Source organism: Ahaetulla prasina, chromosome 8 (genome assembly GCF_028640845.1).
Source record: "Ahaetulla prasina isolate Xishuangbanna chromosome 8, ASM2864084v1, whole genome shotgun sequence".
Lineage (NCBI taxonomy): Eukaryota > Metazoa > Chordata > Lepidosauria > Squamata > Colubridae > Ahaetulla > Ahaetulla prasina.
In genome coordinates this window covers 40756764-40900942 of record NC_080546.1, presented here as the reverse complement: position 1 = coordinate 40900942, position 144179 = coordinate 40756764, and the positions used below count along the sequence as shown (strand labels likewise).

At 36.3% G+C, this 144179-nt stretch overlaps 1 protein-coding gene across 2 annotated transcripts; it reads right to left on the bottom strand.

Moving 5' to 3' along the window:
* Positions 1-71659: 71659 nt before the first annotated feature.
* LOC131203261 (putative uncharacterized protein DDB_G0290521) lies at positions 71660-117946 on the bottom strand. Of its 2 annotated transcripts, none has more exons than XR_009156327.1 (2): positions 76123-76618; positions 71660-72581 (listed from the first exon to the last, which is right to left on the bottom strand). XR_009156327.1 is itself a non-coding variant. In XM_058193269.1 (2 exons), the coding sequence occupies exons 1-2, from the start codon at positions 117942-117944 to the stop codon at positions 72368-72370; spliced, it is 291 nt and encodes a 96-aa protein (XP_058049252.1). In that variant the 5' UTR covers positions 117945-117946; the 3' UTR covers positions 71660-72367. The 2 variants fall into 2 exon arrangements, 1 of the variants encoding a protein (XP_058049252.1); XM_058193269.1 differs by lacking the exon at positions 76123-76618 and adding an exon at positions 117868-117946.
* Positions 117947-144179: the final 26233 nt, after the last annotated feature.

Sequence of the window (144179 nt, the reverse complement as noted above, 5' to 3'; positions counted from 1 at the left end):
CACCAAACAGGGCGGCTGGGCGGTTATCTGCCGATGCAATGAGGGAGGAGGCGAGCTACCCGCTTCTCAATGCCACCAGGTAAGTCCTAGTATAGGACTTCACTAGTGTCCGATCAGCTTCGAACGGCTAGACCTCCAGGAACTCTAGGCGCTTCTCCGCGCTCATCCTCTCAGCTCCTCGGAGAACCAAGGAGCCAGTTGGGACCTGCGCCGGGTCAGAGGCCGCAAAGGCACGACACGGTCTAAGGCCCCCGCCGCGGCCCGTTCCCAGGCCGCAACAAGTTCCTCAGCCGAGCCGTGAGCCAGACCCTCAGGAAATGGCCCAAGCTCCGTCCGGAACCCATCCGGGTCCATCAGGTGCCTGGGAGGAACCAGCGTGTCGGCTCCGTCTCCCTGCGGTGGTGAATGGCGGTCAGAAAGTCCAGAAAGTCTGGACTGCATAAACAGAGGGATAGAATCAAGATCACGTGAAGTGTTAATACCACTTTATAATGCCTTGGTAAAGCCACACTTGGAATATTGCATTCAGTTTTGGTCGCCACGATGTAAAAAGGATGTTGAGACTCTAGAAAGAGTGCAGAGAAGAGCAACAAAGATGATTAGGGGACTGGAGGCTAAAACATATGAAGAACGGTTGAGGAACTCGATATGTCTAGTTTAATGAAAAGAAGTACTAGGGGAGACATGATTGCAGTGTTCCAATATCTCAGGGGTTGCCACAAAGAAGAGGGAGTCAAACTATTCACCAATGCAGCTGAGGGTAGAACAAGAAGCAATGGGTGGAAATCAAGGAGAGAAGCAACCTAGAACTAAGGAGAAATTTCCTGACAGTTAGAACAATTAATCAGTAGAACAACTTGCCTGCAGAAGTTGTGAATGCTCCAACACTGGAAATTTTTAAGAAAATGTTGGATAGCCATTTGTCTGAAATGGTGTAGGGTTTCCTGCCTGGGCAGGGGGTTGGACTAGAAGACCTCCAAGGTCCCTTCCAACTTTGATATTATTATTATTATATTAACAAACCTCTGAAACAGAGATAGAAGAAAACAAACATTTACAACATTTGTCTGTTTCCTCTACAACAGGGCTGTCAAACTCCCGGTCCATGGACCAGATGCATCACGCACTGGCCAGGCCCATGCCTGGTTTAGCGAAGGGGGAAAAAGTCCTGATATATCACGTGACACTGCTGTGATGACATCAGTTCAATACCCCTGCTCTACAACTTTACCTTTTTTTGGGGGGGGGCAAAGTCTTACATGAAGGTGGTAGGAATTATACTAGATCGAATTACTTTTTATTATAGTTAGGAATGTGGAAGGTCACTAAAGACTAGAGACAAAACTACTTAGCCTTAAAGGACCGTTCTTAAATCTTCGAATATTGGAAAATCCTGAACTTTGAATGAGCTGTTCTTGATCCTTGACAGGAAGTAGAAAGATAAATAAATAAATAAATAAATAAATAAATAAATAAATAAATAAATAAATAAATAAATAAATAAATAAATAAATAAATAAATAAATAAATAAATAAATAAATAAATAAATAAATAAATAAATAAATAAATAAATAAATAAATAAATAAATAAATAAATAAATAAATAAATAAATAAATAAATAAATAAATAAATAAATAAATAAATAAATAAATAAATAAATAAATAAATAAATAAATAAATAAATAAATAAATAAATAAATAAATAAATAAATAAATAAATAAATAAATAAATAAATAAGAAAGAAGGAAGGAAGGAAGGAAGGAAGGAAGGAAGGAAGGAAGGAAGGAAGGAAGGAAGGAAGGAAGGAAGGAAGGAAGGAAGGAAGGAAGGAAGGAAGGAAGGAAGGAAGGAAGGAAGGAAGGAAGGAAGGAAGGAAGGAAGGAAGGAAGGAAGGAAGGAAGGAAGGAAGGAAGGAAGGAAGGAAGGAAGGAAGGAAGGAAGGAAGGAAGGAAGGAAGGAAGGAAGGAAGGAAGGAAGGAAGGAAGGAAGGAAGGAAGGAAGGAAGGAAGGAAGGAAGGAAGGAAGGAAGGAAGGAAGGAAGGAAGGAAGGAAGGAAGGAAGGAAGGAAGGAAGGAAGGAAGGAAGGAAGGAAGGAAGGAAGGAAGGAAGGAAGGAAGGAAGGAAGGAAGGAAGGAAGGAAGGAAGGAAGGAAGGAAGGAAGGAAGGAAGGAAGGAAGGAAGGAAGGAAGGAAGGAAGGAAGGAAGGAAGGAAGGAAGGAAGGAAGGAAGGAAGGAAGGAAGGAAGGAAGGAAGGAAGGAAGGAAGGAAGGAAGGAAGGAAGGAAGGAAGGAAGGAAGGAAGGAAGGAAGGAAGGAAGGAAGGAAGGAAGGAAGGAAGGAAGGAAGGAAGGAAGGAAGGAAGGAAGGAAGGAAGGAAGGAAGGAAGGAAGGAAGGAAGGAAGGAAGGAAGGAAGGAAGGAAGGAAGGAAGGAAGGAAGGAAGGAAGGAAGGAAGGAAGGAAGGAAGGAAGGAAGGAAGGAAGGAAGGAAGGAAGGAAGGAAGGAAGGAAGGAAGGAAGGAAGGAAGGAAGGAAGGAAGGAAGGAAGGAAGGAAGGAAGGAAGGAAGGAAGGAAGGAAGGAAGGAAGGAAGGAAGGAAGGAAGGAAGGAAGGAAGGAAGGAAGGAAGGAAGGAAGGAAGGAAGGAAGGAAGGAAGGAAGGAAGGAAGGAAGGAAGGAAGGAAGGAAGGAAGGAAGGAAGGAAGGAAGGAAGGAAGGAAGGAAGGAAGGAAGGAAGGAAGGAAGGAAGGAAGGAAGGAAGGAAACTATAGACCTATCAGCCTAACTTCAATACCAGGGAAGATTTTGGAAAAGATAATCAAGCAACGAATCACCGAACACCTAGAAGCAAACAAAATAATAACCAAAAGCCAACATGGGTTTGTCAAAAACAGATCATGCCAGACTAATCTTATTGCATTCTTTGACAAAATGACAAAATTAGTTGACCAGAGGATTGCTGTCGATATAATTTACTTGGACTTCAGTAAAGCATTTGATAAAGTAGACCATAACCTACTACTAGATAAAGTAGAAAAATGTGGGTTAGACAGCACCACCACCAGATGGATTCATAACTGGCTGACCAACAGCACTCAACGTATAGTCCTCAATGGAACTACATCCACATGGAGGGAAGTATGCAGTGGAGTACCCCAAGGCTCTGTTTTAGGCCCAGTACTCTTCAACATCTTTATCAATGACTTGGACGAGGGGATAGATGCGGAACTCATCAAATTGGCAGATGACACCAAGCTGGCAGGAATAGCCAACACTCAGAAAATAGTTTCAAGATACAGAAAGATCTTGACAGACTTGAACATTGGGCACTATCTAACAAAATGAAATTCAACAGTGAAAAAAGTAAGGTTCTACATTTAGGCCAAAAAAACAAAATGCACAGGTACCGTATATGTGGTACTTTGCTCAATAGTAATAACTTTGAGACGGATCTTGGAGTCCTAGTGGACAACCATTTAGATATGAGCCAGCAGTGTGTGGCAGCTGCCAAAAAAGCCAACACAGTTCTGGACGGCATAAACAGAGGGATAGAATCAAGATCACGTGAAGTGTTAATACCACTTTATAATGCCTTGGTAAGGCCACACTTGGAATATTGCATTCAGTTTTGGTCGCCACGATGTAAAAAGGATGTTGAGACTCTAGAAAGAGTGCAGAGAAGAGCAACAAAGATGATTAGGGGACTGGAGGCTAAAACATATGAAGAACGGTTGAGGAACTCGATATGTCTAGTTTAATGAAAAAAATGACTAGGGGAGACATGATAGCAGTGTTCCAATATCTCAGGGGTTGCCACAAAGAAGAGGGAGTCAAACTATTCACCAATGCAGCTGAGGGTAGAACAAGAAGCAATGGGTGGAAATCAAGGAGAGAAGCAACTTAGAACTAAGGAGAAATTTCCTGACAGTTAGAACAATTAATCAGTGGAACAACTTGCCTGCAGAAGTTGTGAATGCTCCAACACTGGAAATTTTTAAGAAAATGTTGGATAGCCATTTGTCTGAAATGGTGTAGGGTTTCCTGCCTGGGCAGGGGGTTGGACTAGAAGACCTCCAAGGTCCCTTCCAACTTTGATATTATTATTATTATATTAACAAACCTCTGAAACAGAGATAGAAGAAAACAAACATTTACAACATTTGTCTGTTTCCTCTACAACAGGGCTGTCAAACTCCCGGTCCATGGACCAGATGCATCACGCACTGGCCAGGCCCATGCCTGGTTTAGCGAAGGGGGAAAAAGTCCTGATATATCACGTGACACTGCTGTGATGACATCAGTTCAATACCCCTGCTCTACAACTTTACCTTTTTTTGGGGGGGGGCAAAGTCTTACATGAAGGTGGTAGGAATTATACTAGATCGAATTACTTTTTATTATAGTTAGGAATGTGGAAGGTCACTAAAGACTAGAGACAAAACTACTTAGCCTTAAAGGACCGTTCTTAAATCTTCGAATATTGGAAAATCCTGAACTTTGAATGAGCTGTTCTTGATCCTTGACAGGAAGTAGAAAGATAAAATTTAATGTTGCAGTTACCACTCTCATTAATTGGCAGAAACCATACAATCATAGTAAACTAAAAAAAGTCACTAAAGCCATTCAACTTCTTTTCTGTGCAAAAATCTGGCATTAGATGTGAATTCTAAAATACCCTTTTCAGTTCCTAGCCAACTGTCATAGAGCTAAATAACTTGTCTGTAACTTATTGTTATTATAGCAACAGTAAAATGATAGCACAGTAAACATTTAAAATAACGTACAAACAGTATTAACAATATTCCAATCCCCTGGGGGTTATAAAGTAACGAACAAAACATGTATCTTATTGTCAAAAATCAGCAAAGCAATTCTCAGGAAGGAAGATTTCTCACAAAGATCCTGAATAAGGGAAAAAAAAATATTTTAAGAGTATTAGTGGAGAAGAAAGCAAAATGAAAATAAAAAGATCTGTGATAACCTTTTATTTTACTTTCGATACTAGAATTAGCTATTATTACATTATCTTCCTTCCATGGAAATTAAATAATATGTAGGGGTCTTTATGGCATGCCATGAAACAACATTACTCAGTCAGCAAATACAATTCAGGCCATAGCTCCAAGCTGTTTTGGCCTGTAACAAAGTATTCCATTTTGTTCTGTTTTTATAGTATTAGAATTATTTCAATTAAATTAACTTGAAAGGCATTTTACTCAGACATGCCTTGGGTTACTAACTTTTACAGTGTCAACAAGTTTTCACATTCACATTAATCTTAATTAGTACACAAGTGGAAACTTTTTTAAAGAGACCTTTTTGTTTCTTTTTTCCTTGCAAACATATTGGAGCAATGGAAAATTGTAAACTTTGTGCTTCAACAGCTGTAAAGCTATTTCTGCTTCACATGTTTTTGCATCCTGATTGGCTGTGTGGAGCTGATTAACCTCCTGTCATTACAATTATTGCTTCTTCCAGGCAGGCTGTTGAACCTCTTTCAGCTATAACTTATTATCATGCATCCAGAGCTCTTCAATTTGCATAATGGATGCATGGTTACTTCTCACCAGGAATGAAAATGTCTCAGCCAATCACAGTTCAATTCTAACTTCTCGAATTGTCTTCACCATTCATACTTCAGGGCATACAGCTTTTCTTTCTTCTTTTTTAAAAGAAATTTCCTGAAAATGAACACCTTGTATTAGAGCCGGCTCCCATTATGAAACACTGCTCTGCTTTGAATAAGGCTTAATTCAAGATATCACCTCAGAAATAGTGAGCAGCTAGGAAGATACCTCTATAAAGTTAATGAAGCTAAGTAGTTTAGCACCATTTATCTGGGCTAAAGTGCATTTACCTTGGGAAAAAACCTTACATTTTTATTTCAGTTAACTTTTTTTTATAAATGTGGATAAAGATATTGTTTCTATTTTGCTCCCTATAGAAGACTGTAGGTTTTGTACTGAAGGTACATTACTTACTCCTACCCTTACAAGGAAAAATATTGCCTTGATATTGCTTCTGTAATTGTGAATTTCTGTATCTGCATGCATATAAGCACACACACTCACAGACATTTCTTTAAAAAAAAATCTATATTCCAGTGTGTCTGCAAAAGGATCAATTTATCTAGGAAGACTCATGCACTGTTTTTTTCAACAGAAATAATTCCTGAAAACAAAGTACTTATTCAATGTAAGATGGGCAGCTATGTAAATTTTTTAAATAAATTAATAATAGGAAATAGAATGATACTAGATAGGTCTTTTCACTGATTGTAAAATATGCTTATGCTCTTGAATTGCTTATCTACAACAGTTAAAACTAACCATTTACTCATTAGAAATAATTTTTTAAAATGCATAATATAGATTGTATGGATGCATAGGAATTATTTTCCTCTCTCTCTCTCTCTCTCTCTCACACACACACACACACACACACACACACTCACACACGCACACACACACACACACCATTCTTGAAAAATAGTAGCCAAATACCAATATAAAAAAATGCCCCCATACTAAGATGGTCTGTTATTGATAACCTTACTAGGTAGACAGGCTGGAAACATAGCGACCTAATTCTACTTTTTTTGTTAAGCTACATTAACAGAATCTGGCAAATCTGAAAGTATACTTAATAAAGGAGAATATTTGTATTTCAGGATTGACATGAGGTCTCCCTGGTGCTCTCTGAGCTTGCTTGTTTTCTTGCAAATGTTGCATCTGCAGCACTGATGATATTACCTAGTTTGGGTAATGAAATGTCTTCAAGAAAACAAGCAAGCTCAGAGAACACCATGGACCCCTCACGAAAGTGTAATTCTCCTCTCTTACATCTCTAAAAATTAGGGAGGATCCTTCTAAACCTCTTGTCTGATTGACTATCCAGCTAGGGATTATGCAATTTATCTGACTAAGTAGCATCTCTGCCCCATCACCTAAGGTCTTTCCCTCATACCATTACAGTTATCTCCAGGCATCTTTTGAACTATAAAATATATTCTTACAATTAAATCGGCAGCAGGACTGTAAATAAGTGCTTTCCCTTGGGGTTGCTCTACATCTATTTCTAAGTGCTTGACACAAAAGATAATGGATTTTGCTGGTGCCATTTATGATGGCATCAAATAAACACAGAGACAAGAAGTATAGATTTTCATGCTACTGGCCACAGTCTTATTGATTCAATATGGTTCATATTTACTCAGGACCTTTTAGTACCAGCAGTCCAAATGTCTGTGATGATCCTGCAAGCAGCATAGATACACAGGCTCTATTCCGATAGAAAGGATGTAGCTTTTCTGCTTGTTGTCAGAATCAGTTAAGTTTTAAAGATTTTTTTTTATTTGTTTTATCTAGTATCCTATGCTTTGTCTTCCTTGGTTAGTTAATGAATATACTAATACAAATTGAAAAGGTAGCTGGCAATGCAGCCTTCATTCTTCAGGTCTCTTATTACTTTTCATTACTTCTACAAATTGATAGACTTTCTATCTGTCATTTCACAAGGCACTGAATTAGTAAGATTGTATGCAAGATTGGTGCAACTTCCATTTCAGAGGTTATAAGTAAATAATCTGCAAACAAATAAAGGAAGGATAGTCAATATAAGGATCAAAATACCAACAGAAGCATGCAACAATTTGTGGCATAGTCACAAATTATATTGAGAATACATGTGAACACAGCAAGACAAGCCTGGGTTCTCAGACTTTACCCGAATTGACAAAGCATCCAAAAATTGCTGATTTTATGATGGAGAAGAAAAAAAAAGAATAAAAATAATATAAAAACAAGTCTGCTCCATTCCATACCTACCTCTAATAGCTACAATTTACTGAAATGGAATTTGGAAACAAAAATGGAAAAGCAACTGTTATTAGAGCTGTACTTTACATGAGGAATCAAACCGTCTGACTGAACCCCTGCCTTTATTACCGTCCCCTTTTGTTAATATGTCAATAATGGGGAAGAGCAAGTCAAATAATCACCAAAGGAATCCACAAGTTTTGCTGTTAGGTTATTCGTGGCATAAACTGTAATTTTGAATATTTAACACCCATAAATACAAAGCTGGATTTTTTTTTTAAAAAAACCATTGAAAATTTATGCAAAGTTATGCAAATGAGCTAGTAGTTTTTACAGTAATGTAAAACATTAGAACCAATTCTGATCTATTTATGGTCAACCAAAGCAAACAAAATTTCTTAAAAGAACAAATTAAGATTAGAAAAGATAATCAAATCATTTACAGACAGAGCTTACAGCTTCACTTTCCACCAGAGATATAAATCCAAACTTGCACAACAAAATTGAGTTGCTCTAAGGTTTACATCAGGGGTGGGGTCTACTTAGCTTTACTACATTTACATTTACCTTTACTGTGGTGGAATCATGTGCACAGAAGCATGTCCTGATGACATTGGGGTCATCAATGTCCTGATGACATTAGGGTCATTGGGGTCACTGGGCGGAGCCTCCCCTCGGTTTTACTACCAGTTCACAAGAACAGGTCTGCACCAGGGGCAACCCACCACTGGTTTACACTCAGTAGATTTAACACTGGACACTGGACTACCAAAAGAGCTATTAATCTATGCCATTGCCATATGATTGACCTATCTACTGTTGAATGGCTTTCTAGCATTAAAGGACATAAAATGAATTATATTGTTTTTCTTTCAGCCATTCTACCAATCCCTACATGTGTCAGGGTTCCAAGTAACAGCCCATAGGAAATCAAAATTCCAAGGCAGGGTTCCTCAAAGTATAGATTTATTAGGTATGTCATATTGGCACAGCTGGTGAAAACCCAAATCTGAACTCCTGCGGGTTTTCCCCACCCAGTTCAAAATCCAAAGTTCTTCCCAACATTACACACAACCATCACATGCCCCAATCAGGTGTCTCTCCCCATCCCAGATGCCTCCCTTCAACGCATGCTGGTGAGACTGTCCTTGAGAAGAAAGAATGTTATTTTGGCTACATATCCCCCTCAGCTATCTCTACTCCCCCCTCCCTTTCCCTCAGCTCCAGTGAGCTTCGCTGTGGTAATCCTGAAGATGTTTAAAGATGATTCCAGGGTTGACAAATATGCTTTTTCAAAATAAAATATTTTTCCACTTTTCAAATATCCCCAGTGTTCCAAGATGGAAAAAGGACTACACTCTTTGGTTTAAGATCTCAGGCATAGACTTCCTTGCCTCATGCCACTTGCCAAATGTGTGCCAAATGATAAAAAAAAAATCTTAGCAACTTTGCTCAAATAATCATACTGAGCTGATACAATAAAAATTGACACTGGTGAAGTGTAGAAACAGAATTTTCTGTTTTGAAGCTTTATCAGACTGTGAACAAGAAAAAATGCTAAGATGTTTGGATTAATTGAAACAAACACTGCTACTAACTGGACCAGCAGCCAAACTTTTAATTACTTTTTATATCTTTGCACCGCTCATCTGACAACAACTCTGCAGAAAAATATTATAACTTTTTTGAATCCTGTAATCAAAGATCTCTGCCAAAGAAGGAAAATAACCCACCCACTAACAAGCCCACATGCCCTTCTTGTCTAAAACAAACCAAATTGATTTCATATTCTTCAGCTTCAAATAGTAACAAATTGTTTCATTCAATATTATCTGAGGCCTAGATCAGAAAGCAGGACAGAAGGAAATTGCTGTATCTCTAGTATACCCTAGCCAAGATCTCCAGCTCAGAAATCCAGTCAGATCCAGAAATAACAAAATAATCAATTGTTCAAAATTGCTGCCTACTAATGATTCTCATTCTCATGAGAACATCATTACAACATCATTAGTATATCTTTTTGCACATATGCAAACATAACATTTCAAATACCACCAATTGATTCACTCCTAAGGTTCCAGGGTACATTTCTTGGAATATTGCTGTGGATACATGTGGATATCTGTTTTGAATAGTACCTGTCAGAATTTATCATCTTTTTTTTTTTTTCAGGAGACATAGTGTCTGGATTTTTCATCTCCTTTCTTGCCTGGATTTTGCATGTATGTATGTATGTATGTATGTATGTAGATAGGTAGGTAGGTAGGTAGGTAGGTAGGTAGGTAGGTGTGTGTGTGTGTGTGTGTGTGTGTGTGTGTATGTAGGTCTTGGCATATTCTGACGAGCTGTCGCTCATCATCTTCAGGCTGGTGCTTTCAGCTTTGTGCTTCTGCGAGCAAAGAGTGATCGGAGCTGCTGGATTAAATACTGGTGGGGAGGTGGGGAGTGTTGCTGTGAGCGGGTTGGTTGGCTGTGTGGTTGCATCTTGATTGGTAGATGGAGTGGGTGTTTGCAGATTGGTCTGCTGTTTCGTAGCATCCTGTGTGGGTGTGGACCTAGTCTTTTGTTCCTGAGCTTTGGTGTTGAAGATGATGAGTGAGACCTCGTTGAAAGATTGCCAAGATACTCTCAACCTTACACGGGATATAGATAGATAGACAGACAGACAGACAGACAGACAGATAGATAGATATAGATATAGATATAGATAGATATAGATATAGATATGGATATAGATAGATAGATATAGATATAGATATAGATATAGATATAGATATAGATATAGATATAGATATAGATATAGATATAGAATAGAATAGAATTTTATTGGCCAAGTGTGATTGGACACACAAGGAATTTGTCTTGGTGCATATGCTCTCAGTGTACATAAAAGAAAAGATACGTTCATCAAGGTACGACATTTACAACACAATTGATGGTCAATATATCAATATAAATCATAAGGATTGCCAGCAACAAGTTATAGTCATACAGTCATAAGTGGAAAGAGATTGGCGATGGGAACTATGAAACGATTAATAGTAGTGCAGATTCAGTAAATAGTCTGACAGTGTTGAGGGAATTATTTGTTTAGCAGAGTGATGGCCTTCGGGAAAAAAACTGTTCTTGTGTCTAGTTGTTCTGGTGTGCAGTGCTCTATAGCATCGTTTTGAGGGTAGGAGTTGAAACAGTTTATGTCCAGGATGTGAGGGATCTGTAAATATTTTCACGGCCCTCTTCTTGATTCGTGCAGTATACAGGTCCTCAATGGAAGGCAGGTTGGTAGCAATTGTTTTTTCTGCAGTTCTAATTATCCTCTGAAGTCTGTGTTTTTCTTGTTGGGTTGCAGAACCGAACCAGACAGTTATAGAGGTGCAAATGACAGACTCAATAATTCCTCTGTAGAACTGAATCAGCAGCTCCTTGGGCAGTTTGATCTTACTGAGTTGGCGCAGAAAGAACAGTCTTTGTTGTCCTTTTTTGATGATGTTTTTGATGTTAATTGTCCATTTTAGATTTTAGATCTTGTGATATGATAGAACCTAGAAATTTGAAGGTTTCTACTGTTGATACTGTGTTGTCTAGTATTGTGAGAGATGGAAGTATGGAAGGGTTTCTCCTAAAGTCTACCACCATTTCTACGGTTTTGAGTGTGTTCAGTTCCAGATTGTTTTGGTTGCACCACAAGGCTAGTCGTTCGACCTCTCGTCTATATGCGGATTCGTCATTGTCTCGAATGAGACCAATCACTGTTGTGTCATCTGCGAACTTCAGTAGCTTAACAGATGGATCATTGGAGATGCAGTCATTGGTATACAGAGAGAAGAGAAGTGGGGAGAGCACACAGCCTTGGGGGGCCCCTGTGCTAATTGTACAGGTATTTGATGTGATCTTGCTTAGCTTCACCTGCTGCTTCCTGTTTGTTAGGAAGCTTGTGATCCACTTACAAGTCTGTTCCGGTACCTGTAGCTGGTTTAGCTTAGTTAGAAGAATGTCTGGAATGATGGTATTGAATGCTGAACTAAAGTCTACAAAAAGGACCCTTGCATAGGTCTTTGGAGACTCAAGATGTTGTATATAGATATAGATATAGATATAGATATATAAAATCATCCTTACCACTGAATTGAGCTTTGTGAAGATCAAGTGGTGAATTATTAATTTTGATCACTTGATATGAAAGGAACAATGCAACAAAAGGATTGGTCAGACGATGATTATCCTGGACACACATATTTGCCTTTATTTCTGAGACAGTGATTATATCCTGTAGTTGAGATAGATAGCAAACATTTTGGATTAATTCTGTCCGTTAATGTCTTTCAAAACCAGAATAGGCAAAGATATCATAGGTTATGTTAGGAATACACAATTTAGTCCAGAAGATAAATGGTGTTTACCATTTAGTGCAATTAGTAAATAAATATAGGGTTTCCTTATTGAATCTGACTTTTACATATAGGCTGTAAAGTCTCTATGGCTACGTTTTTGACAGTAATGGACATTATACTTTTCTAAGCTCGTTTGGAACCAGCAATTACATTTTGTTTTCTCTTACATTCCTTTCCGGAGTTAGCATCTTTGATGTCCGCAATAGAACAGACAGTGATCATCTACTCTTACTGTTTTTGTTTATAAGAGGTTCTTATAAACAAAAACAGTAATGTGAGACACCATCATTTTGATGGTATTACCAAGGTTAAATATTGTTTTAGATAGAGCAGATAACTTCTACATCATTACGTCTGCACATCAGCCACTCTCATTCATTACTAGTACATTTGTTTTATGGAACATGTGCATTGAATATTTACTATTTAAATTGCCACCTTCACACAACTTCTTATTTTAAATATTTACCAAATTCATTGGTCCACCTTCTCACTCAGAAACTTTCCTCGTGCCAGTTTACCAATATCCATGCTTAGTGTTTGAAAATGTAATAATCAATTTAACAGTCAATTAGTGTTCCCAATACAACATATTGTACAGTAACATACACATATACTCTATATGTATTATACACATCAGTAGTAAAGTGGGTTCCTATATTGAATAATGTCCCAGAAAGCCAGGTTAGAGGCAGATCATACTGGAGAAGTTTACTAAGAGTTATTATGTGTCACTATGTCTCACATAGGCCACTATGTATCACTAACAGTCAACACCAACTTGATGGCACAAAATAAATAATTCAGCCAGATCACACATAACAAAGAGTATATTTCATTTCATGATATTCTCCCATTTCTTATTTATCCATTTCTGTTCTTGTTGCCATCTGCAAGTCATAGGAACATTATATGTAAGTCTGCCTGGTTTGACAGGGTTGCCATTTTCAATATTGCCATTATTAATTGTACTGAATGTTACATGTAATTCCACCCTAATTTTTGTGGTTGACTTTCAAATGTATTAACAGCACAACTATAGAACTGTTTTCAGTGTTATACTAAACAGCATTTGATACTGTCTAATTTAGTAGTACCATGACCAAAAAAAGCCTCATCTGTGCTTGCATCTTTTTTAAACAAAACAATCACATTGTCAAATTCTCAAAATAAGCAAAATTAGGTAGTAGAATAATTTTTTTAAAGCAACAACAACTCTGAAATGAACATACTATGCTTGTTGACAGACTGATAACTGAACTAAGTAATTACTAGACTCGAATATAGTAATCAACCTAGTCTGTAAAATAGAAAGTATTTTGTGGAAATAGGAAAAGAAGATATAGTAAAAGCAATTAACTGTCTAGAAGCAATTAACTTTTTGGAAAGAAAAACATACCTTTGTAGGGACTGGCACATAGAACTGAAATAGAAGAGGATTTTAGAATGTTTAACTATCAAGAAAGTTTTTTGTTTTTTTTTACATTTATATCCCGCCCTTCTCCGAAGACTCAGGGCGGCTTACATTGTATAAGGCAATAGTCTCATTCTATTTGTATATTTATATACAAAGTCAACTTATTGCCCCCCAACAATCTGGGTCCTCATTTTACCTACCTTATAAAGGATGGAAGGCTGAGTCAACCTTGGGCCTGGTGGGGCTAGAACCTGCAGTAATTGCAGGCAGCTGTGTTTAATAACAGGCTTCTTACAGCCTGAGCCACACCGCGGCCCTATAGTTGTCTCCTATGAACCAGACTATTGGTTTTAAAAAAAATACATTCTCCAAATCTGCCTAAGGAGGTCAGCTTTTGATTTTGGGTCATCCTGTATGCAAATAGAAACAGAAAATATACTTGCATACAGAAAGTACCAGAATCAAAAAGCTAGCATTTGCTAGCTTTATATAGGAAAAGTATTTTTCTTTGTGTATTTTTTCCTCTAATATATCAAGAAAATCCTTCAAGGCTTTCTTCTTAATTATATAATTTATTATAAAATCAATTCTAATTTTTGATTGGCAGTTACATAATTTACTATAGAAATTATCAATCAATTATAAGCTTGTAGTCTTGTAACTAATTTTAACTTCCCCCCCCAAAAAAATAATATAAAAAGCAACATCTATGTTATATAAATTAGTGGAATTAAATGACATAATCCTGTTTATGAACTAGGCTTCATATTCAAGCATTTCTCTGTTGTTTTTGAAAATATATTGAATACATTTTTGATGTTCAGATATTAAAAATATAATGCTATTGTTGTATTTAGAAGTAATCTTTTTCCATACATACAGAGAGCCTGTAATGGTTATTACTGGCCTAGAGACAAAAGAGTTCTAGATCTCACAGCATGAAAGCCAGTTGGATGACTTGGGCCAGGCATTCTCTCACAGTCCAATTTACCAGGATTGTTATTGTGGGGGAAAATAAGAACCAGACATATTAAGCATTTTGGCCACCTTGAGATAGGTAGATAAATAGGCAGATAAATAGAATTCTACTTTATCTAGATAAAAAGTGGGATAAAAATATAATAATAATAGCAATCTTTGAACTTCTGGAGCATCATTTGAAGACTAATGACATTGACAAACTCACCATCAGCCAATTGCAAAATACTTATTTGGAACAATTTATATCCTGCAGTGATATTTTAACCCCATCAGACAACAACATTTGTCTATCCAAAGCCTTTTGGAATGACTTGATAGGTGAGTAAAAGTGCCAAGTCCTGCCTAAACATCTGGCTGTCTGTATAACAAACATAATAATAACAATTGAAAAAATAGTTGAAAAGGACAGCTTAAAATAAAGATTTCCAAACACAGTCTGATAAAGCCTTGGCTCATAACACACCAGTGGAAAAGAAAAAAATGTGGGCATTAATATTGCAATACCAAGGGATAGTAGAATAGATAAAGAATAGAATAGAAGACAGAGAATATTGGAGAAGATCACAAAGAATCAAGATTTTAAAATCAAATTTGAAAGATTATGGCATAGAGCAGCTATGGTAATCCCAGTGGTTAACTTCACACTGAATACCGTAGCAAAAAATCTTGGATGTCCATAGAAAATCTGCATTGTAACAAAATTTCCATCAGTCAGTTGCAAAAGACCACACTACTTGGATCTGTACATATACTACAAAAATATATCACAACATTCTAGGTGCTTTGAAAGAATTCAATTATATAAAGACCAACAACAGCTACATAATGGGAAGCTATGACTTCACATTGTTATAAATGTTGTAAATAAGAATGAAAACAAGAAGACTGAAAACAGAATATCAAACGGAAATAATTGGGCATCAGGTTTTAACTGGAAAAAGAAGTATATGCCAAGTGAATATCTGAAGGACACTGAAGAAAATGTAGGTACCAAGCTAATATGGAGCTGGTTGAGATAAGGAGTGCTGAAGAAAAAAACTGAAAGCTTCAATTTGGCTGCCCAAGAACAAGATTTGCAGACCAATTCCATGAAAGCAAAAATTCAACATGTAAGCAACAACAGCAAAGGTGACTTATGCAATGAGAAAGATAAAACAGTGAATCTCCGTGGCAGCACCAAAATCTCATAGCCTGATTATTTACAACATCATGAACGAGTTACCAAAATTATACATTGTAAGCTTTGCTGGAAGTTTAGGTTCGAATGCAGCAAAAATTACTGGAAACACTAAATTGACAAGTGGGCAAGTCAAGATCCTTTGGGACTTTTGGATCCAAACAGACTGACATCTGGTCCACCAAATGCTTGACATCACTATTGTGGAAAAGAAAAAAACTTAGTTCATTGATATTGTAAAACCATGTGATGCACAAATTGAAGAGAAACAGCTAGAAAAAATAGCAAAATATTGTGATTTGCAAATCGAAGTTGAGCAACAATGGAGGAAGAAATCAATGGTTGTACCAAGAGTAATAGGAGTCCTTGAAGCAATACCCAATAGATACATGGAAATTTTGACTTATATCCTGACTTTACAAAAAAACATTCTACTCAGAACTGCCTATATCCTCAGATGCTACCTTAATAGCTCTTAGTCTTTGATTAGCAAGTTTTTACCAATCCCAGACTGTGAATCGAATTGAAGTTTAAATCTTAAATAACAATAAACCAAATAACAATTTAAAAATTTAAATCTAAAAATTAACGTAAGATACTATGATAGAACATAACGAAAACTAATAAATAAATATTGACATATAAACTTATCTTTTTTATTCACTGAAATTATCCATATACACATAATCAGATAACAAAGATGTTAAACATCAAACGTTGTAATCCAGTTAGACTTAGAATACTTTATTGTCACTTTGCATATACACTAATCGGCAGACATTAAAATAAAATTGCATTGCATACAGCTCTCAAAGGGTCTCCACCTCTAATATAAACATGATCATGACAAGATAAACAAACAAACAAAAATAAATAAATAAATAAATACATACATACATACAGAATTATGCATGTACCCACATATATTATATGACATGGAGAAACAACACAGTCTAGTTTGAATGTATACTACATGTACATGATGAGAGAAACAAATCTTGCAAGTTTACTAGGTGGATGGCCTAGGGAACAAAGCTGTTACAGAATCTAGCAGAAGTCCTGCTAGAAAAACTTCAAAACTTCCTCCCAGTGGGGAGCAACAGAAACAGACCGTGAGTGAATGTGTGGGATCTCTGACAATGTTTTGAGCTCTAAGCACATAGTGCTTATAAGCAGTATCCTGAATAATGGGAAGCAAGCTTTTTATAATCTTGTTGGCTGTCCTTACAGCCTCTCTGAATGGACTTTCTTTCTGAAGCACTGCTGCCACCAAACCAAACAGTGATGTAGTTTGTTAAAATGCTCTTAATCGAGCTTCTGTAAAAAGTGGTCAGGAGAAAGGAGAAAGATGTGTTCTCCTCATCTGATGAGGAAATGCAGACACACTTGCAAATTTTTGCAAATATTTTTAGTTTAGTTTGGTAATCATACAAAGACAGATTAAGCTTTGCACAGGAAATAATTTAACTGTGATCACATCAAGCTATTATTTTCAATAGAATTCAGTGCTATCTATGTGTATTTGTGTCAGAAGCACCTACAAAGCTAATGGAAAAGTGCTTCTGGATTAAAAGGATTTGCCAGGGACGACAATCTGATGAATATGGAATAGCTGAGAACAACTGATAAATTTTTTGGTCATATAATGAAGAGAACAAAAGCTGCTTCTTGCATTTTGCTTCTTCTAATTTAAAAATTTAAAATAACTAGTACTTTGAAATAATCTTGCTGGTGGAATTATCAAGATTAGTTTGGCTTCTGTTTGTTCCAATAACAATTTTAAAACCAAAAGACCACATACATGTTAAATCAGTACATTTCTGTCGTATGTGCAGAATCTTACAGCTCTCTAAAATCTTTTGAGAAAATAGACCATGACAATCAATGAAATTTCTCTTTATCTTTTCTCTTCCTGCCATGGATACATACTTCCACAGATAAAATAATTCCATGGCTGTCAGGTGTGTGTATGTAAATAAAGGAGAGCTTTTGAGGAAAGCTGTGTTAATGTATCAGTTATGGCAGTTATAACTGATGATTATATTAACTTGCATAAATACATTTCAGAGTTTAGTATAAGCATCTATTTTATTTGATTCTTTATACAATTCTTATATTGTATTCCATCATAGACTTCCTTTTGATTTCAAATGATAGTAAAGGTTCAACTTAATTCTTTTGCTTCAAACACTCAAGAAATTGGAAAATAAGATCAAGATCAAACATGTAATGCCATAGAAGATATAAAAACTTTATATCTCAGGCTCTTAAGCTTTTATTATTGATTTAGAAGTAAGGCTCTTTTCTTTCATAGTTTGTATTTGTGTTTCAGATCAATCCTGGGATAAAGAAAGATGCATTTGAGCAGACTCAAAAGATCAGCAACTACCCTGGTTATACATTCTTGATAGAATTGGATCTATATATTTTTGTACAAGATACAGTACAAGACACTGTGCTTCCTCAAAATTTCCACACTGTGTAGTAATTATGTAGGGACAGTTCCACAGATTCAATTAATAATTTCTTTCCATAGATAGATTTCAGAGGTGGTATTCAGCAGGTTCTGACCAGTTCTGGAGAACCAATAGTGGAAAATTTGAGTAGTTTGGAGAACTGGTAAATATCACCTCTGACTGGCCTGCCGCCAACTATTCTCTCCCTTCCGAGTTCCAGCTGATCGGGAGGAAATGGGCATTTTGCAGTAACCTTTCCCTGAAGTGGGGAGGGAATGGAGATTTTACAGTATACTTCCCCTGTCATGCTCATGAAGCCACGCCTACCAAGCCATACCACGCCCACCAAGCCACGCCCACAGAACTGGTATAAATTTTTTTGAATCCCACCACTGATAGATTTGATAGATTTCTGTCTCTTAATGTTAACATGACGAAGTAATTCACAATATTGAAAACTGGAGGTTTTTTCTACTGAATTTGCATGATTTTTGTAATAGTAAAATATGAACATGAGGAACTGCTGCAAATCAGTGTTCATATCTTCTCTTTTCATATTAAACCTCTAGCTGTCTATGCAACAGATGCATAGATGCAAAATGAATTACTTTACTTGCATTTGTTCTTTAGAGTTTTTTCTGTGCTGAAAGATATTTATTGCTTTACAGAGCATTATTAATAGCAATAAAAAGTCTAATTCAGATATATCTAACTTTTTAAGCAACTAAACTTTTCACTTAATTGGATTAATTTCTGTTTGAATCAGATTTTGTACATTTAAAAGGAAAAAATGTTCTGTGATTATAGCAACCTTTTCACAACCCAAAGACAATGGATATACCACATTACATTGCTCATCACCAGATACATTATTTTTATTTAAAAATATTGCTTCTGGATGCTCATCTCTAAAAAGTAGTTGAAAGAATTAACTTTGCAGAGAGTTGTTTGAAAATATGATAAAATAAAGTAATTCAGACTTGGTACAGCATCCGTATAGCAGAGTAAAAGTACAATTGATTTTTTTCCCCTCAAAAATAATTTATTTAAAACTTTTATAAAATTGCATTAAGTTCTGATGAATTTTATAATAGATATTGTAATGTATTTTGAACTTTGAGAGGGAATTTTGGGCGGGAAAATTGCACGTTGCTGATTGGTTGAAGCCTCAACCAAAAGAGTATTTAAAGAGGGTTTTTTGCCGGTTGTCCTTGCTGGGATCACAATAAACTAAAGAGCTATTGTCACTCACTGGTCTCCTGCCTCTTCATTGCCCGAACTTAACATTGGCGACGAAGGTGGGATGTTGAGGCAGTGAGATTGTTAAAGAGCTGAAGGAACCAGGAATTCGCGAACCCAGCCAGTTCTCAAGGGCGGAAAATAGCGATGTCCAGCTACATGCCGCCAGCACCATTTGACCCAGCAAAGGAGAAATGGGGCTCATACATGGCTCGTTTCGAGTGTTTCCTCGAAGCAAACGAACTACAGGGAGTCTCGGATAATCGGAAGCGAGCGTACTTCCTGAGCCACTACGGTCCTTCGATACTGCGGAGTCACTCTCAGAGCCAACGCCGGTACAATTGGTACCGTGGCAAACACTACAAACAACACTTCGAGCGCACTATGCACTGGTACCCTCAAAGTTTGTCCAACGGTTCGAGTTGAGGCAATGGGTACAGCGAGAGGGCGAATCGATAAGCGTGTACATGGCCGCATTGAGGAAAGCCGCAAACCACTGTGAGTACAGAGATTTGGAGGATTCCTTACTCGAACAACTCATTTGTGGGGTCAGGGACATCAGACTACAAAGACGGCTTCTGTCTAAAAGCAACCTGACTTTGGCGATAGCCCTGGACAAAGCCAGAGCTCACGAGATGTCCACCAAGGTGGCGGAGACCTTGCAAAAGCCAAATGCGCAGGGTGCCGGGACAAAGACTACACCGGTCCACAGCGAGGAAGTTCAGGCCGAATTGGAAGGTGAGGAAGAGGAAGAGGTGTTCCACACCGGGAGGCTGGAGAGAGGCGACCGGGACGAATGCATGAGTTGTGGGGGCCAACACCAACGGCAAAACTGCAGATTCAAGGACGCGGTTTGTTGGCGGTGTGGAAAAAAAGGACACATAGCTAGGGCCTGCCGAGCCCCCCAACCTTCCCGCCAAAAATTCAAACCGACCAATCAGAGCGCGGGAGCAGCGAAGTGGCCCGGGATTGGTCCATTTAAAAAGGGCGCGAAGTTAAACCAGACCACTGTGAGAGTGGGCCACGCATCGACACGACTAGAGAAGAAAATATTTACCCAAGTCTACATTGAAGGGGTGCAGTGCCAAATGGAAGTAGACACTGGGTCGTCAATCACAATTATGTCATGGGACACCATCGTGAGAGACTTGCCAGCCATCGCAAAACGCCAGCTACAAACCCAGAAGCTGAGAGTGCAAGACTACCAAGGGAATCGGATCCCTGTTCGAGGAGTCACATCCGTCCAAGTCAAATATGGACAATTCAAAAAGACCCTGCCAATCACCATAGTAAATGGAACTCTACTGAGCTTGCTAGGGCTGGACTGGTTCCGAGGTTTGGGCATGGGAGTGACCGGGGTCCACAGGAACGACGTCATCCTCAAAGATGAACTGCTGAAGGAGTTCGAGGACGTTTTCAAGGATTGCCTGGGCAAGTACGTGGGGACCCCTATTTCTTTCAACCTTGACCCCCAAGTCGCCCCCATCCGGTTAAAGGCTAGGAGGGTTCCATTCGCCCTAAAGCCCAAAATTGACCGAGAATTAGACAAGCTAGTAAGCCAGGGAATACTAGTCCCCGTCGATCATGCAAAATGGGAGACACCCATAGTGACCCCACTCAAACCGGACAGATTGGTCCGGATTTGCGCTGACTACAAAGCAACGCTTAACAAAGCATTGCAGAAAAGTGCATACCCCGTTCCAGTGGTGCAACATTTGCTGCACTCATTAGGGCAAGGGCAGGTTTTTGCCAAACTCGATTTGGCTCAAGCCTACCAGCAGCTACCAGTAGATAGCAGCACAGCCGAGGCGCAGACAATTGTCACGCACCGCGGGGCTTTCAAATATACGCGACTCCAGTTCGGAGTTAGCGTGGCCCCAGGGCTCTTCCAGAACCTAATGGAGCGATTATTACAGGGCCTACCAGGAGTGATACCATACTTCGACGATGTATTGGTATCAGCTGAAAACTTAGAGGAACTCGGGGTAAAACTAAGGAAGGTATTGGGCATTTTTAGGTCTGCTGGGCTTAAAGTTAAGCTCAACAAATGCCACATTGGGGTGAAATCTGTAGAATTCCTAGGATACCGAATAGACAGGGAAGGGATCCACCCCACGGAGAGCAAGGTACGGGCCATTAGAAAGGCCCCAGCCCCCCAAAATAAAACAGAATTACAAGCATTCTTGGGGCTTGTTAATTTCTATGCGGTATTTTTAAAGAATAAAGCAACAGTAGCCAAACCGCTACATAAGTTGCTAGCAAAGAAAGCTGTGTGGTCCTGGGGCAGAGAAGAGGCTAGGGCATTTGAGGGGGTAAAAAACCTTTTGTCTAGCGATAGCCTCCTCATCCAGTACAATGGCACGTTGCCACTAGTACTAGTTTGCGATGCTTCACCATATGGGGTGGGGACTGTGCTCAGCCATAGGTTACCGAATGGAACAGAAGCCCCTATAGCGTATTATTCCCGGACAATGTCCTCTGCAAAAAGGAACTACAGCCAGCTAGATAGGGAGGCATTGGCCATAGTCTCCGGGGTTAAGAAATTCCACGAATACTTGTTCGGGTGAGATTTCGAGATAGTCACAGACCACAGACCCCTTCTAGGACTCTTAGCGGGTGACCGCCCAACACCCGTGGCACTTTCTCCCAGGCTGACCCGATGGACTATTTTCCTAGCGGCATACTCCTACAAATTGCTCCACCGCCCAGGAAAAGACTTAGGGCATGCGGACGCTCTGAGCAGATGCCCTTTACCAGAGACAATTGAAGACCCAACCCCGGGGACACCCATCTTGCTAATTGACTCTTTGGACTCTGGCCCAGTCACATCCAAGCAAGTGGCTAGGGCATCTTACAGGGACATTACAATACGGACTGTAATCGGTTGGGTGCAAAGGGGTTGGCCCGCTGCGCGGCGTTCAAAGACTTTGCGAAAAAACGATCAGAACTGTCGGTTCAAGGGGGGTGTCTGTTATGGGGGGATAGGGTGGTTATCCCAGAAAAATTGCACGAAAATGTGTTGGAACTGTTGCATATGGGCCACCCAGGGATTGTGAGGATGAAGAGTTTAGTGAGGAGTTATGTATGGTGGCCCCTAATGGATAAGGACATCAGCGACAAGGTAGGGAGATGCCAATCCTGCCAAGAGTCGAGGTCGCTACCCCCTACAGCCCCAGTTAGAGAGTGGGAGAAACCCCAGGGGCCATGGTCCAGGATTCACATAGATTTTGCAGGGCCGTTCCATGGGCAGACCTTTTTAATTGTAGTAGATGCCTACTCAAAATGGTTAGAAATCATCCTCATGAAAAGCACAACGGCCGAAGCAGTAATCACAGTCCTAAGGCATCTATTCGTAACACACGGCCTGCCCGACACCCTAGTCTCTGACAACGGCCCGCAATTCACGGCAAACCAGTTTGAGGGGTATTTAGCGGGAGAGGGCATCAGACATGTCCTCTCGGCGCCTTTCCACCCGGCGACGAACGGACTTGCAGAACGTTTCGTTCGGAGCACCAAGGAAGCGCTATCTAGGATAAGTCCAGGCGACTGGCAAACGAAAATAGACACTTTCCTGGCCGTCCAACATAGGACCCCTTGTGTAACAACTGGCCGCAGCCCAGCGGAACTCTTAATGGGCAGGAAACTCAGGTGCCCACTAGACCGACTAAACCCAACTTATACCCCAGACGGGTACAAGGGTATTCAAGGAAAAACCAGGGAAATGACAGTGGGTGACCCAGTATGGGCACACAACTATAGCGAGGGCCCAACATGGTTAAAGGGGGAAATTCTGGGCATAACTGGACCCAAGTCATACGTAGTAGACATGGAGGACGGCCGGGTATGGAAACGCCACATAGACCAGTTAAGAAACCGTATACCAAACAAACTAGAAACCAAACAACCAGGCCCTGACTACCAATTGTTTGAGTCTGCAGCTGACTCAAACCCGAGGCGAGCGGAGGACTTATCTGATTCCGATGAAGTCCAGCGACGTCAACCGGTTCCTCCTGAAGACAGCAGGGACGACTCAGCCAATAATCCAGGGCCAGATGGCCTAGAGGAGGAGCTGGGAGGAACAAACAGTCCCTCCGACCAGCTCGACTCTCTCCCAGAGAATGAACTGCGCAAGTCAGAAAGAGTTAGGAGACGCCCTGTCTACCTGCATGACTACGTAGAGAAATAGCATGCAAATATTATGTAAATAGAGGTACAAAGCGTTCTGGGAGGGAAGGAGTGTAATGTATTTTGAACTTTGAGAGGGAATTTTGGGCGGGAAAATTGCACGTTGCTGATTGGTTGAAGCCTCAACCAAAAGAGTATTTAAAGAGGGGTTTTTGCCGGTTGTCCTTGCTGGGATCACAATAAACTAAAGAGCTGTTGTCACTCACTGGTCTCCTGCCTCTTCATTGCCCGAACTTAACAGATATAGATTTGAACTGGGTAGGATTAAAAAAGGAAAGAATAATGTCGTTCTTCGCAATGTTTAAGATGTAGCACATAACCCTGGGGTTGTATGTGGCTTAAAGGCATTTCTTCCATCTTTTTAAATATTTTAATGACATTTTAATTCTGCTTTTATTTTTTCACTCTGGTTTAATTCTGACTTTCATCATATTTATTTTTATGGTTCTAAGGTTTGTCTCTGTGAGTTGGGCAATATCTAAATTTGTAAAGAATGAATAAATAAAATTATACAACAAAGATTACAATTTAAAATTGTAAATGAAGTAATTGTAAATTAAGTACTTTGAGGGTTGGAAAGTATTTTGTTTTCTCTTAGATAAAGTGACATCTTAAGAAGAGGCTGCTGCTCTATCATAAACAGAGCCATATTAGTCTATTGAAGAAAAAGCAATTATGTTGGATGCTATGAAGAAGTATCAGATGCATTTTGACACAGTCCTTTATGGACAATGAGTACTTTAGTTATTACTTCCAATTAATCTGTAAAACTATTTAAAAATCTATATGAGAAATACATAGAATTATTTTATATATATATATATTTGAGAGCAATGGTGGCACAGTGATTAGAATGCAGTACTGCAGGCTACTTGGGGGTTGGACTAGAACACTTCCAAGGTCCCTTCCAACTCTCTTATTCTAAATGATAAAGAGTTCTAAATTAAAATATCCCAGTGAGGCAGAATGCACTTGTATGCTTGTTTGACACTTAAGAAAATGAAAGTTGCTCGAATGAGATGAAACTACTCCAAAGCATCTGACAAAGTTTAATACTTCTGCTGCCTGCTGGCTGCCTGCAATTTGGCAGATAAAATCTCACCAGGCTCAAGGTTGACTCAGCCTTCCATCCTTCAGAGGTGGGTAAAATGAGGACCCAGATTGTTGTGGGCAATATGCTGACTCTTAGAGAGGGCTTGTAAAGCACTGTGAAGTGGTATATAAGTCAAAGTGCTGTTGCTATTTGGTTGCAGCAATGTCTATGAGGAGACAAGGGAGGTTATACTGATATCAGCCATGTTTTTAACATCATAAGTCCCACTCACTTTCTACATCTGTAATACCTGCATTCTGTAACAGTAATGAACAGAAAGTTTGGTGTAGTGGTTAAGGCATTAGGCTAGAAACATGGAGACTATGACTTTTAGTCTCCCCTTAGCTGGGTGACCTTGGACCAGTCAGTCTTAGTTCTGCCAATGGTAAAACATTTCTGAAAAGCCTTACAAATGACTTATCCAGGCAGATATCAAGAGATTAAAAAAAAAGAAAACTGACTGAAGGCACAAACAAATGCAGTTTGTAATTTTAATTCAATAATTCATGTAATAGAATCTCTGAAGTATGTCACCTCAATTATGAACAACAGGCATTTTCCAATGGCAGTTCCCTAACACTATAACATCATAAGTTAATTTCTGTGACCCCATTAATAATTTCATTGGGGTTAGAGTTGGAAAAGGAATAAACTATCTTTGATACATAATTTTAATCTATCTATCAAATAAAGAAACAATATTAGCCTACAATTCAATATAAGAAAATTTTCATTGGAAATAACACAGATTTAAAATAATATTTTAATATGAAGGATGAATTTGCTTAGTGTTGCATAATTTCTGACATTTTATTCTATTTTATATATTTTTGGAATAGACATTCTCATTTACTATTCCACATCTGTTAGTGCTAGCTGGCCTGTGCATGTACAAAGCAGGATAATTGTCAGAATTCACTCTTGAGTTTTCCTCTTCAGTTTGCTCCCTCAGCTTCTGAAAATGATCCAGCTTCAAGTGAACAAGCCAACTAGATGCATCTGTAAAGCCAAAACCCAGACAAAAAAGGGGGAGATTTGGCAGAAATCCTGCTTGAATGCATAAATGACTATGCTAGTTATGTTGGGTTTTCAAGCCATTATTGAAATATCAACAGTGTCATATTTCTGTCCCTATTTGTTCCATACATATGGAGAATTGGAAGTATTGCTAAAAATATTCTCCAACTATTATGAGCTTTAGAGTTCCTGAGCACCCAATCTAGAATTGCCTTTTATTGCCCCTGAGTTAACAACCCTGTGAATAATGTTTCCTGCCCTGGTTTTATTTACAATCCCAGTAAATATTAATCAGGTTGCCATTTTAATTCATACAGTTAGAGAATGTTGCCACATGCAAACTGAGGACTCATTATAGAGAAGCAGTTTAGGATGATTTCACAAGCCAGTGATGAAATTAATTAAGAAGAAAGTCTTATTCCATGTTTATTGGATTCTTCAAATAAAATGTCATCATTTTTGGGTTAGCATTGCAATATTGCTGATGACTCTTTGGCTTATATGAATTGGTCTAATATCATCATCTCAAATAAGTTATGAACATGTTAAAACTGATCAAGAAACACGAATGTACAAAAGTGTCAAAAATAATATTCCTTTATACATGGAAAGAAATAAACACTTCTCATGTTAAAATGGGGATATGAGTGGTTTTACAATTTCTAGAATTTGGTCAAACAACTAGCCTCGTGGTGCGACTGGAACAATCTGGAACTGAACACACTCAAAACCGTAGAAATGGTGGTAGACTTTAGGAGAAACCCTTCCATACTTCCACCTCTCACAATACTAGACAACACAGTATCAACAGTAAAAACCTTTAAATTTCTAGGTTCTATCATATCGCAAGATCTAAAATGGACATCTAACATCAAAAACATCATCAAAAAAGGACAACAAAGAATTTCTGCGCCAACTCAGAAAGCTCAAACTGCCCAAGGAGCTGCCGATACAGTTTTACAGAGGAATTACTGAGTCTGTCGTCCGCACCTCTATAACTGTCTGGTTTGGTTCTGCAACCCAACAAGACAGACACAGACTTCAGAGGATAATTAGAACTGCAGAAAAAACAATTGCTACCAACCTGCCTTCCATTGTAGACCTGTATACTGCATAAGTCAAAAAGAGGACTGTGAAAATATTTACAGACATCTCACATCCTGGACATAAACTGTTTCAACTCCTATTCTCAAAATGACGCTATAGGGCACTGCACACCAGAACAACTAGGCACAAGAACAGTTTTTTCCCGAAAGCCATCACTCTGCTAAACAAATAATTCCCTCAATGCTGTCAAACTATTTACTAAGACTGCACTGCTATTAATCTTCTCATCGTTCCCACCACCCATCTCTTTCCACTTATGACTATGACTGTAACCTTGCTGCTGGTAGCCTTACAATTTATATTGATATTGTTTCCTGATTGCTTATTTGTATCCTACAACTATCATTATGATTGTTGATGAACATATCTTTTCTTTTATGTACACTTGGTGCATATGTTCCAAGACAAATTCCTTGTGTGTCCAATCACATTTTGGCCAATAAAAAATTCTTTTTCTGTTCTATTCTAGAAATATCTTTAAACATGACTAGATAGATGACTAGACAATATTTCCAAATATTTAATAATATGTTAAAGAAATTTGTTATTTCTACATTATAGATTATATAGTTATAATCTATATGGAATAAGATTATATAGACTATTAATATTTTATTTTATTTTTTCCTTAAGCTTTAAGAGCATATTTAATTATTTAATTTTAAAATTAAATAAAATTAAAATTAAATATGTAAATAAATAAAATGTCGTCTATGTATAAATTTGTGTATATGCCTCTATGTGTACATGTAGAGAGGAAGAGTTATAGAGAACCATTGGACAAATGATTGTTTAGACAGAGCAGAATATTTTTTGTGTATGTGTGTGATCCTACTGTGTCCATATCTAAATAAAATTTAAGATCACTTCAAATTTGCTGACAATATCAGGATATAATGACCTGTAGTTTGAGTATGATGTAGATGAAAATTAAAGGACTTCTCCTTTTAACTAATTCTAATTGAGTTTAGCAGAACTTTAAGTAAGTTAGGAATTTTAGAAAGTTTCACTATGTTAATATAAAACTATGTATAAAACTATGTTTTCTTAGCAATTTTCAAAGTAGATAAAAGAGGCTACTGCATTTTAACACTCAGAAATTAATAAAATAAAATAAAATAAAATTCAAGGGAAATGAACTTTAGCCCATTCCTAGCTAAATGTTTGTGTTTCCCACTGTTCTTTAAATAGTCTGCAGTATAAGCAAGGTGTATTATTTATAATGAAGAACTTTGAAAAGAAAGATGTTTTGCCTCATTACATTTTAAGAAAAGACAAAAGAATATTCTTTGTGCCTTTTGAATGATTTTTATTGCTTTACCTAGCTTAAGGTAAGAATAATTAACTTATGTGCTGCACTCTATTATTCCATGCACTAACAGCAATTTTATTACAAGGAATGACATAAACTGACAAGACAAATGATAGCTGTTGGTTTATTTTTAATAAAAATGATTTTTATTTTATTCTTATAATACTTATAACCTGCTCCAATGTCAAAGGACTCTGGGCAGCTTAAGACATCAAACAACCCCTTTATCTGCCAAAGCCCTTTTCTCTAGTTGGACAAAATAAATACAGTTTATGGCTCTTGTTCCCCTGCCTAGAATTTTCATATATAGTCAAGCAATAATCTGATAATGTTTTCTCCTACCAAGGAGAAAACAGCACTCCCACCGGGGTGAAATCCAGCAGGTTAGGGGCAGATTCTGGAGAACCAGTAGTGGAAATTTTGAACAGTTCAAGGAACCAGCAAATACCACCTCTGGCTGGCCCCAGAGTGGGGTGGGAATGGAGATTTTGCAATATCCTTCTCTCATGAGTGGGGACGGAATGGGGATTTTTCAGTATCCTTCCCCTGGAATAGGGTGGGAATGGAGATTTTGCATTCCTGCTGCACCCACCAAGCCACGCCCACAGAACCTGTAGTAAAAAAAATTGGCTTTCATCACTGACTCCCACCAACAGTGACAGGACAAGTTATTTTATATAAATGGAGAGTAAATTCCATTCCCTTCTATCAATGAAGATGATACCAAGTCTGCAGGCAAACAATTAAACTCAGAGAGCATTTGGGCTTCCACATTCAACTCTGAACTACATATACATATGCTCTTCTATTGGGCAAATATATTGATAATATTTTATGTATACTTTTGATAGCTGTTATGCCAACATGAAAATGATCTTTTTTTTCTTTCTGCCTCTTGTCTGATTTTGGAATGGAAACTGGCAAAAGCCTTTAAGAAACAATCATAAGGTCATTGCAAGAAATAAACTGTACAATATTTTAAAGTTATCTCTAATCCTTTGGGAGTCTGGTATCTGAGCAAGTGGCAGTGTATATCTTCACTCTCCCACTTCACAGAATGAGAAAAAAAAATCAACAGAAATCCAAAGTGTAGATAATGATAGGGGAAAGTTTTCTTTCAGTTGAATCCAACTTTGGAGTAGAGTCTTCAGCATTGTTTTTGAAGTTGCCACTGTCCACTTAATGGGAAAAGGATTTTATAACCTACTTAATCAAACTTAATGAAAAAGAATAGAATTTTTTTAGAATAGAATAGAATAGATTTTTTTATTGGCCAAGTGTGATTGGACACACAAGGAATTTGTCTTGGTGCATATGCTCTCAGTGTACATAAAAGAAAAGATACGTTCATCAAGGTAAAACATTTATTTATTTATTTATTTTATTTATTAATCAAACTTATATACCGCACCATCTCCCGTAGGACTCAGGGCGGTTCACAGGCATATTAAAACAATATAATAAATAAACATTAAGACTCAGTTAAAACTAAATATTATCATGGCCTGATAACTAAAACAATAGAAACCAATAAAAACCCCATTAAAATATGCTAAAACATTTTATCTTAGGCTAGTCTTAGGCAATTTACAACACAATTGATGATCAATATATCAATATAAATCATAAGGATTGCCAGCAACAAGTTATAGTCATACAGTCATAAGTGGAAAGAGATTGGTGATGGGAACTATGAAACGATTAATAGTAGTGCAGATTCAGTAAATAGTCTGACAGTGTTGAGGGAATTATTTGTTTAGCAGAGTGATGGCCTTCGGGAAAAAACTGTTCTTGTGTCTAGTTGTTCTGGTGTGCAGTGCTCTATAGCGTCGTTTTGAGGGTAGGAGTTGAAACAGTTTATATCCAGGATGCGAGGGATCTGCAAATATTTTCACGGCCCTCTTCTTGATTCGTGCAGTATACAGGTCCTCAATGGAAGGCAAGTTGGTAGCAATTATTTTTTCTGCAGTTCTAATTATCCTCTGAAGTCTGTGTTTCTCTTGTTGGGTTGCAGAACCGAACCAGACAGTTATAGAGGTGCAAATGACAGACTCAATAATTCCTCTGTAGAATTGGATCAGCAGCTCCTTGGGCAGTTTGAGCTTACTGAGTTGGCGCAGAAAGAACATTCTTTGTTGTCCTTTTTAATGATGTTTTGATGTTAGCTGTCCATTTGAGATCTTGCGATATGATAGAACCCAGAAATTTGAAGGTTTCTACTGTTGATACTGTGTTGTCAAGTATTGTGAGAGGTGGAAGTATGGAAGGGTTTTCCTAAAGTCTACCACCATTTCTACGGTTTTGAGTGTGTTCAGTTCCAGATTGTTTTGGTTGCACCACAAGGCTAGTCGTTCGACCTCTCGTCTATATGCGGATTCGTCATTGTCTCGAATGAGACCAATCACTGTTGTGTCATCTGCGAACTTCAGTAGCTTAACAAATGGATCATTGGAGATGCAGTCATTGGTATACAGAGGGAAGAGAAGTGGGGAGAGCACACAGCCTTGGGGGGGCCCTGTGCTAATTGTACAGGTATTTGATGTGATCTTGCTTAGCTTCACCTGCTGCTTCCTGTTTGTTAGGAAGCTTGTGATCCACTTACAAGTCTGTTCCGGTACCTGTAGCTGGTTTAGCTTAGTTAGAAGAATGTCTGGAATGATGGTATTGAATGCTGAACTAAAGTCTACAAAAAGGACCCTTGCATAGGTCTTTGGAGACTCAAGATGTTGTAGGATGTAGTGCAGAGCCATATTAACAGCATCATCTGTTGATCTATTTGCTCGGTATGCAAATTGCAAGGGGTCTAACAGCGGATCCGTGATGGTTTTCAGGTAGGAAAGCACTAGCCTTTCAAAGGTTTTCATGACTACAGATGTTAGAGCAACTGGTCTGTAGTCATTCAGTTCCTTGATGGTGGGCTTCTTTGGCACTGGGATGATGGTAGAGCGTTTGAAGCAAGAAGGAACATAGCACATCTCTAGTGATTTATTGAAAATATGGGTGAAGATGGGGGCCAATTGGTCAGCACAGACTTTTAAGCAAGAAGGAGTTATCTTGTCTGGGCCTGGAGCTTTTCCTGGCTTTTGTCTGTGAAATAGGTCCTGCACTTCCTTTTCTGTGATCACTAGGGTTGTGAACCCAATGAATTGGGGTCAGTTGTAGGAGGCTTGGCTGTTGTTGGTGTGTCTGAGATGGGGGTTGTGGAGATAGGTGGCTGTAGTTTCCTTTCAAACCTGCAGTAAAACTCATTCAGGTCATCTGCCAGTTGTTGATTACCTTCAGCCTGGGAAGGAGGTTTGCCATAGCCGGTGATATTTTTAAGAGTTTTCCACATGTTTGCTGGTTCATTTGCTGAAAACTGATTCTTTAGCTTTTCAGAGTAGCTTCTTTTTGCTGCTCTTATCTCCCTTGTTAGTGCATTTCTGGCCTGATTGTACAGCATTTTATCACCTTTTCTGTAGGCTTCCTCTTTGGAATGTCGTAGCTGCTTAAGTTTAGGTGTAAACCAAGGTTTGTTGTTACTGTGTATTCGCAAGTTCCTTGTAGGTACACATAGGTCTTCACAGAAGCTGACATATGATGTTACAGTATCTGTGAGTTCATCCAGGTCTGCAGAGGTATCTTTAAAAATATTCCAATCAGTGCAGTCAAAACATGCCTGTAGCTTTAATTCTGATTCCTCCGTCCAGGTTTTCACTGATTTAATTATTGGTTTTATGGCTTTAAGTCTTTGCCTGTAAGCAGGTACAAGGTGAATCATGCAATGATCAGAGTGTCCTACAGCTGCACATGGTAAAGACCGATAGGCATCTTTTAGTGTTGTGTAGCAGTGGTCTAGAGTATTCTTGCCTCTGGTGGGACAATTGACATGCTGAAAGTATTTTGGTAGTTCTTTCCTTAAGTTTGCCTTGTTTAGATCTCCCAAAACAATGGCCAGTGAATCAGGGTGTTTGGAAGAAGGAGTGTATTATGCAATATTACATACAGATGGTTCTCGACTTTTGACCACTATTGAACCCAAAATTTATATTGCGAAGTAAAACATTTGTTCAAAGAGTTTTGTCCCATTTTACAACTTTTCTTGCCATTGTTGTTAAGTGAATCATTGTGATTGTTAAGCTGGTAACACAGTTATTAAATGAGTCTGGCTTCCCCACTGACTTTGCTTGTCAGAAGGTCATAACATAATAACAGAGTTGGAAGGGACCTTGGAGATCTTCTAGTCCAACCCCCTGCCGAGGCAGAAAACCCTACACCATTTCAGACAAATGGCTATCCAACATTTTCTTAAAAATTTCCAGTGTTGGTGCATTCACAACTTCTGCAGGCAAGTTGTTCCACTTATTGATTATTCTAATTGTCAGAAAATTTCTCCTTAGTTCTAAGTTGCTTCTTTCCTTGATCAGTTTCCACCCATTGCTTCTCGTTCTACCCTCAGGTGCTTTGGAGAACAGCCCGACCCCCTCTTCTTTGTGGCAACCCCTGAGATATTGGAACACTGCTATCATGTCTCCCCTAGTCCTTCTTTTCATTAAACTAGGCATACCGAGTTCCTGCAACCGTTCTTCATATGTTTTAGCCTCCAGTCCCCTAATCATCTTTGTTCGCAAAAACTGATCACATGATCCCAGGACACTGCAATTTTCAGTTGCCAAGCATTTGATTTTTGATCATGTGACAGAAGTACAATGGTCATAAGTGTGAAAAGTGAGTTATAACTCACTTTTTTCAATGCCGTTGTAACTTTGAATAGTTACTAAAAATGAACTGCTGTAAATCAAGGATTAGCTGTACTGATTTGAAAGCTGAAAGAACTACATGGTTTTTTCCCTATGGCATCAAGCAAACCATCTCCCATGGATGATTCCTTGATAAAATATTTCCTATTTTAATATATTTAATATATTGTAACATTGGCAGAAAGTACCCACTCATCTGTGAGAAAACAGATGCATTTTGTTAGCATTGATGCTATAATATATTTAGCCTGTAGCAAGGTCTTTACATTCCACAGTTGAAGTTTGGCAAAAGCTCTTCTACATCACAGGTTATGGGCCAAAAGAAGCAAATAGGAGAGCAAGATGATGGCCCATCCAAACCATATAAGACATTGGCCAAATAAGGTTCAACTTTCAACAAATGTAACTTTCCTGGAAAAATATTGTTCTAATTGGTGAAAGCTGCTAAGTGATAACTCTGAAGGATATATCTTACCCACAGAAGAATTGGCCAGTGAAAAATCAGCCACTGGATGACAACCCATCAATAATTCTCAATTAGATATTTACATAATTATTTTTCATTTCATTTTTGCAGCAAAAATGGCACATTTTGGCATTTTGTCTGAACTGTGAAATGGACAGCAAATAAATTTTATAAACAAATAAAATAAATAAATAAAATTTATTTATTTAAATATAAATAAATGGTAAGACAGTCTTTGCTTGAATTCATTTTGTAAAGTTTTGTTGACAGAAAATAATAGCTTGCAATAATTGCTGAAGATCCTGTCCAGCTCTGTTTTCATATATGTATTATTCTGGATCATTTGGTATGTAAATACTATATCTGGATTTCCAAAACATCAAGATGAAAGACAGTTTTTTGAAGATATTACCCAACTGAGAATTCAGCCCATGTTTCTAAGGGTTGATGCTTCACCAGATAATTCCCTGGTGTAGGTAAAAACTAAAATAATATAAAAATAGTGTCCCTTCTTTTTCATCAGCTGTTGATGCAGATATCTTTCTTGATATTATTTTGCTACTTGTAATATAGATTTTGCTATTTCATTTCACAAGAATACATCTTGGATCTAAATATAATGTTTGCTTTGTCTGCTTCTTTCCTCATGTATAATCTTATTGTTTGTTTGAAAATGTCTTGCTGTTTTAATGAATGAGAGATATTTTCGTACTGTATACTTTTTTATGATTTTTCAAACATTTAAAAACATGATGTTTATTCACCATTTTGTTCATCCTTGGATTTTTTGCTCGATCACAAATCCACTGGTTGCTCGTGCTTAAAAGGGAATGCCAAACAATTTATTTGAGCCTACTGTGTTCCATCTATATAAAGCCTATTGATAAAAAAACCTTAGTTATAATATCTATAACACTGAAACAAAAGTCATAAATTATCCTACCGAAAGCATTATTGCTTGTCTTTGAAAGTTGCAAAGCAGCTTCATTGCAAAGTGATTCACCTATTGTCAGGTATTACTATATATAAATAGCTCAAACTGCGAGCATAAAAATAATTCTCTTCTGTTATCACACAGAGAAGCCAATGAAGAAAATGAGCACCAGCAATTATAGCAAGATATCAAATCCATTAATGCAGTGGAAGATACTTATAATCAGATAAAGGATTTAGACAATTCCTTCTGAATCTTTCTGATTTAACTATTTATTTATGTATTTATTTTGTCAAACGTGTACAAGATAGCAGATATAGGTATAAACATAAACATAAGCAAAGGAAGTAAGTACAGATAAATGGGAATAGTCGGACAGGGATGGTAGGCATGGTGGTGTGCTTATCACACTCCCTTTATGGACCTCTTAGGAATGGGGTGAGGTCCATGGTAAACAGTTTGAGGTTGAAGCTGTGAGGGTTTAAGGCTGTAACAATGGAGTCGGATAGAGCATTGCAGGCGCTAACCACTGTATTGCAGAAGTCATATTTTCTGCAATCGAGCTTGGAGAGGTTTACCTTGAGTTAACAACCTTATCGATTGTTTGCCTGTGTATTATTGTGGTTGAAGTTGAAGAAGTCGTTGCCAGGTAAGATTTTGTAGCAGACAGTTTTGTGTACTATGTACCGCAGTACATAGTACATAATGTAACACAGTACATAGTATTAATAACACAGTACATAGTATTGCACAGGCAATGCAATTCCAGATTGTCCAAGGCCAGAATTTCAAGTCTGGTGGCATAAGAGATTCTATTATGAATAGAAAAATGGAGTACTCTTCTTGTGAAATACCTCTGGACCTGCTCAATCATGTTAATGTCCAATATACAGTGTGGATTCCAGGTGGATGAGCTCTATTCAAGAATTGATCTAACAAAGGTTATGCCCTGGTTACCTGGTTATAATGTTACTGGAGAAGAAGCTTTGCAAGATTAGGTTGACAATTCTTAATTTCTTTTTGGCAATGCTATTACAGTAAGCTCTGGGGCTTAGATCATTTGATATGAGTACTCCTAGGTCCTTGACAAAGTGAGGATCGTCTACAAGACCATTTCCACCAAACTTGTATTTGGTGTTCTGATTTTTTTGTCAATGTGTAGGACAGAGCATTTATTAGTTGAGATTTGGAGTTGCCAAATGTGAAACCATTCTGACACATAGTCTAGGTACTTTTGAAGGGCAGCAGCATTGTCAGTGGTGTTAAATAATTTTATGTCATCAGTGAAGAGTCCACAGCTGCTTTTAATGTGATCACATAGGTCATTGATGTAAAGCAGAAAGACTGTGGGTCCTAAAATGCTGCCTTGGGGGGACACCACTTTTAACAGGTGCTGGATTTGATTGGGCCCTCCCTATTTTGAATATTTGTTGCCTGTTGGACAGGAATGTGGCTATCCACTTGTGCAGGGATCCAGAGATGCCTTAAGAACTTAGTTTCAACAGTAGTTTGTCCTGCACCACTGAGTCAAAGGCTTTACAGAAGTCTATGTAAATTGCACCCATTGTTTACCCTGGTCAGGATGTATGATCCAAATGTTTCTACAGTGTAGGAGTTGCAGATTACAGGACAATTTTTTTCTAAAACCAAACTGCTTGTTAGATAGCAGGTTGTTTGTCTCTAAGTGGAGGGTGATGGATCGGTTCATAACTGATCCCACAACTTTACAGATGACACAACACAGTGAGATTGGTCTGTAATTTTTTACTAGTCTCTCCCTTTTTAAAGATGGGTATAACCAGTGGTGGGATTCAGCCAGTTCGCACCACTTCGGGAGAACCGGTTGTTAACTTTCTGAGTAGTTTGGTGAACTGGTTGTTGGAAGAAATCATTAGGGCAGAGAACCAGTTGTTAAATTATTTGAATCCCACCACTGGGTATAACCATGGCTAATGACCATAGGTTGGGAATTTACAAGCAGAAGTAATAAGCTACAAGAAAAATGTAAGATGTTGAGAACAGATGGGATATTTTATAGTAAATTAATGTACATATCATAAAGAGTATTATTATAAAAAAAGAAAACTGCTTTGATATGTGGTAAGTGAAGTAGTTCTAACCGAAGGATGATTCCTACACTTGTTTTAAAGCATAATTTCTTTTTCACACAGTAAATCTACATTTTTATAGAGAGTTTGCTTACATATTAACTTGCTCTAGGCATCTGGTACAATCTGTGATGAGAAAAAAAATGATGAAAACTGTCATGAGATAAACTCGAGCCTTTCATATTTGCATCTCTCTATCAGATAGACTGTAAGTTCATGTGGTTTACATTGCAATGTCATGACACACCTTTTGTCTTCTTCCCCCTTCCTTGCCTCTGTCAGAAACCTATGGCCATATGGTCCAATTTTTTAAATCCACTCTAAGAACATTTTTTTCCCCAAATTTTAAAGCAACACCCCTTCTCTTTGAAATAAATATATGCCTGACAGATTTAATACTGAGAGAACAAGCTGTCCAAATTTTGCAAAGAATGTAGGAATTCATAGGGCAATTATTCAAAACCTGAAGAAGTGTACTGTTGACTTAATTGCTGAGATTCATTCATTGCTAAGTAATAATACTGATTGTCTAAATTGATTTTCATGAAATAATTTTTGTGGTATTGTAATAAATAACCAGCAAAAATTGAACAGGCCTAGCTTTTTCCTTTGCTGACATTCTCCAGACATGTTGATCTCTGATTTGCAGCCACAAGTTGTTCAACAAAATTGGAGAGCTCAGATTTGACTGATTTTAATCACCTCAGTCCAAGTGACCAAGAAGTGAGGGTTTAGGAAAAAATGTTACGGGCTTAAGATCCAGTTTTATCACGTATATTTTGGCAAATACACATTTATTGAAGTCAAAAGTTGAAAATGATAAGCTGTTATCATATTGCTAGACTATAACCAGACAAAGTAAATAGAATATCAGAGAACAAATACTTTGGAACTTTTACTTAGCAAACATTAACAATGTTAATTTATAATAGAAGTCTAACTAAATTTAAACAACAATGGTTCCCTAACAAATAATAAATCATGCAGCATGGCAAATATAAACATATACATTCTCTCTTCTAAGAATGCCCATATGTTATAAATATGGCAAATTTTCAGAAGCATAATAAAGGGAACTGAGAAACTGAGAAGCCTTTTCAACTAAGTTATTTAAACTTTAGAATGTTCATAATCTGTAATAAATGCAAATAGAACTCTATCAAAGTAATATAATGTTTTATGTGGGTTCCCAACAATGTAATAAATTTTACTATAAAAACAAAGCAAAACAAATGTATATTACAAATGTATATTATCATATACTATTTTATCTGTAAACCAGCGAACTATTTAACCATATTTATTTTGTGAAAGGTGAAAAGATACTTCTTTAGGGATAAATATAATGGTATTTCATTTGACTTTTTAAAAGGCAAATATTTGAAATTCTATGGCAAAAGTCCTTGCCCATTTAAATCAATGGAAATTGAAACAATAAATTATGTTTCATTATATTGCCTTCTATAAGTATTTAAAATACATTTGCACTTTATTACTGGATTGTGGAGCTCAGGTGAGTTTATCTCATTGTGCTTCTTTCAGATGTGAAATATTATGTAACTCATCAATTTGCATGTAAATGCAAGAGCAGATTATTGAACAAATAATGGATAATGAATTTAAAATTTTAACTTTATTGCTTTAAAAGTGTGTGATATTTGGCCTAAAATCCAAATGTATTTTTCTTTAAATCCATACCCAATCATTCAGAGACAGGTAGCATATATTTACTGTTTTTTACTGTTATTGGATACATAACAGAATAAAATTACAGCTGCCAGTTCTTTATTGTTATTGGCCTTCATACATACTGAGTTCTTTCCAAGGACCTAGTATGTCATAATATACTGGCATAGTATATGTGTGGATCCATGCTGTATGATGTTTTGTAATTGATAGATGAAAATTTTGTCAATACTAAGATTTTCTTTATTTTTAATAATTTTATTAAGCTTATCATATAAAATACAAAAAAAATAGTAGGAAAAGGGAAGAGAAGGAAGTTTAGGATAAAGAGGAAAAAAGAAAAAAAAAGCTTTGACTTCCAAATCTTTTTAGCACAGTAGAATAAGATAGTAACATTACAGCCTCAACTTTTTACTTTTACATATTTAATAAGTACTAGCCATTTCTATAAAAACAAAGCTATTTAACTGAACCGACAGTCAGTTTCATTTTTTTTCCACCTCAAGCACAAAATCCAGAAGCGGTTTCCAAATAGAAATAAAGTTGGATGTGTTTTTTTCTTTGATTAAAGCAGTTAATTTAGCTACCTCTGCTAATTCCATCATTTATTATGGGTATTAAAGTATCTTTCCGTTTCAAGTCCTTTGCCAATTAAGCCTAAGAGAAAGATCTCTAGTTTAATTTTTATTCACTTTAAGAATCTTCTGCATTAAAATATGAATCTTACCAGGGGTGCTATTCAGCAGGTTCTGACAATTTCATCTTTGACAATTTTTATTTTAGATTATAATTTAATGTAAATTTGTACCTTCATCCACATGTGTTCCCATTGTTCAAGCATTAAATTATACCCAAAATTATTTGTCTGTTGAATCATGCTTCACTGAGTCATTGAAAATGCGTGGGCAGCCATATACATTTTCATAAATAAATAATTACAATGCTTCACATATTCATTCTCCATATTCAATTTCAATAATAGCTTTAAACCTCAGCAATAACAGGTTTATCATTACCACACAGTACAATATCAAATTCATTTTTTATAAAGTCAAACCCATAACTTTTATTTTCTAATTTAAACTTTTATTTCAGTTGTACTGAATATATAAAGTAGTGACAGTCACGTCCTTTTGATTCCAACTCTGCTTTGGACTTGAGGATAGATTTGCCTCAATTAAAAAGTACCCTGGTTCCCCGAAAATAAGACATCCCCTGATAATAAACCCAATCAGGCTTTTGAGCATATGTGCTAAAATAAGCCCTCCCTGAAAATATTTAAATGCAGAGCTGGAAATCAGATAAGATGGCAAGAGGAGCCTCATCTTGCTCCACATGTCCCAAAATGATAAGACCTCCCTGAAAATAAGCCTAAGTGCTTATTTCGGGGTTCAGAAAAATATAAGACAGGGTCTTATTTTCGGAGAAACACAGTGTAGGTTCACCAATTGGCCTTACCATCCTTTTTTTCTGAAAATAACTTCCTGAGATGACACCCAAAAACATACTTTCACAATGAACCTTGTTTTATATTTTTTTCAAACCCTTGTGATGGCAAATATAGCAAAGTTATTCTTAAAATCAACATTTATTTTAATCATCATATCATAAGTAGCCATGCAATCCAAATCTTAGTCCTTTGCCCTTCAGTGTGCAGATTTTTTAAGTGCCATCCAATATTTTTTTGTATGGGATCACCATGGACAGTTAATGCCATAATCTTTCAATTTCAATCTTCAGATCTTGATATTTTGTTATTTTTCCCCCAATTTTTTGACTTCTGTTCTATTTTCTTGTCACAATTATTCCTGCTTTCGTCTTTTCAACCACAGTGAAATCTGGTGTGTTGTGACAAAGTCTTATACAGTATATATATATCGATATCTATCTATCTATCTATCTATCTATCTATCTATCTATCTATCTATCTATCTATCTATCTATCTATCTATCTATCATCTATCATCTATCTACATCTATCTATATCATCTATATCTATATCATCTATATATCGTCCCTCCCTCTCCCTCTCCTCCCCCCTCTCTGTGTATGTATGTGTCTGTGTATCATAAATCATTGTGTTTATGTGTGTGTTTACATTTATGGATATATATCTTATAATTGCTAACTACTTTTTCAATTCTCTTTTCCCACCAATTTTTCATTATTGGCACATGATAATTTTTATGTTTTAGTACATCATTTTAATTACTGTATTATACTGCTGTTCATAATAAGTTTACATGAGATGAGTATATGTTCTACTGTTTCTACTGCTTATTTGAACAATCAGTATTTTGAATCATTTGATGATTTTTCAGTTCTGGACTTGATTGCATTCGCTAACTAAATCTCTTTTTGAAAATATTAGTGAGTTGCAAACATATTGAACTCTTGTGGTACTTTTTATCTATGAATAATATTTCTATGAATAATATCTATATAATTATATTATAATAATATAATATCTATAAATAATAATTCATTTACATCTCTATACTACATTTTAATTTAATTTTAATTTTCATCAAAAGACATTATTTTAAAACATTTGGAAACCTGGAGACCAAAAATTTTATTTCGGGAATAGTCTGTTGAATATTAAATGCTATTTGAAAAGAATCACACATAAGGGTTATCATCAGCTCCTTTCCCTAATCTATTTTTAATGCAAATATAAAAGCTATATTGGCTGGATGCTTATATACACATTACAATAGCTTTTTCTTTTCCGTTTCCCCCCCTCATAAACAACAGTTGGATGTTAACATAATTGCTAAAGAAAAGCTGGCAGCAATAAAGATTTTAACCTTTACACTTGAAAATGCTATGCAATGAGAATTTTGGAAGACATATACTAAAGACAGGTGTATAAAATTTGTAAGCGTAAGGGTCAGCAAAAATCTTTTACCATCTTCGGCACTGATCTTCCAAGCTTGAGTGGAAATTAACTGTGTTAATTACAAAGTGCTGCAAGATCAGAGACCTTGCCTTATCAGGGTTCCTGAATACAGACAACTTTGTAACTGCTTTCGGCTGAATATGGTTATGTTTCCACTTCAGATTTGCTGATAAACATAATGTGATTGCAAGCGCAAAGGGTATGACTGGATTGTGTGTCAGTCACTTCCATGCTTTACAATTTTTGAATTACTGAAGAGGGACAATAAAAAAGCACAAATAAAAGCAGAACAGATTGTTCTTTTGGTATGCCTTTAATTAATTCTTATATACATTGAAAAATGGTATTTGAAATGCATTTGAAAATAAAAAGTGAAATTATAAGGCCGGGTTGGTGAACCTTTGGCACGGGTGCCACAGGTGGCACATGGAGCCATATCTGTGAGCACGTGAGCGTTGCCCTAGTTTATCTCCAGCGCGTATGGGGCCACTGGCCAGCTGATTTTCAGGCCTTCCGGGTCAGATCCACCAGAAGTCAGGAAATGAGCCATTTCCGGCCTCCAGAGGGCCTCTGGGGGGTGGGAGAGGCCATTTTTGCCCTCCCCAGGCTCCAAGAAAGCCTCTGGAGCCTGGGAAGGGCAGAAAATGGGCCTATCCGGTAACCATTTTGCTGTTGCGTGCCAAAAGCGGGGGGAGCGCATTGGGGGGCACAGGGGGCATTGAATTATGGTGCAGGCACACATGCGTGCGACTTCCCCCCACACTTCCCCTGCTTTTGGCATGTGACAGCAAAAAGGTTAGAAATCACTGTTATAAGATTTAGTATCCATATGTTAAGATTAAAATTATTTATCGATAGGAACAGTACTTTGCAGAAGGTAGATCTTGGCTGATTTTGAAGGACAATAAACAAAATCATACATGATTAGTACTTAAGTGTGGAAATGTCTAGGGAATAACTATAATGAAACTAAAAAGAAGGCAATTTGGTTATTCTTCTGCATTATTAGCAGTTGAGCTTTACTTGAAAGGGTCTTGATTTTTTTAGTGGAGATACTTTTATTTATTTATTTATTTATTTATTTGTCATAACAATATATACAAGCGTTACATAAAAGGTTATAAATATATGAACGTATATATGAGGAGAAATGAGGTACTAAAAACGTGTATATACATAGGGAAAGAAACAGTAGGACAGGAACGGTAGGCACGTTTGTGCTCTTATGCACGCCCCTTTAGAGTCCTCTTAGGAAAGTGGTGAGGTCAACCGTGGACAGTTTTTGAGTGAAACCTTTGGGGTTATGAGAAGAAACCACAGAGTCAGGTAATGCATTCCAAGTATATACAATTCTGTTACAGAAATCGTGTTTTCTGCAATCTAAACTGGAACGGTTGACATTGATACCTATAGATACATATCTCACAATTAAACCAATGTCTCTATCTCTGTTCAGAGTTAATACAAAATGATTAGAAGTTAGTTTGCTTAATTATGCCATGACTTTATATGACACATGATAACAACATATCAAAGCTTCAACAGTTACAAGAGTGCAAGATGACATTTTTAAAAAAATCTGTTTTTGCAACTTAATGTGTTGTCAAAACAGTTACCAATTAAAATGATATAATTTTATAGCCTGCATATATTCCAAGGTTGGAATCTTAGACTACATATGCTAACAACCTCCTCAATCTCTTTGTCACGTAAAGTTAATGAGCTCTTACTGTCACATGACTTCAAATATACAAGGCAACTCAAATAAGCACATTAAACAAAGGCAAGTAGATTAATAGAGAAGTATTAAATGGATTAAATGCTTCTTTGACTATGACCAAGAACTTGTCTCATTAATACATCTTTTGAGCATAGTTGTGAGGGCAGGTTCTATCAGAAATAGCCTTTTCACAAAGTCATATTTTTCTTATGTCACCAATATTACAATACTACCTGATTACCCTGAAAATTGTTCATTAAATATTAAAAATACTGTTGATTGGATTCTTTAACAGACTTGCTTTATGTATGTGTCCACTGAAGACAAACCAATCTTAATAATTTCAGAATTTCCTAGTTCATTTATGAGTTGATTTATAGCTAGTCAACACTTATAGGTGATGTCATTTCTAGCCAATTGGATCCATATTTTCTGGACAGTCACTTTTGTAACGAAACTTTAGTGACCAAATAGACTGCTTCCTGAACTCTATCCAACACTATCCACAAACATGAACAAAAAACAAACATATTGATATCTATTATCAACTATCAACTATCAATTTTATGAAAATCCCAAAGAAATCTCCATATGTTCAATGAAAGTGACAGAAACATAAATAATTATCATTAAAAATGCCAATTGAAACTGGTAATTTTTTATGCCATATCTCCAACCTGATGCCTAAAATGGCACCGACGAAGGCTGCCTCTGTGAAATGCTTTCTAATCTTTATTTCTAATTGTTCTCTGCAATTCACTATGGATTTCCTACTCATGAGACCATCTGCTAAAAATTAAGCAACATTTCTTTAAGGAGCAGCTTTCTTTGATCTCACCCCTCACCCCTCACTCCTGTCTTTACAAACACGGAGAAGATTCTAACACAGGAGGAGAGAATTCCCACGGAGCCATGGATTACCAAAAAAACCAAACAACGGAAGCGACGGAAGAGAGGTAAACGAGCTGGGATCTTAAACAGATTAAGGAATCACATTAAAACTCCTCTCCCTTCAATTTTCCTAACAAATGCATGTTCACTTGCAAATAAGATGGATGAAATACTCCTCTTAAACAAATACTATTCTGATTTTTGCAATTCAGCAGTCCTATGCTTCTCTGAAACCTGGTTAAATGAATCAATTGAAGATGGCAGCCTGAATATTCCAGGGTTTCAGATTGAATGATCAGACAGAATTACAGAAACATCTGGTAAAAAGAAAGGAGAAGGCTTATGCCTATATATTAACAACTGGTGTCAAGATTTAAAAGTAATTTATAAATTCTGTGACAACAATTTAGAGACTTTAATTATCAACTGCAAACCATACTATTCGCCTTGTGAATTTTCCTCATTTCTTCTAATCACTATTTATGTCCCACCACAAGCCTGTGTAAACAAGGCATTATGAACTCTAGCTGACCAAATCATGGAGACTGCAGCCAAACACCCTAATTCACTGGCCATTATTTTGGGAGATCTAAACAAGGCAAACGTAAGGAAAGAGCTACCAAAATACTTTCAGCATGTCAATTGTCCCACCAGAGGCAAGAATACTCTAGACCATTGCTACACAACACTAAAAAATGCTTATCGGTCTTTACCACGTGCAGCTGTAGGATACTCTGATTTTGCATGATTCACCTTGTACCTGCTTACAGGCAAAGACATAAAACCACAAAACCAACAATTAAATCAGTGAAGACCTGGACGGAGGAGGCAAAATTAAAGCTACAGGTATGCTTTGACTGCACTGATTGGAATATTTTTGAAGAAACTTCTGCAGACCTGGATGAACTCACAGATACTGTAACATCATATGTCAGCTTCTGTGAAGACCTATGTGTTGTGCCTCGCCCGCCCTCCTCTCCTCAGCCGGGCCCCTCCCATCTCCTGCTATCTGAGCCAGAGACTGATAGTGAAGAAGAATGACCTGGCATGCCTCCAGCCCCCAGCCCTGGCACCATGCCCGGACAGACTGAGCAAACAAACCTCCCTACAGCGTGTGAGCACGAAGCCAGCCACGAGCTAGAATTGCCAGCAGCTGAGCAGGAGGACGAAAAGTGGACAGATCCCCACTTCCGGAGAATGGAGAAGTGACGTCAGCAAAAGGAAGGGAGGAGCAGGCCTGGATAAGTGCTGAGTCATGGAGCCACACCCCATGGCCTATATAAAGGTTCTGCTTTTTGGCATTCCTTGAGTCATCTGGTTGCTGAAGTCACACCTTGGATTCCTGCCTGCCCTGAAAACTGACAGAAATTTGGCAAAGTTGCAGAGGCTTCGTGGCCACACTTGATACAGACTTCCCAGACCCGGCTGTCAGAGGAGGAGTGGGACACGACACTATGTGTACCTACAAGGAACTTGCGAATATACAGTAACAACAAACCTTGGTTCACACCTAAACGTAAGCAGCTATGTCATTCCAAAGAGAAAGCCTACAGAAAAGGTGATAAAATGTTGTACAATCAGGCTAGAAATGCACTAACAAGGGAGATCAGAGCAGCAAACAGAAGCTACTCTAAAAAGCTAAAGAATCAGTTTTCAGAAAATGAACCAGCAAACATGTGGAAAACTCTTAAAAATATGGCAAACCTCCTTCCCAGGCTGAAGGTAATCAACAACTGGCAGATGACCTGAATGAGTTTTACTGCAGGTTTGAAAGGAAACTATAGCCACCTATCTCCACAACCCCCATCTCAGACACACCAACAACAGCCAAGCCTCTTACAACTGATCCCATCCCATTGGGTGCACAACCCCTAGTGATCACAGAAAAGGAAGTGCAGGACCTATTTCACAGACAAAAGCCAGGAAAAGCTCCAGGCCCAGACAAGATAACTCCTTCTTGCTTAAAAGTCTATGCTGACCAATTGGCCACCATCTTCACCCATCTTTTCAATAAATCACTAGAGATGTGCTATGTTCCTTCTTTGCTTCAAACGCTCTACCATCATCCCAGTGCTGAAGAAGCCCACTATCAAGGAACTGAATGACTACAGACCAGTTGCTTTAACATCTGCAGTCATGAAAACCTTTGAAAGGCTAGTGCTTTCCTACTTGAAAACCATCACGGATCTGCTGTTAGACCTCTTGCAATTTGCATACCGAGCAAATAGATCAACAGATGATGCTATTAATATGGCTCTGCACTACATCCTACAACATCTTGAGTCTCCAAAGACCTATGCAAGGGTCCTCTTTGTAGACTTTAGTTCAGCATTCAATACCATCATTCCAGACACTCTTCTAACTAAGCTAAACCAGCTACAGGTACCGGAACAGACTTGTAAGTGGATCACAAGCTTCCTAACAAACAGGAAGCAGCAGGTGAAGCTAAGCAAGATCACATCAAATACCTGTACAATTATCACAGGGGCCCCCCAAGGCTGTGTGCTCTCCTCACTTCTCTTCTCTCTATATACCAATGACTGCATCTCCAACGATCCATCTGTTAAACTACTGAAGTTCGCTGATGACACAACAGTGATTGGTCTCATTTGAGACAATGACAAATCCGCATATAGATGAGAGGTCGAACGACTAGCCTTGTGGTGCGACCGAAACAATCTGGAACTGAACACACTCAAAACCGTAGAAATGGTGGTAGACTTTAGGAGAAACCCTTCCATACTTCCACCTCTCACAATACTAGACAACACAGTATCAACAGTAGAAACCTTCAAATTTCTAGGTTCTATCATATCGCAAGATCTAAAATGGACAGCTAACATCAAAAACATCATCAAAAAAGGACAACAAAGAATGTTCTTTCTGTGCCAACTCAGTAAGCTCAAACTGCCCAAGGAGCTGCTGATTCAGTTCTACAGAGGAATTATTGAGTCTGTCATTTGCACCTCTATAACTGTCTGGTTCGGTTCTGCAACCCAACAAGAAAGACACAGACTTCAGAGGATAATTAGAACTGCAGAAAAAATAATTGCTACCAACCTGCCTTCCATTGAGGACCTGTATACTGCACGAATCAAGAAGAGGGCCATGAAAATATTTACAGATCCCTCACATCCTGGACATAAACTGTTTCAACTCCTACCCTCAAAACGACGCTATAGAGCACTGCACCCCAGAACAACTAGACACAAGAACAGTTTTTTTCCCGAAGGCCATCACTCTGCTAAACAAATAATTCCCTCAACACTGTCAAACTATTTACTAAATCTATTTTAGTACTATTTACTACTATTGATCTTCTCATCATTCCCATCACCAATCTCTTTCCACTTATGACTGTATGACTGTAACTTTGTTGCTGGTAATCCTTATGATTTATATTGATATATTGACCATCATTTGTGTTGTAAATGTTGTACCTTGATGAAGGTATTTTTTCTTTTATGTACAATGAGAGCATATGCACCAAGACAAATTCCTTGTGTGTCCAATCACACTTGACCAATAAAAAATTCTATTCTATTCTATTCTATTCTATTCTATTCTATTCTATTCTATTCTATTCTATTCTATTCTATTCTATTCTAAATGGCAGTTCTGACTAGGAATTGTGGTCTGATATTTCTAGATTACCAGAATGGTAAATGTATATAACAATAGCAATTTCAGAATTTGACTTAATACTGTTTAAAAGAAATTATTGTATTTTACTTATAGGCTAAACATTTGTAATGATTTCATTACAATCTATGAAATTATAAATTAAAATGCATATATTATATATAAACATAATAAATGTTCTAATTCTAAGCAATAGAAGACAGAAAATTATTTATAAATAGCATGAAACATGAAATATCAATGATTATTGAACAACAATGCATTACAAGCACCTTGTCTCAATGATTTAAATTGATTTCATTAAATAAACTGTAGGTAAAGATGGCATTGAAGAGGTTCAAAATTATATATGACTCTATTATATTATTTACTTATGAATTAGTTTTTAGTGACATTCCTTGGAATAAAGCAATTTAAATAAATAATATATGTAATCATAAAATCTGCAGTAAATATTTCTCCAAAATATTCCTCTTAATGTTACAGAAATGCTTTAATTTTACACAATTTTTACTGAAAGGTTAGATTTGGAATATATTTATTTTCTTATCCCTCATTGTTTTCTCTTTGCCATTCTCTTTGTCAGATTCATTAATTTTATGGTCAGCGATAAAGCCAGATGAATTTCTTTGGATTATATAATAAAAGAAACTGTATTCTCCTCTGAGTAAAATATAGAATATATAGATGGGATTTCTTCTGCAAATCTCAAAGTATAGGCCAGGGTATACAATTAAAACTTTTAAAGATGAGCAAAAAAAATTTGATTGTTTTTTAGAATGAAAAGATGGTGATTACACTTAAGAAAAAATGTTTTTGTATTATAATTGCCATGTTTCTCCCAACAGTCTGGGAAGGATGAGTAAATGATAAAGAGAAAAATAGGAGCATTTATATCATACCAGAATATATTTCAAATGCTTCCCTTTAGTGCAATCGCTTCAACTGGTAGTACTAAACTGGAAGTGCTGATGTAAATTATTATTTAATTGTTATTTATTAAATATTTAGAAAACATATATCCTTGTAATTTTTATATACCATTTTATACAAAGAATAAAGTTTGTATCCCTTTCTGATTAGTCGTGGGTTTCAAAACCCATCGCTACCAGTTTGCTAGTGGGCGCGCACAACGCTTCTGTGCATGCACAGAAATGTCTGGGCAGATGGGTGGAGCCTCTTACCACCACTGCTACCGGTTCGCCCAATCCAAGGTGAACCAGTAGCAACCCACCACTGCTTCTGATCATATAAATCAAAGAATCCTATGACTTTGTGAGACACCTGAAAGCATTGGATATGGCCTCCAAACATATCCAAGAGTTGATGATAAATTGTAATTTTTTTAATGTGACAAATGGCGAAAATATTAAATACTTTTTGCTAGAATAATTATAAAATTTCTCTTTAAGGTGAGCTGAATCCAGACAAAAAGAAACACAGTAGATATTAATTCTAGATATTGAACTCTTGAGTCATATGCCTGATCTAGATAAAGACTCCTGTCAGCATGAAGTATCAGGTTTTCAGTCTAGAGGTACATCTATGCCCAGCATTAACAGCAGGCCTCTATGACACATATATTTCAAGAGGAGGCTTTTTTCAGCTTCAGCCTGATAATATACATCTTTATTATTTAAATGTACCTATTACAGTCTGTAAATTGCAGTTGGCAGAGAGTACGAAAGCACGGGCAATAAGTGGTACTCTTACAGATATCAGTTCTATTCCAAATCTGAAATATATGCACACTTAGTAATTTCCTCACATCTCATTATGAAATTGAATTTCACTATGGTATCAGAAATCATAGATCTAAGTTACTTTACAAAATAGTAATCAGGAGGAATAAAGGAGAAGAACAGAATAAGAACTAGGGTACCTTCACGTAAAATGTAACAAAAATATTGAAACAAAAAAACCATATAGAAAATAAAAAGTGAAGCACACAAATGGCTAATCGGATATATAGTATTGATTTTAGGAAAAGTAACATTAAAAATGATCAAAGGTTGGCAAAGAATGCTAAAAACAATAAAATATGCATCATCAGATATATTTTAAAATGTAAACACCTTGAAAATAAAAATATTATGTCAATGTTTGATGGCATCTTTTTTAACAGATTGAGGGAGTGCCATAGAATAATGTATCTTAATCTTAGGAAGTGTTTGGCAAAGTTTTCCTGACAATATTATTAGCAAGATAATTTAATTTAGTCAATGCAATCTGTACAATATGGAAATCAAATTAAAACTGTACTTGTAGAGTAGCCATCAACAGCAGCTCTTTCTCTACTGAAAAATGAAGTGGGTACTATATATTGTAGAACTAAGAATTATATTGTGCAGCAAATTTACAAATGACTTTTATGAAGAGGTGGAAAACATGCCTGTCAAATTTGCAGATTACACAAAAATGGGTCTGATAGCTATAAGTCCAGAAGGCATAAATGATATAACAATGGTAAGTTAAAAATGGGCTGAAATTAAAAGAATGGAAGTTAACAGAATATTTGTCATTTAGAAATTAGATGGAATATTTGTCATTTAGAAAGAAAAATCATGATCATGGGTTACAGGATGTAAAATAGCTAAGTAGTAGTACTTGTAAAAATACCAAAAATCTTTAGAGTAATAATTGATTATAATCCGAGTTATCAGTGATATACTGTAGTTACAAATATATTGAAGGCATAGAATGAATGGATCTAATTTAATTCCAGTTAAATATTGTGGGTGATTTATTGGCAATTACTTTTGTTTGGTCAGACAGTGCAGAAGATCAGATTTATTGGTTCATTTAGCTCCTTCAAATCTGATGTTTCTATGATCTGCTCTACGTCCCAGGTCATTAATAGAACGTCTTTTGCTGGCGCTGCCATATATTCATTTTATGGAACACATTTCTACTTATTCTTTGTTGTGTTTTAGAATGAGCTCCAGCCCTGCCTTAACCATTAAGCAAAATGCATAAATTTATGGTGTCAAGGTGAAAGGGGTGTACATCACAGAGTATTTATCCCAGCTATCTTATCCTTAATTCTTCACTACCACATTTGAATTTAATTTTTAATACTTATTAAGTCTTAATGTCTTATAAATCAACCAATGGAAGGGTTAAATGACACCACTGTTGGGTTATGCTTAGGGTATTAGTTGGTCATACTCTTAAGGAGTTCAAGACATAGCTTTTTAATTAAAGCTTTTCAAATCTATGTTTATTTATGGATTTTACTAGTGTAAGTCTGATTTTCCTTTTAAATTGCTAACATTTTAGGATTGAATAGCATATATTTTGCTACAGAAATAAGAAATCAAATACAGTTTTTACCAAACTCATGTGTCCATTATTCTATTTTGGAATGTAATTTGTGGCATACCATGCAAAAGCACAATGAAAGCTGTCTGTCTGAAAAATGTTGCATACAATTCATTTGAAGATCCAGCATTATTTGGGGAATGGCAGTCTTACCTGTCAAAATAGGTTTGTAATCTAAAGCACTTAGTAGAGATACATACTATATTATGTATGTATGGTGCATAAGCGCACCAGCATGCCTACCATCCCTGTCCTAATGTTTTCTTTTATTCGTATCCTTTACATGTATTTATAATTATGTTTACACATGTATCTGTCATAAAATACATCTTGATGAAATAAATAAAATAAATAAATAAAAATAAATATTATATACTAGGATTTATCAATAGCAGCAGTCTGCAAAGGAAGGGAGGGAGAGAGGGAGGGAGGGAGGAAGGAAGGAAGGAAGGAAGGAAGGAAGGAAGGAAGGAAGGAAGGAAGGAAGGAATCATCTTAATTTATGTACACTAATATTGTCCATGTAGATTTCGATATAACCTTTGAAACAATAACAAAAGTATAAATTCATTCCTTTATACTGTTAACATGGCAAACACAGTAATGACTGGACACTGAATACTCACTGTGATAGGCTCACTGTGTACTGAATACTGACACTGAATATTCACTGTGATAGATAGAGAATAAGAAATAAGAATAAAGTACACTGGAGGATTTATTTCAAAGCAAATAAATCATGAAAAAGAAAGGTTGACAAGGTAATGACTGGGAGAATATCAGTCCTATCACGGGGAAAAAATAAATAAAATTCTGTATGTTTTATTACTGAAGAAGGGCTATATTGTATCATAGACAAAACCTACAGGAAGATATGGATAGCATATTTCAGAATTGTAACTGTACTGTTAATGATATAATGAGGATGTTGGATCAACATCCAGTGTCAGATCCACTGGCCTTCAGCAAGTTAGAGACAAATAGCTGAAGATTTTGACAAGAATTAATAGTGTTTGTGACATCATTAGATGAAATGTAGGAAATTAGATGAAATTAGGAAATGCAGCACCAAAGAAATGACACTTATTTATTTATTTATTTATTTATTTTTCAGATTTATATACCGCCCTATCTCCCTAAGGACTCAGGGAGGTTCACAGGCAATTAAAAGCAAACATATAAATACAATTTAAAATAACACATAAAAAACTTATTCAATAGCCAGATTATTAAAACAATATAAATACTAAAAACCCCATTAAAACCAATAAATTTAAAAAACTAACCCAGCCCTGCGCAAATAAATAGGTGTGTTTTGAGCTCGCGATGAAAGGTTTGGAGGTCCGGAAGTTGACGAAGTCCTGGAGGGAGTTCGTTCCAGAGGGTGGGAGCCCCCACAGAGAAGGCCCTTCCCCTGGGCGTCGCCAGACGGCACTGCCTAGCCGACGGCACCCTGAGGAGTCCCTCTCTGTGGGAGCGGACGGGTCGGTGAGAGGTATTCGGTAGCAGCAGGCGGTCCCGTAAGTAACCCGGCCCTATGCCATTCACTTAACAGAGAATGCAAACTACTGTACAATATACTTGATTTTACAAGCTAGCAAATGACTGCTTAGGATCATAATCCTAGATGTAATCCTAGATGGGAATGGAGATGTCAGATATTTCAACTGGTTTTAGAAAAGGTCAAAGATCAAGAAACGTTGCTGATGCTTGCTGGATAATTAAGAAAGCCAGAGAGCACCAAAAAGAAATTCAGTGTACAATTTATTGATTATACAAAGGCTTTAAATTGTGTTGGCTATGTTAAGTTATAGAATATCCTCAGAAAAATGGAAATCTCAATATCCTGATGTGATATATATACACCAAACAGGAAGCCACAGCAAGATGGCACATGACAAAACAGAATTCCTGTAGGTCAGCAAAACAGTAAAAGAAGTATACTATATTTTCTTATTTATTCAATCTATATGCTGAAGATATATTGAGAAAGGCTGGATTGGAAGAAAATTAGTGTGGTTTTAAAAATGAAGGAAGAAACATCAATAATCTACACTATATTGATGACACTACTCTGATAACTGAAAATGCAAATGATTTGCAAGTTCTGGTGATAGCAGACCAAGGAGCATATGTGGAAAAAAGAACTAAGATTAAAGAGACTGGTACAGCAACAAACCTTAGAACTGACAGTCAAGATGTTGAATAAGGGATATTGTCTGCTTTTTAAGATTGACAAAGGAACTAGTAGTTAAGAAATACGCAATTCACTAGCATTTGATAGGGAAGAACTAAAGGCCTTGGATGAGATGGTAGCATGGTGATAAAACATTAAACAAATATTTTTGTAAGATTTTATAGTTCAATACATTTCACTTTAAAAAAAACATTTTTCAACTGAATGTTTGAATAGCATCCTTCTTTTCAACATGTAATAGGATTATGACATTGATTCAGTCTTTACAATGTTAGCTAGTAGTTGGTACTCATGAACTCTATTATGTAGCTGAACACAAGGAAAAGAGGATTAGTTTTTGGAAAGAATAAGCAGCTTTTCTTTAAACACTGTCAAATCAAGCCTACATACCTACTAACTTTATAGCCATTCCCTGTCAGTAAAGGCTAATCAAATCAAAGTACAATCTGCTGGCTCTGTGTTCATACTTTAATATAAGTATATTCTCCAGAAATCTATTATAGAATAATCCATACTTCAAGTGGAAGGCAATTTTAATGACAATCACTGATTGCCATAAATTGTTTGAAAATGTATTGCTTAAATTGATCACTGTCTGCTAATATGATGACATACAGGGAATAAATTATGGCTTACAGTAGAAACATAATTTACACAGATAATATGAGAGAAGAAATATTTTAATGACAGCTATAGATATTTTATATAACAGTATATAATAATATCTCATATTGTGGGAAGGGTCAACATAGTATGCATAAAATGAGTTTACAGTCTATCAAATGAAGTTACACATTTTGGAGTTGCACAAGATTGTTAAGCAGCCAGTGAAATATAACCAGAAAATTTAGATACTTGGGTGGAAACCAGTAGTCACTGGCAATAACAAAAAAAAAATTCTGCAGCTACAACTTTTCTTTAGGTGAAGTTTTCAGTTAAGATCTTTTAGGCATGAAAACAACTAAGAGTTGTCCAAACAAAAAATAAAAATAAAAATGTTCATTTCCAATATTAACACACCCACAAAATCATACATAATACACACATACAATACTTTCATAGAAAAATACTTCCACCAAAAAAAAAAAAAATCAATTACATTGTGGCAGATTATTTGAAAAAAGATCTATCCATATATGCAAGCCAATTCCAATTACTCTTATATATTAAAAACATTAATAAAAACTGAACAAAAATCTGATTTAGGAAAAATCAATTTAGAAATTGGATAAACCAAGCTTACTTTTAATAATATGGAAAATTTAGCAAAAGTCACATATTCATCCATGAATATAAGCGAATTAACAAAATAAGCTTGTCCAAAAAGTTTCATGGAAGGATTATCTAAACAGAACTTTTCTTGCTCATAGTGTGAAACTAACATTGCTTTTATTAATTACCTAACTATATGTGTGTTCTCTCTATTAATGACCATTATAATTATACTGGTGTATGACTTTAATAAACTGAATTGAATTGAAAAATGAATAAGCAGTAGCTGAGGACTATATATTTTGCAATGAAATATTGAAGAGCATAATTCTGCAAACCCCTTTTTTAGCTTCTATTCTCAAATGCAGTGGGTAGTATGTTCTCATCCTCAGTGCTAAAATAAGATTCAGCTGTTGTCCAATAGATTGCTGCACATGGAACAAGGGATACAGAAAGCAGGATGCAAAATATTATATATTGGCTTTCAAACCACTTTAGGCTTGGCCAATAGTTCATAGTCACTGTACATTAGCCGTTTAAAAAAATCTTATCTGTTAATGTATTTTATCTTCTCAAAGACAAAATAAAATGGTTCAGTATATTTATTTTAAATACACCACATCTAAAATTGTAGTAATTCTTCTTATCATCTTAAGAAATTCATCTCATGATTTACAAACCATGATTCTTGTGCCTTTCTCTAATTTATTTAAATTCTCAGTGGTGGTGCTCTGATTAACTCAATTTATTTAAAAAGGAGCTGTAACCCATCTAAATTAAATGGAGTTTGCCTGGTTATATTTTAACATGGATTACATATTGTAAAGTTATCTGTCTTCCAATTTCCCAAATTATTATTTCCCTGAAAAATAATGTTCCCACTTCTTTATTTCATTCCCACAGTACATTCATATTTACTTTCTACAGAGGAATTATTGAATCTATCATCTGTACCTCTATTGCTGTCTGCTTTGGTTCTGCAACCCAACAAGACAGGCACAGACTTCAGAGGATAATAAGAACTGCAGAAAAAAACAATTGCTACCAATCTGCCTTCCATTTAGGACCTGTATACTGCAGGAATCAAAAAGAGGGCTGTGAAAATATTTACAGACCCCTCACATCCTGGACATAAATTTTTTCAACTCCTACCCTCAAAACGACACTACAGAGCACTGAACATCAGAACAACTAGACACAAGAACAGTTTCTCCCTGAATGCCATCACTCCGCTAAACAAATAATTTCCTCAACACTGTCAAACTATTCACATTAGGCTGCATTACGATTGCTATTGGTCTCATCATTCCTGTTGCCCATGTCCTCCCATCTGTGACTGCATGACTGTAACTTTGTTGCTTGTATCATTGTGATTTATATTGATATTGATTGTTTCCTAGTATGATTTGATTGCTTATTGTACCATATGACTGTCCCTGGGTGTTGTGCCCTGATACTTGACGGGTGTATCTTATTTTTTTATGTACACTGAGAGCATATGCATTAAAGACAAATTCCTTATGTGCACAATCATACTTGGCCAATAAAAAATTCTATTCTATTCTATTCTATTCTATTCTATTCTATTCTATTCTATTCTATTCTATTCTATTCTATTCTATTCTAGTTAGACCTTATATGGTTTACTTTATTGCTACAAATTGCAAACATTACTCTTATTATTTTCTGTTACTTAATCTCTCAATCATAGTGCATTTTGCTGCCTACATTTCCTTATCTCAAAAGTTCTATGGGAGCATTGTAAATGATGTTTACACTTCTTAAGACTTCAACTGAAGTCTTCAACTGAAATATAGGGAAATTAAGGACCACTGAATAGAAACTCTCACACATCACTCAGCAACCTCATAATTATAGAAAGTGTATCCTTACATCCCTACCCTTGGAAATTGTCTAGTTCAAGTTTACTGCAGCTGATACTAGGAAAAATATTTGTATATGGCAAATAAGAAAGGGAAAAAACAGGATAGTTGACAGTAAAAAGGTAGTTGCAAAATGGTAGGAGTCAGGATAAATAAAAAAGTTAAATTAAAAATTGGTTGAAAATGACATCATAAAATCATGGGAGGAGAATGGAAGCTTCTGGTAATGGTAGGGATCAGAAAAGCATGTGGACATAGTGGAGCCAGAGTCTCAATTGGAATGTGCTGTTTATTAAGGTCTAAAAAGGACTTTCCCCTCCCCCCTAAAAACAGAACAAAATATATAAGTTGGTGAGTTTTGATGTGCAAGAGACGTAAGGAAGATTAGCCTGGCTATGGTTCATGGGGGGAAAAAATGAAGACATGCAGTCATTAACAGCCATGAAGGCAGACAAAGGGAGACACTATAATGAAACTATATAACTTATTTATTTATATCCAATGACAAGACACAAATAAGAAAGGCAGAGATGGTATTATGATAAGTTCATGCATATTTAATCCTTTTCCATTGGATTAAATATGTTTTTCATTGGATTCCTATTGTAGCAAAATCAGCCTAATAACTGAAGAATAAAATAGGATCATTTTCTGTATTTCTGAAAAAGATGACTCATGAGTAATAAAAATACAGAAGAAAGGTGGCTTCTTTTGCTTCTTTCTGTGGTCAGTAAGCTTCTCAGGAGGCAATGACGTGCAATGATAGTGGGGTGGGGAAAAGGCAAAGAGAAGTCTGCTGATAAAAGCAATATTGTGGCATTGTGTCAAAGCCCTGCTTCTTTCCCTGGTACTTAGGAAATTCATGTGAAATTCCTGATTGGGTGGGCTGGATGAGGTGTAACATAAACCACCTATTCCTTCAACACTTCTCCCACACAAGTTCCATGATACTTATTCTCTCTCTATCCACTTCCAAAAGAAAACTAGCCCATCTGTAATTTGGAGAAAAATCTTAGAGCCACGATACATAACCTCTGTACATAATAAAATGCTCCATAACAATTTCAAACTGTTATGATATTTCCAGAATTTACTATTGCATGATTTGGCTATTTACTGTTGTATGATTTGTTTCCTCATGAATAGGAAGCAGCAGGTGAAGCTAAGCAGCATCACATCAGATACCTGTACAATTAGCACAGGATCCCCCCAAGGCTGTGTGCTCTCCTCACTTCTCTTCTTTCTGTATACTAATGACTGCATCTCTCTAACAATCCATCTGTTAAACTATTGAAGTTTGCAGATGACATAACAGTGATGATACAACAGGTCTCATTCGAGATAATGATGAATCTGCATAGATGGGAGGTTGAACAACTAGCCTCGTGGTGCGACTGGAACAATCTGGAGCTGAACACATTCAAAACTGTAGAAATGGTGGTAGACTTTAGGAGCAACCCTTCCATACTTCCACCTCTTACAATAGTAGACAACACAGTATTAATAGTAGAGAACTTCAAATTTCTAAGTTCTACCATATTGCAAGATCTAAAATGGACACCCAACATCAAAAATGTCATCAAAAAAGCACAACAAAGAATGTTCTTTCTTTGCCAACTCAGAAAGCTCAAACTGCCCAAGGAGCTGCTAATCCAGTTCTACAGAGGAATTATTGAATCTATCATCTGTACCTCTATTGCTGTCTGCTTTGGTTCTGCAACCCAACAAGACAGGCACAGACTTCAGAGGATAATTAGAACTGCAGAAAAAAACAATTGCTACCAATCTGCCTTCTATTAAAGACCTGTATACTGCAGGAATCAAAAAGAGGGCTGTGAAAATATTTACAGACCACTCACATCCTGGACATAAATTGTTTCAACTCCTACCCTCAAAACAACGCTATAGAGCACTGCACACCAGAACAACTAGACACAAGAACACTTTTTCCTGAACGCCATCACTCTGCTAAACAATAAATAATTCCCTCAACACTGTCAAACTATTACTAAATCTGCACTGCTATTAATCTTCTTATCATTCCCATCACCCTATCCTTCCACTTATGACTGTATGACTGTAACTTTGTTGCTTGTATCCTTACGATTTATATTGATATTGATTGTTTCCTGATTGCTTATTTTTACCCTATGACTATCATTAAGTGTTGTACCTTAGAATTCTTGATGAATGTATTTTTTCTCTTATGTTCAGTGAGAGCATATGCACCAGGACAAATTCCTTGTGTCTCCAATCACACTTGGCCAATAAAAAATTCTATTCTATTCTATTCTATTCTATTCTATTCTGTTCTGTTCTGTTCTGTTCTGTTCTGTTCTGTTCTGTTCTATTATCTTAGTAAATATTGACAGTTATATACCAGTTGTGTAAACTAATTTTCCCCTTAAATTATATCTTGGAATAAATTTTTATTTAGCCTCTGGTGGCTCAGCACACTAAGTCTGTCTGTTATTAACACAGCTGCTTGCAATTACTGCAAGTTAAAGTCCCACCAGGCCCAAGGTTGACTCAGCCTTCCATCCTTTATAAGGTAGGTAAAATGAGGACCCAGATTGTTGGGGGCAATAAAAGTTGACTTTGTATATAACATACAAATGGATGAAGACTATTGCTTAACACTGTGTAAGCCGCCCTGAGTCTTCGGAGAAGGGCGGGATATAAATTTAAAAAAAAATATTGATTTTTTTCCCTATAACATCTTTTACAGCAATTAATTTTTTGAAATTTTGCATCCACTTTATCTACATTTTTTTTCCATCTCCCTATCATATATCAATCATAATTTATCCATACATCTTGTTAGGAGAACTCAGTTTTAAATGTTGAGAACTTTTTAAAATCTTTCTTTCTTGATATTGCTTTTTATTCTTCCAGCAAACTGTAAATAAATCAGCCCTAAAAATTCCTACCTTTGTTAAGCTGAAGGTAGAGTGAGCATGTTCATGAATTCAGCAAGAATGTAAGGGAAGAGTTATATTCTTCGCTAGATACTATTAATGATTTTTAATTATTACCTAGGGTGGCCTGTAAATCAGGTACCTTTTATCAATTCCATTTCCTTTTTTTATCTTTAGGATTAAAAATATTGACTAGAGAAAAGTCACTTAATAAACATAATGTAGTTTAACCTTAGTGCTGAGAAGATTCTAAAATAGACTCGTTGATGACATGTTAGTAGTGGACAGGGAAAGGATTTAATCCTTAGCTTGCAATTTCATAGATGTGCTTGTGAATCATTATTCTGCCCAGCTATGTGGGTGATAGGGGGATTTCTCCTGTAATTATTGCAGAACATCATGTATATCTGTATCTTGGGGATATTAAATCTTCTTCACAAATGCAACCATATTAAGCAATTGAAAGATACATTGCCTTTCTAATCAATGAGTGGTGGGATGACCTGGGTAATGATTTTCCTACTGAAAAGCAATTACGTTCTTTCTTCTCTGGATTAAATAATAAAATATTAAAGTTAAATTATTAAATCACTTACAGTAAAAAAGATCTTTTATTGCTGCCCAAAATCTACTAGTGCTGTGACTCAAAATAAATGTAAAATAAAATAAGCCAAATAAAATATGGACAAAAGTTTCACAAACACCTGCTACAAATCACTGATTTGCAAAACACATAATTACAAGCAGTGATAAATGCTTCCATTTATCAGTGTGAAATATGACTATTTGAGTGAGACATCACCTGTTTTTCCACCTAAATATTAGCTTGAAAGACAACATAATAAAAAAGATATATTTGCATATTATACACTAGCAAACTCAGAAAGGCATACATTCAAGGAAAATCCAATAAACAGACATAAGTATTAAGAAAATGTCCTTGGAAAAATTTAAGTTTTCAGAATGAGATATATGTATGCAGTTATTGAAGTAGGAGGACATGAAAGAGGAAATTATAAAAGAGAGTCGGAACATAAAATAATGTGTTTATTTGATACAATATAAAAAAAGTCTTACAAATGCTCTTTAAAAAAACAATATGAAACTGAGATACTAATTTTAACTGAACTTGACTGAATCACTTTTTACTATAACAATAAATAGCATGGGACCAGATTACCTGATATACCAACATGTATTCATTTACAAATACCCATTCTGCAGGCAGTGGTGGGATTCAAATAATTTAACAACAGGTTCTCTGCCTTAATGACTAGCTGGGTAGGCATGGTTGGGTGGGCATGTGACTAGGTGGGCATGGCTAATTCGCTGTCATTCACGTCGAGGAACAACTCGCCTTGCCCTGTCTCTCCTTGCCCGATGGAGGGCAATGCAGGCGGCGCAGCCTCATGGTCACTGGCTGCTGTGCCCCCCACACCGCTCACTGGTAAATGTGGCAGGTGAGGTGCCTCCTCCCCAGGCCCCATCCATTTTCTCCCCAACAGCCAGACAAACCTAGGCAAAAATCCAGCCACGCAAGAGTGGCTGGGAAGAGAGAGGCAAGGGGTGGGGCAACGGGCAGAGGCAACCAATGGTGTTAGCTATCAGTTTGTGCAAACTGGTGTGAACTGGCTGAATCCCACCACTGGTGTCGGGTTCAGAGGAGGGACATATTTCAAGCCAGGGAGTTTTGTCTGGTGGAACCCAGAAAAGAGACTTTTATGTTAAAGCACCTGGCCTGTGAAACATCATCCTTCAGGAGATAAGATTGGCCCCAACCCTTCTGGCTTTCTACAAGGCCCTGAAGAGATAGTTTTACTAATAGATATGGAGATACAGGAATGTTGTGCATTCATTCTTTTGATGAATGGGACTGAAAGCTATGAGTGTCATATATTTTGTGATGGTTTTTTATATGCTTTCATATACATTTATAAACAAACAGCGCGATCTGGTAGCGATGGGGGCAGGTAGTTCGGAGAACCGGTAGCAAAAATCTGTGCCCCCCCCCCACTGCCCACACCTCGCTGTTCTTCTTTTCTGTCCCTGAAGTGCTCGGTGGTGATATAGCTGCAAACAGCCTTAAATGACTGCCGCGGCACTTCAAAGGGCCACACTACAGCTGATCAACGCTGTAGTATTTTTAAAGAAGGTAGACCGGGGCCTGTCAGTAAAAGGCAATTGGTAGACCGGGGTCTGTTTTTAAAGAAAGTAGACCGGGGCCTGTCAGTAAAAGGCAATTGGTAGACCGGGGCCTCTATTTTTAAAGAAAGTAGACCGGTGCCTCCCAAGTTTTGTATACTTTATTATTTTTATTATTTATTATTATTGACCATGCCCATTCAGTCACCTGACCACCAAGCCACACCCACCAATTAAGCCATGCCGACAGAACCGGTAGGGAAATTTTTTAGATTTCACCCCTGCTCTAAAAGGATGCAAATTACCACCTGTCTGCAAGGAATATAAATCCTTCCATTCCCTACTATCCTGTCAGAGGCAAAGAAACTTCTTGGTTGAGAAGCAAAATGTCTTCAAAGAAAAAACAAGAAAGTCCAGTTGCCTCCTGAAAAAGCACCTTTGGGACAACCATGACCTGGATGACTGAGAATCTCTACAGACTTTCAATCTTGAAAATATTACTCTTGATAGCACATATAAACCATTCATTTCCAATAATGTATATTTTTCCTAACCATTTACAGCAGGGGTAAAATGCTCCCGGTTCGGACCAGCTAACCCGATCTGTAGCGATGGCGGCTGCTGGTTCAGAGAACCGGTGGCAAAAATCCCTGGCCCCACCCCCCTGCCTCTGCTGAGCCGCACCATCCGCAGAGGTTTTTCTTTCACTTTTAAAGGCAGCCGAAAACATGCCTTTAAAAGTAAAAACAAAAGCCTTTGAGGTTCCTGCCCTTCAGCTGAGATCGGCAGAGCCTTTAAACTTTAAAAAAAAAAAATCTTTAAAGGCTCCTCTGGTGATCTCACCTGAGTTCCTCATCAGCAGAACCTTAAAAAACATGTTTTCTACAAGTAGAAAATTTCCTTTTAAGAGATTCTAAGGCACTTACCTGCTTACTGATCTAACACATGGCTTTCCCAGCCCGAAAGGAGCAGTTTCACTTTCAGCACCAGACAGAATCAGTTGCTAGCTAATCTATTTCCTCAGTGAGCAACTAATGCTGGCTGGCTTTGCTGGCTGAGGAACTCTGGGAATTGAAGTCCACAAACGTTAAAGTTACTAAGGTTGGAGACCCCTGATCTAAAAAATATAAATAAAATATAATAAAATAATAAAATAAAATACTTGTGCAGCTTTCTCAGATTTGGTGTGTTTCTGTAGTGTTTAACTCTAGCTACACAAACACACAAAATCTCACAAAGCTGTATGTGGCATTTTGTGTGTGTATGTCAGTTGCGTTGTGTTGTGTTGTGTGTGTGTAAAGTGTGAAAGTTGGTTTTTGAGCTTTTTGTGGCTGTGTGAGGTTCCTGCTTGTTGCAAGGGCCATTTTGTGTGAAGTGCAGCTGCTTTTACATTGTGTGTGTGTCAGTTGTGTTGTGTTGTGTGTGTGTAAAGTGTGAAAGTTGATTTTTGGTACCACTTATTGTTTTGTATACTTTGTTTATTATTTTTATTATTTATTGTTATTGTCCATGCCCACCTAGTCATCTGCCCACCAAGCCATGCCCACCAATTAAGCCACACCCACAGAACCGATAGGGAAAATTTTTAGATTTCATCCCTGATTTACAGGTAGTTCTTAACTTACAACAGTTCATTTAGTGACCTTTTGAAGTTTCAATGACACTGCAAATGTGACTTATGATCATTTTTCCCAGCTATGACTTTTGTAGCATCCCCATGATCATATGATCAAAATTCAGATGCTTGGCAATCGGATCATACTTATGACTGTCGCTATGTCCCAAGGTAATGTGATCACCTTTTCCAACCTTTTGACAAGCAGAGTCAATGGAGAAGCCAGATTCACTTAACAACTGGTTTACTAACTTATTGACTGCAGTGATTCACTTAACAACTGTAGCAAGAAAGTTTGTAAAATGGGAGAAATCTCACTTAACAAATGGATCACTTAACAACAGAAATTTTGGGTTGAATTGTGACCATGAGTCAAGGACTACCTTTACATCTTTTTTAAGTTTCTCTTTTAAATTTCATACTTTTGGATAGACAGGAAGAGCATAACAGCACTAAGCTATAAAATAACTTTCAAAGATTGTGAAACCAGCCACTTTCCAATTTGACAATTGCTGTTCTGGCATTTTATTTCATTAACACTGATTCATATTGTAGTTAGCATGAACCTTAGCTTCTGTCAAAACATATTCGACACATTTTCTATCACAGAAAAATACAATCATTCCAATACTTCCTCTATTTAAAACAGTTGCTGACAATCTTGGAAAATCAATCTTTCTCCCTCACTCTCTCAATTTATCTTACTTAAACCTCATTGAAACATGCTGGTAAGTAAACATTTTCAATGTTAGGCCTTCTTTGGGTCATACTCATGGATCAATGTCTCCTTTTAAGTGCTTTGGGTGGATTTTTTCTATCAGCATTTTTCACATTGTGGTACATGAATAAAATTGGTATATACAATATCACCCTTCCTAGAGCTACATGTCCTCCTTATATGGATTTTACTTTAAGAATTTCCTAGCCAACATGGCAATTACCAAAAATTTTAAATCCAGAATGTCCACATTGGGAAAATGTCAACCGTTCCAACTTGGTCAAATAGAAAAGAAAGACTCTTGGCTCATGATTAGCCAAAAGTACTTTATTAAAGTCAAAGTGGTTACAGAAGAGGCAAAGCTTGATCTGAGATTTTCATGTGCAAAAGATATAGTTAACTTTCCCTTGTTCCCAGCCAACCCCCTGGTTATCACTCAGTGTCCAATTAGGTGTTAACAAATTGTTTGGTAAATAGCCCCTGTCTTTGCACACTTGCCGGCTCTGCCTTATTTTAGTGTGACTTTAAGATGGCTGGTAATACCCATGGGATGGAACAACTTGTTTTTGATTCCTCCTGGTTCCTTCCCTGCATCCCTATCCCCGCCGCTCATCACCAAGGTGGAAATACTGTACTACAGAACATTCCTTCCTATATAGGAAGGAATGTTCTGTAGTATTTAGGAATCCAAGCTTGGTTTGATTTTTTCTGCTGGTATTCTATGGTTCTGCTGGTATTCTATGGTTCAATTACATGAATGTGTTATAAAGCAACCTCATTTGATCACAAACCCCTCCTGTTTTTCTAGAGCCATCCTCCTTAGTATGGCATGTACTGTAGAAGGGAAAGAGAATGAAATCTGAAATGACAAGACATATGGTTAATAACATGGGGAAAATGGAATAAATACAACCTTGTAATGGAATGTATGAACGGCCATGAAGAAAGAGAGGAAGAGATGCTGCCTAGAAAACTACCATACAAATGAGGCAGGAGCCCTCAGTGACTTAATGGTCAGAGAAATAAACTTAGGAATGATCCATTCTAATGAATCAAACAGTTAAAAGTGGAGGTAGGATGTCTGTGCCTTCAGACATGCAAGACTGATCTCAGCCCTCCTAGTAAACCAGATAGGAAACATGACATGGTGAAATGTTACATTAACAGAATCATACAAGTTTCAAAATTAATAGAATCTTGTAAGAATCCTGAACAAACCTCCTGCCTCCACTTTTAAGTGTTTGAACCATTGTGTCCTTCCTAATTTTCTTTCTCTGACCTTTAGATGACTATGGGATCCTATCTCACTTCTATGATGGCTTATGAGGAAGCATCGCTTTCCCTAAGGTCATTCATATATTCCATTACACACCCTTTCTATTGTTCTACGGGTGAATATATTAGAGTGATAAATATTGTCTTTACATATTCATGGTACTTCAGCGTGGGTTGGTAAATACAGTGCTAGATAATGTGTCTGAATAAAAAAATAAAAATTTGCAATGACAAGAACATTCACAAAAGATTGGCCATGAAAATGTTCTTTATTTATTCATGTACCTTATCTAGTAAGCCTGTGATGCTTTTTGATTCACTAATAACATGCTAAACCTATAAAGGATGTTCAATATTAGAGAATAGATAATACAAATTTTATTGTTCAGTTATATCACACTCATATTCTCTATCTTACACACAGAGACATTACAAATAATAAATGATATCAGTCCTGTAGGATTCTTTGAAACTAAGCTGTGTGTCCTCCTTTATTGCTGCTAGAGTAATGTAGTTTTGAAGGAATCTGATTTTTAATTTAGTTCAGAGAACACCTACTAAGTAGTGCTGTTCAAGATTAGTAGTAGTAGTACAAGCTTTAACTTCAGAATAAATAGGACACGACCCTCTCTACCTACAGTATACCAACAGGAAAGATTTTTCTCACTTGCTTAATGGTCCCTACCACAAAGTGCTCTGTCAGCAAAAGCACACTCCAATTCAGTGAACAAACTTTTTTTGTTAATGAGGCTTAGTACTGTTGCTTGGTGATAAGAATCACTGTATGCTGACTGCTACAAAGATTCATTTTATAGGAAAAGTCGGGTTTGGATTCTGGTAAAAAATTGTACTAAAACCAAACAAGGAAAGTGAATATAAACACTTTTATTGTATTTACTCTTCACAGTAGATGTATGCAAAAAGTTAAGATTATGTTGTATTGACTATGGAATCTCTCATCATTTTTATCATACTGTAAACTCTTCTGATGTTAAATACCAGGATTTCACACAATAACTAGCAGTAATTAAAGCAACAGCAGCAACAAATCTCTGCTAAAACAGATCAAATGCATACATAATCTAATTGCCCACCCAGCTGGTTCTGAAGGCCACAAGCAAGACAGACTAATAGTTTATTTCTTCATTTTGTAGCAATAACTCTTGTTCTGAATTTGAAAAAAATGTGATATTGTATTATATATTATTATATCATATCATTATTTATTTATTTATTTATTTATTATTTAAATTTTTATACCGCCCTTCTCCCGAGGGACTCAGGGCGGTTTACAGCCAGATAAAATGACAGTACTATTACAAAATAAATACTATTAAAATACCACTAAAAAACTTATTCAATATGGCCTAAATTTAAAATACAATACAAAATATAAAATAAACCCCAATAAAATCCATGTTTAAAACCCTATTTAAGCCAGTCCTGCTCGGAAGAATAGATATGTCTTCAGCTCATGCAAAAAGAAACAAAAAACCCCAACCCAAACACTTCTGTCAAATCATTTTCAAACCATGTACAGCCATAAATTATCTGTACTGATAATAATAATTTAATTTAGTTCAGAGAACACCTACTAAGTAGTCCTGTTCAAGATTAGTAGTAGTACAAGCTTTAACTTCAGAATAAATAGGACACGACCCTCTCTACCTACAGTATACCAACAGGAAAGATTTTTCTCACTTGCTTAATGGTCCCTACCACAAAGTGCTCTGTCAGCAAAAGCACACTCCAATTCAGTGAACAAACTTTTTGTTAATGAGGCTTAGTACTGTTGCTTGGTGATAAGAATCACTGTATGCTGACTGCTACAAAGATTCATTTTATAGGAAAAGTCGGGTTTGGATTCTGGTAAAAAATTGTACTAAAACCAAACAAGGAAAGTGAATATAAACACTTTTATTGTATTTACTCTTCACAGTAGATGTATGCAAAAAGTTAAGATTATGTTGTATTGACTATGGAATCTCTCATCATTTTTATCATACTGTAAACTCTTCTGATGTTAAATACCAGGATTTCACACAATAACTAGCAGTAATTAAAGCAACAGCAGCAACAAATCTCTGCTAAAACAGATCAAATGCATACATAATCTAATTGCCCACCCAGCTGGTTCTGAAGGCCACAAGCAAGACAGACTAATAGTTTATTTCTTCATTTTGTAGCAATAACTCTTGTTCTGAATTTGAAAAAAATGTGATATTGTATTATATATTATTATATCATATCATTATTTATTTATTTATTTATTTATTATTTAATTTTTATACCGCCCTTCTCCCGAAGGACTCAGGGCGGTGAACAGGCAGATAAAATAATACAATATATTACAATAAAAACACTATTTAAAAAACTTATTCAATATGGCCTAAATTTAAAATACAATACAAAATATAAAATAAACCCCAATAAAATCCATGTTTAAAAACTTATTCAATATGGCCTAAATTTAAAATACAATACAAAATATAAAATAAACCCCAATAAAATCCATGTTTAAAAACCCTATTTAAGCCAGTCCTGCTCGGAAGAATAGATATGTCTTCAGCTCGCGGCGAAAGGTCCGGAGGTCAGGAAGTTGTCGAAGTCCTGGGGGAAGCTCATTCCAGAGGGTAGGTGCCCCCACAGAGAAGGCTCTCCCCCTGGGGGTCGCCAGCCTACACTGTTTGGCTGACGGCACCCTGAGAAGACCCTCTCTATGGGAGCGTACCGGCCGGTGGGAGGCATGTGGTAACAGAAGGCGGTCCCGAAGATATCCCGGTCCTATGCCATGGAGCGCTTTAAAGGTGGTAACCAGCACCTTGAAGTGCACTCGGAAAACCACAGGTAGCCAGTGCAGCCTGCGCAGGATCGGTGTTATATGGGAGCCACGAGTGGCTCCCTCTATCACCCGCGCGGCTGCATTCTGAACCAACTGAAGTCTCCGGGTGCACCTCAAAGGGAGCCCCATGTAGAGAGCATTACAGTAGTCCAGGCGAGGGCGTCACGAGGCGTGGTGACCGTGCATAAGGCATCCCGGTCTAGAAAGGGACGCAACTGGTGGACCAGGCGAACCTGGTAAAAACCTTTCCTGGAGACGGTCACCAAGTGATCTTCAAAAGACAACCGTCCATCCAGGAGGACACCCAGATTGTGCACCCTCTCCATTGGGGCCAATGATTCGCCCCCAACAGTCAGCCGTGGTTGCAGCTGACTGTACCGGGATGCCGGCATCCACAGCCACTCAGTCTTGGAGGGGTTGAGCTTGAGCCTGTTTCTCTCCATCCAGACCCGTACGGCCTCCAAACACCGAGACAACACTTTGACAGCTACATTGGGGTGGTCAGGGGTAGAAATGTACAGCTGGGTGTCATCCGCGTACAGTTGATAACTCACCCCAAAACCACTGATGACCTCACCCAGTGGCTTCATGTAGATGTTGAACAGGAGAGGCGAGAGAACTTTGTGGCACCCCACAAAGGAGGCGCCTCGAGGTCGATCTCTGCCCCCCTGCCAACACCATCTGCGATCGGTCGGAGAGATAGGATGAGAACCACCGAAATACGGTGCCTCCCAGTCCTAATCCCCCCAACCGCCGCAGCAGGATACCATGGTCGATAGTATCAAAAGCCGCTGAGAGATCTAGGAGAACCAGGGCAGAGGAATAACCCCTATCCCGGGCCCTCCAGAGGTCATCCACCAATGCGACCAAAGCTGTCTCCGTGCTGTATCCGGGTCGGAAGCCGGATTGGAACGGGTCTAGATAATTATTTAATATGATTACACTCCAGTTATTAATATGAACCTTTCTCTTTTTGTCATAGTTTTATTACACTTAGTCACAATTCCCTGGATGCTGACTTCTAGGGGCCTCAGATTGTATTCATATTGTATTTAAACTCCTGTTTTGAAGTCATCACACTGTTCATTCTTGAATGTTGTAAGTGAACTGTGAGTCATATGAAAAGGTATGCACAATGGTTTCAACTAGAAAGAAAATTGAAAGTAGAAGTACTTTCAGTGAGGATAAGATATTTATAGAATGCTAGAAAGTGTGAGGTCAAGAGGCCATTTATGTCAAAATTGAACAACCCTCTCTCAACAGAGGGGGAGGGATATGACATCATCTACCATATTTCCTCAAATATAAGACCTGGTCTTATTTTTCTTTGGGCCCCAAAATAAGCACTAGGGCTTATTTTTGTGGAAACACAATTTCAGGGTGGCTGGCCCGCCTGGCCGGCCATCTTCCCCCTCAGCACACACACATGCTTGGGGACCTACGATATCTGGCAACAGCTGAAGCCGACCGATGCCTTGGTCGGCACACTCTGGGGCTGCGCAAAGTGGAAGGCATGGAGCGAAAGGCAGGTGATCCCAAAGTGTGGAACAAAAGGCAGGTGATCCCAACATGCCATGAAGGTTGCAGGCAAGCTGAAAACATGAATATGAGCCTCCTGCATCTGCCTTCCACTCTGGTTCACTTCCTCTGAGCTTTCCTATGGCCCATGCAGCAGGTTTGAATAGCTTGCCTCCCCCTGTACCTCTGCCTGTGTCTGCTGCCAGTGTTGCCACATAAAGACAAGCCTCCTGCAACCAGCCACCACTCTGGCCCACCGATGCTTGACTTGCCCATGGCCCACACAATGTGTTAGATTGCCTGCTTCCCCCCACTTCTGCTTCTGCCTACTGCTTGCTTAGGTACTCAACTCACTTGTGCTGCATGGGCTTCAGCTGCTGCCAGACACTGTTGGCCCATGCTTGCTTGCCACCCCCTATGCTGACCATGCCCACCATAGGGCTTATTTTTTGGGGGGGGGATGGTGCATATTATATTAGGCGCATACATAAAAAACAGCCTAGGGCTTATTTTCAGGATAGGATAGGTCATATTATTGGGGAAACATGGTATCTCCAATCTACAACTCAGTCCTTTCAATAGTTCCGAGAAGGCTCCACACCCATTTGAACCACTCAAGTAATCCTGATGACACAAATAAACCTCCAGGTAGCCTTAATGACTCGCTAAAAGTATGCAAATGACCAGCTGTCTGCAAGAAAAAACAGAATCACCTAATTTAATTCCAATATTACATACCAGTGGTTAAGATGTTGGACTTGTTAGCTGGAAAGCCAATGGCCTGGGTTCAAGACCTAAGCACCATGCAACAGGGTGAGCTCCCAATACTCCTCTCAGCTCCTGCTAACCTAGCAGTTTGAAAGTGTGTAATTGCCAGTAAATACTTACTGCTTCAGTGGGAATATTACCACATTTTAATGCACACCACTTGATGATGAAACACAGACAACACAAATTCAGCTGAGAATTGGAGATGAGCACTGCCCCCTTGAGTTGGTTATAACCGGACAGTGGAAACCTTTAAACCTTTAATTACATGTACTGCAATAATTATATGCAATATATGTGATGGATCTAGAAATCAGTGAGTGGTATATAGCTTCCTTTTTAATACTTCCAAATATAGAATACAGATTTCATTATACGTCATGCTTTTATACTACAGGTTCCATGATTCCAGCACTCCAGAATACAACTATTTTAGTATAATTGCACACTATTCATATATTTCCAGATATACAATGCTTTCATACTTTTTAAAAAATTGAAACCACTTTTAACATGAAGGGCCTCTGGTGGCGCAACAGGCTAATGCAGCCTATTATTAACAGCAACTGCTTGCAATATTGCAGGTTCAAGTCCCACCAGGCCCAAGGTTGACTCAGCCTTCCATCCTTTATAAGGTAGGTAAAATGAGGACCCAGATTGTTGGGGGGCAATAAGTTGACTTTGTATATAGTATACAAATGGATGAAGACTATTGCTTGACATAGTGTAAGCCGCCCTGAGTCTTCGGAGAAGAGCGGGATATAAATGCAAAAAAAAAAAAAAAAACATGATTAATTTATGCTGCAACATTTACATTACTTATGCCTTGCCCCACTTTCTTTCTCACACACACTCACTCTTACAGCCCTTCTGAGGTTCCTGACCACTTCTTCTCCTCTTGTCCATCTCCTCTTGGTTCAGATCTTCCAGATCCTCCTCTGCACCACACTTTGAAGTTCCTGTAGTTTTTTCCTTGTAGTGCAAGTCATTTTTTGGGACATCCATTGCAGGTTATCTATTTCTAAATTGTTCATCCACTATTATTAATACCTCAGATGTATCAAAGATACAATCAAATAAATTTACAGAAAACTCTTCTGAATGGGGCAAATACATTCCTCACTGTAACGTTTGTGAGGGTTTTGCAACCAGCCCACTCAGGGAATGCATCACTGAAAAAAGGGACTAGGTGAGATATGTTGCCTGACAAATCTGCAGCATTACATGGTCTTCATTTCCTATTTTTAATCTTAATATGTAATGATTATTTACAATTCTGTCATGCCAACCAAATGTAATCTAAAGCGTAGGAGAAGAATGAGAAGAATGATCGAGTGACAGTCTCTAATCTTCATGATGGTTTACTTTGAAGTTATTTTGCAAAGATGAAAAGGGTTTTTTAGAATAGAATAGGATGGAATAGAATATTCCAATCACACTTGGCCAATAAAAAATTCTATTCTATTCTATTCTATTCTATTCTATTCTATTTTATTCGAATAGAATAGAATAGAATAGAATTCTTTATTAGCCAAGTGTGATTGGACACCCAAGGAATTTGTCTTGGTGCATATGTACATAAAAAGAAAAGATACACTCATCAAGAATCCTAAGGTACAACACTTAATGATAGTCATAGAGTACAAATAAGCAATCAAATCATATTAGGAAACAATCAATATAAATTGTAAGGATACAGCAACAAGTTATAGTCATATAGTCGTAAGTGAGAGGAGATGGGTGACAGGAACAATGAGAAGACCAATAGCAATAGTAATGCAGCCTAATGTGAATAGTTTGACAGTGTTTAGGGAATTTGTTTAGCAGAGTGATGGCGTTTGGGAAAAAATGTTCTTGTTTTTAGTTGTTCTGGTGTGCAGTGCCCTATAGCGTTTTGAGGGTAGGAGTTGAAACAATTTACATAAGAAATGCAAAACTGATTAGATTAATTATGAACTCATCCCTCCCAAGTAGGCTCCTTTCCATTGTTACATGAATTATTAAATTATTATTTTAAGCAAATACTAATATTTATACTGATTACTTTGGAACCATTTATCAGAAATTTGAAGTGCATTTTAAAAATCTTTCTGAGGTTTTAAGAAACTTCTGACTTTCTGTATTTACATATTCTATACTTCTGACCTTATAAGCAAAGTTAGAATTTTGTCTGGAGGCCTATAGAATAAATGTTAAGCACAAGTTTATGCTAATATACACATTAGTCACTAAGCTAAATGTTAAGACAATACTTCAGCAGTACAGAAATAGTATCAAAAGTAAATATTCTGATAGGGCAACAGAATAAACATATACCATGTAATGTATTAGATTTTTTTCAATTATATTTAGTAACCATGGAAATAAGTCCTTATCATGAGGGCTAAAATGTATGTCAATGTCAAAAGGAATCCCTTTGTTTAAGTTTAAAAGTACTTCATTTTCAGCATGGATGTATTTTAGTTAGTAAGAATACTGAAGAATGTTATAAAGTTTGCATTTTAATTTTTCGATCACACTTCTTTTGCTAGTATTTGGATAGTAATATGTTCATTCAGAGGGCAAACCTACTCCTATCTTTTCAAATATGTGAAAAACAAATGCAAAGTTTATTTTAATCAAATATTGCTGTCAACTTTTACGCCTTTCTGTTATGTTCAGTAAAGAGAATCTGTTGTATTAGTGAAAGAACCTATGATGATGATATGATGATGATGATGATGGTGATGGTGATGGTGATGGTGATGGTGATGATGGTGATGGTGATGGTGATGGTGATGGTGATGGTGATGGTGATGGTGATATCCATTCAGTTGTGCTGACTCTTGGCAATTCTATGGGCCAAGTCTTTCCACATCTTCTGATCTTGCACTGCTTCTTCGAATGAAAGAACCTATAAGAGAAACAAAAGTTATGAAGTTACAAAAGTTATGAATACTAAAGCCTGGCTTTTGCAAATGTAAGAAAAAATAAATAAATATATCATTTGAGATCATTATTAAAGAACTCAGGAAAACAGTAAGAAAGACAAGTTTTTCCACTATTTCAATGAATCTATTGTCGGAGTTTTATTTCGTTGGGAGTGTTTTTTGAAACCCAGACAACTAAGGGGATTTACTTATTTGGCTTGTTTGTGTTCTCCATTTTAATTCCATTGGCAGGTAATACATTTAATTTTTTTTTAAAAAAAATCATAGTTTGATAAGGTCTATTTATACTTTTGTAAGGGATTTGTTGTGTGAAAAACTTTTTAAAATATATTTTTTTAAATGTACTGGTCAGAAATAACTTTTTTCAGCCCTCTGAGTAGTCCCTATGCACGTAGCCATGGCCACCTGGTCACATGACCAGATAGCCACGCCCACCCAGTCATATGGCCACCAAATCATGCCCACAAATAAGTCATGTTCACAGAACTGCTTGTTAAAAAAAATTAATCCCACCACACACACACATATGTATATTCATTCTTTATAACTGGTTAAACATGTTGCCATACTTTAAAAAGCCTTACCCAGCAAATCAATTTGAAATAAAAGAATAATATATTTAATAATATATTTAATAGCTACTTTTGAAAGTCTATTATTCAGAGAAGCATTAATAAGAGAAATAGCTGAGATGGCTTTTTGCTTTTAAACTATCTCATTGTTTCAGACTGTAAAATGTATTCTCTCTAATGATTGAAGATGGGGGCATTAAATCCAACTGTGCACGCAGATGGTTAAATTTATAATGGAAAATAATTAGGTTTGGCCAGGCTAGCTAGGAAATTCAAAGCTGCCTGTCTACTTGTAAAAATATAGAATATACTGTGTATCTGGTAATTTCCAAGCACGTGTTCATAAAACATATGCATTCATTTGATGGCAAATTCCATTACATTGCTTATTTTCTAATGATGCTTTTCAAAAAATAAAAACATTTGAAAATATAAATCATCAGTATTTATGAATGAATGATTTCCATATAAATCAAAATCTTGAACTAATATTTTAAATCCAGTTGAAGGGTGTGCTTTGATTTTCAACAATGATTTGCAACATAATAATCTTTCTGTTATCTATTGTTTTCTAAAATATTATTATATTATTTTATATACTCATTTTTCCTTAAGGCTATTCAGTGGTATCTCAGTACTCATCCTTAATTGATTCCAAGAGGTGTGATGAGTACCAAAAACAATGAGTACCAAACAAATTTTCCCATAATAAATAATGTAGTCAGTCACAAGGCAGCCAAAACTGACAAGTTCTAGCTTGTGAATTGAATATCAAACAAACAATGAATATGGGATAAAATTTCCCAGAGTTCTAAACTGGTTGGAGATCTTCTTGCATTCTTCTTGAGACAAGCAGAGCTGTAGTGGCACAGTGATTATAATGCAGTACTGCAGGCTACTTCTGCTGATCGAGGGCTCCAGTAGTTTCAGTTCTCACCAACTCAAGATTGACTCAGCCTTCCTTCCAGTGGTGGAATTCAATTTTTTTTTACTATCGGTTCTGTGGGCGTGGTGTGGCTTGGTGGGCGTGGTGTGGCTTAGGGGGGCATGGCTTGGGGGGGCATGGCAGGGGAAGGATACTGTAAAATCTCCATTCCCACCCCCTCTGGAGCCAGCCAGAGGTGGCATTTGCCGGTTCTCCGAACTACTCAAAATTTCCGCTGCCAGTTCTCCAGAACCTGTCAGAACCTGCTGAATTTCAACCCTGCTTCCTTCCAAGGTCAGTAAAATGAGAACTCAGATTGTTAGGGGCAATATGCTGACTCTGTAAACTGCTTAGAAAGGGCTGTAATGTGCTGTGAAGCAGTATAGAAATCTAAATGCTACTGGTATCCATAGCAGTTATGGGCAATCTCAAGTCCTTTCCTTGATTGGAGAGAAATTGTTGAAGAGCCAGTCTACACTCTAGTTCACCATTCCAATACAGTCGTAGACTGGTTTTTGGCAGAGTTGTCTTCAACCTGCCACTTCTTCCTTGAAAGTCTTGCAGGTGTTGTGTTTTAAGGCTTCAGAGTTGTCAACCAAATTTGCCATCCTGTTTTTTTGCTTCTTTTTTATATCCTGTTCTTATTTGCAATGCATTTCTACTTGTTGTTAGATCCTATGCTGCCTAGAGTCATACAGCAATTAGATGATATGTAATTCAAATACATTAAAGAAATAAATAACAACGTAACTTATTTAACATAAAGAAGAAAAAAAACACCATAGAGGAATACAAGAGATGATTATTTGCAACAGAGTTCTTTCTTGTAAAGGTTCGTATACTGTATATGTTAAATAAAAAGCAAACTACTCAGGATCTTTACCTGTTCACTAACGGAAAATAAATGGTTGAAGGAGATGATAGCCTAGTTGCCTTTGCAGCCAAACTGAGGGATGGAAAAAGAGTTCATAGACTGGACAGAAAGGGATGGCTGCACTGGAAAATGAACTAAATTTGAACAACATTTATCAATGTGACTTAAATTGCCTGCAGGCATAATTTTAGCATGGAAGTGTATGGAAAAGTACCAGAGCATTTGTCAGGCTATTCCAGGTGTGGACTTACCTTAAAATACAGGTAGAGATATGAGGACCTGTGCTCTGTGGGTAAGGTTTGCTTGAGACAGATTGGGGCAGTTGGGTGGATGTGGCCCATCTATAGTTTCCTGAATTAAATGAAGTTACTTAAACAATTTGGTGATAGCACGAAATTATTTTTCATAAATACTAATTTAATTTCTCAACTTGTTTAATGAAATTAATATTTTGAAACTTTAAAGGGGGGGAAGAGAGAAGATCTGAGGAATTCTTCACACCATGAGAACTAAAGAAGTAGGAAAAAAATCTAAACTAATTCCCCCAAAAAAGAAAGAAAGAAATGAAACCTAGGATTTTTCTAATGTCTAATTCTCACATTTAGTACCATAAATAAATCAATCTGATTAAATTCTGCATCTAAGTTTGTTACGGGTTCATTGATCAAAATATTTGATGGTAATTGATTCTTTTATACTAATTACAGCACATTAATCAGTATATTGATCAAAGTAGATTAGTCTTGATAATACCTTGCTAAATGGTTCAATACATTTTATTTTTACAACTTTACCTTTGCTCATATGACCGGTGATAATACATTATTGCTTATTAATACATACAGTATCAAAATATTACAAACTGTTAACATATATAACCTCCATGTTCGTGCACCATTTTTATTAAATTACATTAGTTCACCTCAAAGTAATTTATTAAGCATATGATGAATATTGTACTCTTGTGAAAAATGTCACTTGTTCTTATTTTAATTAGCTATGAACAACTTTTCTGAACTATGTTGAAATCATCATGAAAATATTAAACAAGATGTTTAATTTAAAGCATTATTTGGTGTATATTTCAATAAAAAAACTGTGCCCCACAATATGTTCTTTCTGCGCCAACTCACAATGTTCTTTCTGCGCCAACTCAGTAAGCTCAAACTGCCCAAGGAGCTGCTGATCCAATTCTACAGAGGAATTATTGAGTCTGTCATTTGCACCTCTATAACTGTCTGGTTCGGTTCTGCAACCCAACAAGAAAAACACAGACTTCAGAGGATAATTAGAACTGCAGAAAAAATAATTGCTACCAACTTGCCTTCCATTGAGGACCTGTATACTGCACAAATCAAGAAGAGGGCCGTGAAAATATTTGCAGATCCCTCGCATCCTGGACATAAACTGTTTCAACTCCTACCCTCAAAACGACGCTATAGAGCACTGCACACCAGAACAACTAGACACAAGAACAGTTTTTTCCCGAAGGCCATCACTCTGCTAAACAAATAATTCCCTCAACACTGTCAGACTATTTACTGAATCTGCACTACTATTAATCGTTTCATAGTTCCCATCACCAATCTCTTTCCACTTATGACTGTATGACTATAACTTGTTGCTGGCAATCCTTATGATTTACATTGATATATTGATCATCAATTGTGTTGTAAATGTTGTACCTTGATGAACGTATCTTTTCTTTTATGTACACTGAGAGCATATGCACCAAGACAAATTCCTTGTGTGTCCAATCACACTTGGCCAATAAAAATTCTATTCTATTCTAATCTATTCTATGTACATTTTCAAGAAAAAGAATGTTCTATCATAAGCCACTAATAACCTATGAAACATAAATCCAGAGTTAGAATTTGTCCAATTTCCAAATTTTCCTCAAAGCTTACAATTCCATAGCAGATAATGCATACGGTTGATTTCACAAGATCCATAAAGATGAATGGATGGATGGATGGATGGAAGGAAGGAAGGAAGGAAGGAAGGAAGGAAGGAAGGAAGGAAGGATTACTTGTTTTGTGTTCATTTCACTTTAAAATGTTTGTTATGATTAATGCTTTTATCTTAATAATAGTCACAAAATATTTATTTTATTTATCACATTTATATAGCTGCCCACCTCAACAAAAGCAATTGTTAATTTTAATTAAATTTAGAATGGATGATCAGTTGCCAGACAACAGTAAATAAAAATAGAAAAATATTAAAACAGAACAAAGGTATCGGTGGCGCAGTAGTTAGAGTGTAGTACTGCAGTCTACTGCAATTTGGCAGTTCACATATTACCAGGTTCAAGGTTGACTCAGCCTTCCGTCCTTCTGTGGTGGGTAAGATGAAGACCCAGATTGTTGGGGAGCAATATGTAAACAGCTTAGAGAGGACTGTAAAGCACTGTAAAGTGATATATAAGTCTAAGTGCTATTGCTATCTGTCAGTCTTCCCAGATAGACCAGCAGGTAACACAACCTGATGATTAATTCTATTTTTTTTCTGTAAACATTTACAGAATCTTACAAGTCTGAAAATATTATTTTCCCACCATCTCCTTTATAGCCATAGGAATTAGGAACGGTCTCATCTGAGCTGCAGGAGAATCTTAATTTACCAATATTATCTCTTATCTGATTGCTCCCTAGCAGATGTCTTTGCCCCATCTACCATTAGAGTATCAGAGGATATGTACATCAAGTTATGCAAGATGGTGGTTACAACATAGCAATTAAAACTCAACCTTTCTGTAAAGGTATGACAGTTTAAAAAAGAAATGGACTAAGGTGAGAAAATCCAAATTCTCATATTGTTTTCTTTTTTCAGCCATCACCATCATTTTCCTTTTCTGCCTTCCGATACAGCTCTTTGAAAAGACAATATTAATATCTAATGAAGTACAGTTAAATTGAGGACATGTACAAATTTCAGAATAAAAAAATAAATAAATGAGATTCAATACCATATGATCCCTATATTGCACTAGGCTACAGATTATCCATCTCATGCTTAGCCACAATGTATTTTGTTTTTAATCTTTTTGGCTTACAGTGATAAGTGAATGAATGCAGAAAGATAAATTATTTGGTATTTTTCTTCTACCAACTTCCCAGGGATTTTAATGAAAAATAATTTACTTGATAAATTATTCAAAGGATAAAATAATTGCAGAGATATTCTTATGCATCATATTCTTTTATTTATTTATTTAAAGTTGTAAAAGAAGTGTGAGTATAAATGTCCAATATTTTATTTAAAATTCATCTCTTACTTAGTCTGTAAAGTTTCTCAATCCAACATTTAAATTACCATATTTTTCAGAGTAAAAGACACATTTCCCCCCCTAAAAGAGGGTGAAAAGTCTGGTGTGTCTTATACACTGAATGTAGTCCCCACCCCACCCCCAGCAGCCCACCCCCCCTTTGGCCTCTGCCTCCCAGAAATCTACCTCCTTGCAGGAAACAGCCAACAGCCTGTTTCAGCTTCAGCATAGCCTGATTAGCACAAGCAGCTGATTATCGGTTGAATTGGCCTCCTGACCCTCAGCTATTTCAGACTGCAGGGATTGCCATTGCCTATTACTGTGTGGGCCTCCACTGTTTGCTGCAAGGAGGCAATTTGCTGGGAGGCAGATTTTTTTTCTTGTGCTAATCAGGCTGTGCTGAAAATGAAACTAAAACAAACTGTTTGCTGTTTCCTGCCAGGAGGCAAATTGCTGGGAGGCAGAGGCAGATTTTTTTTCTTGTTTTCCTCCCCAAAAAACTCCAAAAAATATGGTATGGAAGGCAACATGAGATAACACTTTCCAATTTACTTTTCAGCAGTAATGCTACACATTACTTTTTCTTGAGAATTGTTGGAGATATATCATTCCTCTGAAAGAATTAAGAGAAAGAATTTATTCCATTTCTCTACCCAAAAACTTAATATACAATTTTAAATCTGTACAAATTCTAGTATATGCTCATCCATTATATTACATTCAAACAAAACATTATAATGTTGTTCAACATTCTGTGTCTAAAAAACAAAGAAAACTCCTCTAGTTTAGTGCTTGTGAATATAATCGTTGCTTTTATTTTTGTCAGAATGCAAACAGTCATCTGAGCACAGCTCGAACATCCATCTATACTTTTCTAATAAGTACATTTGCTGATACTGTTTTTCTGTAGGAAAGAAGTAAGTTATTCAAAGAAATAGCATAGATAATTTTTACATAGGTAACACTTGAATGCCTTGAGCAGAGAGCTAGGGTTTCATTAAGATAATACAGAGCAGCAGGTAGCTGAAATGGAAGTCCTTCAATCTAGGAGCCTAAATCTTTTCATCATCTCCTGCAGGAGATCAAAAAGACCATAAATCTTACTTGTTTTTAAAGGAACTCTTACAAAGTGTTTCTTGAATTTTTGGGTTTCTGTTCCATACAAACGTTTTGCTGATGTATTGTGTAAGATTATGGCAATGGGTAGAGTTAGGATTCCCAATACATGGTAATATATTTGTCTTATTTGCCCTTGATTTCTGGTTGAAATTTATTACACTCAGTTTTAGCATGCTTCAATTTGTCAGACTGTACAATCTAAAAGTAAATAACAATCACCTTCAGAAAGATGGATGGCAATAAAAGCACTCAAATCTCAATATGGTATAGTAAATATAGTGTTGTATTTGGTGAGAACATTTTCAATTCACTCATAGTTAACCAAATGACCTTGGCATCATCTGTCCTTAGAGAATTTTGACTAATATATTTAACTATCGTTGTTTAGGAGAAACCAATAACAAAAAACTGTATTGAGTTTGGCTTGAAGAATTTATTATCTGACATAGTGAAACTGCTTTTTTAAGCTATATTATTGTTAGGTCAATAATATGTAGACTAGAAAAAAGGTAGAATTTTTACAAAATTTCTCTCAGCTGCCATCTAATGGTTTTCCATACTTTTGCAGAGCGGATATGGTAGGTCTATCATAGAGCAATCTAAATAATCTTGGAAGATTGCTTTCTTAATTCACAACAGCAGAAGTGTCTTCTGTGCATGCTAATACATATTCAGTTTATGTAGGGAGAGCCTTAAAGCAACCAAGCCAAACTTTTGGAAACATACTATTGTGTAGAGGGCTTCAGTAGGCAGGAACCAGATCAGCATAGCCACAACAATATTTATTGACTCAAAAAGGGAACTGAGGAACTGCAGGCAAATGCCTGTTATTTATACTCTAGGCCCACAGGGCCTTAACCAATCATAGAACTAGAAAAAGCCCTCCCAAATATAAATGTTTTAAATTTCCTTCCAAAACAGTTGGGGTTATCTAAAGTTTAGTTTCATTTTAACAGAACTATATACATTCAATACATAACACATAGAGTGCCTTGTTGTAATAGGTTCATTGCAATGGCTTTATCCCTTTCCTGTGCTCCCTCCCCATGTCATTTAGTGCCTGTCCATAAAGCACCATGCCCACTCTGGCAGTTCATGTACTGGAAGTGTTTCCTGTCATTAATTGATTCAGACAACTTGATCGTAATACCTCATCTTAGGTAGTTCCACATGCTATTTACAATGGGAAAATCTGTGACAGCAGCACCGTTAACTTCCAGCTAGCAAGATAGAAAGATGCCTGGCATATTCCAGGGATAGGCAAACTGAAGCAGAATGCTTAGAAGTCAAGAATCCCTTTTACCTAGGCACAGGTTAAGGCAGGAAACCGATAAGCAATGAACTCAACGGAAAAGATGAGGGCAATGGTGACATTGTATCCAGAGTTCAAAGCACTGTACAACAAGGACAGAGCTGAAAAGTACTAGCAAGTAGTATTTTTACATATTTCCACAGATGTATTTCTCAGAGTTATAATAATGGAAAAACTGGTTTATAAGTTTAAATACTATGCATTTTTATGTCAAACAGAGTAGGATTCTGTGAGATTTATCCCAGATATTTGAAAAGTTGCTGCTTTCATACTTCAGTCATATATTCCCTTATCTGTTAAATTCAGTGGGACATCATTCAAAAGGTATATTAATGAATGAAGACAAATATATGTGTCCCAGGAGAATGATGCAAGATTAAATTTGGATCGGTGACTGGAACCAGAGATTATTGCTTAAATTATATTAAATAAATATGCCACCAGATGACTACAGTGAAATCAGCTGATAATTAATAAAATACATTAGAATCAACAGCTTGTTCAGATACTAGATATTATTTTTTTTCATCATGAATTTCATGTATGGTTGGTGAGACTATTAAAACTGGTGATCCTTTTGTAAATCAGCTCTAAATATTTTGAGTTCATATATGAGATGAAATTTCATTTTTATTTGTTTATTTAGTTTTCATCTGTGATTTTTATTGTCCATTACACATTGTCAAATACAAAACGTTCATAAAATCTTTAGATAAAACTATACCATTAATTTGGATAGAAAGATATAGATCAAATATATGAACAGTAACACCAGAAAACATTTAAGAAAAACTAATAGAACAAATACAAACTAAGAAATCAAGATTGCCTAGAGGATCCCTGCCTTAAGGATAACTTTGTTTTCAAATTTTTTGTACACCAGCAGAGAAAAGGCTAACTTGATCTCCCCTAGGAGTGCCTGAGCCGGATAGCTCAGGCTGGTACAGCCTGTTATTAAGAACACAAAGCCTGCAATTACTGCAGGTTCAAGCCCGGCCCAAGGTTGACTCAGCCTTCCATCCTTTATAAGGTAGGTAAAATGAGGACCCAGATTGTTGGGGGGGCAATAAGTTGACTTTGTAAAAATATACAAATAGAATGAGACTATTGCCTTATACACTGTAAGCCGCCCTGAGTCTTCGGAGAAGGGCGGGGTATAAATGTAAACAAAAAAATATTAAATTATAAGTAATGCCAGAGGATAACTGTATCTTAGAGACATAATACACACACACTTTGAAAATGTGGGACAATATCAGAGGTGGTATTCAGCAGGCTCTGACCAGTTCTGGAGAACCAGCAACAGAAATTTTGAGTAGTTTGGAAAACTGGTAAATCCCACCTCTTGCCACCATCGATTCTCTGCCTCCCAAGTCCCAGCTGATTGGGAGGAAATGGGGATTTTGCAGTAGCCTTCCCCTGCCATGCCCACCAAGCCACACCCACCAAGCCATGCCACGTCCATCAAGTCACACCCATAGAACAGGTAGTAAAAAAATTTGAATCCCACAACTGGACAATATACAGAATTCACATTTCACCAAATGATTTCTATAAGTTACGGTCATAAATAAAAAGTTTTCTATTACCTTAAACATTGTAATAATATATGGATATGACCTTGGTAAACAGGAGAAAGAGATTCAATGGGTCTATCTACTTCCCCCTCCCCTTCCCCCTCTCCAGATTCATGGTGACTATGAAGCAGAAAAAGATGACTTCAGCCAGGTTTATTTCAGAGTCGACAGCAGCAAGATTGTGGACAGAGCAGAACTTCCCTAGTTTCTTGAGCTATAGAGGAGACAGAGGGAGAAATATACTTTCAGACTTGCAAGATTTGATTAATGCAACCTTACAATAAAGTAGAATTAGTTTATTTGGTTGTGTTTTCTATCTGGTCAATCTTACAAGTTGATAGAAATACCTGGGTTCCTTATTTGTTGTGTGAATAACTTCCTACTTCTGAAAAAATGTGCCACATCATATAACTTTCAAGCTTTCATTGTCCACATATTACACATGAATTTCTCTCTCTCTCTCTCTCTCTCTCTCTCTCTCTCTCTCTCTCTCTCTCTCTACATACATATATACATACATACATATATATATATATATATATATATATATATACACACACACACACACACACACACACACACACACACACACACACACACACACACATATATATATATATATATATATATATATATATATATATATATATATATACACATGTATATATATATATATTTCTGAGGTTTTCACGGGTGTTTGTATGTAGGTCTTTGGTTATTCGGGTTTTCTCCCGTGTAAAATTGGAAGTGTCTTGGCAACGTTTCGACGAAGTCTCATTTGTCATCTGGCTGGTGTTTACAGCTTCGTACTTCTAGGAGCAATGTGTGATCGCAGCTGTTTCTTCCTTTTAACTGCTAGTGGGGGTTTGAACTGATTGATTGGGAGCTTGGCTGTGTTCTGATTGGGTGGAGGTGTGTTCTGATTGGTTGGGGGTTTTGCTGTGCTCTGATTGGCTGGGGGTGTGTTCTGTACATACATCGGACAAACCACATACATCAGACAAACCAACAGAAGAATAAGTGCACGCATTGAAGAACATAAGAACTCAGTCAGAAAAGAGGAACCAACTTCTTCCCTGGTCCAACACCTTAAAGCCACAGGACATAAAATTGACTTTAAAAATACTAGAACTATCGCCAAAACTGAACACTTTAACAACAGAATAATCAGAGAAGCCATCGAGATAGAAAAATGCCAACACAGCATGAATAAACGAGATGATACTTCCCGCCTACCAGCCATTTGGAAACCCGCCCTTATTTATTTATTTATTTATTTATTTATTTATTTATCATATTTATATACCGCCCTATCTCCCTACGGACTCAGGGCGGTTTACAGGCAGTTAAAACACATATAAATACAGATTAAAACGACAATTAAAAAACTTATTCTAAAGCCCAAATCATTAAAACAGTATAAATAATAAAAAACCCCTTAAAACCAATTACTTTAAAAACCTAATCCAGTCCCGCGCAGATGAATAAGTATGTTTTAAGCTCGCGACGAAAGGTTCGGAGATCCGGAAGTTGACGTAGTCCTGGAGGGAGTTCGTTCCAGAGGGTGGGAGCCCCCACAGAGAAGGCCCTTCCCCTGGGTGTCGCCAGACGGCACTGCCTAGCTGACGGCACCCTGAGGAGTCCCTCTCTGTGAGAGCGCACGGGTCGGTGAGAGGTATTTGGTAGCAGTAGGCGGTCCCGTAAATAACCCGGCCCTATGCCATGGAGCGCTTTAAAGATTGTCACCAACACTTTGAAGCGCACCCGGAAGGCCACAGGTAGCCAGTGCAATCTGCGCAGGAGAGGTGTCACACGGGAGCCACGAGGGGCTCCCTCTATCACCCGCGCAGCCGCATTATTGACAAACAAATTTCTAACATGAAGAATGATTCAAGACCCACACTCATGAGTGCTACACAGCATGTCACCACCACACATCCATGCAGAAAGCAGACTCAAACTCACACCGATGATGAAGCACGACCAGAAGCCAGACCGCAGCTGCATCATTAGCCATTTCAAACCCCTCCAATCCATACATTCAGCAGACTGACACCCACCATGAAGATGTAGCCACGAACACGAAGCCAAACAACAGCAATGCAGCTCACCAACTCAAAACCCCCTGCAACTCAGACTAACTTGAGCATGACCAAGCCCCCCCAAACAGAACACCCCCCCATCCAATCAGAGCACAGCCAACCCCACCATCCAATCAGAACACAGCCAAGCTCCCAACCAATCAGTTCAAACCCCCATTAGCAGTTATAAGGAAGAAACAGCTGCAATCACACATTGCTCCTAGAAGCACAAAGCTGTAAACACCAGCCTGAAGATGACGAATGTGACTTCGTCGAAACGTCACCAAGACACTTCCAATTTTACGCAGGAGAAAACCCGAATAACCAAAGACCTACACAAACACACACACACACACACACACACACACACATATTTATGCAGAAATGGTATATAAATAAATACATGGAACTAAATTATGAAAATAAAATTAATAAGTATTTTCTTATAGTTTTTAATAAATAAATCATTCCTAAATATGTCCATTATGAAAATAACTCAGAAAAGTTTATTTCTTTAATATGAAATCTATCTAAGAATCCTACTCTATATCAAGATCCTTTACAAAAGGTAGCATTCCTTATAAAGCAAATAATATCACAGTTTAGATGTATTATCCAGGACCTTGAAATTTCATCCAGTTTTATGATTTTATGATTCTTTCAACTGCTGCAGTTTTTATTGTTCAGTCATTCCATTCCATCACTTTCTGACTTTCTGACCCAATAGACAGAGATTCAGTAGTGATATCTGCTAGAAACTGTTTCTTTGAGTTCTTGTAAGCTTTTGTCATCAGGATCAACTTTGATGATTCTTGCTTTCACATTGTGTTCAAAATATTTAAGTTTTCCCTTTATTATTGGCCTTTCCACTGAGCAGCCTGCTTTTATTACATCTAGTATTGAATGATTTTATTTATTTGCAGTCCCAGGTATTCTCAACAATTTCCCATAGCACTACAATGTAAATATATCAATTTTTCTTCATTCAGATGCTATAAGATGATTCATCTTATAGCATATTTTAGAATTTGAAACCATATTCTTAATGATATATACCCTTTGTTGACAGGGTAGTGGCTCTGCATTAAAATTTTGTATTCTCCCAAATAGCAAATATCCTTTTATTTCAATATCACCCTACTTTTGTTTTCTTTTGTTTTTTGAGACTGAAAATATAAAGTCTATTATGACTTCAATAACTCTCCACCCATTTCCATTATTTAGGCCAGGGCTGTCAAACTTGTGTGTCACATGCTGGCCATGCCCACGGCCAGTTTAGCAAAGGGGAAAAAAGTCCCAATATGTCACGTGATGCCACCATGATGGGATGAGTTTGACATCCCTGATTTACGCATTGCTTGTTTTTAGCTTTTTTCATATTGCGAAATCCAAACATCAAAATTATATTATTAAGATATCAAAAGTTTTGGATTTTCACTTGACAATTTTAATTGCATTTGAAAAATTTCTTACAGTCCAATATTTTATATTTTCTGCTTATAAGTGAAACAGATAAGATGACAGCATACAACCTTGTTTTTTCAAGTTTGAAATATTAGTTGTTCCATATTTGATTTATGAACCAGTTTTCGTATATAGTGATTAAAGCATCAGGCTATAAGACATTACACCATGTTCTAGTTCCTTCTTAGACACTAAACTAGATGGGTGATCCTGGGCCAGTCAATTTCTCCTAGTCTTAAGAAGGAGGCAATGGCAAACCATTTCTGGAAAAACCTTGCCAAGAAAAAAACAGAGAATAGTCCACCAATAATCAAAGACTGACTTAAAGGCAAAAACACACATACAATCAGGTTCATATATATTGGGTCAACATATTTTGTGGCATTTTGTCCCTGTACACCAGTGGTTCCCAACCTTTTCTTGTTTGAGGCACAACCTTTTCTTGTTTGAGGCACCCTTGGAAAGCCTTTCAAAAGTTCCCGGCACCCTTATAAGGAAATAGATATTTAAAATCTCCGTAGCTCAAAAGTTCCCGGCACCCTCAAAAGATCTCACGGCACCCCTTAGTGCCGCGGCACACTGGTTGGGAACCACTGCTGTACACCATCAATTGAATTTGAAATGAAACACTCAAAATGTGAGCAAAATGAAGACTTTCAGCTTTAATTTAAGAGGTTTGACAAAAGTTTGTCAATAACCATTGAGGAATTACAACCACTTTAATACACCTACCCCCATTTTGGTGGCTCATAAAGGGACAAATGGCTGACAAGCAGTTCCATGACCAAGTATGCCCTATTCTCTTGTTAGTCCATGAAAATCAAGCAGATAAAGATCTGGAGTTGGCTGTGAGTTTCACATTTGCATTTGGTATCTGTTCACTGGAACACTCAACATGACCTCCAAAGAGGTGACTATGCTAATGGGAAATCCTTAGGCTGAAAAAAAAAATCCATCTAAGAGATATCAAAATATTGGGAGTGGCCAAAACAGCAGTTTGGAACATTCTGAAAAAGAACGAATTAACTGAAAGGCTCAGCAACACAAAAGGTCAGAAAGACCAGAAAAGGCAATTAAAGTTGATGACTGAAACATTCTATCAATGGTGAAGAAAATCCATTCACAACTTCTAGCCAAGTCAAGAACACTCTTGATGAAGTAGGCATGGCATTGTCAAAGTCTACAGTCAAGAGATGACTTTATGAATGTAAATACAGAAGCTTCACAACAAGGTGCAAATCACTGGTAATGCTCAAGAATAGACAGGCCAGATTTTGTCTCTTAAAAAAGCCTGTCCAATTCTAGGATAAGATTTTTTGGATTGATGGAACCAAGATTAGCTTTATCAGAATGATTGGAAGAGACGTATGGAAAGGAACATCTTATAATCCAAAACATCCTTATATTTGCAATTATGTTAGTTGGTCCCATTATTTATGAGCTAATTTAAAATGTCTGTAATTCCTTAACGGTTAATGCCATACTTTTGTCAAACCACTTGAGTTAAAGCTAAAAGTCTTTACTTCACTTGCATCTTGGGTGTTTCATTTCAAGTTCAGTGTGCTGCTGCACAGAGGCCAAATGCCAAAAAAATATCATTGCCCAAAATATATATGACCTTGACTGTAAATACTTACATTAAAATTTTTAATATTGCATTCTGGTTATAATAGAAATTTTTTTAATAGGCAAATGAGCTGATCCACCACACCCACATTTTAAGACTTTTGGCTACACAGTAAATATACTTAATCACTGCATAAATATATTTTTGCAGCCCTATAATCTTTTCCATCATTTATCAGATGTTGAAAGTATATTTTCAGGCCAGGGCCCAGGGTAGGGGTGGGGGAGTGGCGGTTATTATCAACGAGAGTCTTGAGCCGAGGGAGATCACTGTACCACAGATAACCGGATGTGAGTCCCTCCTCGTTAAGTGGGGCCGTGGGATGCAGGTGGGTGTACTGATCACGTACCTAGCTCCTTGCTACGTGACAGATTCCCTGCCTGAGCTGTTGGATGTGGTCGCTGGGACGGCAATGGAGATCCCCAGGCTTATGGTCATGGGGGATTTCAATTTGCCGTCGGTGGGGATAGCATCCACATCAGCTCGGGAGTTCATGGCTTCCATGACGGCCTTGAACCTGACCCAATTAGTGAACGACCCCACTCACATCGGGGGAAACACTCTGGATTTGATTTTTGTCTCTGGACAGTGGTTGAATGATCTGGAATTAGGGGAGTTAGTTATTAGACCCTTGTCATGGTCAGATCATTCGCTCCTTCAGCTGGACTTTCGAACCGCCGATCCCCGCCGCAGGGAGACGGAACCGACTCGCTGGTTCCGTCCCAGGCGCCTGATGGACCCTGAAAGGTTCCAGACGGAGCTTGGGCTATTCCCTGAGGATTTGGCCCACAACTCGGCTGGAGCTCTGCTGCCGCCGGGGATCGGGCGGCGGCTGGCGCTCTAGATCGAGTTGTGCCTTTGCGGCCTCTGACCCGGTGCCGATCTCGTTTAGCCCCTTGGTACTCCGAGGGGCTGAGGGAGATGAAGCGCCGGAAAAGACGCCTAGAGAGTATCTGGAGGGCCAGCCGATCCGAATCTGACCGGACACTAGTTAGGTCTCAAATTCAGACCTATCTTGTGGCGATGAGGCTGGCAAAACGGGAGTATTTTTCCAACCTCATTGCATCAGCAGATAATCGCCCAGCCGCCCTGTTTAGGGTGACCCGCTCGCTCCTCCATCAGGGAGCGGTAGAAGATCCCTTAAAGGGTCGAGCTGAGGAATTTGGACAATATCTGTTTGATAAAATCGCTCAGATTCGGGAAGGGTTGGACACAGACTGGGTGGATCCGGACAGGGTGAGGGAGGCAGGTCTTGATGTTATTATCTGGGATGAGTTTGATCCTGTGATCCCTGAGGACATGGACAGGTTAATGGGGAGATTGAATGCGACCACATGTTTATTGGACCCGTGTCCCTCCTGGTTGGTATTGGCCACCGGGAGGTGACACGAGGCTGGCTCCAGAAAATCGTGAACGCTTCTTTGATGGAGGGTGTTTTCCTGCCGCCTTGAAAGAGGCGGTGGTGAGGCCCTCCTCAAGAAGCCTTCCTTGACCCAGCTAGTTTAGCAAATTATCGTCAGTCTCCAACCTTCGCTTTTGGCAAAGGTTGTCGAGAGTGTGGTTGCACGACAGTTGCCCCAGTACCTGGATGAAACTGTCTATCTTGATCCATTCCAGTCCGGTTTCCGCCTGGTCACAGCACGGAAACAGCCTTGGTCGCGCTGGTTGATGATCTCTTGAGGGCTCGGGACAGAGGTTGTTCCTCTGTCTTGGTCCTATTAGATCTCTCAGCGGCTTTTGATACCATCGATCATGGTATCCTGCTGCGCCGACTCGAGGGACTTGGAGTGAGTGGCACTGTTCATCGGTGGTTCTCCTCCTACCTCTCCGACCGGTCGCAGACGGTGTTGACGGGGGGACAGAGATCGACCCCAAGGCGCCTCTTATGTGGGGTGCCGCAAGGGTCGGTTCTCTCGCCTCTTCTGTTCAACATCTATATGAAGCCGCTGGGTGAGATCATCCGTGGTCTTGGGGTGAGTTGTCATCTATCGCTGATGATACTCAGCTCTATATTTCCACCCCTAACCACCCCAACGAGGCTGTTGAAGTGATGTCCCAGTGCCTGGAGGCCGTACGGGTCTGGATGGGGAGGAACAGACTCAGACTCAATCCCACCAAGACCGAGTGGCTGTGGATGCCGGCGGCCCGGTACAGTCAGCTAATTCCATCACTGACCATTGGGGGCGAACTATTGGCCCCCACGGAAAGGGCTCGTAATCTGGGCGTCCTCCTGGATGCACGGCTGTCTTTAGAAGATCATATGATAGCCGTCACCAGGGGAGCCTTTCATCAGGTTCGCGTGATACGCCAGTTACGCCCCTTTCTGGATCGGGCTTCCTTATGCACGGTCGCTCATGCCCTTGTTACATCCGGCCTGGACTACTGTAATGCTCTCTACATGGGGCTCCCCTTGAAGTGTGCCCGGAGACTCCAACTGGTCCAGAATGCGGCTGCGCGGGTGATAGAGGGAGCACCTTTGGCTCCCATGTAACACCCTCCTGCGTAACCTGCACTGGCTCCCAGTGGTCTTCCGGGTTCACTTTAAGGTACTTGTCATCACCTTTAAACGCTCCATGGCCTAGGGCCGGGATATTTACGGGACCGCCTACTGCCACCATTAGCCTCTCACCGACCAGTGCGCTCTCACAGAGAGGGACTCCTCCGGATACCGTCAGCTAAACAATGTCGGCTGGCGGCCTCTAGGGAGGGCCTTCTCTGTGGGGCCCCTACCTCTGGAACGAGCTCCCTCTGGGGCTTCGTCAACTCCCCGATCTCAAGTCCTTCCGCCGCGAGCTGAAGACGTTGCTGTTTCGAAGAGCAGGACTAGCCTGAATGTAGTTTTTTAAATTGGGATTTTTAAAAAAGGGGTTTAAATGAGGTTTTAAATTTGTATTCAAAAGTCAGAGCATCAATTGAATTCAACTATCTATTCTTTAGCTGTTTTTAATCTATTATATGTTTTCTGTTGTTGTTGTTTTTTGTCTGTGAACCGCCCTGAGTCCTTCGGGAGAAGGGCGGTATACAAATATAATAAATAATAATAATAATAATAATAATATTTTGGTATGTCTGTTTCTTCAGAATTCAGCCCATACTTCTGGCATTTCTTACCCCATACCTTGTTAATGTCTATACTGTAACATTCTGAGCATTATCTTTCTAGCATGTGGAAACCATGAAATTAATGCTAATTATGACTAGGTTAAGGACCATTATTTTCAACGAGTCTAGTTTTAATTAAGACTAAATGTGATTCCATTTCACTTTTTTGAAATGTACTATAATGTTAGTTACCCTTATTAATTACTAACCATTACACGATAGAATATGCCATTAAATCAATGCATAGCAGATATGCTCTAGAACAACTTTAAAAGTTATCTTAAACAAACACATTGGGCTTTAATTTTTTTTTTATTAAATATCTGAATAGTATTGGTTGATTTCAGTATGAAATTAAATGATATATAGTGAGAAAATGCTCTTCATTTATAAAGCATGGGGAATAATTTTACGCCACTGACTGTTTTTTTATGTCACTTTATAGGAATTCTTTATAAATCTACTCTCTTCTCTTACAGAACTTTTTAAACTATCCAGGGATGCTGTTAGCTGCTATAAATGCCATCATTTTTTTCCTGAGATTCAAATCTCTTTCTGTGAAAGCTGTTTCTTTTATACAATCAGTTCCAAGTTTAAAAAACATCATGCTATTTTCCCAGAGAACATTTGAAACATGCATAAACATATGCAAAATTAATTTTATAGAGCATTGAAAAACAAGAATAATTTATTGAAATATCAAGGGTTTTATTTTGATTTTTTAAAATTGTTTTTTTAACTAAAGCAATATTTTTCACAGATGCTACACATCATGATAATAACATCAAGATTAAAATATTGTTGGGTGTAGAGAATTTTGAAGCTACTTGCATGGTGTTATAGTGCATGGTGACTCCTGTGAAGTTCTTTGTGAGGAAAATATTTGAAATCCAAGGTCACAAAATATACAGGGAGGTACATCAGGTAGAGAGATGTTGCAGAGTCAATAGAGTAGTGCGGTATTTTACAGAGCTGTGATGGCAAACCTTTTAGAGACCGATTGCCCAACTGCAACCCAAAGCCCACTTATTTATCGTAAAGTGCCAACACGGCAATTTAATCTGAATAATGAGGGTTTATTACCTAAAATAATAATAAACAACACGGAGCTCAGCTGTTTGCTCTAAGAAAACTGTGATAAATGCATTTTTATGCCCCTTCCTTTTTTCCCTGCTTTACGTTTAGCAACAATAAAAAAGAAAAACTTTTGTAATATCATTTCTCTTTACCTCCCTCCTTCTCTCTTTTTCTCTTTCCCTCCCTCCTCTCTGTTTTTCTCTTTCTTTCCCTCCCTCACTGTCTATCTCTCCCTCTGCCTTCCTCTGTTTCTCTCTCCCCTCCCCCACATGGGGGGGGGGAGAAACCCCTGAACTGGTGCTGGGTGGTGGGAATGACGTCTGAAGGCCGACTAGCCCAGGAACACCATGTCCACGCTCAGCTGGCTAGCGGGGAAGTGGGGCATCCTAACAGGCAGCTCTGCAAGAAAAGAAACTGTTTTTTGTTTGGCCAGGCCAAGCCGACTCAGGGTCGCATTGTGGTTCAGCATCATAATGAGCTTCAGGAGGAGGATGTGACCCCATCTCCCCCATTGTGAAGTGCGTGAGTGAAACAGTTCCAACTTTGTGAGATCTTTTTCTTTCGTAAGAAGTTGGAATTGATTGAATGAAATGTGATAGAGAAACCCAATTGAGGCTGGGCTGGGGCGATTGCCATGTGCCCACAGAGAGGGCTCTGTGTGCCATGTCTGGCCATAGGTTTGCCATCATGGTTTAGAGCAGTGCTTCTCAAATAGTGGGGCGGGGCCCCCAGGGGGGGCGCGAGGCTCCGTAAAGGGGGGCGCGTTTGACCTCGGCAAACACTGTCATAACAAGCTAAGCCCCGTGTTTACAGTCGCGCGGGGGGCGCGAAAAATGTTTTCTTCTTCCTAGGGGGGCATGACAGAAAATAATTGAGAAGCACTGGTTTAGAGTAATGTAAATGAACAGAACCAGGGACTGTTTTTGTTTGTCTTTTACAATCAGCCTGTTTTAGGGTTTGCACTGCAATTTGCATGTGTTTAATATTCAGAAGCATGTTAATCAATTTTCTGCTAGTGTTCATAAGAGAGGGGCTATAGTGGAAAAAAGGACATGTTCGTCACATCACCTTTTCCAGCTTTGGGGTGATAAAACATTGGTGTAGATATCGGTTCAGTATTCAAGCTCCTGCCCCCAAAGCTCACTTTTAGAAAATTATATTATTAAATTATTGTAGATGGTTACACTAATTTTCATTAAATTAATTTTAAAATTAAAATTAATAACTAATTAATTTTACAATCACCCTAGAAATATATTAAATACTGGCATCAAATCACCCAGGACATTCTATTATTGAGAGTCTCGCTGGTGTCAGTCAAACATCTTGACAATATATTAATTTATCCTTATATTTTGCAGTTAGGTATACCTTTGTAAACCCCTCCCCATAGACATACCTGTATATGTGTGTAATATCCAATACACATACATATGCATATGCATATACACTTAAAATATATGTGTTACCTTTTAAATACAAATGGGAATTTAGGGCTATATAATTAATTTTTGATCTAAAAAGATTTAACTTGTGTCCAGCTAATATTAACAGATAACTGATCAGTGTATTTTATTATTATTATTATTATTATTATTATTATTATTATTATTATTATTATTATTATTATTATTATTATTATTATTTATTTGATTTTTATACCGCCCTTCTCCCGAAGGACTCAGGGCGGTGTACAGGCAAAATAAAAACAGACAAGACAATATACAGTATAAAATGCAAGATTAAAAAACTTATAATTAGCCTAAAAATTTAAAATGTATAAAAAACTAAAACCCCATTTAAAATTAATAATAAAAATTATAGAATCAATAAAATTTAAGCCAGCCCCGCGCGAATGAAAAGATGTGTCTTCAGTTCGCGGCGAAAGGTCCGAAGGTCAGGTATTTGGCGTAAACCCGGGGGAAGTTCGTTCCAGAGTGTGGGAGCCCCCACAGAGAAGGACCTTCCCCTGGGGGCCGCCAGCCGACATTGCTTGGCGGACGGCACCCTGAGAAGTCCCTCTCTGTGAGAGCGTACGGGTCGGTGGGAGGCATGTGGTAACAGCAGGCGGTCCTGTAAGTACCCAGGCCCTAAGCCATGGAGCGCTTTAACCAAAACCTTAAAGTGCACCCGAAAGGCCACAGGTAGCCAGTGCAGTCTGCGCAGGAGCGGTGTTACATGGGAGCTACGCGAAGCTCCCTCTATCACCCGCACAGCTGCATTCTGGACTAACTGAAGCCTTCGAGTGCACCTCAAGGGGAGCCCCATGTAGAGAGCATTACAATAATCCAAGCGAGAGGTAACGAGTGCATGAGTGACTGTGCACAAGGCATCCCGATCAAGGAAGGGGCGCAACTGCCGAACCAGGTGGACCTGGTGGAAGGCCCCCCTGGAGACGGCCGTCAAATGGTCTTCAAACGACAGCCACTCATCCAGGAGGACACCTAAGTTGCGCACCCTATCCTTGTAGTGAAGGATGTAGTAGTGTATTTACTACACTACTACATCAGTGTAGTGAAATATTTCAACAGGAAGGACATTCTCTGTAAGTAATATTGTATTGAGAAGGTTTATTGTCACAAACTTTTAGAGGTCACAAAGTACCAGTTAGCAAAGCTCTATTGTAAAAATGGAAAATGTGAGAAGTTCTATGTTGGCCATTATGAAATATTCAATATTCAGTTAATACTTCAGAGGCAAAATATGTCATCAATTTTCTAAAAGGATAAGGGGGGAGTTATTAGCTACAAATATGAATATTACTGGCATAATTGAAATTAGGAAGATCACTGTATTTAATAATATTGGAAAGGAATAATCTACTACATCTTCCTTTAATGATACCAGCAACACTAATGTCCTCTTACTGAAAACATGATTTTTCACGGTAAATCTATTATGGGCCCCAAATACTGTTGCATCAGATACCTGTATTTAAAAGATAGGTCCCACAATTCTTACTATTTTCAATAAATTATGACCTCAATGAGTGTGATGAAATCTGTTTTCTTCAACATGCAAACTTTATTAGAACCCAGAGGATTTGAGAGTATTACACACACACACACACACACACACACACACACACACACACACACACACACACTGCTATTTACCCTTACATTTAAAGCTATTAGCCACATATTAAAACAATGTCCTGTCAGGAGGGAGGGAGGGAGGGAGGGGGAGAGAGAGGGAGGGAGGGAGGGAGGGAGAGAGAGAATTACCCTTACCCACCTGGAATTATAATTTGTTTATAGGCAGAGAAGAGAGCAAGTAAGTAAAAAATTGCAATACATCGCTATTAATTTTAGGTTTTCCCCTCTCTAAATACTACAATTTATTTGGATTCACACCGTTTTCCTTATCCTGGCTCTATCTACTTTGGGGGATTCAGTTTAATTCAATTAACCCCCCCCATTAATTTTTTTATAATAAGCAGTATATAGGCATGTATATAGTCTTTGACTTTGTATCGCTCAGGAGAAACATCTGAATCTTCCGAATATTATAACAAAATTCAGCTGAACACCATTACACTTTCTTTGTTCTCTGTCACCTTCATGCTTAAAAGGAAAGAGGGAAAAAAAAGGCCTGGAAATTCCATAGGACCAGAATGATCCATCTCAAGAGTAATTGTCAAATATGATGATTCTTATATGGAACCAGCACATTGAGTCCTATCACAATGCAAACTGCTGGTTAATTAAGCCATTTTTCACAGATAGCAAAATGCAACCTATTGGTTCTTCAAATCAACCTCACTTTCACAATTTTGAAACTGCTGATGGAGAACATCAGCAGAGAGAACAGTTAAAACAAGTGTCTTACTCCACAATACAAAGCCAAAGAGACATTCTTGGGTAGCCACTTTCTTCTAGGTGCAGAGATGATCAGGATGAAAAAACAGACAAACAAACTCTCATTCACAGAAAAACTGAGTTATTTAGTTGTTTGATATGATAATCAACAACAGTTGCAGAATGTTTACTGCATCTGAGAGACCTTATTGTATTCAGTACTAATTTAGCTTCCTATCCTATTGAGAAAGAGACATTAGATTTATGTAATATATTGTACACCATGCTGCAAAAGTTTAATTAGGTGCTAGTAATCGCAAATCAGAATAAATAATATTCTAATTGAAACCTTTTTGCTTGGTAAGGAGCATTGGGGGGGGGGAAAGCTTCCATACTATGTAGGCTGTAAATGTTTGTAAGAGCCTAATGTATTCTAAAGCTTTTATTTTTAAGTGGATTCATCTAAAAATAAAGAAAAAAACCATAATGTTTTGATACTGTATTGTAGAGGTGCTGTCCTACCTCTCACCAAATAGACTTAAAAGTAAGTACAGTTGATATATCATTATTAAAAATAAATAGTGAAGATCGTGACCAAGTGTCTGTGTAATTGCATACAATAAACATTAGCATAGCCACTTCGTTAACCCTGGCTTACTGGATGGTTTTTAGTATTGTTTGATTTCCTTTTTCTTTGATTTCTTTATGAAAACTCTCGTTTTAGGTATTATGAATCTTGACTTGATCTGAACTGGGCTATTATCTACTGCAGAATGCATTGTTTCTTTTCAGAATAGAAATAAAATACGCTGTCCTGATATCCTTTACTAAAAATCATTTCAAACTATGATACACATTCACACGTTCTTTTCTTCTCTTAAAAGTAAACTGCTGATGTACAGCTTGACTTCATTTAGACAGATATATCTATGTTTTGAAAGTGGCAAGAATCAATATCTGTTCCTTTCGATATTGATCAAACTTACAACTAAACCAGCCAATAATATATATTGAATACATCTACTCGATGAATACTTATTTTGTCATTTCAGTATTTGGGAAATTTTTTCATATGCTGTATAGAAAAGGAAAACTACCATGGTGAAGTATGAAACTTCCAAACACAAGCACCTGACCAACCCAAGATAAATTATATTTTTGATCTACACATGATGCTAGGAGTGTTGAAGAATTTAATGAAAATTTATTATAGCTAGTCATTGCTTAATTACCTCAGTTTAGACTGGCAACTCTATTGCTAAGTAATATGGTTGTTAAGCAAAACATCATGTGACTACACCAGATTTACAATGTCAGTTCTGCTGTGGTTGTTAAGCAAGTCATCCTCAGTCATTAAGTGAGACATCATGTGACCACAATTTGTGATTTACTCCATTGATTTTGATTGTGAGAAGCTGGCTTTGAAACCCATAAATGATTGATAACAACATATTTGTTCATTTATTTGTATTGTCACTTTATTATTTTTACAAATAACTTAAGGTGGTGAATATATCCAACACTCCCTTCTCCTATTTTTCCCCACAACAGCAACCCTGGGCTAAAAAAGAGTGACTGGAAAATTTTGAGAGTGACTCAAGATTACCCAAAGTTATCTAGCTGGCTTTCATGGCTAAGGTGAAACTTGAACTTATGGTCTCCATGTAACAACAGGATCAGGTAACAGTCATAAACATCTGCTAGTTGTAAAGCACTCAAATTTCTATCAGGTGACCAATGTCAAGCACAGGAAATCAGGAGTCCAGGCAGTTCAAATAAATATATAGGTTTATCATATGCTAAAGCTCTCTACAAGAATCTGAATTACTAATGGTCAAAGTGAGTTTGGCAGTAGATAAGAGTAACTTCCATTGACTTTTATCTACCACTAACTCACTTTGACTGTTAGTAGTTCAGATTCTTCTGGAAATACCTTCCTTATTATTCTTCTTAGAATTCCTCTTTCTTGGTCATTAAGGCCCTGTGTGGTTCTTCCTTCTCTCTTTTGTTGAACAAAGGATTGGCTTTGAATTTTTTTCATAATAGTGACATTTCTTCCCAATACTTTCCTAGCAAAATAAAAGTTAAGAGTTTTCAGAGGTCTTCCTCTTATTTTAATTGCTCACCTGTGGAAAGGGTGGTTCAGAAAATTTGTAGGGTCATTTGTGCTGACTGGTTGTTTGCTTACAAGGAAACAACTATGTCCAGAGACTACCAAGGACTGTACTGTTCAATCCTAAAAAACATATATTCTATGTTGGAATTAAAAGCTTTTATGGACACTCATATGACATAATTTTAACCCTGGTGTACATTTGGGATGGTGAGACCTATGATCCATAAAATATGGAAATGTCTTTAGGTGAAATTTGATTTTCAACTTATTTAGGTACTTGTGAATCATTCCATTAGGAGTCAAGAAAGAACGTAACTTTGGCAGACAGAAAACAAAAGTAGATAGAAATGGTAGGTGGCACTCTAGAGATGAATGAAATACAACTTACAAAAATCCAAGTCAGTCTGGCCAATGGTCAGTGTGTGACTATAATTCAGAAACATCTAGATGTCCAAACGTTTGTCACTCCTATATTACGTTATCTGGGAATAAATTCTTCTTTATTTGCTCAGGCTCATAATGGTTGTTTGTCTTTAATAGTTACATGGTAGCAAGTCATACATTGTCTATTTGATATCTCTCTTGGATGACTCCTCTGATTCTTCCTTGGAGGCTGAAGGAGAATGAGCTTATTCCTGGCACATCAGGAAATGATTTAATTAATGACTCTGAACTGCTGGCCAAAAGAGATTTACAGACTTTAGCTGGGGACAGTTTGCAGGTCAGTGAAGAGGAGGGAGAGGAACTGCCTTCCATAGTGGATCTAAGAGCACATAGGGCAGAGAAAAGAGAACAGCTAGATTACTCAGGAGAAGGCCCTACTCATCTTGATGGGCTGCATTGGAAAGCTATTTATTACAGCAGAAATAGGGAGGTTTTGCTGGGAACAATGTGTTTGGTTTATGGCTGTGTTTGTTTGTTCTTCCAGTTTGACTTTGTGCTTTTGAGACTCTGAATTTCTCTTGCCAAGTGAGCTGAACTTCTCTTGCCAAGAAGGATGTGCTTTCAGTTTTGCCTAATGGCTTTAAGTTTGTTTACTTGTTGGAGCAGCTTTCCATTTATTTTATGGAGCATTGGCCATTGTCTTGTAGACTGATCTTGGCCTGGTTGTGCTGGTTTTATTTGGGACAGTTCTGAGGTTGGGTGAAGGACACTGCTGGGCAAAATCAATAAAACTCTATAAACCACACTTACATGTGTGGATGAATGAAGCAGCATTCAGGCAGAGTGTGAGGCAGCACAACCTGTTTTTACCGAATTGGGCTATCAGAGTTGGTGAAAAGGTTTTGTAGTTTTAGAAGAATTTGCCCAAATCTGCAGTCTATTTTCAGAAAGAAAGATGGAGGTAGTGTTGATAATAGTGATACATTCATATATCTCTGTGCTATATGGTTGTTCATAGATGTATGCCCATGACAGTTCATGGATAGAACCATGAAGCAACATTATCATATTATTATTATCAAAGTGGTAGTTCTGGGATCTCCAAGTATTTGACAAATTTTGGTATTATTTTCTTTAAAAAATATTTTCAAAAATTTGGTATACATATTTGAATGCCTCATACTTGTTTTTCCCTTAGGAGTCAGCACACATCCTGACTGGTCTTAAAACTCTATTGTGAGTAAGGTCAGGATCAAGAAACATTAAATCTATAAATAAACTGAGAATTAAATGAAAAAAAAAAGATTGTGATGATAATTCTCTTGTATGATGTTGCTAAGAAAAGAATATGGATGTATTTGTGAAGTCATTGAGAATTAAACAGAAAATAGATTCTTTTTACTTTCCAACCATTTTTTCCATGTATTTTGAACACTAGAAGAAAATCATATGTCTATATTTTGATTATTTGATGCTAATCAATTTATTGACATAATCTCATGTGAACTCTGTGGACAATGAAAAGAAGAAACATAACATGAAAATTTTGGGGTGAGGGTTGCTAACCCCTGCTGTAAATAATTAATACTGCACTTCAAAATATTTACAACTATGTCTTGCCTAGTTTGTGGCATTTGGACAATGTATTGGGTTAATTGTGACCCTGAAGCAACAATAAAATTTACTACCCATATGCCTATTTTTGTCTCACACCTGCCTTGGAATAGCAGTTGATACAGTCAATTCCTTTATTTCTTTAAAGTTGAAAAATTGCAGGCATAATTGCCATATGAAAAAAATATTATGTATTAAATAATTTAGTAAAGATTAGATTTATTTTTCAACACAATATTCTTATGATTAGCTAAAGAATCTAAGGGTGTTCATATTATAAAATATACTGAAAACACAATGCTTTGATTTATAATAGATACTCTTGTATGTTTTTGACTGCTAAATATTACATTATTAGGGAAATGTATTATTATGTATTATGCATTTAAGTATCAATAATTCTCACATTCACATTTCTTCCATTTGGTCCATGAAGTACACTCTTTTTTTTTAAATAAAAAGTTTTATTTTAACATTCATATCCAATAACATATTTAATGTACCATCATATACAATTAATTGGACCTGCCCAGTCACCACCCCCTTCAAACTCTCTTCCCTTCTCTACCTTCTTCTACTTTCCATGACCATCCTCCCCTTCTCTTATCTACCTCCTCTCCTCCTTCCTCCCTCCTCCTTTCTTCTCCCTCTTCTATCCCTCTTCCTTCCTTTCCTCTTCCTCCTCTTCTCTTTCCTACCTCCTTCTCTCTTCTACTTCCTTCCTTCCCATCATTCTGAAATGATAGCCAGGCAGCTCCGATCTTACATTGATTATACATCTTCAATCATCTCTGTACATTAACCATCAATCCATTTTCTACCTCATCTCCCCTCCCCTCCCCTCCCCCCCCCCTCCCCAGGACTTCCCAGAACCGAATACAGGGTATAAAACTAACAATCAAAAATTAAAATATAACACAAATCATAATCCATAGTCACTCCTTAAAACCTCGACTCCCCGATCTCAGAAATTTCCAATTGAGTTCGTATTTGTTCTTCATTAAAGTACATAATTTTTAATATCCAACCTTTATCAATCAGTACCAAAACAACATTCCATCTTCCAATATTCACCAAGGATTCTTCTGAAATGTCTTTCTTCCTTAAGCAGTCTCTCAAGAATAGTTCATATTTCCAACTTAATTTCTTAAATTTTACTGTCCAGCCTCCAAGGATAAACAATAATCCATCTTTTCATATCTTCGGTATCATTTACATACATCAAATCAGATTACAAATATTATTATTAATCCTATATTATCTCCACAATATATCAATTGTAATAATTAAAATCTTCACTTTACCTTACTTATATCAAATAACATTATTAAAATTACACCTATAACTTATCCAAAATATATCAGTTATAACAATTAAATTCTAGTTAACCATATAACAACATTACATCCATCTCTCAAATATAATATTTAATCCAAATTAAATTTTACTATCTATCCTCCAAAATTAAACAATATTCCATCTTCCTATTCCTTTATACCTCAAATATATCAAATAGTACCCCTAAAATTACACATTTATATCCAAAATAAATCATTTACAAAAATTAACCATAATCATATATAATAAAATTAAACATTCTCACTCCCCTTATTTTGTATCTTACATTTTCCACCATCTATTCACCATTCAACTTAACATCTATCGATAAAGGGTTCCCAATCTTTAATACATTAGTGTAGAAATCTCGTGCTTTAAAAACTGTATTAAGAAAATACTTTCTTCCTTTATAATTCACTGTTAAGCCAGCTGGACCCATCTAAAATATATCTGATGTTTCTTAAGCTCATCCACTAAAAAGGCAAATTCTTTTCTCTTTCTTAACATTTTAGGAGGAATTTCCTTCATCATTATTATATCTTGTCCTAGTATTTGAAATTTATTTTTATAAAATGCTTGCAAAATTCCATACCTAATCTTCTTATTTGTAAAATAAATAACCACATCTCTCGGTAAACACTTCTGGCTTGCCAACCAAGAATTAACACAATAATTTTTTCAATATTAACTTCAAAATCTTCTGGTTCCACTCCATCTATCTGAGCAAAGGCCTGAATAAAAATCTCTTTCAAATTTTCTTCCTTACATTCTTTTAATCCTCTCACCCTTATAGCATATTCCATTAATTTATATTGTAATATAACCCTTTCTTCATCTGCCCTATCTACCTTAACCTGAATATCATCTATTTTATTTTCTAAATTCAAATTAATTTGAACTTCATCTATTTTCCTTTGCAAATCTAAATTAATTTGGTTAATTTCTTCCAGTCTTTCCTCTGTTTGAATACTAGATAGCAATAATGGATTAATTGATTCCTTTAATTTTTTCATCTCCCTCCTCTGTTCTTCCACCATATCTTTAAAATCCAATATTTCTTTCTCCATTTCATCAAATTTTTGATCTATTTCTGAAAGATGAACCTCCATAAGCTCCTGTAAAAAATTCCTTGAGCCATCTTTAATATCTTCTTTCAATTTCTGTATCTGAAGTGAGGAAATTTCCAGTATTTTAGAAGTAGTTAAATCTCTTGGCTTGAAAGCCATTTTTAAACTAAGTAATACCAAGAAGAAGGGGGGAAAAAAAAGAAAAAGAAAAAGAAAAAAGAAAAATTCAATAAACTTTTCTTCTTAAACACTGTAATAAAAAGATAAAAAAGGATAAAAAATAAAAAATAAAAATTCCATTTAAAAACATATCTTGTTATATTCTTCTTAAAGATTCCACGCTGCAATTGTAATAAGCATTTCCTTAACTTTCACTTTCGATATACAAAACGCCATTTACTTGCAATACACAAAACGCCATTTCCTTTCATCATCTCCAATCTTGACTACGAATACATTCTCTATCAGGGAGTTAAAATCTTGTTACAATCAAATGCTAATGCTCCAGTTTTCAGCTCTGTCCGCGTTAGAGTTCTTCAATAATCCATTTCAGTCGTGGAGATGGACACTGCATTTTGTTCTGCCATTTGGCAAAGCGTTCCGGATTCTGGAGCTTTTTTTCGGGCTATAGAAGGAGCGTTCCCATCAAGCTACCAGGAATCTTCCTGGTGCTTTCCTGGGGCTCTACTTCAGCCCGAATGCTCACCTCCCCCTCTTTGCCCGAGGGAAGAGATTTCCAAGTCGCTTGACAGCAGATTAACGCTGTCTAAGTGGCTCTACAGAATCACACGGAACTGGCGGTCTGAGATAGCCCGCCATTAATGAAGCGGAGCCACCCGGAAGCCCCCATGAAGTACACTCTTAACTTTCATGCAGCATTCTTAGTTCATTCCACATGAACTATCACATGAAAGTTGGAGAAGCATGATCTAAAAACTCTTTTTTATATATAGTTTTGCATTTCTAATTCAGTATCTAAAAGTCAAAGAATGAAAAAAGTATTTATAGAAATCCTTTTCCAAATCCTACAACTTTTAATGAACAATTGCATTTCATCAGAAAAGTTCATAAATTCAGTCTTGAACAAGTTGTTGACAATATCCTTTGAAATATAATGCATGTTTTTACATTAAATTATTGTTGCTGGTCTTTGATTATAATAAAGCATATATATCTACATTACATGTATATAGTTAATAGCTTAACAGTAGATGGCACTCAAGAATATGCTGTGCAAATCCAAAATCTTTGATTGTCTAAATATGTGCTTTGAATATTGGGCACTCTTGCTAATGTAGTGGGGAAGTATAACATATAGATATTATTAGTGTTGCATATACGTGTATGTATGTATGTATGTGTATATATATTATACATGGATGGATGGATGGATAGACAGATAGATAGATACTGTAGTTAGATAGATAAAAATTATCTTGATTTTTTTGAGTGCCCTAATATTTTTAAAATAATCATGGATAAAAAATAATGAATGAGGCACTGATAATAGTTACCACATTATATAAAAGAAAAATTAAAGATGGGTTTAACAATAGCTTCTTTTTCACACCTCGCTTGGATCCTGTCTACATCTCACAGCTTGAAAAACCCTGGACCAAACAAAAGAAAAATCAAAACATGGCAAATATAAGTAACTATATCACTCCACCTGCAGACCTCATCAGATTGTGGCAAGATATACTGTACATTAAATTCCTTTGGAGTGTGACATATTACTTTGTTATTACTTTTATCTCTGAATCTGTTTTGCTTTTTTTTCTGATTGTCAATTAATTTCATTTTCACCTTAATGTAACAACACTTTGCATGTCTGTGTGGTGTTTACTTATTCTTACTTTGTTTTTATAGGTGTCCCTTGCCACCATTGGAACTATTAGTAGTAGGCTGGGAGTGATTTTCTTCTCTTGTTCATGTGTTAAATATTTACCTTGCTTATGGTCTCTGCCATTACTACGCTAAAACTTCACAATATCCCTGTTCATATGAGATGGAGACTGGGCTAGAGGCTGAAACTCTGGATTGCAACCAGCTGTTCTGCTGTCAGATTCTTGCCTTGCTACTATGGGACCTTTGTCACTTCCGGATTCCTGCTGCCATTATCTGCAATTGATTATACTTTTGCTTCAGCCTCTGGAATGCTGGTAGCTTCCAAAGTCTTGGAAGCTGCTACTGATCTTCATTTGCTGAAGCTACTACCAGTAGCTGAAAGTTCTCTTGCCATAACTGAAAGACCCCTTTTAAAGGCTTGTGCTTTCCTACCTGAAAACCATCACGAATCCGCTCTTAGACCCCTTGCAATTTGCATACCGAGCAAATAGATCAACAGATGATGCTGTTAATATGGCTCTGCATTACATCCTACAACATCTTGAGTCTCCAAAGACCTATGCAAGGATCCTTTTTGTAGACTTTAGTTCAGCATTCAATACCATCATTCCAGACATTCTTCTAACTAAGCTAAACCAGCTACAGGTACCGGAACAGACTTGTAAGTGGATCACAAGCTTCCTAACAAACAGGAAGCAGCAGGTGAAGCTAAGCAAGATCACATCAAATACCTGTACAATTAGCACAGGGGCCCCCCAAGGCTGTGTGCTCTCCCCACTTCTCTTCTCTCTGTATACCAATGACTGCATCTCCAATGATCCATTTGTTAAGCTACTGAAGTTCGCAGATGACACAACAGTGATTGGTCTCATTCGAGACAATGACGAATCCGCATATAGACGAGAGGTCGAACGACTAGCCTTGTGGTGCAACCAAAACAATCTGGAACTGAACACACTCAAAACCGTAGAAATGGTGGTAGACTTTAGGAAAAACCCTTCCATACTTCCACCTCTCACAATACTTGACAACACAGTATCAACAGTAGAAACCTTCAAATTTCTGGGTTCTATCATATCGCAAGATCTCAAATGGACAGCTAACATCAAAACATCATTAAAAAGGACAACAGAGAATGTCCTATCTCGGCCAACTCAGTAAGCTCAAACTGCCCAAGGAGCTGCTGATCCAATTCTACAGAGGAATTATTGAGTCTGTCATTTGCACCTCTATAACTGTCTGGTTCAGTTCTGCAACCCAACAAGAAAAACACAGACTTCAGAGGATAATTAGAACTGCAGAAAAAATAATTGCTACCAACCTGCCTTCCATTGAGGACCTGTATACTGCACGAATCAAGAAGAGGGCCGTGAAAATATTTGCAGATCCCTCGCATCCTGGACATAAACTGTTTCAACTCCTACCCTCAAAGCGCTATAGAGCACTGCACACCAGAACAACTAGACACAAGAACAGTTTTTTCCCGAAGGCCATCACTCTGCTAAACAAATAATTCCCTCAACACTGTCAGACTATTTACTGAATCTGCACTACTATTAATCGTTTCATAGTTCCCATCACCAATCTCTTTCCACTTATGACTGTATGACTATAACTTGTTGCTGGCAATCCTTATGATTTATATTGATATATTGATCATCAATTGTGTTGTAAATGTTGTACCTTGATGAACGTATCTTTTCTTTTATGTACACTGAGAGCATATGCACCAAGACAAATTCCTTGTGTGTCCAATCACACTTGGCCAATAAAATTCTATTCTATTCTATTCTATTCTATTGAATTTTCTTGCAGCACCATTTCACTGTCCCACTGATCTTGCTTCAGATAATTTAGTAGGAGAAGATCAAGTCCTGCATCACATGAATGGGGTTGAGTAGTGGGTCAGTGACACAAGTCCAATCAGGCAAAGCCAGGATGTCTGTCTGTAGAAGATCTTTCAGACTTCCTTTTCTTATTATGAAGAAATCTTCTGTTTGCTGCCCATCCCTTACATCGTAAATAAACTTTGGCTTGACTACTTTTTGAACTTTTCTCTAGTTTTAGATCTTTGACCATTATTGGATAATCTGGCTTTCCAGCTGAGAATTTCTTTGGGCAAACATCCTGCAGTGCTAACATAGCAGCCATAATTCTGACATTTATATTTTTAAGCCTTTGTTATTCTCTAATAGCCTGCTCTTATCTCTGCCTTGCTTCTACTGAAAGACTCTTGACAAGCCAATTAAAGCTGCAACTGTATAACTATCTTGTGTTCTTTTTCCTTAAATGCAAGTAAAAAGCTTGCATAGGACAGATGTCTTTCAAGGCATCCTTGGCATCTTTGGGTACTTCGGAAGTCTTTAGCGTCGCTAATGGTTTCCTGATGCAGAAGTCAATGAACAAAATTATTCATTTCCTTATAATGTGAAGTATGGTAGCCTCTTCCAATGTTCTTTGTTACACAGGACTGTGTGCAGATGATCATATCATTTCAAAAAGCCAGTGGCTCACCTTTCATAGAATAGAATAGAATAGAATAGAATAGAATAGAATAGAATAGAATAGAATAGAATAGAATAGAATAGAATAGAATAGAATAGAATTTTTATTGGCCAAGTGTGATTGGACACACAAGGAATTTGTCTTGGTGCATATGCTCTCAGTGTACATAAAAGAAAAGATACCTTCATCAAGTTACAACATTTACAACACAAATGATGGTCAATATATCAATATAAATCATAAGGATTGCCAGCAACAAAGTTACAGTCATCCAGTCATAAGTGGAAAGAGATTGATGATGGGAACGATGAGAAGATTAATAGTAATGCAGATTTAATAAATAGTCTGACAGTGTTGAGGGAATTATTTGTTTAGCAGAGTGATGGCCTTCGGGAAAAAACTGTTCTTGTGTCTAGTTGTTCTGGTGTGCAGTGCTCTATAGCGTCGTTTTGAGGGTAGGAGTTGAAACAGTTTATGTCCTGGATGTGAGGGATCTGTAAATATTTTCACGGCCCTCTTCTTGATTCGTGCAGTATACAGGTCCTCAATGGAAGAAAGGTTGGTAGCAATTATTTTTTCTGCAGTTCTAATTATCCTCTGAAGTCTGTGTCTTTCTTGTTGGGTTGCAGAACCGAACCAGACGGTTATAGAGGTGCAAATGACAGACTCAATAATTCCTCTGTAGAACTGAATCAGCAGCTCCTTGGGCAGTTTGATCTTACTGAGTTGGCGCAGAAAGAACATTCTTTGTTGTCCTTTTTTGATGATGTTTTTGATGTTAGCTGTCCATTTTAGATCTTGCGGTATGATAGAACCTATCATATCGCATATTTTCATTAAAGAAAAGTGTACTTGAAGAATGCGCCAGCCATATGAGAGGAAGGACACAGGTATTTTTGACATCATAACCATCCTCTCATGGTGTCTCAAGAAGTAGATGTGCTTAGAAATCTCCTTCCAAAGACCTGTAGCACTACAAGCAGAAGCTCCAATTGCTGTGTGTTGTTTACTTAATTTTAGCCCAATATTTGTATGTGATGTTATGCAGTAATGAAGTTTTAAAAGTAAATAGTCATTTCTGCTCTTATGATAGGAACATTTCTACTCCATTATGATATTTCTTTGCATACCCCATTTGCTTGTTTGTTTTTAAAAGGAACAATTCCTGCATCAATATATTTTTCTGTTCTGCAGAATTGAGGAATTAACTCTTTGATAGTTCCAGTAATACAAGATATGACAACATTTTCCTCTTAGAAGTGACACTGGACACTCTTCCCAGATACTTGTGGTTCTTTTTTACTTTCTTGCCTTCCCATATCTTCCTGGGAGAAAAAGAGACAGGCAGGGAGTAGAAGTAATAAAGCAGAAACTTTTTAAAAGTTTCAATGGGATATGTGGTAAAAGTGCTCACTCATAATGCCATGTTCCATTAGGTCCCACTACATGTTGTGCTGGATTTATAAAGTGGAAATCTTTAATAGTATTCTTGGTATTAATCATTACATCCTGGTTAGCATTATTTTAATTCAAAAAATAAATTTATTATCCTTATTTATTGTTTTAATGTTATGTGATGTTAAATGTTAATATTTTGTAATGTTAAAATGTGCATTTTAATTGAATGTTTGTAAGCTGCCTATAGTTGACTCTGGCAAGATGGGGAGCACAATCAATCAATCAATCAATCAACCCATGCTTCATTTGTAACTGTAACATCTTTCCTCTCTAGTTTTATTTATTTTTGTTTTAATGTATTTGCAGAATGTTTTAATTTCTGGTTTTATTGTATGTGGCTCAAAGTCACATCAAATAATTTGTCCTTATTTGCATAGATAGATAGATAGATAGATAGATAGATAGATAGATAGATAGATAGATGGATGGATAGATAGATAGATAGATAGATAGATAGATAGATAGATAGATAGATAGATAGATAGATAGATAGATAGATAGATAGATAGGCAGGGAGACAGACAGACAGACAGACAGACAGACAGACAGACAGACAGACAGACAGACAGACAGACAGATGATAGTATTGCTTGGTTTGTAGAAAGGAGGCAATCCGCCATGCACACATTATTTACTTAAGTATAACTCCTATTAAATATAATTGGGCTTACTTTTATGAAACTCTTTATGGGATCATAGTGTGTGTTTTTTAAAAAAACCTTTAGTTATTCTATTCAGAAATAATATGCATAGAGCTTCTCTTTTTAAAATATCAGATCTAAATTTGGAACATATCATGATTAATTAACAGATATTATCTTTTCTCTTCCCGTCCTCTCCCAAAACAACAATGGAAGTATGTTTTTTTTTAAAAAAATAAGATACTTTATAATTTAATTATAATGTAGCCATTTTCAATTGGCATAAATCAAGTTAAATCAAATCCAAAAAATATAAAGGAATCAGATATTTCAGATAATAAAATAGGACTTTGAAAGCTGTTATGTACAGTAAATGAATGTAAAAGCTTGCAGTAACCTTGGTATGACAGCAATTCTGTCTTAAAAGAAACAAATTATTGGCTCTTGTCCTGGTAAAATGTTGTCTAAAGCAGAAGGGATGTATACTTTATAAGCATTGTTTTTGTGAATCCCTGTTCTATGGTATCCTTTTTTTTCTAGAATATTGAATTACCTTTACTCATTGGCCTACCTAGATGCCAGTGTGCAATAAGTTTATTTATTTCATTTTATGTATGAATTGGTTTAAATCCCTTTGTTGTTTAGGGAACCACAACCTATTATGAATAGAATTCTTCTTTCTTTTAAAATGTAAAAAAAAAGTATTATTTTACTTAAAACAAAATCAACACCCCAAAATTGTTCAACATCTCACTTTATACTTAAACATTTTGTTTTGTCCCCTGGCACTTGTATACTTATTGCCCTGAGGCAACACTGGTTGAAAAAATGAAATTGAAAAGCCTTGTGAAATAGAATACAAAACAAGAGAAAATAAACCTTTTTATAGAACTATTCTTCTTTGGAAGCAAAAGAAAATGAGCTCTTTTTGCCACATTTCTCATTCAATCTAAGACAAATCACTACAAAAGAATGTCAGAAGAATTGTTTGTCTTTTTGTTATGCTTTTGTTTTCATTTCAGTCGGGATCAGTTCATTGACAGGTATATTCTCACGAAGGAAGTTGAAATAATTTAGTCCAAAAATACACGCCATTTTTATAATTGCAATGCAGAGAAAAGTTATATGTTGATTTGGTATCCTGCATAGTTTAAATTTCAGATAAGATGTTATCTCACATATTAAACATTGCACATTAAGCTTTACATGCAGTCTTAGGAAATTTTGTAGAGGAAAGGTGATTTCTGCTACAACTTTTCCTAGTTGTATTTTCATTTGCCTAGAAGACCAAGAGAATTAAGGAGGAGATTGTTGATGGAAAGAAATTAATGTTAAAATGCCCTAATTGTATCATCATTTGATGGTTGATGGCTAAGTACAGCTATAAATGCAATTTCTATTTTTAATAGGAGAAATATTTGACCATAAATAACTTAAATGGGTTTACCAATTAATCTGGCATTTTAATTACTCATGCTTAATGGTCATTGCTCTGATTTGTCACTGAAGAGTATTATTGATTTGCTTTTCACTATTGAGCTCTGGTGCACATTAACATAATCTGTTTGAGAAATATTATCTGTTAAGAATATACTAAATATAAATAGCATTTTTAAAAAGGTACAATTCTTTTTTTAAAAAATATAAATATACTGCATATATTGATATTTTTTTATCTGGATATTGACCTGATGCAATTTCCAGCTACAATGTGGGTAGAAGTGAAAAATCTTCCTTGCAGGGAAAGAAGTGATAGAGGCCAAACCTCCCCTGAGAATTTCTGAAACCTTTATCTGGCTGTTCCCAAGAGGATGTAATCAGTCTGGTGAGATGCTTGTAAATAGGCAAGCAACAATGAAGAAGCAACTCTGATCAGCTCATGTCTGGTTGTCTGACTTCTTGTTTGTGACAGTCATCTGCTGAGAGAAATTTACAGCATTTACCTTTATGTTAGCATGAAAACATCTTCCGAAGATTTGCATATAAAAATATTTTTTTTCCTTTGAAACACCTATGAGGATATGTCCTTTCCACTGGGAGATGGCAAGCGTTCTGACATTTCTGGGAATGGCCATGGTATTTCTATGGCATTGCTATTGCTAAAGCAACCTTCTGAAAGATTGTATATAGCCTATGAAATGGAACATTGTTTACACCTATCACTGGATCTGCATACTAACCTCATTTCATCCTTTCTGTTAAAGGAATGTTGAATATAATTAATATAAAGAGATAATATTTTAAGGTTCCTTAGTGCACTCTGAGCTTGGTTGTTTTCTTGCAGATGTTTCATTACCAAAACTAGATAACATCATCAGTGCTAGTAAGGAGTAGGGCTTGCTTTCAGTTTATATTTTAGTGGCTTGCTCTGGCAGTGTTGGTGGAGGGGTCTTACAAGGTCTTTAGTTGGGCTGTTTATTCTTGGCTTGCTTGGCAGTTCCTTGATTTTAGTATTGTTTACTTGATTATTGGTCTGATGTGAATTTTGGAGTTAATATATGCTCATCTAGATGCTGATTGCTGGTGACAAGGTACTTTGGTCTTTTTGTCCCCTTTCTGGCTTGTTGATAATCTCTTTTACATAGTATATAGATACTGTTTATATCTATGTGTCTATTGATTGAAATTTTGTTTGCCAGGTTTCTAGAAATACCCTTGTATTTCTGGACTTGCTTTGGCCTAGTTTTCTAATTAAAACTATGATTAAGTTAATAATCATGTTATGAAATTAAAGAGTTTTCATGTCTTCAGTCTGCTAGTTGTGTTCTACCAGTCTTCTGCCTATTTGTCCTTTGTAGTTGTTCCAATCATTGCACATTGCATTGTATGTTGTTGATGATTCCTGTTTCTTCTTCTGTGGCTGCTAAGTCTTTTAGTTTACTTAGGATGTTTTGGAGGGCTTTAATTGACTTGTGTGCTATGCTGATTCCATGTGGTTGTAGTAATCTGTTGGTTGTTTCTGACATGTTCTTGGTGTATGGCAGTGTTATTCTTTTTAGGGCTTGTCTTGGTTATGCTGTATTGGGTTGAGTGGTCAGGTGCTTTTTGATAAAGGATTGATGCAGTGAATTTGTGCCAGTCTAAAAAAAGTTCTTACCCAGCTTCTCTTGTGGGAGGATGGGTTCTTGGTTTGTTGTGGATCACTTAGTTGGTGTAGGTGCTTTTTCTGTACGCTTATGTTTCTACTTTGCTATTGTGGCTCTGCTGAGCAGAATGTCCAGGAAGGGTAGTGAGTTGTTGTTTTATTCTTCTCTGGTAAACTGGATTCCTTTGACAATATTTTTGATGATTCTGTGGACATTCTCTAATTGGTCCTTTTTTTATTATGCTGAAGGTGTCATCTATATATCTGATCTATGTTTTGTGTTATAATTGTGGAAGTGCTATGATTTTTAGGGACCCTATCATGACCTCTGCTATAGGTCCTGAAAGCAGAAGCTCAGAAATCACCAAGGACCCCTCATTTCAATCCTGAGCTAAAAAACCTGACCTCCGTTATTGATAGATAATATTCATGTGAGAATCAATATAAAATAATCACTTATTGAGTATAGTGGATATAGGTATCTTCTAAGGTACTAAGAGATGCTTTCAGCTTGTTGCTGAAGATGCAACTCAGGAATTAGAACTTTAATTCATAATACTGATTTATCACCCAAAATTGTTAACAACACTTAAACATATTGTTGACGGTCAAGAATGCATAGAATTGTTTTTTGCTTATTTGCCACTCATTTCAGAGTTTCTGGGCAGCTAAATTTTCAATATAAATTAATAATTCCTATTATAAATTCCTATTCCTATTATATTCTACAGAGGAATTATTGAGTCTGTTATTTGCACCTCTATAACTGTCTGGTTCGGTTCTGCAACCCAGCAAGAAAAACACAGACTTCAGAGGATAATTAGAACTGCAGAAAAAATAATTGCTACCAATCTGCCTTCCATTGAGGACCTGTATACTGCACGAATCAAGAAGAGGGCCGTGAAAATATTTGCAGATCCCTCACATCCTGGACATAAACTGTTTCAACTCCTACCCTCAAAACGATGCTATAGAGCACTGCACACCAGAACAACTAGACACAAGAACAGTTTTTTTCCGAAGGCCATCACTCTGCTAAACAAATAATTCCATCAACACTGTCAGACTATTTACTGAATCTGCACTACTATTAATCGTCTCATATTTCCCATCACCAATCTCTTTCCACTTATGACTGTATGACTATAACTTGTTGCTGGCAATCCTTATGATTTATATTGATATATTGACCATCAATTGTATTGTAAATGTTGTACCTTGATGAACGTATCTTTTCTTTTATCTACACTGAGAACATATGCACCAAGACAAATTCCTTGTGTGTCCAATCACACTTGGCCAATAAAATTCTATTCTATTCTATTCTATTCTATTCTATTCTATTCTATTCTATAAAAGAGCAATGCACCTCTGGATTCCACTTTTTTCTATGCAAGGCAAAATAAGGTCTTCTATTTCCCTAAATCCCAAGAATGATGATGTTGACCATTCTGTAGCTGGAAGGAACTTTAGAGACTGAAGTAACTGTGGAAATTACCTACTTCCAAAGAACTTTCAGGTGATAATCCCATTGGGATAGAACCTGGAAGCTTAAGCTAATTTGATCTATTTGGATGAGTGATAAATACAGAAGAAGGCACTTATTATTTCAATTCTGGACCTCTCAAATTTTCCAGCCACTGGTTCTTGTGTTTTCAGCTGCTCTAAATAATACATTCATTTCCTTTCCTTTCATGTATTGGAAGACTGATATCATGTCCCTGTCTTAGGATAAACGTATCAAGTTCCTTTCACCATTTTAGAAGGTTTTAGTCTCTAGGCCCCTTATAATTTTTTAGCATTCTTTATTCATCAGTTCCTTAGTGTTATTTTGGCATTGTGGTATCCAAAACTGTCCATGGTATTTCAGGAGAGGTCTGATCAGTGTAACATTGTAATAGTATTGCTACCCAGGATCTTGACACAATATCTTTATTGTGGTAGCCTAAAACTGCATTGATTCTTTTGGCAGTTGCAACACTGATGACTCATGCTTATTTTTTATGGTCTGTCAAGGCATGAAGATCCTGCTTGCTATTGCTGAATTAGGTATCACAATTTTGTACCTATGTACCTGATTTTAACTAACTTTCCATTTGTTATCACTCAACAATATTTTGTTGAATATGGCCCAACGGTCAAATCTGTTAAGATTTTTTTGAAACTTGAGCCTTTTTTGAGGGTGTTAACAACTTTCCATTCCTAGCTTTCTGTCATGTGTAAATTTCATTAATATCACATATATTCTCCCATCTAGACAATTTATAAAAGTGTTGAAAGGACCTGGGCCCAGGACAAAACCATGAGGTCCTTCACTATGTCCCCGCAGGTGAGCACAGACTCATGAAGAAACATATGTTAGGTACAGCAGTTCAGAATTGCAAATCCGTCTGGTACTGGTACCATCCATTATTGCTACAGTTTTCCAGTTTACCAAAAAGGAAACTGTCCTATTTTATCAAACGCCTTACTGAGGTCTAAATACATTATATTCATAGCTTAAACCACTAATCTTGTCAAAGAAGATTTTTCTAGCATGACTTTTTAAAACAAATCTATGTTGGCTTCTAGAAGCCACATATTATTTCAAATTACTTAAAAATGCATTGACTATTTTTTCCCTAAGATTTTCCAAGGTATTGATGTCAAACTGATTGATGGGTAATTTCCTGGCTGCATTTTTGCCCCCCTTTTAAATATTAAAACAGCATTGGGGCTTTTCCATCTTCTTATATTTTCCTATGCTCCAGGATTTTTAAAAAAAATAATCATCCAATGTCTTGGAACTAGATAACAGCATCCAGTTTCTTTAATACCCTGGGATGTTATACTTCTAGTGCAGAAGACATGAATTCACTCAGATCAACAAGTTGTTCTCCTACCAATTCTTTAGCTATTTGGATCTCATTTCTCTCCCTCTTTCCACAGTGCCACTTCTGACAAGTCAGACTGTTTGTTTTACTTTTGTGAAAAGACAGATACAAGATAAATTAAGCCGTTCACCTTTCTCCCTTTGCCTGGTACAATTTTGCCAATTTCTTCAACTAGTGAGCCATATATTTTGACTTTCAAATTATATCAGAATAATTCTTCTTTTGTTGTTGTTACTTTTGGCATTCATATTAAGCATTTGATCATGCTGAGATTCATCCTTTCTGATCCCATTCTTGAAAGTTCGGACTATTTTTTGATATGATGGTTTGCTGTATGCCCCTCTTTCCATTTTTACATTTTGTCCCCCCCATCCTTAGTTTATCAGAAAGAGTTGGGGTTTATCAGGTATTTCCTATTTTCCCTTCTTTGTTATTGGTTGTGCCTTAATTATTTTTTCAGAATTTCCTAATTCTCCTGAACGATTTTTCCCTTCAGCATTTCAATTCTTGGGAATTTTTTCTACTCTTCTTGTTCTTTTTGAACACAAAAAAACAAGCTTGTTGAAGTCACTTCTCTTAAATCTGGAACATTAATTAGGCTAACATCAGTGTTTATCCTGCAAGTCACCATGCTTACTTTTTTTATCTATGTATCTCTTCAGGCTTGTGCAAATTCAAAGACCTTCTTCCTTTCATTAGAATGTGAAAATTTTAAAAAGGAAGGAAGTTTTCCTTTTAGGCACATGAACCACTATTTTGAGCTAACAAGATGAAGTCCAACTTCTCTGCTGGTCACAATGATGTCTACTCACTTACAGAAATGCACCTATTTTTTACATCATGAAATTTTGAATGGCAAACCATTCATGTAAACGGGATCTTCCTAAATTATTTTTTGTAAACTACATTGCACATTCAAAGTTTTCTTTTTAGTATCTCTGATAGCATGGTGAACAAAGCATCATAATTCACCATATTCAATTAATTATCTAACTAATCCACCAGATTTATGTTGCACATCATAAAACGTGGACTTAATAGAATTGCATTATATTATAATAATTAAATTGAATAACTCACACTTCTCTTATTTTTATATCTTCTCAAACAAAATGTCATTGGAGCATTACAATTCTGTATTCTACAAGTCACAGTATGGAATATGTTTTTATTATTGTTATTATTGATGTGGAGTAAATGTGTGAATATTTCCAAATTTCGCCTTTGTTTTCCTACAATCTGAAAGAGCTATGATTTGACTTAAAGGTAGCAACAGAACTGACTTAACAGCTGGATTTTAAGCAAAAACAGCAGATCATCAGCAGGAGAGAAAAATCTTCCTATTGTTTAACTGCCATCTTGGGGGAGGAGTCCAATGATTAGGATTATGTGAGATTATGGAAATAATGTAAACAAATGTTAATATCTGAGTAAGAACTTCATGTACTTTTTTTACTTATATCTGTTCAATGAAAGTCAGAAGACATTTTTTCTGTTTTCTTCCTTCTTTTTCTTCTTTCTTTTTGCCTTTTCACCTTTTCTTACCTGAACTTTTCTTTTTTCATTATTTTTTAACTAGAAATTGGGATTAGAAACTTGGTTTCTAAGGAAATATTAAGAAAAGTAGTTGTTAAGTGAAACCACAACTGTATTTATGATCTTACTTCAGCTTTACTTTGTTTTATAGATGTGAAGATTGCAAATGAAAAGATTGCTGTCATAATCATAAATGGTGCCTTAAAGAGGGAATATTAGATAAGGACTACCTGTATTTATTTAAAATTAGAGAATAGTGGGGGAGAAACAAATACTTCTATATCTTCAGATTGGAAATATTTTCTTTTTTTAATATATATGTTACATCCATTACAAGTAAAGGTGAAGGATATATCAGTTTTTTTAAAAAAAAAAGAAAGCTTTTTTTTCCAAAAAAAATTAAGTTTTGAGTATTAGCACCTTAATGGTGAGACAAAAATTGGGAAATATATGAAATTTTAAATTCTTCAAAAGTTGTGATGAAATAAAATGTTGTGGCTTTAAAGTCTATTAACAGGGATACAGCACTTTATATAATGAGCCATCATCATGCATCCCACTTTCCTAACTATAAATAAATTTTGATTTAGAAAAGGAAGTCCTGTGAAATGAAATGTTTTTATTTTATCCAATATATTTCTTCTTCTCACTAAACTAGTTTGCATCTCATGATCTACAGGTTTCTTCTGTGAAAGAATTTCAAGTATTGATCTAAAGTACTTTTTCATATTTTTTCACAGTTAAATAATTTATAGACAGTGGTGGGATTAGTTAAGAATTGCTGACTCTGGTATTTAAGCAATACATACTTATTTAAGTTTATTTAAGTAATGCACAAATTTATTGGTTGATATGCAGCATTATTCTACAATTATCTTAAAATACATATTAATTTAAACCTAATTACAGAATTTATTTATTTGTTTGTTTGTTTATTAGTCCTCAAGTCATGTTTTGTCTTCTGGTAATGTCTGTACAAGTTCTTGTAGTTTTCTTGGCAAGAATTTCAGAAGTAGTTTGCTATTATCTCCATCATATGGTGACCAGTCCAAGGTAACCGTACTGGCCTTGTCCCTAAATCAGGAATAAAACTCATGGCCTACCAATCTCTTATTCATTGCACCAAACTATCTCTCAAGTATGCATATATGCTATTCATGACAAGCTGCTAAGTACATTAAAAGGCTGCCTATGGAGAGCATGAGTGCATCATGTAGCTCATTCTCTCCCACTTGATTTTTATACTCAGCTTATAGAGATACTTTTTAATGGGCTAAATGGAAAATAAAGGGAAAAGTCACAGAATATGGGAAGATTAGAGAGTGGAAAAATGTTATAGAAATGAGCTAGTCACTCTATATTTCATATTTACATTCTCAACTATCAGGCAAATGCTGAAGTAGGGTCAGAAATAATAAAAAAAATTGGTAAGGAGAGACTGAAAAGAGCTAATAATACAGACACGACTTTTCATAGAATTTAAATAGATGAGTAAGAAATGTCCAAAAGAGAGAATGTCCAACTATAATTTCTATTAAGATTGGATCGAGAGATCGATTTTGTTTTCAAATATTTTTTCAAATATTTTTTTCTATACTGATAGCAAGATCCTACTTCTTTTGCACTTTTGTTTATAAAGTTGTAGCTATTTCAGTGCATATTTTACAGCTTTTCTTAATTTTATGTCTCCTTAGTTTCTCTCCTTAGATTTATCCTGATGAATTGTCTTATAAACTTATTAAGTGTTAATAAAAAAAAAAAGCCTTGAGCAATTCTCTACTCTGCTAATTCCCCTGACAAAAACCTTTTAACCCCAAACTCTCTGAGGGTATGGAGACTTCACATATTTATGCCCATGGGCATAATAGATAATAAACATTTGCACATTGAAACAGCAATGTGTTAACATATCATACTATGAAAGCCACCAATTAGACAGCTTTTAAAAAAATGAAATACGTCTCCTAATTTCTACATACTAACCTTATAGACATTTCCGGTGGTACGTCCTGGATACAGTACATTATCCGGGTATCGGGATGAAAATTCTTTTTGAACATGAGGAAATGGTGTGCCTGCTACTCCAGTAACAGAATAACATGGGAAATTAGGACAGCAGCATATAAACTCATCAAATTCTAGCATTTACATTCCATATTCAGGTCAAATTGAAGATCTTTGGCTAGAATTGATGGGAATATTGCCAGTCGCTTAAATAAGAAAATGCCTGGATAAAATTTGAGGTTGCTCAGGGGGGGTTTCTCAGCAGATTTAGTCTCATGATGTCAAGCCAATGTTCCTTGTAAATTGGAACAAGAAACCTGACCTCATTTTCTCCCCCTTGACATGTGCTTCATAGAATTTTAATGGATATTTTTTCCCTTAGGAAAGAATGTTTAAATGCTGGTTGGTTTTGTTTTTTGCTTTTTAATCATTGCTTAAGGCTTCGCTCAGCTTCTTATTTGTTTCCCTTTTTATTCCTTGAAGTAAGATAATTTTTGCATGGTTATATAAGAAGATCTGAGATACTGAATTTGAATGTTTCCCCCCAGATTGTACAGCAATGTGGAGTTTCATTTACATTTAGAATGTTAAATAAGTTAATGGTAAATAATAGTGCAATGCTGCAGGCCATCTGACTTTTCCACATTCTTACTAGCTTATGATGACTATCCTGTATGTGATAAAGAAAATACACCCTCCTTGAGTTCTTGGTATTATGTATCAGGACATAGTAAAAATAGTATGGTCCTTAGCAATTCTTAAAAATAGGTAAATACAACTTCAAATGAACAATAACACATGACATACTACACCATGTCATCATTTACTTTACAAAAAGAAAGTCAAATGTGAAAAACTAGATACACAAATTGATAGCTTGTAGGACCATTTAGTAGAAATAACTTGAAATAATTGTTTTCTGTACAATTCTATCAATCTTTCAAATTGTTATGGAGGAATTTTGACCCACTCCTCTTTACAACATTCATTGAGGTTTGTGGTCATTTGTTTATGTACAGCTCTCTTGAGGTCTCACCACAGCATTTCATTCAGTTTAGGTCTGGATTTCGACTTGGCCATAGCAACAGCTTGATTCTTTTTCAGCCATTCTGTTGTAAATTTGCTTGTATGCTTGACATCATTGTCCTGTTGCACGACCTAATCTCAGCCAAGTTTTAGCTGTCAGATAGATGACCTGACAGTTGACTCGAGAATACTCTGGAATACAGAAGAGTTTATGATTGACTCAATGACTTTCTAATTGTAATGTTCTGAACTTTAATATTGAATATGTTAACTGAGGCCTGTGGAATCTGACATGTAATTCGTGGATTTTTTTGTAATTTCTGTGAGCATTGGGATCTTGGGGTGAATTTTCTAGAATGTCCACATCTGGAAAGAGTGCCTTGAATGTTTTCCACTTGCAAATAATTTTTTCACTATAGAATGATGGAATTTAAATTGTTTATAGTCCTTCTCAGATTTATGGGCAGCAACAATTCTTCTCTAAGATCATTACTGATATTCTTTCCCCCTTGGCATTTTTTAACACATACCTCAATGCTGGAGATCAGCAAACTCCTAAACTTCAGCTTTTATAGAAGTAATTACACTTGCTGATGTTCAATTGATCAAGGGCATTTGATTAGCACCACCTGGCTGCTACTTAGCCTCTTCATGCCTACCATCTGGAAGAAGCAAGGGTATACTTAGTTTCTCATGGCTTCTCCATTTTGGCTTTCTTTTTGTATAATAAATGATGACATGGTGTAATTGTTATTATTCATCTGAGGTTTTAAGAACTTCTAAGGTCCAGATGATTTTTACATAAACCCATAGAATTCAAAGAGGGTGTACTTTCTTTTTCACATGACTATTTGTAGATGGAGGAAAAAGACTAAGAAATTTTTCTATAGAGACATAACATTTATAGCAATCTTTTTATGGAGTATACATAAATATTTTTGTACGTGAAAAGAGAAATTGGAATGGAAATCATGAACGAACAGAGGAAAAAGAAATGTACTATATGTACTGGAAACTGTGATGTTTTATAAATAATACCAATAAATTAAAAAAACTTTATTTCATCTATATTCTCAGATAGATGAAATAAACTTTAAAATATAATATCACAAAAAGATTTTGTCTGATTTCATTATGACTGAATGCTAAGCAAATTAAGGCTCACAGACAAAGTTGGATTGAGTACCGGTACTTTAAAGTTCATTATTACAATTCCATCTATAGTAATCCTATGACCTCTTTTCTATGAAAATTATTTATTTCAACAAATTATTTCAAAAATGGGTTCCTTTGCATCTGATTTAAGCAACTCAGCAAACTGCTTCCTGTTTGTGGCAATTCTATTATATGCATACAAATACCTATGACATTAGGATGGCAGTTCTGATAATTGAAGTAAATTGTCAGAATTAGATTTCTTAAACTGTTCTAAGGTAACATCATATTTTGAGCTAAAGACTGGTCACTTCCATGCCCCCCCCAGTCAATAACTCATTTCCTTTGTAAATGTGATCTGATGATAGAACTGCTTCCCCCATCATTAAGTAATTTATATGTTCATTTAAGATATGTGATAGATAGATAGATAGATAGATAGATAGATAGATAGATAGATAGATAGATAGATAGATAGATAGATAGATAGATGGATGGATGGATGATGGGTGGATGGTGAGACAGACTACACATAAACATCTATGAGAAACTCAGAAATTGCTTGCCTGGAGCAAATGTTTAAGCAAGACACAGGTTTGAAATATCACACCAGATTTTGCACTCAGATTCAATTTTACACTATACAAATGATAGTTAGAAAATTGGACTTGGAATTAAAATACAGTTCACATAAATTTTATTGCTATGGTCAGATTAATCTTTATACCACAGAGACTATACTACATAATTAAGAATGCAATCAAGTTCCACATTTATGCCAAAGTAAAATGTTTAGTATCTCTAGTGTAATTAATTACCCTTTAGCAAATCTTTTGCTGAAAAATGAAAGGTAAGGATTTGCTGAAAAGTAGTTAGACAAGAGAATAAAAATAGCGAAGTGCATAATAAAGATTTGTATCAAATAAATGTTCCATCTGTCCTAAATTATAACTTTTTATTGTTTAGAATAGACATCCATTCAAGTGGAAATAAGTCAAATACTTAAGTTATTCATACTGTTTTCGGCAATTAAGTACCACCTCCTTTATCTTCTAAGTTCATGTATTCCTAAAAACTGAGAATTTTATCTAAAAAAACTCCTGCTCTGATTCTGGTGTGTTTCTGAAAATTTCATTAGAGCTGTGAATTTTGCATCTCAGGGAAAGGAATAACAGTCTCCTTCCTAAATAGTTTTTCCTTTGTTTTTACCTTTAATCTCTCTGTGTTTGTTTTTTGTATACATTTCCTAGCATTTTTGTTTGTTCTGGAACTTGGCTATTTTCTTTCAATTGCAGCTATTTTTGTTATATTTTCTATGAACCTCCCAAGTGATGGGCTTCCTGCTGTTTTTACTATATTGGTAATGTTTAGTATTAACTCTACTAAACACTTGAGTACCATCCATTGGAGGTACAATCTACAGGGATAGTAGGTGCTCTATCCATTCAGCACTAATCCTTGATCTGGCCCATTAGCTTAGCATTTTGATGGGTTCTTTTCAGGCTGGCTGCATGCACCAGTAAAAGTAAGTATAAAAGAAATCTCTTGCCTTAATTCTAGATCTTTATTCTCTAAACTGAACTGAATTGGAATTGTTCTTGTGTTTGTTTGCTATATTTATGTGAACACACTATTTTTTTTAAAAAAAATTCAAGAATAATTTTTAAAAAGTTTGTATTTATTTTTACTAAAAAATAATTATTTCAAAGTATATTCCAAATTTCACAATGTGGCAGGAAATGAGCAGAAAAGATATATATGTATGTATATGTATATGTACATATATACAGGCATATACATATACATGTACTCTGTTCATTTCCTGCCACATTGACTGTGAAATTTGGAATATAATTTGGTATAATTATTTTTCAAAAAAAAATAAAAAGCCTACACACACACACACACACACACACGCCTTCCCTTTACATTTAAATGGTATAGAGATTTATTCTGGACACTATGATTCCTATACTAATGAAGTAGTGTGATCTAATGACAGACACACTGACAGATGATAGAGAATAGAATAGAATAGAATAGAATAGAAGTTGAAAAGATTTGGAGGTCTTCCAGTCCAATCCCTTGATCAGGCAGGAAACCCTATACGACTTCAGACAAATGGCTGTCCAATCTCTTCTTACAAATTTCCAGTGTTGGAGCATTCGCAACTTCTGGAAGAAAGTTGTTCCACTGAATAACTGTTCTAACTGTCAGGAAATTCTTCTTAGTTCTAAATTGCTTCTCTCCTTGATTAGTTTCTATCCATTGCTTTTTGTCCTGCCCTCAAGTGCTTTGGAAAATAGCTTGACTCCCTCTTCTTTGTGGCAACACTTGAGATGTTGGAACACTGCTATTATGTCACCCCTAGTTCTTCTTTTAATTAAGCTAGACATACCCTAAACTGGATAAGAGAGGGAGGGAGGGAGGCAGGGAGATAATCTCTAGGATATCAATCAAAGTTCATCAGTGGAACTACGATCAGCCACTTCTTCTACATGGATGACATCAAGCTCTATGCCAAGAGTGAACAAGACATTTACTTACTGATCTGCCTGACACAGATCAATACTGAAGATATTGGAGTATAATTTAGACTGGACAGGTATTGCTAGATGGTAGTCAAGAGAGGGAAAGTAGTTAAGATAGATGAGATGCTATTACCAGCAGGCCACATAGCAGACATACAGATCAGTTATAAATACTTTGGCATTCTTCAATCACATGGGAACTACAGTTAGAACTTAAATAAGATAGCAATATCCAAATACCATCAAAGGACAATCAGATCCTGAAGAGGAAAAACAAGATCCATGTTATCAACATGTATTCCCTGCCAGTCAGATACCCTGCTGATATAGTGACCTGGTCAAACAAGAGCATGGATGACTTTAATTTAATGTCTCCTTCAGAAAAGATGAGTCTGTATAAGACAGCCAAATTTATGCAGTTATTATTTCTCTTCTATGAAAAAGTTTTTGGGTGAAAACCATAAAACGAGTTTCAGAATTTGGAACTTCTGAATCCCAAAGCTTCAACCAAAAACTGTCTACTATTGACCTCACCCCATTCCTAAGAGGTCTGTAAGGGGCGTGCATAAGAGCACAAACGTGCCTACCGTTACTGTCCTATTGTTTCCTTTTGTTATATCCAATTAATATAGTTATTACATACTCATACTTATATATATGTTTATATATTGTATAGTTATTTCATGCTTATGCTTATATATACTGTGTGACAAAATAAAAAAATAAGATAAAAAAATAAATAAATTTATTTATCTGGGGTTTTTTACCCATCTCATCTAAGGGATAAGGTAGCTCATAACAGTTAAAGATAACAATCCAGTAAAAAAGTTAAAAACCAATATGCAACCATATAAAATCAAGATGGGTGATTAATGATAAATTTTCCCTTGAAGATGGAAAGATTTTCTTCTTTTCTTAACCGAAAGACACAAATTTCAACTTCAGTAAAACATGCAAACCTCCCCATTGCCTGTGATTGATCATGTTGTAAAAGAAAAGACTAAACATAGACTGAATAAAGAAATCAATAAAAAAAGAAAACTAATTGTCATTGTTAATTAGAAGATAGTAGGCCATTCAGGTAATATTATATGGAAAGTACTTACTTCCACATGATACTTCACAGTAGATTACTTATAAAGAGGATTTTGATATTTTTCATGTATGTTCCGTTAAATGTATATTACTTGAATGACCTTCTAATGTTGCTTTCTGAGAAGTATGTAGGTATCCACAATGGTTCAGTGTTATGAATTATTCATCAGAATAACTCATTTTATGTTATTGAATGTTTAGTTGATAATTAAAATTATAATTTTAATAGCCGAATTTGTGGTCTGATGTACTGCACCAAAGAAATCAAATAGTTACAAATTGGATGACTTTTATATGGAATCATTAAAAAAAGTTTTATAAAAATGTAGATAACTGCCATAGAAATATTTATGATAGTCTTAACATAGTCATAATGTAATTGACATAATTGTACAAAAAATGTAAGGAATCATATTTTGTCTTAAAAGAAATCAGACAAAATAAATATCTTTACAAATGCCAAATACTATATATACTTGAATACTTGCACCACATTTTAGCACATATTTTTATCAGAACCTTAAATGCAAATATTCAATTTTTGTCCTGTTACATTTTAAAAATCATAAAAATCACAGCTTCTTTATTGTTTAATTATTTCTTGCAGAAGGACTAAAATCTCTTAATCTTTTTTTCCCAAATGCCATCATTCTGCTAAACAAATAATTCTTTAAACACTGTCAAATTATTTACTAAATCTACACTACTATTAATCTTCCCATTGTTCCCATCACCCATTTCCTTCCACTTATGACTGTAACTTTGTTGCTTGTATCCTTACGATTTATATTGATATTGATTGTTTCCCGATTGCTTATTTGTATCCTATGATTATCATTAAGAGTTGTATCATTAAATGTTAAATTTGTACCCTATGACTATCATTAAGTGCTGTGTTATACCTTGATGAAGGTATCTTTTCTTTTATGTACATTGAGAGCATATTCCTTGTGCACCAAGACAAATTATTTGTGTGTCCAATCACACTTGGCCAATAAAAAAAATTCTATTCTATTCTATTCTATTCTATTCATAAGGCTTGCCTTTTAGCCTATTTGCTTGAATGCATACTCAGTCTATCTATCTATGAATCTATATTAAAATATCAAGCCTGTATGCAGCTTTGTGTTAAATATATTTATTAAATTATTTCTTCTATTCAAGTCACTTCAAGAACTACTGTGTAAAGAGGTTACTTTGGGGTTAACAGAAACATACCATAAAGCTAACTTGCATTCATATCATATAAACTAATTACTTAAACAATCAGATGGCATATGGATGATTCATCCAATTGAAAGTTTAATTCCTATAAAAACTTACCAACTCTAATTGTCATTATTTTTCCTGACCTTCACAATGACTATACTCTTTGTCTATCTGTTCTGACGAGACCTGTCCAGTACCTGTCTGGCATAGCTCATATCTTTTGTGGCAAATGCAGTACAGTGCAGGCTCATGTTTAATCAGTGGTCTATCACAACGTTAAGAACCTTCTCTCAAGTTCTACTTCATGATCAGGTGCGTCTTATCTTGTACCTCTGCATCTGATTTTTTTTTTCTACCTAAGGTCAGAGGTTTAAATTTTTCTCCAATGAATAACATCTTATTTATATATTTAATTATCCAAACCTAGTTCGTTTGATAGAGTTCAATGTTCAGGTCAATCAACATCCCTTGTGAGATCTAAAAATCTATCCTGTTTCTCTCCCCCTCCCGTATGAATATATATATGTGTGTGTGTGTGTGTGTGTGTGTACATACTCAGCCATTTTCAAATCTGATGAGCAACCTTTCTATCCCTTTGCCTAAATCATTTATAAAAATGTGAACGAGGTCTTGGCCCAGGAGACAGCTTTGAGACACTGGCCTGCATTCTTTCATCTATGTGGCCATACATTCATTAACAACTATGCTATGGATACAGTTGCATGCATGTTATAAGTACATCCATAATGTCTACATAAAAAAGCTCAAATTGTGCCCACCAAGCTATTTAGAGTTTTAAGCTGATCATATTGGCCTCCTGTGCCTTTTTATACATTCAAGCCCTGTATTTGCAGACAGTGAGGTTAACCACAGCGTGGAGGCATTGCTTCCCTGTGCTTTCAAGCTGAGCCAAGTCATAGATAACACTGTGCTTTTCTTAAGATAGCTAGAAACTCTTTTGCTTCTATTTTATCACTGAAAACTGTGTTAGTATCTCTTTCAGCCAGAGGCTAGTTTTCCTTGTTGAGTGCTAGTGTTTTTCTATAAAAGCCTTCAGGCCATTTATTTTTCTAGCATTTATATCTTATTGGAGTTTTGAGGGTGGCCTTTTCTTTTCACTGCATGAGCCCATAAATGATTTCTTTTAATCCTCAGTCTTCTAAAGAACAATGTCAGAAACTGTTACCTCAGAAACTTCCACTTCAGAACTCTTTTCTATATGATACACTCTATTAAGAGCATCCTGTTATTTATTTTTTCAATGCAGTCTTTTCAGGAACTATTGTATACTCCAAGTGCTTTTTGAAATTCCTCTCAGCATGTATTTATATCCTTAAATTAATTGTTCAGGCAATTTTTGTACGCAGCTTGAGCTGTGAAGATATAAAGATTTAAAGAATGGGAGGATTTTGTGTCAATTTATAAAGAAATGCAATAGTTACATTCAAACAGTCACCTTAAATCAAATACTTTTAATGTATAAGATTAATAGAGCTGTACATTGGTCTACACCTACCTACATAGATACGTACATCCTTTCATGCATGCATGCATACATACATGCACTCTGTGTGTGTGTGTATAGATAGCAGTAGAATAGAATAGAATAGAATAGAATTCTTTATTGGCCAATTATGATTGGACACACAAGGAATTTGTCTTGGTGCATATGCTCTCGGAGTACATAAAAGAAAAGATACATTCATCAAGAATCATAAGCTACAACGCTTAGTCATAGGGAAACAGTCAACATAAATCTTAAGGATAGCAGCAACAAGGTTACAGTCATACAGTGGGAGGAGATGGGTGATAGGAACAGTGAGAAGATTAATAGTAATGCAGACTTAGTAACTAGTTTGACAGTGTTGAGGGAATTATTTGTTTAGCAGAGTGATGGCGTTCAGGAAAAAAGTTGCTGTTGTTGTTCTGTTGTGCAGTGCTCTATAGTGTTGTTTTGAGGATAGGAGTTGAAACAGTTTATGTATAGGATGTGAGGGGAATGTAAATATTTTCACAGCCCTCTTTTTGACTCGTGCAGTATACAGGTCCTCAATGGAAGGCAGGTTGGTAGTAATTGTTTTTTCTGCAGTTCTAATTATCCTCTGAAGTCTGTGTCTGTCTTGTTGACAGTTATAGAGGTGCACATGACAGACTCAATAATTCCTCTGTAGAACTGGATCAGCAGCTCCTTAGGCAGTTTGAGCTTTCTGAGTTGGTGGAAAGAACATTCTTTGTTGTGCTTTTTTGATGATGTTTTTGATGTTGGGTGTCCATTTTAGATCTTGCGATATGGTAGAACCTAGAAATTTGAAGGTCTCTATTGTTGATACTGTGTTGTCTAGTATTGTAAAAAGTGGAAGTATGGAAGGAGTTCTCCTAGAGTTTACCATCATTTCTATGGTTTTGAATGTGTTCAGTTCCAGATTGTTCCGGTCACACCACGAGGCTAGTTGTTCAACCTCCCATCTGTTTGCAGATTCATCATTATCTTGAATGAGACTAATCACTGTTGTGTCATCTGTGAACTTCAGTAGTTTAACAGATGGATCGTTAGAGATGCAGTCATTGGTATACAGAGAGACGAGAAGTGGGGAGAGCACACAGCCTTGGGGGGTCCCTGTGCTAATTGTACAGGTATCTGATGTGATTCTGCTTAGCTTCATCTGCTGCTTTCTGCTGTTAGGAAGCTTATGATCCATTTACAAGTGTGTTCAGGTATCGCTAGCTGGTTTAGCTTAGTTAGAAGAATCTCTGGAATGATGGCGTTGAATACTGAACTAAAGTCTACAAAGAGGACCCTTGAGTAGGTCTTTGGAGATTCAAGATGATGTAGGATGTAGTGCAGAGCCATATTAACAGTATCATCTGTTGATCCATTTGCTCAGTATGCAAATTGCAGGGGGTGGGGTGTCTAATAGCGGATCTGTGATGGTTTTCACGTTGACAGCACCAGCCTTTCAAAGGTTTTCATAGCTACAGGTGTTAGATAGATAGATAGATAGATAGATAGATAGATAGATAGATAGATAGATAGATAGATAGATAGATAGAAGTTTTTTCTCCGATAATATTGTCCTGCAAACTAGATCATGCAAAACATTTGCTAGACCAATTATCAAATACAGCTCATCTGTCTGGAACCCACATTGTATATCAGACATTAACACAATTGAGTGAGTCCAAAGTTATTTCACGAGAAGAGTACTCCACTCCTCTGCTCACAACAGAATACCTTATGCCACCAGGCTTGAAATTTTGGACTTAGACAATTTAGAACTACACCGCCTTCAGTCTGACCTAAGCATAGTACACAAAATTATCCACTACAATGTCCTACCTGTCAATGACTACTTCAGCTCCAACTGCAATAATGCATGAGCACACAATAGATACAAACCGCTCCAAACTCGACTGCAGAAAATACAACTTCAGCAACAGAGTAGTCAATGTCTAAAATGCACTACCTGACTCTGTGGTTACCTCCACAAACCCCCATAACTTTAACCTTAGAGTTTCTACTGTTGACCTCACCCCATTCCTAAGAGGTCTGTAAGGGGCATCCATAATCAGACCAACATGCCTACCGTCCCTGTCCTACTGTCCCCATTTATTCATATCCATTTCATATATCATGTTTACACTTATATTTGTTACCTTATACAGGTTTGACAAATAAATAAATAAAAATAGATAGATGTGGTTCCTACATATATGTATCTATCATTTTAAATGTGTTGATTAGGCCATCTGGTATTCTGCCTGAGTCTCATGTGATAATGGGGTTTATATTTCTGATCTCTCAAAGTTTATTTTATTTAATAGATTGCCAGATTCAAACTTACTGTGGCAATCTACTATTAAAAATTAATATTAGTTCATAGTATTATTCTGCATGTGTGCACACAAATACATGTATAAATATTACAACTGATTGGAGGAGTAACATATTTAAAGCAAGGTCTAAGCCAGGGGTGTCCAAACTTGGCAACTTTAAGACTTGTGGACTTCAATTCCCAGCTGAGGAATTCTGGGAATTGAAGTCCACAGGTCTTAAAATTGCCAAGTTTGGACACCCCTGTTCTAAACAAAGCTAAGCTGGCAAACAGACAAAAGGAAGATCCAGAATGACCCAGTCTCCAAGAGTTGAAGACACAACCATGTCTGCAGGTTTCCTGGGCAACATAAGAGTGGGAGTCATACAAGTTTATGGGAGATTAAAAACTAATCCCTTCATCTAATGAAGGGATCTAAACACAGATGTTACACTAGACATTAAGCAATGGTTTTAGATCAATCCAGGACAAAAGAACAAGAAACAGTTTGTGATTCGCTACTGTAACTATCATTACGAAGGTATATTAGCAGCTGTTAATATTCCAAGTGTGGGGTTTGTTGCCTTTTCCAGCAGTGCTAAGTCCAAGACTTTTGTCAACTGATTTTTTTTTTTGCTTGTTCTTAATTGTTATGCCCAGTTTTGAGGTAAAAATGACCAGAATGAAAGTCAGACCACTTCTGGCTTACTCTAGAATAGCTCATCAATGTAGATATTACAGTGATGGAACTGGGCATATTGAATTAGAACATTTCACCTTTCACACTTTTGGCCTTTATCCTTAAACCGAACTGTATGGTATTGCATGTTTGATAATACCCAATATATGTGACTGAAGAACTCAAGGCTATTTTGTATCATCCTAAACAAATTTTACAAAACTGAAAGATGTATAACCTTTCAATACATTAAACCATATTCAAGATTACAGGTTTTTAAACATTTAATACCATGCTGAAATTTGAATTGAACCAATGTGTGATGCTCTTGTCTTTCTTTGGATTTTAGATAGAAACTTATAAAAAATGAATTCCATACACCAAGCAAATTAAAGCCAGAGTTGTTGTTTTATCCTCAGAGACTATGAAACCAATGTAAGTATTCAGAATTATCATTATCACACGTTTATTTCTTAAAATACTTTGGGTATTCTAGTCATTCTTCATTCTTTAGCTGCTTTGATCATTTGCTGTAAAGCCAAATTTCTTCCAAATAGAGTCTACCTATTCACCATCAATTATTTCTGTCAATGAGAAAGATTTAATATTTTCTTTTCACATTAGAGTTGTGTCCATAGTAAATCACCTTTTAAGTATAGAAACTTGAAAAGCCTGAAATGCTTGAAAAGCCATTTGCAAATCTATGCCAGTCGACAGTATATTACAAGAAATTTACCCATTGACAGCAGCTCTCATATATAGTTATTACTATTGTGGAAGGTAACGTCAGCAAATAAATAAACATCTCACACCCATTTGTTAAGTGAAATAGTACTGCACAATTTACTTCCTTTAAATCTTTTCTTTTTATGAATCAAAGTTAATAGGTATACAGTAGGGTTCTTTTCTACCGGATTCTTCATAACTATTTTCTTCACAACCAGACTGCATAATCCAGAAATTTACCATTAGGTTTGCTATTTATTGAATGTGATGCAAGAAAAAAATATATTTTTCTGGACGTTTCATAAAACTTTAATGTAAAAAAAAAAAAGAGTTTGATTTAAAGTCTGGGAAAAAATTAACATTATTCTCCTTAGTACTTAAAATGCATAGTTACCATTGATACCTTGTTTTATAATGCATGTTAAGCATTGTTATAGATAGAATTTAAATTATTTTGCAAGGCCCCGCAAGCAATGTCACTAAGTGAAGATTCCAGTGGCATACAAAAACTGAAAAAGGATAGCTTGTCCCTTTACTGTACCCTAGCAAAATCACTGAGTTATAAAAGGCCATCAGTGTTTATGTTTCAAAACATGATGCCCTGATTTTTTTTTTCAAAGAACCTGAAGGAGAAAGATGCGGTGTCGCTATTGCAGAGTGATTGCATTTAAGCTGCATAACATCTAAAAACATTCAGTTTAAAAGCATCAAAATCCATTGATTATTCAAACCAATGAAAAATAAATACTTGAAGGATCTCAAAAAATGTAAATGTCTATTATATCCATGAAAAAATCCACGTTAAAAGTATAAATATTGAATTAATTTATCATAAAATCTAGACCATATAGTAACATATCGTCTATCTTCACAGTTTTAGAACTAAAGACTTTTTAAAAAATAAACTCTTATCCTGGATCTTTAATGCTAATAACTCAGTATTGATCAGAATTAAGAGTAAATTTCCTCACTTCCATCCATATCTAAATAATGTCCTCCTGAATTTACTGCAAAGAAGGAAAGGGAAAAAGAAAGAAAATCTTTAACAGATAACATTTCTATTTCTTCATAGGCTATTTCTTAATAAATATCATTAATCTCAACTATATTTTGTAGATTACCTACTAATCTATGCTATAAAGGAGGTGGGGAAAGTTATGTCACTAAATTCCCTCAGGAAGAAATGTGATGTATCACTGAGCTATTTTGCTCTGAATGCCTATGATGGAGTATTTATGACTTTTGTTTTCTTTTCTATCCCATCTCTACAGAAAGAAGCCACTTAAACTTGCTTAAGGAAAAAAAAACCCTGTCACAATCTGCAGGAACAAAAATAGAACTATGTGTGGAGAATGAAAAATGGTGAATACCACACACACACACACACACACACACACACACACACACATCCTACTGATTACCAAAAGTTATTTACTTTTATGTACTGAATAATTAGTGTATGTGGGAAAATGGAGTACATTTGTTAAGATACCTAGAGATTTGATGGCAATTTAAGATCTACTTTCTTCCTATTACAAATACTACTTTTTATTCAGACCATGAAAAGCTGAAGTTTCTGCATTTTTTTCATATTTTGAAAATTTATGATTTATTGTCTTCTTTGCTGCTAATTCTATTCAGTCATCAAAAATATATTATGTTAGCATTTTTCTTTTCCAGAATATATTTAATTATAAAGAAAGATACCACCATGTCCTAGAATGGTCCCATTAGCATTCTTTTGAGCAAGAATCCTGCAAAATTCTCTTTCAGCAGAACTAGCATCTTAAGAAGTGTGAGATATGTAAAAAGGGTATGTCAGAAAAATAAAGAATTGGTTGATAATGGGTCCCATTTTTTAGAGAGAAAAGACAGCAGTTGTGGAAACCAAATTAGGTTTTAAAACAAGGTTCAGGATGGATACATTGGCTTCCCCCTTCCAAAGAAATCATTAAAATAAAGGTGGCAAAAATATAACACAGCAGAAATGGAGTAACAGACTCCAAATCATCATTCAGTTCATACTGATACATTCTAAGTTTTATGTGAGGTTATCCTTGGAAAAAATGATTAAAATTTTTGGTGAAATTGACTGTATTATGTAGTGATACTCATTTACATATTTCACAAGCAACTTATAACAAATACATTATCCTTTCATTTTAGATTACCTATGTTGGGCTAGTTTTGAGGGCTGTACAGAAAGTCTGTACAATCAGCTGTTTGACACAAATTGGAAGCAAACTGAAGAGAAAATGAAAGGCACAATTTAACAGTGAGGAACAAAAAACAGTTATCTCATTCAGACATATCATATTCATGGAATTAACTTTCTAAACAATATTGAATACTATCTAGGGGTGAGATTCAGATGCTTCTATCCGGATCGGCAAACCAGTAGTGGCAGCTGCGGGAGGCTCCACCCACCCATATGGATGTCATAACATTGCTGTTTTGCGACAATTTTACGCATGCGTGGATGATGGCAGGTGCAGATTTGTGAACTGGTAGGAAAGGTAAGCGAATTCACCCCTGAATACTATCAAAAGGTAATAATGTTCAATAGAAAAGAAGCTGTCTTTTCTAGAAATGTCGGAAGATACTAGTTTTATTTTATATCTCAGTGGTGAAATTGTCTTACAGTGTGATTTTAATAAGACACTATTGGATGTCTATCCACTGTCACATTCACTTGTATTGCATGCATCTCCAGTATTTGAAGTTATTCTGCTTTAATAGTTCCATTTGTTTTAACTGATGTTGGCTTTCCAATTTCTTTAACTGATGGAGTTAATTAGATGGACCGTACGTTTGACAGAATTTTGTCAGAGTCTGCATGTTGTCTGCTAAAATATGTGAGAACAACCAACCAGTGGAATGGCTTGCCTTCAGAAGTTGTTGGTGCCCTATCACTGGATGCCTTCAAGAAGAGATTGGACAGCCATTTGTTTAAAATAGTACAGACTCTCCTGCTAGAACAGGAGATTGGATTAGATGACTTCCAAGGTCCCTTCCAACTCTGTTATAAACTATATGCCCTATATTCTATGTTGTGTGTTTTGTTGACTGGACAGGCAAAAATATTTTCTGGCTGCTCAATAGCATGCAGAAGTGTTCTGCACCCAAATATTAACCTTATGTTCCAGTGAGACTCAAAATCTAAAAATACAAATCTATAGAATTACTTAAATATATAAAATACACAAAATTACTTGATGTCTTTGCTTCCTTTGTTAGATTTTCTCACAATAAAGGTTGGTGTCCTGATTAGATCCAATTGATGTTCTGTATTTGTAACATACTGCTTAATGAGCAATTTGCCCTAATCATATCCAATGCTGAATAAAGTCCTGGAGAGAAACTGAGTGAGAAGATTTTAGTTGCTACTCCCTGTTCTTACATAGATGGAAAATGCTCCTAGTTAATGGGCATCGCCAAGGGAAAAAGGAATAGCCTGAGGCAAAAGGTGATTATAATCACCTACACTCTATCCATTTTCATGAAGTCTGTTTCTAGTGTCAGGCTGACATTAGACACAATTTTGGATTTGAAGGGATGATCTTAGAGATTTGGATTGTATTAATTCTACAAATTCTACAAATTCTAAATTGGAGAAGGGACCCAGCTAGGCACCATAGAGAAATTATGCTCTTGGTCTGGCTTTGAATGATTTGTGTGTTGCAGATATATAATGGCTATTTCTTCTTTTAAGAAATTTAAGAATGGCAAATGTGCTCCACTGTTTATTTTCAGTAATGTAGCACTATAGAAATAAGTTGTAATATATTTTTATAAAATGAATTATAGAATTAATAAGAATTTAGAGAATTATGGATTAGAGTGGATTAGATTCTAAGTGGATTAGAATCTAGCATACTCCTCCTATCCTGCAGCCATAGCATGAACTTGGAACAACTGCCGGAAGAACGTAAGTGAGCAATATAGGACCAAATTTACTAAGTAAAATAATATGAAACACTTTTATAAGACATTTTATGTATTTACATAGAGATTTGAGTGGAATATAAACAAAGGGAGACAGCAAAAGGAGCAATTATTTCAATCCAGACTTAATAGTTTTAAATAAGTATGACCAACCATGAAGCTTTATTATGATGAGCTTAATAAGCTTTCAGGGAATTTGGACTCACTGTATAAAGGTATGAAGTAGAAAAATGCAATTCCAGACTTATCAGTGAATTCCAGAAAACATTCAGATTAACTGCATACATTGAGTTAAAAATAATTCATTCAAGGTATAGTTGATACCTTCACAAGAACCTATGGTTTCTTGGCCCACTTTTGATGCCACACATTGCATTTGAACCAGAAAATTAGACTGTGCTAAGCTCTGGTCAAAATTATAGTTGGTATTAGTAGGACAAATATTTTCCCCTTAATCATAGTCAGAATATTTTGTAAGAGTTCAGGGAAAAACCAAACCAAACAGTGAACAGGCAGAACTGAAAAACTTTTTCTTTCAAAAGAACAAAGAAGAAACTTCAAAACATTTGAATTATATTTACTGAACATAAATATTTTCCTCAAGAGAAATCATTTCAAAAATGAAAATTTAAATATTTTGTTCATCCCACCCCAGTTTATATGTAATACAAAATGTATTTAATGTTTTGTGCAATCTTTCATTTTCTGCATATTATATAAATATTATAAAAGCTGTGGCTTAATGTTGGGGCATAAATAATATTCTCTTCATAAACCATAGCAAACTGCTAGTTATAACCTTATAAAGCCAAATAAATTACCAAATATATAAAGCTAATTACCAATATTAAACAAGAGTTTTCAAAGTGTTTGGGATCTCATCATATATTTGAAGATTTTATGTAAATACATGTAATAACTTTTTAATTTGAATCATTTTGTACTTTAAAAATTAATTTGTAGAATTTGTCTTTTCTATTTTTCTATTTTTCTGGCTTTTAAATAAATTTTGTTGTCAAGTATTTTGAAATTGTGCAAATGAACTATACAAAAACATAAACATAATGTGAAGGATCATTCAAAAAGTTATTATTAAATCTGCGCATTTTAACAATATCAAAAACTTCCTGTGAAAAGAGTGCTATTATATTTGAGGAATAGCCATGCAAAACATTTCAAATATAAACCTTAGATCCAAATTACAGAAATAAATTGCTAAAAGATATGAGTTAGTATTAAAAAAGCTTAAACTGATCCATGTTACTTGAAATTCTAGTAAGATATTTCTGATAAGGCCATTCAATTTAAAGTACATGGAAACTTACTTATGTGCAGGGGTAAAATCTAAAAATTTTCTTACTGGTTCTGTGGGTGTGGCTTGAGTGGTGGGTGTGGCTTGGTGGTCAGATGACTGGGTGGGCATGGCCAATAGCAATAAATAATAAAAATAATAAACAAAGTATACAAAACAATAAGAGGGACCAAAAACCAACTTTTACACTTTACACACACACAACACAACACAACACGACTCACACACAGTGTAAAAGCAGCTGCACTTCACACTTCACACAGCCACAAAAAGCTCAAAAACCAACTTTCACACTTTACACACACACAACACAACACAACACAACTGACTCACACACAATGTAAAAGCAGCTGCACTTAACCCAAACAAGCAGGAACCTCACACAGCCACAAAAAGCTCAAAAACCAACTTTCACACTTTACACACACACAACACAATTGACTCACAAACAATATAAAAGCAGCTGCACTTCACCCAAAATGGCCCCTGCAACAAGCAGGAACCTCACACAGCCACAAAAAGCTCAAAAGGTTTGTGGACTTCAATTCCCAGAGTTCCTCAGCCAGCAAAGCAGGCAGATTCAGTTGCTGACTGAGGAGATGGATGTCAGGCAGGCAGATTCAGTTGCTAGCTGATGCAACTGATGTAAAGCATGGCTTTCCCAGCCGGAAAGGAGCATTTAATTAGGTAAGTGCTTCATCGCAGCCCAGAACCTCTTAAAAGGAGGTTTTCTACAAGTTCTTCGGCTGAAGAGCTTGTAGAAAGCATGTTTTTTAAGGTTCTGGTGATGAGGAACTCAGCTGGGATTGCCAGAGGAGCCTTTTAAACCTTTTTTTTTTACAACCTCTTCGGCCGAAGAGATTGTTAAAAAGAAAAAATTCTTAAAGGGTTCTGACAATCTCAGCTGAGCCACGGGATCATCAAAGGCTTTTTTTTTACTTTTAAAGATATGTTTTCGGCTGAAGAAAAACTGCTTTTAAAAGTAAAAAATAAAAAACCTCTGATGAAGGGGTGGCTCAGCAGGGGCAGGGGATTGGGCCAGGGATTTTTGCTACCGGTTCTCCAAACCACCTGCCGCCATCGCTACTGGATCAGATGACCCGGTCCGAACTGGGAGCATTTCACCCTAATTATGTGTATATTATGCATAATATCGTTTGGCCTTTTACTCTTCCAGATGTTATTATTTGCATACATTGTGTTGTTTGCTGAGTTTTGCCACTGGATTTATCATAAACTTAAAAACATGAGTTGATGTTTGAAAAGGCCAATTAAGTTTTTAGTCGTAGCATCAGTGAAAGTTTTAACTTTAGTAACGTTCACTAAACCTTTTGCTAGTAGCTGCAAAAAAGGAGAAAGGAGTTCAAAAATGAGAAAAATATACAATAAATGCAGATCTCATGCTTTGTTGATATACTGTTATTTAAGAAAACTTGATCCATTTTGTTTAATGTTCCTGTTTGGCTATTTTTAAAAGAAAATATATTTTCTCTATTTTTTTTGTAAACAATAATAATAGTGCTACCTTTTTTTTCTTATTTATTTAAATAAATTGGCTTCCATTGCACTTAAGTAACTGTTTTTAACTTCCAAGGAAACTGAAATTGAAAGCTGAATATTAAATATTGTATTTTTAAAAAATCTACATAGAATTCTAAATAAATAGTATGATCATATAGTATGGTGTTCATGTTTGATTCACTTTGCATGAATTATGGAAACTTGCAAATAAACATACAACTGAAAAGTGTCTGCTCATTTTATATAATGTATAAAAGAAAGAAGGGAGGGAGTGAAGGAGGAAAGGAAGAAGGAAGGAAAGATACGAAAGAAAACTTAAAGTAGCACATAATATATGTTTATAGAATGCTTTATCTGCAAGTTGCACCATATTCAATACCCATTCATAGAACACGGGTCATCATATACCATGTTTACATGCAAAAATGTAATTGCATTCAACTTACTTATGGATAAAGCCAATCATGATTACACCAGCATATTAAATGTCATGAAATGCAGAGGAAAGGACACTCTTGTTACATATTAATTACATTTTCATATGTGCTAGCCATGAGCCCCACAGTCATTCATAGAAAATAAAAAAGAAGATTATATGCGGTCAAGTGTTTTGTTTGAAAGTTTAGTCTTTTGTCCAATAAAAAGAAAAATTCTTAAAGGGTTCTGACAATCTCAGCTGAGCCACGGGATCATCAAAGGCTTTTTTTTTACTTTTAAAGATATGTTTTCGGCTGAAGAAAAACTGCTTTTAAAAGTAAAAAATAAAAAACCTCTGATGAAGGGGTGGCTCAGCAGGGGCAGGGGATTGGGCCAGGGATTTTTGCTACCGGTTCTCCAAACCACCTGCCGCCATCGCTACTGGATCAGATGACCCGGTCCGAACTGGGAGCATTTCACCCTAATTATGTGTATATTATGCATAATATCGTTTGGCCTTTTACTCTTCCAGATGTTATTATTTGCATACATTGTGTTGTTTGCTGAGTTTTGCCACTGGATTTATCATAAACTTAAAAACATGAGTTGATGTTTGAAAAGGCCAATTAAGTTTTTAGTCGTAGCATCAGTGAAAGTTTTAACTTTAGTAACGTTCACTAAACCTTTTGCTAGTAGCTGCAAAAAAGGAGAAAGGAGTTCAAAAATGAGAAAAATATACAATAAATGCAGATCTCATGCTTTGTTGATATACTGTTATTTAAGAAAACTTGATCCATTTTGTTTAATGTTCCTGTTTGGCTATTTTTAAAAGAAAATATATTTTCTCTATTTTTTTTGTAAACAATAATAATAGTGCTACCTTTTTTTTCTTATTTATTTAAATAAATTGGCTTCCATTGCACTTAAGTAACTGTTTTTAACTTCCAAGGAAACTGAAATTGAAAGCTGAATATTAAATATTGTATTTTTAAAAAATCTACATAGAATTCTAAATAAATAGTATGATCATATAGTATGGTGTTCATGTTTGATTCACTTTGCATGAATTATGGAAACTTGCAAATAAACATACAACTGAAAAGTGTCTGCTCATTTTATATAATGTATAAAAGAAAGAAGGGAGGGAGTGAAGGAGGAAAGGAAGAAGGAAGGAAAGATACGAAAGAAAACTTAAAGTAGCACATAATATATGTTTATAGAATGCTTTATCTGCAAGTTGCACCATATTCAATACCCATTCATAGAACACGGGTCATCATATACCATGTTTACATGCAAAAATGTAATTGCATTCAACTTACTTATGGATAAAGCCAATCATGATTACACCAGCATATTAAATGTCATGAAATGCAGAGGAAAGGACACTCTTGTTACATATTAATTACATTTTCATATGTGCTAGCCATGAGCCCCACAGTCATTCATAGAAAATAAAAAAGAAGATTATATGCGGTCAAGTGTTTTGTTTGAAAGTTTAGTCTTTTGTCCAATAAAAAGAAAAAACATGAGATGAGGAATGTGGTACCTTTAAGTTCACATTCATCATTAAATCAAAAGGAAGAAAAGGGTCAAGACTAGGTAATTACAAGAGACCTAACAATAATAGTAAATCATTATGTCCCGCTATTTCTGGTCCTTGAACTCCATGCATTTCATAGAAATGTCACTACCTTTGCATGAAAAGTCAGAAGTTATAAAGGTAGAGAATACTTGGCTATATGAAGTATCTGAGATGGCTATTCAAGAGCTGAAAATTAGTTGATTTGTGACATTTGTATGTATGTGGGGGCTGAGAGCTTCTTATAATTAAGAATATGAGTCCAAGTTTTAAATCATGCTTGAACTTATGATTGTTATCTTCCTCTGAAAACTGATAGGAATTCTAGAACTTTTACACTTAGATTGCACCTAAGTTTACATATTATTTGTCAATTGAATTTACAACTGCATAATTTTGCAACTGAATCTCAGTACAATTTGTTAATTTCAAGCATCCTTCCTGATCCTTTCCATGTTCGCAATTTACTGGAAATCTGTCCCAGTATTTTTTTTTTTTTTTTGGTTTATTGAAAGATGCCCATGACCCTCTTCTATGAGTGTGCATAGAACACATGCTGAAATCTAAAATAAAAATTCTGCCTGAAGTGTGTTCCAAGAATACATGATGGTATATGATTTGAGGATTCCCTTTTCCCTATGCACTTTCCCCTGAATCAATAAGGTTTGATATAGGGTTAATATCTATGAGCATTTGTCATATATAAAACATTGTGGGTAATTTTTTTACCAGCTGAATATGTTGCTGTTAGATTAAGCAAAGCTAATTTAAAAATGTTTTATTAATGTGAATCTAAAATTAATATAAGAAATGCACAGTGAGTTTTTTTCCTTGTTTCCCTTGCTTTCTAATAATAATATATTTTTGTCTGTCTGTCGATCTGCCCACCTGCCTGCCTGTCCATCCATCCATCCATCCATCCATCCATCCATCCATCCATCCATCCATCCATCCATCCATCCATCCATCCATCGACCTATCTATCTATCTACCTATCTATATCTCAGAGGTGAAATCCAGCAGGTTCTGACAGATTCTGGAGAACCAGTAGTGGAAATTTTGAGTAGTTTGGAGAACTGGAAAATACCACCTCTGGCTGGGCCCAGAGTGGGGTGGGAATGAACATTTTGCAATATCCTTTCCCTTGAGTGGGGTGGGAATGAACATTTTGCGTTGTCCTTTCCCTGCCATGTCCACCAAGCCACACCAAGCCCACCAAGCCATGCCCACAGAACCGGTAGTAAAAATATTGGATTTCACCACTGATGTATATGTATATGTATATGTATATGTATATGTATATGTATATGTATATGTATATGTATATGTATATGTATATGTATATGTATATATATATATGTATATCAGGGGTGAAATGCTCCCGGATCGGACCGGATCACACGATCCAGTAGCGATGGCGGCTGCTGGTTTGGAGGACCGGTAGCAAAAATCCCTGGCCCCGCCCCCCTGCCTCTGCTGACCCACACTATCTGCAGAGGTTTTTTTTTTTTTTACTTTTAAAAGCCGGTTTTGCTTCAGCCAAAACAGGCCTTTAAAAGTAAAAAAAGCCTTTGAGGATCCCGCCCTCAGTTGAGATCGGCAGAGGCTTTAAACTTAAAAAAAAAATTAAAGTCTCCTCTGCCGATCTCACCTGAGTTCCACATCAGCAGAACCTTACTTGTACTTTTACTTGTAGAAAACATATTTTCTACAAGTAAGAGTAGAGATTTTTACTTTTAAAAGCCGGTTTTGCTTCAGCCAAAACAGGCCTTTAAAAGTAAAAAAAGCCTTTGAGGATCCCGCCCTCAGTTGAGATCGGCAGAGGCTTTAAACTTAAAAAAAAAATTAAAGTCTCCTCTGCCGATCTCACCTGAGTTCCACATCAGCAGAACCTTACTTGTACTTTTACTTGTAGAAAACATATTTTCTACAAGTAAGAGTAGAGATTCTAAGGCACGTACCTGATTACTGATGAAGGCATGGCCATCGCCCGAAAGCAGTTTCACTTTCAGCCAGACAGAATCAATCGCTCAGCTAATCTATTTCCTTGGTGATCAACTGGCTGGTTTTGCTGGCTGAGGAACTCTGGGATTTGAAGTCCACAATAAAATAAAATAAAATAAAATAAAATAAAATAAAATAAAATAAAATAAAATAAAATAAAATAAAATAAAATAAAATAAAATAAAATAAAATAAAATAAAATAAAATAAAATAAAATAAAATAAAATAAAATAAAATATTTGTGCAGCTTTCTGAGATTTGGTGTGTTTCTGTAGTGTTTCACTCTAACTACACAAACACACAAAATCTCACAAAGCTGTATGTGGCATATTGTGTGTGTGTTAGTTGTGTGTGTGTAAAGTGTGAAAGTTGGTTTTTGAGCTTTTTATGGCTGTGTGAAGTGTGAAGTGCAGCTGCTTTTACATTGTGTGTGAGTCAGTTGTGTTGTGTTGTGTGTGTGTAAAGTGTGAAAGTTGGTTTTTGGTACCTCTTATTGTTTTTTTATACTTTATTTATTATTTTTATTCTCTATTGTTATTGGCCACGCCCACCAAGCCATCTGACCACCAAGCCATGCCCACCAATTAAGCCATGCCCACAGAACCGGTAGGGAAAATTTTTAGATTTCACCCCTGATGTATATGTATATGTGTGTGTGTGTGTGTGTGTGTGTGTGTTCCTTACTGCTATTTCATACTTATGTTTACAAGAATGGAAGCTAAGATGGATACAATGAACACAAGCCAAACTCACTGGCTAGCATAAAAGGTATAGCTTCTTCATGACATCTACTATCATCCTGATAAAATACATCCAGGTTTTCCTAAAGAACTGTGTATGGGAGATTGTGGCACGTCATTAATATTTATTTTGATGCATTTCTCTGTATTAAACTACTTCAGTGGATTTATTTTTGAAAGATATTTTAAATCGTTGTTTTCTCTTTTCTCTTGCCTTTCAAAATGACTTGAAATGTTTTGAAATAACCTTGTCATTAATACATTATAGAAAAAAACATCCACACAGATTGTGACTTTTTTCCCTTTATAATATTTTTCTTAATGATTATAAAATTTAACATGATGGAAATGGAAACACTGTCCATATCATTACTCTTAAAATTCCTGCATTAACTTACAACCATATAATTAACAATGACAGTTATTTCCATCAGAGGTTAAAAATCTCTCTCTTTTGGCCTGGAACCTGTCCCTCCCAAAAAAAGGTTTGACAATATAGTGTGATTTAATGTCAATAAACAAAGCCATGAACAAGCACAGAAGCTATACCATGGGAGATAAGCTTAGTTGCAGATGTTTGTGGCTTATTATTTGGTTGTATGTAATTTTATTATGAGGAAAGCAAGAAATGAAGGAAAGTAACACAGGTTTTTAGGGTAATGAAGAACCATAAATGTAAGAAACATAATAAAATTCTAGGTCTAAACAAGAACTATTTCATAGGGCAATCTACCGATGGGGCAGGTATTATATAAAATGGGTGCATAATGTCACCAGAAATCATGCATTGTAGGTATGTATAAATAAATAAATAAAATAATTTATAGATTCACTTGGGAAGTCTTTTATGTGGAAAATAAACAAAATGGAATGATCAAATATTCTTGAATAGCTTGTATTGTCTTACTAGGTTCCCAGATAAATTCTTCCCATCCCAAATATTCCTTCCTGTCCTCTTCAAATGTTAATTCATTTGATCCAACCATCAATTACCCAATCCTATAAAATTTCAGTTGACAACACTATATTTTACACATTTAATAGTCATCTGGGCACAGTATTATACAGAAAGCTGATATTGGTGTTTTTTTTTTTGTAATATAAAAGATGCAAAGAACTTTAAGTCAATCTAGCTGGGTTTTCTTTTTCCTAGATAGAAGGAAATGTATGCTCATCTCAGCTTAACTGCAAAATGGAACAGAATACACTTGAGTGCCTTTTATGATGGCTATATGGATTTATTCTGTTAGCTGAGGTGAATCCAGGCTGCATGGTCTCTTGGTTCTCAGCAAGCGTAGCTTTCCTCAAGACTTCCTTCTCCTCCTACATCCCATTGCAAATTTAGCAGTGCAGTGCAGTAGAGAGGTAGAATATCTCAGTGGAAATGCAAAATGCTTTACAACATCTATCATATTGAAAGAGATGCCTTTAGTCTCTTGAACTTTCAACTGCATTTCTTCCAGTTTCTCTTAAATGCTCAGAATTTTATAGTGATAATATAGATGTTGTAAGAGTATCCCTCAAGCTCAAGTAAAATAGGTTATATTATAGTTCTATGCCCTTAACACTAATTTTCCAAATTTTCCAAAATCAGGGCTCATAATCATTATCTGGGCTATAACATTAAGACTTTGAATGAAAAAAAAACCCTGTTCAATAATCTCTTATACACTTAAAAATACAGCAATGAAAACAACTTTCTCTATCTCAGATATTGCTTTTCCAGACATTTTCTTCATCCAGAAACAAGAAATTGCAAACAAGAAATACAGTTGTATTCTGAAGAAGCTGAAAGAAGTATACTTCCTTTTCTGTTTCTCTTAATCGTGAACCATACCAAAATGAATACAATATAATAATTCATACAGTAAGAAATCAATTTTATTAATATGTTTGATTGTATAAAACAAGTATTCAAGAAATGTTCATAGATACAAAAATGTAGACCATTTGTTGAATTAGAGAATAATAAATTATGAAAGCATTTTAATTTGGTGTTAAATGTTCCTGCCCCACTTTTGAAATAAAAATGTACACAAATGTAATGTGGCTCTAAAACTGTAACCTTCTAGTACAGTGTATAAGCTGAATTTCTTTGAAAAGTTGAAATTTCATAGGTTAGGTACATTGGAAGGATAACACTCATGCATTAAGGACTATGCAGTAAAAACAGATCTTTTACTGTATGATTAAATTCATGGCTGATTTGTTGAGCAAATCAAGACCCAAATGGTAACTTAGATAAAACCTACTAAATAAACACTACCTGAAATTAGCTCTTTTAAATCATAATAATCATAATAATGTCTTGGGTGAGAGTCTTGTGTGGCTCTGATGTAGTTGAGAACTATGCTGGTGGTAGTGTATTCTACCAGAAGATCACTCATGCCATTAGAAAAGTCAGACTAAATGTATCCATCAATCCATTTCTCTGTTGAAAAAGAATTGCCAACCAGTCATTGACTGAATCAACAAGGACTGTTTCAGATATTAGAATTTCTGGGCATCTATGGGCAAGTGGGCAACAGGACTTAGAA

Excerpts from the sequence above, each read along its gene's own strand:
- LOC131203261 (XM_058193269.1), bottom strand. The coding sequence starts at position 117,944 with ATGTTCAAAAAGAATTTTCATCCCGATACCCGGATAATGTACTGTATC. Across the intron at positions 72,582-117,867 it reads CCACCGGAAATGTCTATAAG|GTTCTTTCATTCGAAGAAGC; the intron begins GTTAGTATGTAG and ends TTTCTCTTATAG.